General features: G+C 43.0%; 1 protein-coding gene across 1 annotated transcript; it reads right to left on the minus strand.

Moving 5' to 3' along the window:
- Positions 1–5654: 5654 nt before the first annotated feature.
- On the minus strand, positions 5655–105100 carry CNKSR3 (CNKSR family member 3). The gene is made up of 13 exons (XM_077813223.1): positions 104920–105100; positions 55227–55390; positions 42002–42204; positions 40543–40630; positions 33277–33318; positions 31065–31184; positions 29280–29339; positions 22288–22356; positions 21348–21494; positions 12434–12558; positions 9681–9889; positions 9123–9212; positions 5655–7226 (listed from the first exon to the last, which is right to left on the minus strand). Exons 1-13 carry the CDS (start codon positions 104969–104971, stop codon positions 6928–6930), a joined length of 1668 nt encoding a protein of 555 aa, XP_077669349.1. The 5' UTR covers positions 104972–105100; the 3' UTR covers positions 5655–6927.
- Between the last annotated feature and the right edge of the window lie 39079 nt (positions 105101–144179).

The raw sequence follows: 144179 nt of genomic DNA on the forward strand, positions 1-144179 counted from the left end.
CTATGCTATCTTCAAGTTCCTGCTCTTTTTATTCTGTGAATTTCTCCGTGAGTTGGTTTTTGGATTTCTCATTCATTTAATGCTCATGAAAAGTGAGAGGCTTGATATTGGCTTGAAAAAGGATGTAGGGCTTGATTGTCATTTACACTAAGGACCCTGGTACACCACTCTACCAGTGTCAATAATACAGGCCACCAGTGTGTACATTTCCCCTTCACAGCTCTGACAAGGCTCCTCCCACCCCCCAATTATAGCCTGAACCCACCCCCCCCCCGCCATTCTAGTCCTCCTTCAGTACAGGGTTCCAGCTGTATGGCCATTTTTTAGGTATAACAAGGTATTAAAGGCTAAATGCTCCCTGCCTTGGTGTGAGGGAGATCACTTATTCATGAAACATGGGGCAGGAAACACATGGAACGCTCTGAGAGCCAACTGCAGCCTCTCCACATAGAACGTGTGCTCACGGAACTGAGAGATGACCATGGGGCAACATGGCGTGCTTTCCTAGCAAAGCACGGTGGGAGCCAGAAATTAACAATGTTCCTTGCACAGACTTCTGCCCAGCTGCTTCCCCACACCCTTCCCCAAGGAAGGAAGAGCACAGCTACCACGGGGAGCAAACACCTGGCCATGCTGCTAAAGAGACAGAAGAGCCTTAATCAGAGCGCAAAAAAAAAAAAAAAAAAGGAAAGGCATTCAAAGGTTGAGCCTGGGATTTTCTCTAGATTCTTGGACTGAAGATGTTTTAATAGCTACACCCCTTTCCAGGGTTTTCCTAGCTTCCTCTCTCTCACCCTGCCCACCACCATGATGGGAAGGTTGTTCCCTCTCCTGTAACCCAACCCAGTCTGAAGCATTGTTCCCCTTGTTCTCCCTATTCATCCTCTTCCCCATGCTGAAGAGGAACAAAATAGCTCTAGGAGAAGACGCTTGCACCCTGAACCCAGGGCTCCAGAGGTAAAAAGTCTGTGCAGAACCCCAGCTCCCAGAAACAGTTTAATGATATACACTAATAATTTAAATGTTTTCATTGGATTAGAAACTTTCAGTGGTTGCTTTAATTGTTAATCGTGTTCCTGTGCAGCAAATTCAGATTGGGTCCTCAGGAAGATAACACACTTGCAAAAGGGTAGGCCAGGTGCACCAAAGAGGGCCATGGTGGCAGACTGCCAGGAACTTGAGTGTTGTCTATTTGACAACACTATCAAATATATAAACATACACAACCATTATATTTGGTGATATTTCTAGATTCTTTGATGTGCTGTGTTCCTTATTAATTGGATTTACCAGCAATGAAAACAACGAGCCAGGGTAGGCTGTTCACAAGGATGTCAGAGAGCAGCAATAGGTTTAGTGTTCTAATATACAGAAAACTAAAAGCAGGGCTGCACGTTAGGTACCTCTGTGCTGGGCAGTTTATGCCTGAAACAAACCACTGGGCTGGTAAGATGTTAGTGTCTCTTTCCTTCTCCAACATCCTCTGCCAGCCCTACCTCAAAGGAAAACTTCCCAGATGCTCCCATAGAAAGAAAGAGTGTCGCCTCCCCATTTGGCAATCCAGTACTTTTTAATTAAAGTCACCTCCGATCAGGCCTGCAAAATGCCAGCTTCACAAAGAAAGCAATATAACAAAAGGAGCTTGCAATCTGCGCTGAAACAAAGTAAGCAAAGCCTGGGGCTAAGAGACTTATTCCCCCCTGAGAGGGGCGAGCTCAGGCAGCTTGCTCAAACACACATTAAAGCATGGTTGATAAGCACATGCCTTTTGCAGCATCTGGAGCCAGTCCATCGTGCTCTGCTACCAGTGTATGCCTGTTGGTGCTCGCTAACCTTGGCAGACCCGATATGGGGTGATCTATTATTTCACAGCAGTTATGTTTAGGAAGAAGGGATTGCAGACTTGCTCTCAGGAAAGTGGTTTTCTTTGTGGTGGAACTGGCAGAGGCAGCTTCCGCCAACTCAGTTTCTTGCAGAACTGGGGGTTTTTTGATTGCATTCATTCTTTCCCCCCTTGTGCAGCCTTAGTGCTACTAAAAAGGTACAAGGTGGGTGAGGTAGTATCTTTTATTGGACCAACTTCTGTTGGCGAGAGACAAGCTTTCGAGTTACACAGAGCTCATCCTCAGGTCTGCAAAAGGTATTAAGGGCAGGTCTACCCTTAAAACCCTATATTGGCACAGATGCACCACTATAGTGCTTTAATGAAGATGCTCCTATGCCGACAAGAGAGAGCTCTTATGTCAGCCTAGTTAATCCACCACCTAAAGAGGGAGCAGCTGTGTCGATGAGAGAAGCCCTCCCTTTGACATAGCATTCTCTACACCAGGGGTGAGGTGGGTATAACTGTTGCTCAGGGATGTGGATTTTTCACACCCCTTGGGGATGTAGTTATACCGATGTAAGTCTGTGGTGTACACCAAACCTAAAAAAGTGTCTCCGCTAAATACAAGGTTGAACAAATAGTTCAGCATAAGTAGTTAGCATGTTTTAATGGGACCATTCAAGGTGAAGGGGCCCATTAACACCTCTGTGGTCATAGGACAGAAAAAGGGGGGTTAGTGGGTTATAGGTTGTTGTAATAGGCCATAAATTCAGTGTCTTTAGTAGGACCATGATATTAGCTGTTAAAAGTATCCGTCTCAGACACAGCTTAGATCAGGGGTAGTCAAAGGGCCAAACCTGGACCGCCAGACACTTTTGAACAAACCCTCAAATCTTTTTATTGGCTTATTACTACTACTGTTGGTTTTTTAAATTATTTTCTCTGGAGCGTGGACCTTGACTATACCTTGACCAAAAAATAATGGACTACCTCTGGTTTAGATGTTGTTGAGCCTCCTCGCACTACTGTTTTGATTGCATTTCTTGGGTACCATGTACGTTATTTGACATTTGAAAATTTGTTGGGGTGGGTTTGGGCAGAGGGGCACGCACTGTGTCTACAATGGCCGGCTAAATTATTAGTGATGGGCAAGCCTCCAGGGTGTGGGGACTTATTATGTACTTTGGGCTAGAAATCTTGCGAGATCAGGCTCTCATAGTATTTTGGTTTCCAATGGAAGCAGCAATACAAAAAGAGTGACTCTCACAGTAGTTTCCAACCCAGCCAAAAATCAGGAATTGCCAAAGTACAAAAAATATCAACCTGCGCTCCAAAATCACAGTAATTGATGGCAGGACTTTGAAAGAAGCCAGAGATTTCTCCAAGGTGAACTGTAACTCAAAAATAAATTTGCTTGTACCTTTTACTGTTCAATGACGTTCAAGATAGTCGCTCCGAAAGTTTCAGAGAATCCTCTCAGGTGGTTGGCTGAGGTAGCGTTTTTCACCTTCCTCTGCAGCATAGGTCCTGCTAGGATTGTCTGGATATATCCCACCTAATCTCATCTCTCTGCCATTGCAGAGGCTTCTGCCATTAGTGGCACTTCAGTCACACCTGTCCTCTGCCTCTCCCGAGGACTGAAATGCATTGATCTAATGTCACTGGAGTCAACAAAGGGCATCTGGGTGAAGTTTAGGGTATGTCTACACTGCAATTACACACTCACAGCAAGGTTCGGGCTAAGGGGCTGTTTAATTGCGGTGTCGGCATTTGGCCTCAGGCTGCAGCCCAAGCTCTGGGACTCTTCCACCTTGCAAGATCCTAGAACCCGGGCTCCAGCCCAAGCCTGAACACGCTGCAATTAACAGCCCCTTAGCCTGAGCCCATAAGCCTGAGCCCTGGTCTACACTTGGGGGGGAAATCTATCTAAGTACATTGACTTCAGCTACGTGATTCATGTAGCTGAAGTTGACGTACTTAGATCGACTTACCATGGTGTCTTCACCGCGGTGAGTCAACTGCTGCCGCTCCCCTGTTGACTCTGCCTGCGCCTCTCGCGGCGGCGGAGTACAGGAATCAACGGGAGAGTCCTCGGGGATCAATTTATCGCTTCCAGACAAGAAGTGATAAATTGACCCCTGCTGGATCGATCGCTGCCTGCGGATCCAGCGGGTAGTGTAGACATACTCGGAGTCAGCTGGCAGAAGCCAACCGCAGGTTTTTAATTGTAGTGTACACATATACACAATGGCCTGTGATAATACAGGTAGTCAGACTAGATGATCTAATGGTCCCTTCTGGCCTTACATTTCATGATGTTTATGAAAAAAAATTTAAGAGCAAGGGCCATATTTTAAGGTAGTTAGGTGCAGACATATGTAGATGGGGCTAGTGGGATTTTCAGAAATGCCTAGGCACTAAACTCCCATTGAAGTAAAGCGAGGTTAAAATTGAAATAAATGGGAATTAGGGCACCTAGGCACTTGTGAAAACCTATTAAATGTCTATCTGCATCTGCAGACACCTAAATAGCTTTAAAAATCTGTCCCCTAGAATCAGCGTCACAGCACCTCTCAACTGGGGGGAATGAGCAATGCCACTACAGAGGTGAGAGACATCACTCTTGGGTTCCTCCAACAAAGAGAAAGTAGTAAGAGCCTTGCAATATCATTTGTTTTTATTAAAAAGTCTGAAGCTATGTTTTATTTGTAGTAAAGGGCAAGATCAAAAGTTTAGTTTTGCTTTGCAGCCTAACTTTAAAGAAAAGGCAGAGAGGAGGAAGAGGGAATAGCTGGGAGACAGATTTTTAGATTTCTAACATGGTTTGTCGGACAGGTGTGGAAGTGACCAAAGACTGTTGTAATAGTGTTCAAAATATAGGGATGCTAACTGGCCATATCAGATCAGCACAAAAGCTGCAACAGAGTAAACTAAACTTAAGATCCAAACTAGGGTTAAGAACCATTCTCAAGCACAATTTAAAGCCAGTGTAGATTAAGCTGTAATGACTACCGAAGTTTTAAACTACTTTGACTAAATTAGAGCAAGCTTTTCTCACTATTCTTGTTAGACTGAGTGTGGCTTCCAGAGAATCAGACTGGATGAGCTACCACTACTAGACCCAGGAGGGGTCAAGTGTTCTCAGGAGGCAAAAAGCAGTACATATCTCTGATTCCACCCATCTGAACACATGTACAACCCTGTTCACAAATGTGTGCTTCTACAGACACCTTTAAGCCTATCAAAGGCAAGCAGAACTTGTATACTATGAATTACACTGAATTTAACAGCAGTTGTTGAATTGGACCACAGTTCAACAGCAGCCAGCCTAGCCTGTGTGCACAGGGCCGGACTATGTTGTAAGTGGCTTCTGACACACAGCGTTCATTGCCTAGATCTATTTATACCAGAGCAGTTTCTGCACTCGGCTCCGCCACATCCACGCAGCTGGAACTCAGTTGGCCTTGTCTGCACTACCAATTCTGTCATGCTGGAGGAGAGTAGTGCCCTCACTATTATAATGTGGTACGGTCATGTCTATGAAGATGGGGCCAAACTGTGTTATAACCGTGTTACAGAATGGGGTTACAGCTCTAGGGACAAATTCCACCCTCGTACAAATCACCATTGAAGTCAGAGTTGCACTAGCTTACCAGAGAGCTGAATTTAACCACCTGGTCTCCAGAGGGCCATAACAGAGTTCCATAACATTTTCGTAACATCAGCTTGGTCACATAGGCAAAACCGTGCTATGTCATAACATAGTCAGGGCAGTGCCCCAACATGCTAAAATCCACAGTACAGACAAAGACTTTAAAAACTGTTAAAGTGTTTTTCTTTTCTTTAATGTAGATGGAACACAGGAGACTGTCATTACTGCAAGATCACCCAGTGCAGCATTTGGCAGTTGATGGAATGGAGAACATGACAGTATTTGTTTTTTGGCACTGGTTAATTAGTGCACAGTGCTGTAGATAGGAATGTACAAACTACATCTGGTTAAGAATAAAAAAAATATACAGCTATATTTAACACTTAAATTAAACACTTTTTTGCATACTAACAACCTCTTGTACATTCAGTTTTAAACAAAGATTCTTTAATAACCACAATTTTACAAGCTTTTTTCCCCTTCCCAAAAACCAGATGCTGCTTGAGACTTTTAAAGGTGAAAAACTGGAGCTACATTTAAAAATAGCCAGGTGTCTTACTACTGTAATGTATCACAGCATATTTTTCTTTCTGAAAACACAGATCTATCCATTCAAAAACTGAACCACTGTAGAGGTTCCATAAAACCAGCAGGGTTTGTTTTTATATGGATACTTTGGTTAACAGCAAATCATTCTTAAACAATGAAGGAAAAAAATCATTTCTTTTACCACCTCTAGAGATGCACTTCCTTGGCATGTTGTAGCAATCCACATCTTTATGGATGAGCACTGCAGCAAGTCAGAGAACACTAGTTTGCCTGTACTGAGATCTCAATAACTGGATTATAAACCAGGTTTAATATATTCCTAACACAGTTCTCTGGTTATCACAGAGAAGAAGCTACCTTTATTCCTTACAAAGTTAAAGCTGCAGCAGTACTTGCCACAACCCCACATTATTATACAAAATAGATGTTTCCCCTCTTGCCTTTCTGGTCAGGAGAACAGCTCTGGATTTTCGCTGAGCCCTATGTTTTCGGCAACCCAGTAGGTTGCGCAGCATCAGAGCATTTTAGCAAATGAAGTGCCACTGGACCTCATTGTAATGCAACGATTGCTTCTGCACAGGTCATACGGATTTCAGATCAGATGTGACCTCTGATTCACTGGATCCTTACTTGTTTCCAGAGGAATGAATTCCCTCAACTTTGGGGCAGGAAAAAGAAACTAGACCTTTATCCCACTTCCATCTCACGTTATCCAATCCTCTCTGTTCCAGTACATTAGAGCCATCAAAAATCACACACAAAAAAGGGGAGGTGTGTACAACTCTCCAGGAATAGATCAACACATCAGTCACTATGTAATACTGTAGCTGAAAAGCAAGAAGTCTGACTGAGAAACAAAGGCACTTGGTAACAGAAGATGAGAACACATTCCATTAAACAATCAGTGAGTCAACAGTTTAAGTCTTGTGATCCAACTGACCAGTAGTGAGGGCTCTGTGGAGGAAGATTTTGTAGGTGATGTAACAGAGAGTTTTTTAGCTCCTTCCTCCTGGAAAGGGATGGTTGCACTGTTATGAAGATCTGTATTCACAAAGCACCTGCTGCCTCTAATGTAGTCTGCGCCCCTCACTAACTGCCTGTCAGCCACTGGCCTTGCAAAATGCTGCTGCGAGGAGGAACTTTCTTCAATGATTGGGGGTATCCTCTCATTACTGAAGTACCTGCAGAGGACATCTTCACCTGCAGTAAAACAGAAGGTGGAAATCTTTGTAGTTTTTGCCTCTACAATTCATTATTAAGTAACCATCTTGCTTTTTTATACCTATTGAGAGGATCTCAAGGCATGATACAAATACCAATTAAGGCACAAAAAGCGTGCTTATGAGGTGAATAATTATTATTTGCATTTTACAGATGGGTAAATTGCGGTCCATGGAGGATTCAAGTGACTTTCCCATGTTTAGACCATGAAGTCAGTGACAGAACCTAGGAGTGCTGGCATCCAACCACCTGCCCTATCTGCGCACACTTAGCCAATAAAAGTGCGGCAAGGTTATTCAATACCCAAAACAAAATAAAATTGATAAGCACGGAACAGAGTTTGGAGGTTAATTGGAAGACTCAAACACGCAAACCTGCTGTAAAGCAACATTTCACATGAGTGAAAACCATGATGATGCATGTTCGGTGACTGAAAACATTGTTTTCATACTGTTGAATGACAAGTTGAACATGCACCTACTCCTGACTCGCTGTAACCCTCTTAAAGCCACAATATTCTGTCTGGACACTGGAAATCAAGTATTTTGAAAATATAAATTTAAGCTCTTTATTTCTGATTGCACATTTATATTGTACTAACAGTTCAGGTACATTTAAAAACCTCCTAAAATCTAAACAAAAAGCAGCCCTGCCACCTGCTGATCATTCTGTTGGATTGGCTAATTAGTCAGTTTTCAGCATTTTGCAAACCTCAAAGGAGCTTCTCTATATTGCAATGACCTTTCTTGGAAATGCACATAGTCTTCTGTAACTGACTTCAAGAACACGTAACAATAGTCATCCTGTCTGCTTTCCTATTCTGCACAGGTTCTTATACAACCCCATCACTACAGTACCTGAACTTCAGAGAAACAATATGAACCAGAAAGCTAGTATCCAACACCATCATACTAAGTTTCTCTGCCATTCTGTGCATGCTGCTTTAGGATCCCTCACCTCCTAATTGACCTCCCAATTGCCAAGCAGGTCAAGTGCTCATGCATAATCGCTAATCAGTTTTGCCAGCATGAGTACATGTTAAAAGAAATTTGATTTTCTCCTGGCTTCATTTAAAAAAAAAAAAATTGTTCAAATGGGACCATGTCCCATTAGCAACAAAAAACCTGGGTCCAAAATTTTAGAAGAGTCCTGATGACCCAATTTTGTTTTGGATTTCTTACCTTGACGTTTGCTGAAGCTTGAATTGGCACTTCTGGAGGAAGTGCTTCTTGTCTGTCTGACAATGATGCACTGTCTCTCGTGAGATAAGCATTGTCTATAGCATTCCTGGTTTTCTCTCCCTTTCCTTTCGCCTGGTCTCCTCTCTCTGCAATCACTTGGCTAAATCGTGCCTCTCATCCCAACCACTTTCTAAGAGCGTCAAGCTTCTAGTGCTGGACACTAGCAATAGTTGTAGTGGGGATAATTCCTGGAAAGCTCTGCTTCTAGCTTGCTTCAAAACCAGCCCCTACTACAGATTGAACAAACATAAAAGCTCTGATCAAGAAACAGCTTAGTCCTCAACATTCACGGGACAGATGTGGGAGGGACGCGAAGGGTATGTGGGAAATGGAACAGCCGTTAGTAGAAAGCAGAAACATATACAAGTACAAATCTGCCCTAATCAGTCCAACCCATCTCAGATGCTTAAGTCAACTGCAAGACAGAACAACAAAGGTTTTGGTCTCAATGCAAACTAAGCCTGAGTTGTCCAACCACTGCCTCGTGTTATTAATACTTAAAGCATAAAACAGTGACATCAGCGCTGAACATCTGATCTGCAAACAGCAATCCTTTATTCCTAAATTTAAGATTTTTTTCCTCCCAATTCATCTCCTGATTGAAGGAAGTTTTTGTTTGTTTTAATAGTCTTGCCTTTTCTTCCTTGTGCTCGGGGCCTCAAGAAAGGATCTGCAGCTCCCAGCCAGCTCCCATCTGCAGGCATTGACAGAGGACGAGGTTTTCCTAAGGGCAACATGGAGAAGGTTATAAGAGGAATGTACTGTTAAGTTTAGGAGAACATTATCTCATCTCCATTTATCTCATCACAGTGTTGTGGGAACAAATTATTTCAAGATAATTTTTTGCTTTTAAAACAAGGAAGCATTATGAGGAGATCTGACAACCACACAAAATGCTTATCTCCAACTCTACTATAACTGACCACCAAAAGTTACAACCGATGCACAAACGGTAAACCAAAATCTGATCTCATCCAGCTGGGCTTTGATGCCAGTCATTAAAGTAATGAACAACAGGGTTTAATTTTTAGTGAAATGAATAAGTGGATTCAAACTTAGAATTCTGTTGTTTATGTTTTCCTCAGATTACCTTTAAAATTCAGCGAGCAGTTCTCATACTCTCACAAAAAATCCACACCCACCCAAGCATTTAAATCTTGAATAGCAACAATAAAGAGAGGCATGAACTCACCATAAGACTGTGTTTTTTCTCTCATCTTTGTTGGCAGTATATTTGCTTCCATGGGATATCCAGGCAACTGATCAGAATCCGCAATAGTAAACCTTCGCCTTCGGCTTTCCTGATCGAGGAAAGAATTAGGAGACTCTGCGCCCTTGGAGCCAGGTAACGGCTGCTTAGGTTTATTACCTCCTCCATAAACGAGACACTCCTTCTCATCCCTGAAAGGACATTTGCCTCAATTAGCAATGTGAAAGGTATTTTATACTGTAGTCATGAGCCCAGAATGATCATTCTAGCTCAGAGGTGGGCAAACTACGGCCCACGTGCCACATCCGGCCCGAGGGACCATCCTGCCCAGCCCCTGAGCTCCTGGCCGGGGAGGCTAGTCCCCGGCTCCTCCGCCAGTGTCCCCCCTCCCCCGCAGCCTGGGCGTGCTGCGCCACGCCGCCAGCACAGCAGTGTGGCTGGCTCCAGCATGGTAAGGGGGCGGGGAGTCCCAGGGCGGCAGTCAGGGGCCAGGGAGCGGCGGGGTTGGATAGGCATAGGAGTCCCAGGGGGCCTCACAGGGGTGTGGATAGGGGTTGGGGCAGTCAGGGGCCAGGGAGCGGCGGGGTTGGATAGGCATAGGAGTCCCAGGGGGCCTCTCAGGGGTGTGGATAGGGGTTTGGGCAGTCAGGGGACAGGGAGGAGGGGGGGGGGGGGTTGGAAAGAGGTTGGGGTCCCGGGGGGCAGTCAGGGGGCGAGGGTCCCAGGAGGGGGCAGTCAGGGGACAAGGAGCGGGGGCTTGGATGGGTCAGGGATTCTGAGGGGGGCAGTCAGGGCATGGGATGTGGGAGGGGGCAGATAGCGGGTGGGGGCCAGGCTGTTTGGGGAAGCACAGCCTTCCCTACCTGGCCCTCCATATAGTTTTGCAACCCCGATGTGGCCCTCGGGGTTGCCAAGTACTTTGGATACTGTGGTTCTCTAGTGAATGCACTAACAATTCTTTGAAGGGAAAAGTGCTGGTTAAAATAATGATGTTCTTAATTTTTTTTTCAGTTTTGGGTGCATATCCCTATTTGGGAGGTTTGGCATTTCAGTCATTACAAATGATATTAGCCAATGGGAGTATATCACCTTCCCTGCCCACTTACCAAAGTATGATTCTCTTAGAGTTTTTAATTATAAAAAAAAAAAAAATACTCCAATTAGATTTTCACATGTTCTAGGGTGGTTTCTGCATGAACTTCCCTTCCTAGAGTGACCATATGTTCATGAAAACCAGAAGCATCTGTTTAATTCTAAAAAAACACACACACACCACCCCACAACCGTGATCTGACCCACTTTTTACACCCACTATAATATGATTATTTGAAGGAGCTGGCAACCAGCATGAGACAGACAGCAGGCTCTGAGTATATATGCACCTTAGGGGCCCCCCCCATCCTCACTCATATAATTCCAGGCCTATCCAGGCTTCTATGGGGCCCAAGAGACACATGTACAGTCATATCTATGGGAATTCAGATCAGAGCCACACAGAACTGAAGCGAGTGTCTAGCCTACAGAGAGCTCAGCTATGTCACCAGCATATGCAAGAGGCAACTGAGACAGGCTGGGCAAATGCCCATGGTTCTCTTCACACTAAGGGTGGGAGGAGAGAAATGACAACAGGATACAAAATATAAAAGGAAGTGGGCACCCTCTCTCCTGCTTCCAGATGCCAAAAGCTTCCCACGTTTACTTCCTTAAGGGAACAAAACCAACATACAACTATCTACTGCCTTTCCCTGCCCCGTCCAGGAGGGGTGTCCAAGTTTTATAAACCCCCACCCCCTAATTCCAACTCTATCCCTACACACACTTATTCAAGGTGCACACAGTTGGGCTTAGATTTGCTATTCTGGTCCTAAAAAAACTTAAAAGGGCTTTTTAAAAGCACTGCAGAGCCTCATAGTAAAAACTGTTTAAAAATGCTAGTCAAAGCATATCTAGTCGACAAATTTTAGCACTAAAGACCAATGTTTTAAAAACCTGAATATCTCAGTTAGGTTGCTAAATACATATTTATTTACATTTATGTTTCGTATTTATGGACAAGTCACCTGACTTTCAGAAGTGCTGAGCACCCAGCACCTTCTCAGGAAAATTACCATGGGAGGGGAGACTAGGTAGGTCAGATCACCAATGATTTGGAACAGCCTAAAGCTAGCATGATCTCAACCACCTGATCTCTCTCTCTCTCTCTCTCTCTGTCTCCCTTCATGTGACTACGTCTGAATTTTACTATGGATTGAGATCCTCAAAGACAAAAATACAGCCTGCCAACTGATTCTTTTACTCTGCCTAGAGTACTCCTGAGTTTTAGGGTTCTTTGTGTCTAACAAATTTAAAATCGGTTGTGTTCAATCATAAAATTCTTCCAAGTAGTTATTGAAGCTGATCAGAACAGAACATCGGAAAAAAGTATGTCATGAAAAGGATTAAGTATGGCTATTTTTGCTACTCAGTGGTTTTTCACATGCCAGAATAACACCCATTAAAGTTTTTTGGGCAACTCTGCTCTATGTAGCACACAGTGATTTTCTAAAACTGTACACAATTGTTTTCTCCAACAATAAGAAGTACTTAGTGGCTTATGCATTTACTAAGCCCAGAGAAAATCTGCAAGATCTGCAATTTCCTCAAGGTAATTTGCACTGAGTTTTGCAGGCAAGCCAGCATAGAGAAGTCTGATAAAAAGGAACTTTTTATTCAGTAGTGCATGCTTATCTGCATACCGAGGAGAATATGGAACAGCTGGTGGTGGAGGTATATAGAGGTCCAGGATGGCTGGCTTCTCTTTCTTCATCGAGGTATCCATGGTGCTTTCTGGTGACTGAGTTGTAGTTGGTGGAGGACTGGTCTGAAATTAAAGCAATATAATACCTGTAAGATATTTTTGAAATTATCTTCTCCAGCATCTCCTACTACCCACCAGAAGAAGCCAACCCTATAATCAGAGAGTTACCATATTTTACACTGTGGAACTCATTGTCGAAATAGACTATTCAATGTGTATATGAGACTACAGAAGTTATTGCTGATGTAGGGACAATGATGGATGTCTTCAGTATGCTGAAGAAATATAATTTCATTCAACCCATTGGCATGGTTGAACAATTTACTTTATGTCTAAAGGGCATGGACGAGAACAAGATATCAGACAATGTAGGTAACACTGTTAGGGTAGAGGAAGAAAAGCATGGAATATTTTTGCCCCACTATTTGGAAGGTTTGCCCTGCCACCTCTTACTCAGTTTCACAACCTCCTAGTGCAGCAGAGATTATAAGGAGTGTTTTAATCTTTCCTTAGCAAGGAGATTGTATTCTTTACTTTCGATGAAGATCTTTCCACAGCTATCCATTGTTTTGTCACCTTGTGGGTAGATCACTAGTATCCAGTTTACATAAAGCTACACCTTGAAACCCATTTGGAAGTTGCTCGTGCACCAAGCGCTTGCTCATTTATCAGGTTGTATTTCCCAAAGGGATAAATATAAAAGCTGCACCAGTTGATTTCTCTGAAGTTTCAGATTGATCTAGAAAGCCAACAAATGGTTTGATCTCTGACTACCACAGAGATCACCTTTCCTTCTTCGTGATACCACAGCAAGAAAAGGTTACTTACTGTAACTGAGTTTTTGAGATGTGATGCAAACATCTATTCCATGTAGGTGAGTGCGCACCCAGCATGCTGGAGACAGACACTCTTGCCTAGCAGTACCCATAAAGGGGTGGGACTTGAGCCTCATGACTGTGGCCCCAAGCCTGGCTCTGTGAGGCAGCACCACCCCAACCCCCCTCAGTTCCTTCATACTGAAAGCCCATGAGGAGATGCAGGTGCAGATTGGACAGAGGGAGGGTTGTGGAATATATATCTGCATCATGAAAAATCAGTTACCATAAGTAACCGTTTCTTCTTCTTCTTCGAGTAGATGCCAACATGTAATCTACATAGGCGGCTCACAAGCAGTACCCCAATCTGGAGGCAGGCTCGAAGTCTACTGAAATAGGGATCGCAGGACTGCCCTTCTGAGGTGTGCATCTGCTCCGGAAGATGTGATAATAGCATAATGGTCTGTAAACATACCTATGAGTGACCACTAGGCTGCCCTACAAGTGTCCAGCTGGAAAATGGTCACTGAGGAACGCTATCCATGTCACTTGCGCTCTCGTGGAGAGAGCCCGTATCTGCTGACGAAGCAAAGCCGATGCCATCTCAGACAGTCTTGATACAGGATATTATCAATCTAGAGATGGTCTGTGCAGAACTATTTTCCCCTTCATGAGGTGCGCATATGACATAAAATGGTTTAGTCCTGTCTAGATAAAAGGCTAGACATCACCTGATGTCCAGACTATGGAGGCGCTGTTCCTCGGGGGAAGAGTGCAGTTTAGGGAAAAAACACAGGTAAATACCATCGGCTGATTTAGATGAAAGAGACCATCTTAGATAAAAAAACTTTGGGTGTGGTCACAACGTTACCTTGCCCTTCAAGAACTGAGCATAAGGCAACTCCGCTATTAGGGCCTGCGACTCTCACATCCTTCTTGCCGAAGCAAAGGCTAACGGGAACACAGTTTTCTGAGACAGGAGGGGAAGTGGGTAGGGTGCAAGGGGCTCAAATGGAGAGCCCATCAGAGCCAAATGAACCATGTTTAGGTCCAACAAGGGAATTGGCTCTTGGACCAAAGGACGCAAGTGGAGAAGCCCCTTCAGAAATCTCATTACCATGGCATTAGAAGAAAAAAAAATTCCCTTGAATAGGGGGGATGAAACACTGATATTGCTGCCAAATGCATTCTCAGTGAACTGAGCACAGGGACGATTTCTGAAGATGTAACGGGTACTCTAAGAAGTCCTGGATGAAAGCCCCTATTGTTTGAGTTCTATGGGCCAAGGACCACACCAAGAACCTCTTCCATTTCACTAAGTAGGCCGTCCGAGTGCAGGACTTCCTCCTACTTTTGAGTAGATTTGTTGGACGGCCTCCGAACACTGCTCTTCCTCTTCATTCATCCATGCCACAGCCATTGCACAATATGCAGGAAGCTGATCACAGGATGCAGGGTCCAGCTGTGGTTCTGAGTGACAAGGGTCAGGATGGAGACAGTGCGGAAGTTGAATAACAGAGCAAGGAGATCTGAGAACCAGCACTGTCTCAGCTGTGCTGGAGCAATAAGGATGAACTTGGCCCAGTCCACCTTAAGCTGGAGGATGGACCTGAGGAATGATCAGAATAGGTGTAATGGTGTACAGAAGAGTTGACCACCAGCTGCAGTGGAAGATATTTGTGAGAGTGCCTCTGCTGAGGCCCCGTCAAGAGCAGAATACTAGTCACTTTCTGTTTTCCTTTCTCACAAACAGGTAGATCGTGGGGATGCCCCATGTTGCAAAGATGACCTAGAAGACACTCTCCTTCAGAGACCACTCATGACTTAGGGAAAAAACCCTGCTGAGGTGGTCCACAAGACAACAACTTTGCACCCCCAACAAGTGGACTGCTACCGTAGTGATGTCTTCAATACAAAATTGTCACAAGTTGATCCCTAGAGGAAGAGTAACACGGAATGCACTTCCCCTTGTTTGTTCACATATTACATCGCGATGGTTTCGTCGGTGAGTATGTGAACCACTGAGTTTCTGATGTGGTCCTGGAAGTCACAACATGTATTGTAGATGGCCCAAAAGTTCCAACATGTTATGGAGTGAGGCTTCCTATCCTGACCACAGACCCTGCACCCTCAATGAGTCCAGATGTCCATCCCTTCCTCCCCACATCCAGAAGGGAACCACTGACTTGGTTGGCAATGGCCGAGTGAAGGAGACTCCTTAGCACACATGGTGTGGGGACTCCCACCAGCACAAGGAATCTAGGACTACTGAAAGACAGCGAACCAACCTATCCAGGATATGCAAAGCAGGGCAATAAACCATCCTGAGCCACATCTGAAGAGGGCGAAGGCACAGCCTGACAAACCGGACCACTTGCATGCAAGCGGTCACATGACCCAACAGGCTCAGACACAAGCGGACTGTCATGGAGGGCTGAGGCTTTAGACTGAGTCAGAGCCATTGAAATGCTTGGAAGCAGTTGGCTGGCAGGAACACCCTCGACCTCATAAAATCTAACTTGATTTCTTGAGTAGAACCAAGGTTGACTTTGTGGTGTTTAAAATGAGTCCCAGACGGTCAAGCAAACACTATGTGGTGTCGATGTGGGCTAGAACCTCCTCTCTGGAGCCACCCATCAGTAACCAGTCATCGAGGTACAGGAAATTGAGGATTCCCTTTCTCCTGAGATATGCCATGATCACCACCATGCATTTGGTGAAGACTCGAGGGGAAGAAGAGACCCCAAACGGGAAAACCATATACAGAAAGTAACATTCTCCTACCACAAAACAGAGAAACCTCCTGTGGCTCCATAGAATTACCACATGAACATAATCATCCTGAAGATCCAAAGCAGCGTACCAGTTGTTCTGAGACAGCACGGGAAGGATAGCCAATAGAATGGCCATGTGGAATCTCATGTACTTGATTAATTTGTTGAGGCCGCGAAGGTCAAAAATAGGTCTCTCATCCTGCTCTTCAGTTTCAACATCAGGAAATACTGGGAGAAAGAGCTGTTGCCCAGTGTTCCTGCAGAACTTCCTCTATTGCTCCTAATGTCAACAGAGAGCTGACCTACTTGATGAGCAATGTCTTGTGAGAGGGGTCCCTGAAGAGGGATGGAGGGTTTGGGGATGAAGGTGGGGGTGGAAAGAGAGCAAGGAGAGGAACAGGATTGTAGCCCGATCTGACTGTGTCTAGGACCCTGCTGTCGGAGGTAATTGAGTCCCAAGAGAGGGCAGAGTAATGACTGGGCCATTGCTCTGGACTAAGGAGTCAAAATAGGTGCTTAGCCAGCACCAAGGGAGTGTGTGTGGACTGTCCAAAGCCTGAGACCAACTGCTTCCTCTGCGTCCCACTGTTTCAGAGGGAAAGGTTGCAAAAAGGATTGCTGCAGGCGATAATGTTGCTGCTGCTGCACCCTATAGTGGTGTTTTTGTGCAAACAGCATGTAAACTCCTAAGGACTGCAAGGTAGCCCTGGAAACCTTAAAGGAGTGTAGAGTGTCATTGTCTTATCCAAGAACAAAACAAAACTTGGCTGTCAAAAAGCAAGTCCTCGATGGTCTGCTGGACTTCCAAACCAATCCCAGAGTTCTGCAACCAGGAAGCCCATCTCATAGTTACTGCCGAGGCCATGACCAGGTGTCCATAATGTCAAAGGCAGACTGCAGAGACATTTTGGCCACCAAGCAGCCTTCCACAACAAACGCACGAACTTCCTCATGCAAGACATTGGGCAACTGGTCTTTGACTTTAGATATGGCTGTTCAACTGAGGAATCATACTTGGACAGCAAAGCTTGTTGATTAGCAATCCTCATCTGTAGGGATGAGGAGGTATAGATCTTACTGCCCAAAAGATCCAACCGCTCCGAGTCTCTGTCATTGAGTGTTGTGACAAAGTTCCTGCTCTACCTTGGTGGGTCTTGCGCTTACTGGCAGATTTGCTCGCCTTGGAGCTTCACAGCAGCCCTCAGCTTGGCCGTTTTTCTGAACCCACAGTCCAGGTCAAGTCCTCCTATGTCTGACCAGGAGTTGGGAGGTTTGGGGGGAACCTGGGCCCGCCCTCTACTCTGGGTTCCAGCCCAGGGCCCTGTGGAATGCAGCTGTCTAGAGTGCCTCCTGGAACAGCTGTGTGACTGCTACAACTCCCTGGGCTACTTCCCCATAGCCTCCTCCCAACACCTTCTTTATCCTCACCATAGGACCTTCCTCCTGGTGTCTGATAATGCTTGTACACCTCAGTCCTCCAACAGTCCGCGTTCTCACTCTCAGCTCCTAGTGCCTCTTGCTCCCAGCTCCTCACACGCACACCACAAACTGAAGTGAGCTCCTTTTTAAAACCCAGGTGCCCTGATTAGCCTGCCTTAATTGAGTCTAGCAGCTTCTTGATTGGCTGCAGGTGTTCTAATCAGCCTGGCTTAATCGTCTCCAGAAGGTTCCTGTTTGTTCTGGAACTTTCCCTGTTACCATACCCAGGGAAAAGGGACCTACTTAGCCTGGGGCTAATATATCTGCCTTCTATTACTCTCCTATAGCCATCTGGCCTGACCCTGTCACAGTGCAGACTTAAACCTACCCTGTCAGGCCCAGTTGTTTACTGCCATTATGATCAGGGAATTCAGGGCCAGGCGGAAATAGAACCCCTCAAATCATGGGAACAAAATAGCACTTTTCCATATACTAAGCCACCAGCAGTACCAAGGCCGGTGTACTCCAGAGGTCGCTGGCTCGAGGAGTGCATCATTAATTGGGAGGGCCACTCTCACAGGGACATTGGGCTATAGAATATCTACTAGTTTGGGTGTGTTCTCTTTGAGAAACTCTGCTTGTATGTCAAGGGATTTGGCTACACAGCATAAAAGGTCCCGATGCACATTAAAGTCCTCCAGAACCAAACAGCACAGCATAGTCCAGCAATGAGGATGAGGGTCTTGGCTGAGTGCAAACCAGCTCTTACTCCCAGGAAGGCATACCCAAGAGGGAGGACTTTGGAGATTCTACTGGGAGGAAGACTGCCAATGCCTAGGCTTGCAGCTGATCCGCCGTCACCATTGTTGACCTGGCATGGGATTTCGGCTTTGAACAAGACAAGGAATGGGATCACTGGAAATGAGGAGCATCCCGCTGAGTCCAAGGAGGTCACTGATATGGATAGGGCATTGGTGGCCAGTAGGAGCACGGACAGGGAAATTCTTCCCAGCCTGGGAACATGCCAACTCTGAGAACCATACTGGTCCACTGGCGGACCTCGGAGCTCATCATGTGATGCAGAACAAGAAGATGACGACGCTCCCTCAGAATCAGAAAAGCCCCAAGATCTCAGAGACATGGGAGAAGCGATGCTCAAGGGAGCCAACAGGCAGTCCAATTCATCCGTCACCCAGAACGAGATGGAATTCGTGCCCCCGATGAAGGCCGAGCATGTTGGTGCTGCAGGCAGCGTTAGTCCCGGTGCAAACACTGGTACCAGAGCACCCAAGCATGTCAATGTCGAGGGTGATGAGAGCCACTATGGGAGCATCTGCAGTGTTGAATGTAGCAGGGCCGAAGATGGTCCCAGTGCCACGGTCCCCCATACCGATTCTGATCGGGGTGCTGGAACAATTTGCGTAATGAAAGTGCTGAGAGCCATTGACCCAAACTGCAAACTCTCAAAATAATGGAAACCTTCAAGCCGGGGTGTGTGGCAGCACACTAGTTCCAGCACCGGCTGTCTCCCCATCATGGGGAGGGGAGGGTCTGGATGTGGTTCTGACAGACATGAGGATTCAGAGGGGATATAGGTGATGCAGCCCTGGGAGGTCTTGGACCAAAAGGCAGAGTAGGTCCACAGCTGCCTGGTATGCCTACGAAATGGACACTGTGGGTACCAGCACTCCCTCGTCAGTACTGGCCTCAATGGACACCCAGAGGCCGGAACCAGACCAGATGGTACAGGGTTTCTGCCCTTCCCTCTTGGTACCAGAGAAGGGTCAGAGGCACCAATGCCATCCCACATGCCAGAAATGATGCCGGGCCAGACTGCTCTTTTCTGGGGGAGGCAGAAGAGTCGCCCCGCAACCTAGAGCTGTCCCAGTTGGTCTTATGAGATCTCTTCGTTGGCACTGATGATGGAGAAAGGCTCCTCCGCCTCTTCGGAGAGGCACTTGCCCTGTAACAAGAGGTGGCAGTGCTTTCCACGCCCAAGAATCATCTTCAGCCCGAGGAGGGCCTCAGTACCGGAACAGGTTACATGGCCTGTTCGTGGAGGTGCTGCTTGATGTGAAAGTCCCACGCCACTTGAGTACACTTCTTGAATGAGATTGCACAATGCTCTTTTGCCGAGACAAAGCAAAGCGCTTCATGTAGGGGGCATTGCTGGGGATCACCCCTCCACACAAAAGGATAGTAAGGGCTTCACCAGGGACACAATCGAGCAATTAACACTATCTACTGACTAACTAAAATAAACTAGGCTAAGACTTAATGTGAGGTTGAGAGTCTACAATCACACAGAGCTCTGACTCCAGCCAATGGCAATGAGAAGGAACTGAGCGGGGAGGGGAGGAGGTCAGAGGGGCAGCACCTCATATAGTCGGGGAGGGACCACAGACATGACCACCACCCCTCTACAGGTACTTCTAGGCAAAAGTCTCCAGCTCCAGCGTGCTGGGCACAGACACACCTAAATGGAATAAATGTCTGCATCTATACAAGAAGAACTGTGATCAGCTGACGCACTCAAGCTAACAGGCCCTGGGAGGGGCCAGAGAGTCTCAGAATCTCCTAAGCTTTGAAGAAAACTTCTCTCCCTGTGGTCTGCCAGACCCTGGATTTGATGTCCTTCAGGGGAAGCTTCAAATTCTCTTTTTCCTCTTGCAGGGGAGAGGGAGAATGAGGAGGAAGACTATCTTCTTATAACCTGTCATCATAGCACTCAAGTTCCTGGAATGGAGGGTGTGTCCAAGAGAAAATGGTGTGTGTGGATGCAGGAGGGTTAGTTTTGGACACTGGGGCAGAGTTTTTATATTGGATAGATTTATTAGTATTTTGTATATGCACCCAGATCTTTAGATGGTCACATTTTAAATGACTCTGTACTATAAATAGTGTCCACATTGTAAACCATGTAAAATAATGATGCTCAAAGAGCACAGGTGTAAGATGATAGTCTCATTCATAAGTAGCAAGGAATTCAGATTTACAGCTTTCTGGAGCATGCATGCACATACACACACCCCTCAAGCACTCCAGACAGCCATCTATACACTTTGCTGAGAAAAAAGTACCCCCATAGCTATAGACATCTTGTGCCAGAACAGAGGCTGGAACAAAGGAAAAAATGGTACCTGTAGTCATAGGCAATTTATTAGATTAGAATGTAATTAATTGTATCTTCCTGTAGCTGTTAAACAAATTGCTTTCTGCTATAACATGCTGTCCTCCAAAACTAGTCTTTGAAGTTATTAGAACCCCTGTTCCTCCCCTACCCGTTACCCCGCCTCTGGCTTTCCCAACGTCCAAATTATGCTTACATACGTCATTTGACCACGTACACAAAACAAGAAGCTCACACCCTTTTCTTTCAGTGCTTGAACTACTTTTCCCTCTCCAGACTAAAACGGAAGTATACATTGGATAACATTGGTTTGGAGAACTTATACGAGATTATCTTTGCTGAATAAACTAATCTTGGTATTTATTGTTTATTTACAAAATTCATCAGTGCAGATTATCAGCCTTTCAGCCTCAAATGACTTTTTTCTAAAATCAGTGCCTTGAAAACTTGGATTATGAAAGTCAACATTAAATACTCTTATTCTTTTGGAATGTTAGATGAGATTTGGCTAAAGAAAGGACCCTTTCCCATTTTAATTCTGATCCAAAAGGGACAGCCACTGCACAACGAACACCCCCAAAACTCCATAGATATATGGTCACATTGGCTGTTGCTGTCAGATATTAAAAAGAATAAATTATCTTGGGGGGGATTGCAAAGTAATTCATATCCAACTATTAACGTATGAACACAACTCTTCCATCAGCGTATCACCTGTACAAGTGGTGGTTTCCAGCGTAGGTTCTTCAGTGGGGCCGGAGTAAAATTAAAAGAGCCTGTAGGACGTTTCTTAAGTAGCAGTTTAACTCCAGCAGGATTCTCTCGCAACTTTCCCACAAGGTTTTTTAGTTGCCATCCCACCTTAAAAAGAAGAAAAGGTACCTCTTGCATGCATTCAGAATGAATGGAATATAACTAGGTCAGACTGTTTCTCTCAAACAACACAAACAATAGAAGAAACCCACTAAAGCAGCTGTAAAGGGTACAAAACTTGAAACACTAATTTTTTTTCTTTTTTAGTAGGTCTCTCAAAAATGTATCACAATTATTTCAAGTGCACATCCATTTTGTGATAGGTCAGACTCCAGAGTTCAGCATGGGCTTATGCATTTGCTCAACTTTGAACACGAGTAGTCACACTGAATTACTCCAATATAATTATACCTGATATTTAATGCCACTGAGTTCTATGGGTCTGCTCTTGTGTGTGAAGTTAAATGCAAATGTGACTGTTTATGGGACAGGGAACTAAAATGAGGGGGGGGAGGGCGAATCCCTCAACTCTCCGAGGGGCAAAAAGGTATTTGCCAAAAAAATTTCTTTGAAAAATACCAACTTTTTATTAATAAAACATATACAAATTCAACATTTCACTTTAAACATAGGCCCTAAGTAAGAAATCATTTTATCCAAAAATATTGCAAGGATTTATTGAAAAACAATGTGTGATAAAAATCAAATCTTTCAAGTATTGTCAGTAGAAGAAATGACTTCTACATTAAAGTGAAACCATTTTTACACATATTGCAATAAGGACACACACAAAAAAAACCCCTAAATACAAAGCTTGTTACCCAATTATCATCTTGGAGGGAAAAGTCTTGCAGAACAAGCAAGGCTTAGGAAAAGGTTGATAGGGTTTTTGATTACTTACTACAGTCTGATGATTAACCTGGATCACCTCATCTCCAGCATGAATCTTTTGAGATCGATCAGCGGGGGACTACAGAGAAATAAATAAGAGGCATGCGTTTCAATAGGCTTTCCCTTTTTCTAAAAAGAAAAAAAAAAACACAGAAAACCAAAAACAACCCTGCTCTTTTATGCCAAAACTCAGATTGTGAAAGTAATATTTAAAGCAGCAGCAGAGCTAATATGTGTATATATAAACTATATTTATACACAGAACTGTCAAGTGTGTATTATGTCCCCAGTACCCACGTGGTTTGAAAACTCATAGCGATCAGGGGAGGTCCCGGAAGACAGGGAAAAGGCTAATGTAGTGCCCATCTTTAAAAAAGGAAACGAGGAGGATCTGGGGAACTACAGACCAGTCAGCCTCACCTCAGTCCTTGGAAAAATCATGGAGCAGGTCCTCAAGGAATCAATTCTGAAGCACTTAGAGGAGAGGAAAGTGATCAGGAACAGTCAGCATGGATTCACCAAGGGCAAGTCATGCCTGACTAACCTAATTGCCTTCTATGATGAGATAACTGGCTTTGTCCATGAAGGGAAAGCAGTGGATGTATTATTCCTTGACTTTAGCAAAGCTTTTGATACAGTCTCCCACAGTATTCTTGCTAGCAAGTTAAAGAAGTATGGGCTGGATGAATGGACTATAAGGTGGTTAGAAAGCTGGCTAGATCAGGGGTCAGCAACCGGCGGCATGCGAGCTGATTTTTAGTGGCACTCTGCTGCCAGCCAGGGTCCTGGCCGCCAGCCCCGCTCAGCCCGCTGCTGGCCTGGATGGACAGAACCCCGGGCCGGCAGCAGGTTGAGTGGTGATGGCAGCCGGCACCCTGGTTGGCAGGGGCCGGAGGAGGGAACCCCAGACTAGCAGCGGGCTGAATGGATCAGCACACTGCCGGTCTGGGGTTCCATCTGCCACCTGTACTGCCAGTCTGGGGTTCTGTCCGCCAGCCCTGCTCAGCCTGCTGCCGGCTGAGGGTTCCCTCCATCCAGGCTGGCAGCGGGACCCCAGACTGGCAGCGCGGGCAGCAGACAGAACCCCAGACCAGCAGGGAACTGAGCCCTGGCCGGCCGGGGTCCCGTCTGCCGCCTGGAGGGAATTTTCTGACAAAATGGTTTTTCATTGGAAAATATCAATTAATCAAAACAGAACTTTTTTGCAGGACTTTATCAGTTTTGACAGAACTGTCACCGGGAACAGTTTCTCAGGTCTAGGATGTAATTCCTGGTCTAAATCAGAACTTCAAGTCCCTGCTCTGCCTGATTCGGACCAGACACTTGCAGTAAATCAGTCTCCCACATCTCAGCATATGGCTGTTCTGTGATCTCAATCTCTCCTTTTGGATCTGTTCAGCTTTGTATAAATAAATACTCAGCTTTCACAGTTTAGCAATTGAGACATTCACCCTCCCCACCTTCCGGACTCCAGAATAGCCCATGGGTTAGGGCACTCAGCTGGGATATGGGAGACTGACATTCAAGTGTCAGGTCCAAACTGGGCAGAGCAGGGACTTGAATTTGTTTGTCCCATGTTCCAAGTGAGTGCCCTAACCAGTGGGCTATTCAAGGAGAAGCACACAGACACGCTCTCTCTTTTTGGGAAAATCCTTGAAAAAAAGATCTCAGTTTGGTCCCAATGTGGATCAGGAACAAATCTGAAACCTCTAAATTTTTCACGAGACAGGAAAACACCAAGCTTTAGTTAATATACACCCATCTGTGCCGGTTCCTTATCCTAGCCTCACACCCAGAACACCCCCAAGACACACCAGTCATCTCAGACACTTCAATTTGGATGTTCTAGAGTCTGTGTTAGCTAACAGCAGGTCAGATAGTTATCATCAATAGCAACATAAACCTAAGTAAAGAAAAAGTGGCAATTAATAAGTGCTAAGAAAATCCAGGAACAGGAGCTAAAATGACCATCACAAATTGTTTGGTTCTACAGGGATGGAATAGTCAGCTGCATTGCAAAGAGTTTTTAACTTTGTGCTATTTTAAATTTGGTTTAAAAACAAAATGTCTACACAAACTACACTGAATAAAAGGTTTTAGAGGAGAAAACAGCTTTGAAGTGGATAATAAAAGATTAAACATATCCTATTAAGAAACAATATGGGCACTGTTAGTTATTTATGTTGCTACTTGTTATAACTGAATCTAAACACAATAACGTGGTTTCATTTAGCGTGTTCACTAAAAGCCTTAAGTCTCAAATACTGAAGATATATGACAGAAAAGTAACGAGTGCAGCTGGGGCCATTTCATTTTTCCCCTCACTGCTTACTAATCTAAATGAAAGCTGCAAGTTTTCATTTGAGTCCCTAATTTAGTCATTTAATCCAAATGTCTGCATCAAGAAAATAAGAAAATTATATTTAAGTAACAGGACAACATTATGTGTGCGCATGATGTGTACTGAGAGATATAGGTGTTAAAAAACAACAACATTTAAAAATTAATTTCCTCCCAAAACAGACAACATGCTCAGCTAGACATTAACAAGCAGCTGTTAAACATGTAAATATTTACTCTGAGTTATCTAAAGCTGGTGCCATGCACAGGTTACTGCTACAGTTATTTAAAAAATATTCCTGCTACCATAACAACACATCAACTCTGATGAAGCCGTGGCAACACTGGCAGAACAGAGATACACTAACAGACGTGTCCACAATGCAATTCACACAGGGAGGGCTACTCACCATAGCAAAAGCCTCACTCTCTCCCCACAAACAACAATATGGATAGGAGGACAATATCCCTGAGCTACTGAAGAACTGAAAGCCTGGATGGAAGTTTCTCTCTCATCACCACCAGACCATCAAAACTCAAGTAATATCTTGTAATAGTGGGACACTATAGGGAGTAAATTGTACAATGAGGAAGATGCTGTACATGTGACAGAGGCTCCAACTACTATGAGTAACCACATTTCTTTGCAAAAAGAAAAGGAGTACTTCTGGCACCTTAAGGTGCCACACGTACTCCTTTTCTTTTTGCGAATACAGACTAACACGGCTGCTACTCTGACACATTTCTTTGCTATCCTCTTGCTTCTTCATCAAGGAAATGCCTGTTTGGAGGGGTGAATACTGTCCAAACCAAGGCTAACGGCATCTTTTGGGCTGCGATTATGCTTACAGAAAACATTCTAGGGGGGTCCCACACAGGTCAGTTCTGGGTCTGACACTATTCAATATCTTCATTCATGACTTGGATAATGGAGTGGAGAGCAGATTTACAAAACCTGTGGAAGATATTAAGGGGTAGCAAGCACTTTGGAAAACAGGATTATATTTCAAAACTACCTTGACAAATTAGAGAATTGGTCTGACACTGAATTCAATTAGATAAAATTCAAAAAAAATTGCAAAGTACTATATTTAGGAAGGAAAGAAATCAAATGAACACCTACAAAATGGGGAATAACTGGCTAGGTGCAGTACTGCTGAAAAGGATCTGGAGGTTATAGTGGATCACAAATGGAATGAGTGTCAATAATGAGATGCAGTAGGGAAAAAGAACATCTCAGAATATTAGCCTAACAGGAGCATCACATGTAAGAGTCAGGCGGTAATTATCTCACTCTACTCAGCATTGGAGAGGCCTCAGCTGGAGTACTGTGTCCAGTTCTGGGTGCCACACTTCAGAAAAGATGTGGATAAAAGGGAGGGAGTCCAGACAAGAGCAACAAAAATAAGATTTAGAAAACCTGACCAGTAAGGAAAGGTTAAAGAACTATGCTTGCTTAGTCTTGAGAAAAGAATACTGACGGGGGACCGGATAACAGTCTCCAATATGTTACGGGCTGTTATAAAAAGGATGGGGACCAATTGTTCTCCAAATCCACTGCAGGTAGGACAAGTAATGGGCTTAACCTGCAGCCAGGAAGATTTCATTTTTTTTCTAATAGCTAATCTAACTGTAAGGGAAATTAAGCTCTGGAACAGACTTCCAAGGGAGGTTGTGGAATCCCCATCATTGGAGATTTTTAAGAACAGGTTAGACAAAAGAGGTGTCAGGTATGGTCTAGGTTTTTGCTTGGTTCTGCCTCAGTGCAGGGGGCTGGACTTGATGACCTCTCAAAGTCCCTTCCAGCCCTATATTTCTGTGATTCCTGATTCATTAAGCAGTGAGCACTGAATTCAGAATATCCTACAGGATGATCAACAGTCTGCTTGAGAGATCTCAGATAGTACATATATAGCCAGTTTCAGCTCACAAGGCAGCTATTCCACGCCTATGGAGAGCATGGAAGAAAGTGGAAAGTTTTGTTTTGGCCAGTGTGTTCTCATGCAACACAGGAAATCACGAACAGGCAGGAAGATCTTGGAAATCCTGTCAACTGACTGAAATTAGACAGTGTATTGATTTCCTGGAACCATTCAGTGTGGTTGGTGCAGTACTAGAGTTCTGATAACAGCCACCTGGCAAAGGTTTCATTCACATATGTTAAAAGTAATTTTTTGAGAGCTAAATAAAATGCAGATACTACTTTTGTCAGAAAGGTAGTTTGTAGCCGAATATAAACTAGATCTTTTGTCATCAGAAAGGGGGGAAAGAGTCTAATTATTGCTAGTAGATCTCTCACTTTCATCTCCTAGTTGATGTTATTTCTCCAAGGAGAATGCGGTTTCCCTAGGAGAAGAACTGACACTTACAGATTCACCTGGGTTCAGAGTTTTGGTTTATGGTTGCAGCAGAGTCTCACTCAGAGCTTTCAGCCTGTGATTCAACTACCTGTACAACTTAATGGTGACCAAAGTTACAATCTTTTACAATCTATCAAATGTTGACATTGCTGCACAGTAGACTCAGTCTTTCAGCCTATGGTGAACAGGTTATGCCAAATAACCCAGTAAGATTAAGAGTTGGCAGATATAAAAGATTATAGTTTTCATGATAAATGGTAAGTACAGATTTCCACCCACTCCTCCCTAATCACTATAACTTAGCAAGGGTTCAGAAGGAATCACCAGTCCTTTTTCTAACTAGAAAAGATCACACAAGCTGCACTTCACAGGTTCTTCCTTTCAGCAACCACACCATCCACATAGATATAGTCCTACTATTATTATCTATTTGGATTATAGTAGCACCTAGGAGCCACAGTCATTGACCAAAACCCTATTGTGTTAGGCACTGTACAAGCATACAATAAATAGGCAGCAGTCTCAGCACACCAGAGGACTAGTATCTAGATGGCAACATCCTAAACCCAAGAGGGGGGAAAAAAAAAAAAAAAAACTTTTTGTGATCTTAGCTGCTGTTACTTTGCCACTGAGAAGCACATAGTTTATTCCTGGTCTAAACTACCCTCCCTGATCTCCTTTGGTAAAGAGAAGTTGTCCTAATAAGAGCAAAGTATGGAAGAGCATATTTGCTCAGCAAGCATTTGTTTACACAAGACACCATAAAAACTTTGTAACTGAACAATAATTTCTAGTAATTCCGTAAGGCAAATATTCTAAAGCCAATGGTATTTTGAACATCGACCTCAACTCCTGTTTTCCGACAGTGGCCAATGCCATGTGCCCCAGAGGGAATGAATAGAACAGGTAATCATCAAGTGATCCATCCCCTGTCGCCCATTCCCAGCTTCTGGCTTTCCTGCTTGAGCGAGTGGAATCTAGGTTCTGCTAGATGAGAGTGATGGGCAAAAGCTACGTGGAGTTCAGTGATTCCAGGAGTTGAAGCAGGAGGGTCACCTGTTATCCAGTACTCCTTTAGGAATGCCTCACTGTCTGTCAACCAACAAGAACTGTGGCTTTCCTGTAGCTGGGGGGGGGGGGGGGGGAGGGGGAGTGATATTCCATTTTGTGCCCTCTTTAAGAAGGCTGATGAACCTGATGTTTGCAGGTATCCTGTGAACCACTTTTCCTGTGGTTTCTGAGTAGCTGTTCCCATAGGCCTTCCTCAAGTTCCAACACAGCCTTGGTAGCAATGTGATTAGGGGGACTTGGAGAGCAATGTCTATGACAACAGGAGGGTGCTCGCTATGCATAAAATTGTCAAGGACAGTTCATTCCACAACTAGAGGCCACGTGTTCTGGCCACAGAACACAAACCACATGTCCAGCAAGTAGACTTGCCTCCGTCCGGCAAAACAGAAGGTTTCTTGCTACTTGGAATTGAACAGTAGATGCCTGTCTTGATTCGAAGCCCATTCAAAAAGTTGTTCATCTTAAGTATCATTGTCTCGTAACCCCAGGATTTATGATGGCTCTTGAGGTCTCCAACCCATATTAAAGAGTGGTGGTGATTCAGTAAAACCTGCGTGGTACAGGAGACATTTGGTGGCTTATAGATGTTGGGGATCGCAAACTCACCGACTCTCGTTGTGACGACATATGGTGAAGAGTTCAAGACCATGCAGCAGATTTTCCAGAGCCTGTCTCACAAATGTTGTTAGTTCGTGTTTTGTTTTGCTAGTTCGTGTGTTGGCTCTCCACTAAATGTTATTCTGTAATGTTACATATTTTGATGCTTTTTCATTATACAATAAGTCTCTCTCTTAAGTGCTTTGGCATAACCAACACTATCAACATGGCAACCGAACAGCAGTCCATGGCCTCACAGTCTAAAAAGCAACTCAAGTGACAATCCAGTGAAATGGCCCTTCTTAGGACCATCACCGAAAGAGAAACATAGGATCATACCTAGATGTATGCCACCACAATGTAGAAGGCTGTCTCCTACAAAATGTGATTATTTGACCAAGCTATTATATCAACAGGATACCCTTGTGTTATTCTATTAAAACATACATATATGCATAATCTTTATAAATCCAGGATAAACCAATGGTGTATCACACAAAGTTGCTCGCAATAGGATTTTGCGATCCATACATGGCAGAAACAAAAAGCCTCAGGAATCTGCCTAATCATACTTTAATCCAGAATAGTTTAAATTAAAAATACATCTACTTCAAATTGAATTAGACGTACTCACATTTTCTGTAGTTCCAGTAATTACATGCAATCCATCATAAGTTGATTTGATATACATTCCCTAATGTGGGAGGAGGGAAGGGGAGAAGAAATTGAAAATAGTCAAATTTAAGAAAGGCAGTGCCAAGAATAAAAACTTGCATACTAATTATGTAACAGGTTAAGCAACATCTTACAACAAACTTAAAACTCATTCTGTGTAAAAAACATCAAATATATGAAAATTCATGGACTCACATTTGTAAGTAGTGTGATCTAGTATCAAAGTACTAAATGTTCCTCTTTTCCTGAATTCTTGGGCACTCAGTACATATAAGTTAGAGATCGGAATTTTATACTTGACCCTTTGCAGATGATCCTTAAACTATTTATTTTTAAATCATGTAACTTAACTTCTTTATAGCCTTGACTATCCTGGAGAATTTTAGATAAGTCATTTAGAGTTCCTTGCATGCCAAGCACCTCCTCACAAGTTTGCTACAAATATTCTACAGACAAGCAAGTTCAAATAATCCCTGTTCTTAATGCTAGCCATCTTGTAACATTACAGTGTTGGCGTAAACCAGGAGCACAGGCAAACCATACGCTAGCACCACTTTACTATACTACTGGGTGTGGATGCAAGGATAAATGCTAATGAAATAGGTCTGAGCGTGTGGATTCTTAACATACCATCTACAAATGGGCTAACATTCACATTTTAATTACACATAGTAGACTTCTGTATGAATTTCCATATAGATAACATAGGTCGTTTTCCTTCCTGATAAGCTGTTTTGAAGATTACTTACCATGCTGTGCTTTTTAGCTATGCAGTGCCATTCAAGTGCTAAGTGCAATTTATGTGCCAGGAATTACTATCCACCACTTAGAAGCGTAAACACAAAACATTTTTCTTTCTTGATTTTCTTCTCCATTTGCAAAGATTTATCCTCCCTGCCCTCCTCCTCCTCCTTCGCTGTCCCCCCATTTCTTGCAGAGCACAAGCTATCATTCTGCTATTCAGCGAATACCCTTATTTGATACCCAAACCGCACTGAAGAAGTTGCCATAGTTCTGGAACATGGTTAGTTCATTTGTGTCCCTTCCGTTAGCCCTGCAATAATGTAGCTCAAAACACTGTAGGTTCTCCATAACAGCACCCATGTTTTTTAAAAACTGTTCAACAAAAGATATTTCTCACTTCTTCATAGTTTTAAGAGTAAGTTAAATAATTTCAGATAAATATTTCAGTTTCCTTTAAGGCATTTAAATGTGAACCACCTCCACTCCAGCCAGAAAGGTCCCATCTCCAATTTTTTGTAAACACCATTCAATGGAACATCCAACCCGACCAACCATATTCAGCACATAGTCAAAGGTTTACCACAGACCCCTGCTAAAAACAAACGCCAAATACGCCCCACATCCAACCAAAACTACAGATCAAAAAAAAAAAAAAAAAAATCTCACAATACAGTATAGATAAAAAAAATCCTTCAGAAAGTCTCTATGTACAGTTGATTTAGGTGACCAGCGAAGGTAAGGGACCCCTTTGTTCACCTCCATCGATGAATGCCACCAATAGCCAGGTGTACTCAGCATACTACCACCTCAAAAATGCCTTAAACACAGACAAGGGACTGATCCTGCAGACAGTTTTGCCCATGAGTCTAGTTAGTCCCACACTGAATCCTTACTGATTTTAATGGGAGTAAACAATGCACATAGGCGTAACAGCTTGCAGGGCCAGGCACTAACAATGCAGACATAGTAACCACAGAAGCAGACACAGCTGAGTTCTTACCAGGCCTTCCCCAGGTTTAATGTTGGTTAAATGAACCTCCTCCAGACATGCACTCTGGCTCATCAACGGATCTGTAGTTGATCTGATCATCTTATCACAAATTCCATTTAAAATCTTGGACTGAAAATGAACAAAAATTCATTAGGAAAGCCACATTCTAGAATTCCTCCCCACACTAATTTCTCAATAAAGCAGAAGTTATTTAATTATAAAATCTGGCCCACTAAGAAAGCTTGATAGAACTGGTAGCAGAATACGAGACCATTCAGACAATTCTCCTTTATGGCCTTGTCTACCCTAGGCTTCTGGGGTAAAAATCTGCCACTTCTGCTACCACCAGTGACAAGGCATGTTGGGAAAAGGTGCCGCTACAGTTGCCTGGAAAAAAAGGCAAAAACGACACCACCACACTCTTGCAAAAATTTAGTCTATATTTTTTTGGAATTTTTATTTTTAAATCCCGAACATTTGACTACCTTTAGTGCCAAAAGCTGCCAACAGTTATTTAGATCTGCTTTAAGAAAGGTTAGGCAGGATGGTGCTAAAGAAGCCAATGGCAACTGGTGAGTACTCTACACCAAGCTTTTGAGTAGGTAGGCATTTAACAATTAAGTATTTTAGCAGTTCTCCTTTGTGCCAGTTGCTGGAATCCTTACAAACTTATATTTCCTTGTTACCAAAATACATCCAATCCCAACCCAATACCATTTCTAAGGACACATTCTACCTTAAACAAATGTAACTCGGACTAAGGAAGCCAGTGAAAGTCAGGCTTATGTATCAGAAGGGAGTTATTTGTCTTTTACATTCTAAAAGTTTCAAACAGGCAAAATGACTGTTTAATCAGAGAAAATATAATGGTCAAAACATTTATTTTCTTCCCACACACTCACAATTTACATTATACACCTCAGAGTAGCAGCCGTGTTAGTCTGTATTCGCAAAAAGAAAAGGAGTACTTGTGGCACCTTAGAGACTAACCAATTTATTTGAGCATAAGCTTTTGTGAGCTACAGCTCACTTCCTCTCACGAAAGCTTACGCTCAAATAAATTGGTTAGTCTCTAAGGTGCCACAGGTACTCCTTTTCATTATACAGCTCATTGTTTAAATTCATATCAAGACACAAAATACAATGTATTTAACTTAAAGTTGTTTTCAACAGTTAAGAAAAAAAAAAAGAGGCCCTAAAATCTTCAGGATAGCATTTATTTGTAATTGGCTGTGAAACTGGAAGGTAGCTCACCTGAGAAAGTAAATATCTCCAAGTGCCCTTGGGACTTCTCACTCAGTGGAGACATATGTAATTAAGGGGCTGCATAAAATGCAGCCTTGTATAAAGATATCTCTATCTAATTTACCGTGGGCACACGGTAAATTATTCTCAAGGTTTTTTATTCTAAACCAGATTTATAGAACTGAAGTAATATAATTTAAATAAATCGAAACAATGCCCAAGCATGAATACGAGGAACTGCTAAAACAAGGGAATTCCAAACAACAGTACATATACGGAATGGGGTGTGGAAAAATGAGAAACTGAAAACTCCTATTTGCTTGGTTTCTTTATTTATGGACACAATTATTTTTAGCTATTGTGCTACTGAATGCCTAAGCATCTATCAGCAAACGGAAGGCCTTATCAAAGAACACAGCCTGGCTCATGTCAAAAGCAGGAAGCGATGATTAACTGTTACAAAATATTAAAAGTATTTCATTACATCCCACTGTTGGTCACAAGGTTGCTTCAAAATGATTTTGAAAACTTAGAGCTTTCAGAATGAAGAATAATTAGACATAGATCTTTCTACTTCCATAGGCAGGACAGTGTCTTTACAGGGACCACAGCAAAGTACATTATCTATTAAATAAAATGCTATCTCACGCTGCGGATCATGGACATTTTGCTTTACTTGGTGGAACATCCTTTTACATTCCTTCCCCTCCCTTAAAAACTGAGCCAGACATTGGACTTGAAGAAATACCTATGGAATAAAACCTTAAGGATCATCTACTGTATATAGCAGTGCTGACTTATACATCATTAAAAATTCACCATTATCCCTTCTGAAAGAATAATGAATGATAAAAACAGCCTGCAATGGAGTTTTGCTTACATGGTATATTTCAACTTTGTCAGTCTGAGTAATCAAGAAGTCATTGAAATAAATGGGAATACAAATAACTAGGTCGTAACTGAAATGCATACTTACTACATGTAGAACTTTGTCTTCCATTTCAGCCACAGTGCAAGCCTAAAAAGAGAAAAAAGCACTACATTAACAGAACTGTGTAAACAGACTAGGTTGCAAAATACTGAAATACAGCTACCCCTGACCTCAAGCAAAAAGGGTAGTATCTTTGGAGCAGGGATTAATCAGACATCTGCTTCGCCTTCTAGGCATGAAATGTACCATTGAACAACAAATTTCTGACACCTGATCTAAAAGGCAAAACAGACCTTCAAAATGTTAAAAGAATACAAGCCTTCAGTTACTGCAGAAGAATTTTCCAGGAAAAATGAGTTATGCACAAATAAAGATGGACTTTGTTAAGGTAAACCATATAAGCTTGTTTTAGATACTACAAATACTGAGCCAGCTATTACTGTATTCATCATTTCAAAATGGATAAAAAAACCACGGGTTAAAAATAGCTTCAGAAGTGCTTTTAAAATATGCTATTGATGGCATTCACAAAGGCAAGGGAATGGCACACAAAGCATTATTTACACAGCTCAGGTACAAAAGACTTTGAACTGAAAAGAGTTCATTTAGTAGATTACAGAAGAGATCATTGTTCTCTGAAAAAAAACAGCAAAACTGGAACACACCAATACATTCCCAGGTAAAAAGAAGAAGGAGGTGGGGAAGGGAGGGTAAACCACAGGTACGGTTGTAAATATTTATTAAATTACTTAAGAAACCCCCACTAACACTTTTCTCAAAAATAACAAAACGTTAGAAAATACAAAGTTAAGGTTATATTTGGGGGAAAAAACCCAAACATCACAAAGATCACTTTATCTTAATCTTAACTCTGACCCATATCGCACCAGAGTTCCAAGCTGCACAACTGTCACACCTCATCGTAAAAGATTGAGACATTTTAATGAAGAGATTTCATGAAGAAGGATTTGCTGAAGACTAAGTATTCACAGTCTGCATAAATCTTTAAGTCTACTTACTTTATATAGTTTGCCAAAGAACTTAGCACACAACTTGGGTTTTTACATAAACGTACATGTTATGGAAGCGTGAGCTCAATATCCTGAGTCCTTAGCATTAAGTTTATTTTTGGCCTGGTTCTTAAGGGGGTTAGAGCCACTGCATATGTATCTATACCAAGTCTGACCACACTTTTACATTTGATGCTCCATATGCTTTTGAGACTTGTCCTGAAAATTGCTCCAAAGGCAGTCACTTTTAGCGAACAGACAGTAACCTCACTTTTTCTGGTGACAGTGTAGTCGTATGAGGAAAAAAAGAAGAGTAGCTTGCTATACTAATGTAAAGAGAGATGTACTTTGCTTTAAGTGCTCCAATAGAAAATAATATATCAACAAGAGTAAGGTACTAGAAGACCTTTTAGATCACTTCTCAATTTTCAGTCACTGAAGTAATGACAACGTTTCCACGTAGGATTGTCTTTTTGTTGTTCTCTGGACAGCCATACAAGGACAGAATAGTGTGGTGACTAAAGCCATGTCTACACTACAAAACTTATGTTGACTCAAGTTATGTTAGCATACAGATGCCACGGTTGGTACATCATTTGTGCCCATGCATACTTGGCTCCTTGTGTCAGCAGTTTACGTGCTCACCAGGAGCGCTTGTATTGATGCAGAATGCGGTGCACCACGGGTAGGTATCTCACTGCGCAACTCGCCACCATCCAGCACACTATCTTTTGGGAAGTTTTGGCAATGCATGATGGGGCTGAAATGAGTCACGCAGGGGTAACTGGAAGCATGGGGTGAATGTCCCATTTTGCAACTGTCTCCATCCCATGATGTTATCTGTATCCCATAATGTTCATGCTTTTTTAAAAAAAAAATCCCACAAACACACACGGCCTCCTCTGTCCACCATTTCTGAAAGAAGCATAAAGCCTGCACTATTATCACAAGCATTGCAAGTACAGCTTGCACGATCCTGAAACATTTCCAGAGCTACAAGAACCACCAAAGAAAGTGGGGAAACACGACAATTCCTTAGAGGACAGACTGCTGTGGGACATAGTAAGAATCAATTCAAGGTTGTTAGTAGCATTCAGGGACCACCTGCAGATGGTGGAGTGTTGCTTCTGGGCCCGAGAAACAAGCACTGACTTGTGGAATCGCATCATAATGCAGAACTTTCAGATGAGCAAGGCCACATTCCTGGATCTGTGCAGTGATCTTTATCCAGCCCTCCTGCACAGGGATACCAAAATGAGAGCTGCACAGACAGTGCAGAAGTGAGTGGCAATTGCACTGTGGAAACTTGCAATGCCAGATTGCTACCGGTCAGTCAGCAATCAATTTGGAGTAAGGAAATTCACCATGAGGGCTGTTGTGAGGCAAGTATGCAGGGCCAGTACGCAGGACTGTGACGACTCTCAGCAACGTGCAGGACATAGCAGACAGATTTGCAGCAGTGCTGCTCCTGAATTGCAGTGCGATAGATGGCTTGCATCTCTCTGTTTTGGCATCAGACCACCTTGCCATTCAGTACACCAAACAGGAAGGGCTACTTTTCTGTGGTTATGCAAGCACAGGTGAATCACCGGGGACGCTTCACTGACATCAGTGTGAGCTCGTCAGGGAAGATGCATGACACTCACATCTTTAAGAACACAGGACTGTTGTGAAAGCTACAAGACTTTCTTTCCTGATCAGCAGTTTACCATTGGAAATGTTGAAATGCCAAAAAATGATCCTGGGGGACCCAGCCTACCCTTTGCTCCCCTGGCTCATGAAGGCATATACGTCCACCTTGACAGCACCAAGGAACAATTCAACTACTGGCTCAGCAGATGCAGAATGACAGTTGAATTAACTTTTGGTGGTTTTAAGGGTAGCTGGCATTATTTACTTACAAGATTAGACCTCAGTGAGAAAAACATCTCAATGATTATAGCTGCCTGCTGTGTGCTGCATAATATACGTGAAGCAAAGGGGGGAAGTTTCCATCAGGCTGCAGGGCAGAGGTGGAGGAGCTGTCATCTGAATTTGAACAGTCAGACACAAGGGCTATTAGAAGAGCTCAGTGCAGAGCTATATTGCTCTGGGAGGCTTTGAAAGACCATTTTAACACTGAGCAAGAACAGGGTGTGTTGTTGTAGTGTGTTCTACCTGGCTCTGCAGGAGTCGTGTGGTGATCACTGTACATGTAGGAATACAACATTGTCAATGCATCTATTAATTTTGTTTTTGAATCATCTCATGAGTTATGTGGCACTTCGCAATAATAGGTAACTGGTTGCTTTCAGAACTGCTGATCACTTGGCAACATATGTCGTGAACTAATAAAGATGAATTGTGTTAAAAAGAAATCACAATCAGTGCAAAAAAACCCCCACAATTTTAAAACAATACATTAAAAAACTTAAAATTTAATAAACAGAATGTATGAAGGGGAAAGAACACTGATGCCCATTTCAGCTACACATACACCAACCGTGGCTGTCACAGGAATGTTTAGCTATGATTGTCTTTAATGTCCCTTGGGTGGCATGGCAGGGGTAGTGCAGTGGCCCCTGATGCCACACAGAATGTTGGGGGAATGGGAGGGGTATAGGGAGGTCCGGATATTGCGTTCTCAGTGGGCTGCAGAGGGAGGTGAGCCCAGGACTGTTGAACCTGCAGGTCCACCACAGTCTGCAGCCTCTGTGTTTGCTGCCTGAGAAGCCTCATTATGTCTTTGTGCATCTCCCTCTCCTTTTCCCGCTGGAGCTCTCTCTTCTCCACTCTTTCCTTCTCCAGGCTGGCCACAATATTCATCCTCCAGGCCTTGTGCTCGCAGTCTGATATGGTAGTGGCTTGCAGGATCTCACTGAACATGTCATCCTGAGTCCTCTTCTTTCTCTGCTTTATCTGGCTCAAGCATTCTGCACGTGTGGAAGGAGGTGTGAAGGCCAGAATGGCAACAGCTGAAGATAAAAACACTGAGGTACCTTTGTCAGCATATTCACAACAGAAAGGGAAACTTGCTCCCTTGCAGTTGTAAACACAACATTCTCACTTCTGCTTGGGATAGTTTGTGCACGGCGCTAGTCACAGCACTAGCCATGGTGAGTATGGCCCGCCGGGGGTTGGGGGAAATGGAGCAAATTGCTTGGTTGCATGATTCCAGTCATGTAGAGCAATGGCACTGAATATTCGCACCATTTTCCATAGGCAGTGGTGATTTTAGCGGACATCTCACTTCTGAGGGTTACAAAAGGCAGAGACCCCACAGTTGCTGCGGTGTCCTAAAGCTGCCCGAGCCCATAAGCTGCTAGCCTGTGCTGCTATTGCAATGGTGCCTACTGAAGTTATCGCTCAGCATCATAGGAAAGTGCCCTACCACCGAGGACGAAATAAGGCTGCCAACCCTAAAAACCTTCAGGAGGGGATTGCCGAGTACCTCAATGAAAGTTTCATGGAGATCTCTCAGGAGGATTCAAGGGACACCCCTGTATACATAAACAAACTACTCTGTGTGGCCCCTGCCTAACTCCAGAGAGGAATGAAAAGCAAATAGCAACTCTACGTCTCATGGTTGTACCACTACCTCTTCTAGCATGAGTAAATTAATGAAAAGAGTCAAAAGATGTGTCCTGCCATCCCTGTAATTGAAAATTTATCTAAACACTTATCTGAGGTTCCTTTCCCTGCACTGGGCTCGCCGGTGATCCACTGGTGAGACTGTGGCATCACCAAAAAGAGGTCTGACTTGCTGCGCAGCTGGATCCCAGGTTGTCTGACCCCATACTCCTCCCCCTCATCCACCGCCTTGCTGTTCACAGCAGGGGCCTATGACTTGGTGGGCTCCTCAGAGGTATCCACAGTGCTGAGGGGAGCTGGGGGTCCTCTACCAAGTATGGCTTGCAGCTCTTTGTAAAAAAGTGGCACATCTGCAGGTCAGCACCAGATCGATTGTTGGCCTCCCTGGTCTTCTGGTACACCTGCTGCAGTTCCTGGACTTTCACACTGCATGGCTGCTGGTCCCCATCGTACCGGTTCTTCTGCATCCCCTGAGCCATCTGCTCATAGACGTCAACATTTCTAGGCTGGTTCAGAGCTGTGCCTGCACAGCCTCTTCTTCCCACAGGCCCAGGATATCCGGTATCTCCTGTCTACTCCAAGCCAGAGTGCTTCTGGAGCATGTAGCCAGCACGGGCAGCTGCACTCAACAGTGGAGAGCTGCTAGGTGTGCTCATCAAGCTGGACAATCGAGAAAAGGAATTTCAAAAATGCACTGGGCTTTAAAGGGAAGGGGGCTTCCAGTCTCGGTCTCTGTGATGCCTGCAAAGTAGAGTTCATAATGGTGACCCGAGAGGCCAGCGTGGGGCATTGTAGGACAGCTGCTGGAGGACACTTAGGCTCAACGTAAGTAATTCAGTGTCTACACTTGCTCTGTGTCACTCAGGGAGGTGGTGTTACTACGTTGGCATAACAGGGTGCTTATGTAAGTGGGAAACCAATTTAAAGTGAAGACACATGCACAACTAGGTTGATGTAAACTGTCTTGTGTCAACCTAACTTTCTAATGTAGACCAGGCCTAACTAAGCCCTTCCTTATTTGGTTTTGTTTTAAGTGCAACTTAAGTAGAAAGTTTGGAAAAACTTAGTTGTGACAGGTTTTTCGAGAAAACTACCAGGTGCTCCGAAGGGCTGTCTCTTAAGTAATTGATAGAAATATACAACTTTGACTCCAGTATAAAGTTGCTTGTTTTTTTAATAAGAATTTCCTTTGGGTATTTGAAAAACATATAATAACTAATTAGTGAGTCCCTGTGAACCATGCCAGCTGTGTAGGAATTAAGTCTTGTCAGTGCCTAATCTTGCTTTAACCATGTTACTAAAATTCATGTTCTAAACATGACCCTCAAACTGCAGATTTGATAGGGCAGATGGACCCATGTCTCCATCCCTTCCTCCCCCACCAAACACAACCACAATCCCAATTCCCAATTATTTCAATTTGAGTTGGCCTGCTTAGTACACATGATCCAACACTGATTGCTCCCATGGTTAGAAACAATTCTAAAAGCAGCAGCATCGCATTAATTTCCATACACTGGTTAAAAAGGGAGGCTTGTGAACATGTCGGGGAGCAGATTGCAGGGGGGAGGGGAGGGAAGGAAGCAGAGGTAGATTGAGAAGCCTTGAATGGTCATCTGCAAGTGCACTGTTAAAAGTTAGCTAGCTACAGGGTTATGTGCAGAATGCCCCACAGCAAGGGTAAGAAGGGCGTGGAGCAATTAAGCAATAAACCCTGTTTGGGTCCCTGTTTCCTGCTTTTAATAGGACACTCCAGCACGAATCATTTGAGGTCACCTGCAAGAGCATGGAGTTACCCCAAAAGTGGAGAAGCAATTAACTCATTTTCTTTCAATATACTGTATGTATGGTTTTGAGAAGTTTTTGAAAATGACATCGCTTTTTCCTCACACACAAAGTGCACAAGTCCATGCCACAGATTTCATCCCACCTACAAAAAAACCCCCACAATAAAATCCCCCACACACACCACTTACCTGACCATCTTCTACAAGGGAGTTCCATGCTCCAGCAGGCATCAGTGGGAGCTGCATATCACAGTATGGTACGTACTGAGGCATCGAAGGAGAGTGGGAGCCAGCCACTCTGACCCCAGCTATACCCAAAGCATGAAATGAGTTGGTCTGCTGAAAGTCACTTACATGCCAAATGACCCTCTAGCCATTACGATTTTGGCCAATCACAGCTAATAGTTAATTTTTAATAAAACATTGTGGAAGTCAGCCTGGTGGAAACAGAAATGTGAGGAAAAGGCAGCTCTTCCAGTCACCTGTTGCAGTCCACACCCAGCAGCTACTGCTCTCTTCCAGGGTATAATTTGAGTTGCTATTGTATTTATTAAAACAAGTTACCAACGTTGATTCTAACTGGAGTTAAAAAAACAGCTTTCAGGTTTTCAAATTCAAAGCAGCTATTCCAGGGCCAAACCCAACTCTTAAAGTTAATGAAAACACTAATGGACTTTAAAATGGGAGACACCTAGCTCAACATTGCTGAGAAGTTTTGAAATTAACTAAACAAAAATCTCAACTGCAGGAGAACAGAGTGACCAAAGTTGGTAGCAGCCAGCATGCACTTGCTCATTATCACGTGTATGGTACTCCAGCATATGTTTTCCTCATTAACAAGTTGCACATAACTAGCACACAGTTATTTCCCCAGCCACCCACCTTCCTTCCTTTTTTTGGAGAGGTGAGAAGAAAAGCGGGGAGGAGGGAAAAAGTCAACTGACCTTCTGAACTGTGGTAGTGAGATCCAAGCAGAGCTGAATGATTCTGTTCTTTGTCGCTGAGAAGTCAGCAATCCCTGTAAATGGGGCCCTGTAACAAGACAAAATCCCCTTAGAATGAAAAGCCCTCTCGGCTTCCAACTCTGGCTGTTAATGGGCACAGCACATAGATTTACACAGTTGCAGGTCAGATAGCAAACCTGAGACGTGCTGGAACTATCCCGTTAACACAGTAAAAATGTAATCTGAATAACCGTAGCTGCAGTAAATAGACTAAAGTGCCTTTTAACACAAGTGCACCAATATGGTGAGCAACAAACTACCCTTATAACAAGTGTATTCTTTATCATGAAAAATATCTCAGCCAAGATCAGCCTCTGTAATGGCTTGCTTTCCTCTAAGAGGTAAATCTGAACAGCTGCTAACCTTTCAGCACTGTTTACAAAGGACTCAATTCTAGCTCAGTGATTATACCCTCCCTTAAAGGAGACCGCTTTAGAGAGCTGTTGAGAGGGCACCTCAGCCCCACCTGCTACTTTATGAGGGGCAGGGAGAGAAGGGAAAGAGTTCCAAAACACTGACTGGGCTCAAAGTTGGATAAGTCAGCCATCTTGCTGCTGGGGCTAGCAGACAGGAAAGTTGGTGGGGGCTGGCAGTGACCGCAGGAAAGGACCAAGTGAGAAGAGCAAGCTACTGCCAGGGAACACCACCTGACAGTGACAGGAGGGCCATTCATGGGATAACAGCTCTTCCTCCCTATGATCTCCTTCTGACTTCCCTCCCCACAAGCTGGGTCCCTAGGAAAGCTGGCAACATGCGAGAGAATTTACAATCCTCTCTTATCCTGTCCCAGCATCACTGCTTGGACACTATCTGCTCAGCTGCCTGTCTGTTCCCGCAGCAGCTGTCACAGAGCAATCCTAGCCCGTGTAAGGAAAAGCAAAGGAGTCTTTCTTGCTGCCTGTCTTTTTCCAGGCCACTGAAGCACACATTTGGGAAAGGAGCAAATTCAGTCAAAAATTAAAGCCACGTTAACAAATGACTGTTTTTTAGACAATCATTTTGTGTGGGAGGTGGAGCAGAAAGTTGCATCTGCATAAGGGGGTGGGGAGGATGGGGAATTTTCTTTAAAGCCCTGTCTGAACTAGGGAAATTTTGGGGTGGGGGGTGTGGAGGAGGAGAGAGAGTTTCCAATCACTGTAAACACTGGTCAAATCCATTGATTTTAGAAGTATCATCACCCCATGCCCTGCAGCCACCAACAGCCTGGCAATTCAACTTGCTAATTACCGACATCCTAAGATTTAAATAAAGTGGTGGTCTGGGTGAGAACAGAGACATTTACATCCAGACATCACTCTAGAAGCTGCCTTTGGAAGCCGAAAACATTCATTTCACTAACACAAGTGACCATATGGATTTTTTTTTTTTTTTTTTTTAAATGAGAGTACCAATCTCATACCTGTCCAACCATGCTAGCAAGGCCTTAGCAGCACCAATGAGCTCCACCACTGAGGTGAGGAATTCATTGGGGGGTTTGTGTGAGGTTTTTCCATCATAATTCGAATTTTTCCTCCGGCTGCTGATGTAATTCTGCAGGTTGTTGGAAGAAGCTCGCAATTTGAGAACCAAGTTCTTCATATTGTCTGTTTCAAGGCCATAATTCTGCAAAAAAAAAAGATTTTTTTAAAATAGTTTTGTAAGTCAATATAGAGATCCCATCTAAGTCTGTTTTGTGGTGCAATTAGCTATTTGGGATGGAAGATCCAGAGTACTGCTTATAATTACTCTCTTGACAAAAGAAAAATTGTTTGGGAAAAAAGCAACTTGATTGAACCAGACACCATTGGACAACCTGCTCTGTGAAATGCAGTCTCTAATCTATATTAGGCATTTGAAAGTATGCTATTAATCCCAGTTATCCTCAGTGCTCTTAACTCCTAGACAATGCAGGAAGTCCCCAAATCCTGTTGTGGGTGTGTAGGTAACTGGTTTGGAAAGCAGGTGTAGGTGCTGTCCCAGATGCAAAGATTTGAAAAGCAGTCCAAAGATTTCTGAACATTCAGATGCAGCAGGGTTACACTTCCAGCTGCAGAATGCCACGGAGACAAAAGCTACCTGACTGAAGGCCTGACTTTACTATGTGACAAACCTCATCAATTTCCACTGAAGTCACTGGGAGTTGAGGGAACTCAATCTCAGAATATTAGGGCCCAAAATCCCATCACATCACTTGATTCTTAATGGAACAAGCAGCGTTGATTTCACTTTTCTCCCATTACAGGTAATGGAAGTCTGGCTGCTCCCAGTACTATGGTGGAAAACCAGAAGCAGCATAGCTATGTTCCACTCACAACAAAAAAGAGGGTGAAGTTTAAACCTGCTGAGGGACAAAAGCTGAACTACCAGGCAACAGATAGGATTAAATATTTACACTAGAGTTTTGACTGTGAAATTATAACACTTCTGAGGTAAGTGTTCCCCTACTAGGAAAGGGCATTTATTTGCAAGTGTATGGACAGCATCAACACTATGCATAAAAGAGTGAAAATTGCCTTTGAAGTCCCTTCCCCCCATCCCAAAAGGTAAAACCTATGGAATACTAGATCACTCAGAGAGTGATAATACAGAGAGAACCTCTAACATCTAGGTCGCGAGTTCAAATGCACCCAAGTCACTAGTAACAAAAATTAGAATCCAGTTGGCTTACGCAAAATCAGTTTGTCTCAGTCCAAATGTCAGTTACAAAACCCATGCTGTATCTGTTCTGTAGACAGAGGTTAAGGCCAACATTTTCAAATGTGATTAATAATTTGGGATGCCTCACTGGAGACATCTTAAAGAAGCTTGATTTTCAGAGGGCAGATAGGTCCCTCAGCACTTTCTGAAAAATAAAGTCCCTTTTTCAGGTTGAGCACCGAAAAACAGGGGTACCCAAAATCACTAGTCATGTTTGAAAAAGCTTGACCCTAGTCTTTAGGGTCTTATCTGTACTTGAGATCTTTGTGAAATTCTCCCATCACTGCTATTGCCCAGATGAATTTCCACCATCCCTAGCAATGGCAGAAGCCCTAGCACAGACTAGCTATGCTCAGAGTTGGAGCTACACTAATGCCAGGGCAACACTGGAATTTACAAAAACCTCTGTTTAGACACAGCCCAAGGGCACCACTCTAGCACAAAGATTACTTAGAAAGAAAAACAAAACAAAAAAAAACTACACTGCAACTCAAGAAGTTATTACAGAGACATGATGGGCTAGAACACGTGCTACGAATGGGGAAAGCCTTCTGATGATTTTCAACTGCACTTTGTATCTATAATGATTTGTAAGAGATGAGAGACAACAAACCACTTGTCCCCGTACAAATCTCATGCCGCCACCACTTCCTCCCCTCCCCTCAATCACAGCATTTCTCCCAGAAGCCCCCTTATGGCCTTCAAAAACACTTCTTCCCACTCCATTAAGCTTACATGATCCGTGACCCAGCTTTACTGGCAATATTCCTGATCTAGGATCTCTTATGCAGATTGTTGTGCTCCACTCTACTCAAGTTTCATGTACTCCCTGGCTTTCCTGGTCAAATGTGCATAATGAAGTCTGGGATACCTTGGACTGAAAAAGCTGTAGCACAAGTGACAGGGAACTTTTTATTTATTTATTTTATTTTAAAAGAAAACCCGCCCCCCCCCAAAAAAAAAAAAAAGAAAAAGCCTATAGAACTCCCCCCAAGAATCCACAAAGCTAAAACATACTGGCATTTTTCAGCCACCAAATTGCCTTTAAAACTACCTCCCAGTTCTGGCCACAGTCCAGCGGGTATACACTGCAAAAGTCTACTAGAGCACTTGACAAGGGAGCACATGGTATCTAGAGTACAGCTAGAGAGGTGTTGCTGAGATGAGAGAGGATGTGGTCTAAGAAACAACACCCTTCCAACAGCAGAGGATATCCTTAAGTTTTCCGTCATCCCAGAGCAGGAAAATTTCTGGCTTTAATAATAAAAGTCTGAGCATTACATTCTGTAGCCATATAAAAACTTGCCACCTTTCGATTTAAAGTAAAACAAAAACAAGAGACGATCATTTTGATGAGTTTCTTGCAGCCAAGTTTTTTCATCCTCTTACACGATGCTGCAATATTGTTTGTTTTTGGTGTGCTGCTTCCTCACCACCAGCTCTGAGTGCCAAGCCAGTTCCTGCAGCCACAAGAACGTGAAAATAGCAGCGTGCTAGAAGAGTATAAAAGCCTAACTACTCTAGCAAGGGGAGAGGCCAAACAGAATATCCCTTCACTCGGGACTGAAAACATTATAGGCCCTTTTAACCCATAAGGAGAGCAACTTACTCAAACAAGTTATTAGATGGTTAGAACCACTCGATAAAGAGCTGTGATCCTTTCAGATGAGGCAGGGTGAGGGACAACTGCAGAATTCCCAAGGCCTGAGTTTCAAGCACTCAGGCATGCACTCAGATGCATAAAAACGAGAATGCAACTGAATGCCTAATTAGTGCAAGCAATTATCACCATTGCACGCAAAGAAGTTACTCACTTTGTGCAGCAACAATGGCTCTTCGAGATGTGCAACCCTACGAGTGCCCCATTGTAGGTGTGTCTGCTTCCCTGCGCTGCTTATCGGAGAACTTTGGTATCAGTGTCTGTTGGGCCTATGCTGCGCCATGAGACTAGTCAGTGCGTGTGGGCTAACTGTCCTCACTTCCTTCTCTACCACAGTCAAAGAAGTACTCCAAAGTAGAGGGGAGGAGGGCGGGTTGTGGAACACTCACAGGGACACACATCTGGAATCACCATCATTACTGAAGAAGGTGAGTAATGACAGGTTTCAGAGTAACAGCCGTGTTAGTCTGTATTCGCAAAAAGAAAAGGGGTACTTGTGGCACCTTAGAGACTAACCAATTTATTTGAGCATGAGCTTTCGTGAGCTACAGCTCACCTCATCGGATGATGATGAGTAATAACTTCTTAGGGACACTCCTCGATGGATGCACCATTGTAGGTGACTACCAAGCTGCAACCCTTTTGGAGGGTTGAGACTTCAGAGTTGAGTCAGTCACAGATGACAGTACTGTGAAGCCAAAGATGGCATTAGAGGTGGAGTCCCCAGTGACCTGTGAAGGTGTGAGCAGACACCCACATCACCACTCTGCAGATATCTGCAATAGGGACATCCTTAAAGAAGGTGACAGATGAGGAGATCAATCTTGTGGAATGTGTATGGATAGAGTCTGGAGGGGGTCATGTTACGAATTTGGTAGTACTGTCTGATGCAATTCGAGACCCACTTAGAGTGTCTTTGGGCTGATATTGCTGAACCCTTTGATCTTTCCACCATGGAGAGAAATAGTTTAGGGGACTTCCTGAAGCTTTGTGTCCTATTGAGGTAGGATGCAAGGGCTCTCCTAACATCTAAGGTATGCAGTATGGCTTCCCTGTTGTCTCGGTGAGGCTTGGAGTAGAAGATGGAAAGGTGGATAGACTGATTCATATGAAATGACGATGTTATCTTAGGAATGAACTTTGGATGCGACCTGAGTGTAACCTTGCCTGGGAAGAATACTGTGTAAGGGCGATGCACCATCAAAGCTGGTATCTCCCCTATTCTTCTAGCCGAGGTGATTGCTATCAGAAAGGCCGTTTTCACCGATAGGTATGTCAGTGAACAGGTAGCCATAGGCTCAAAGGGGGGTCTGGTCAGCCTTTTCAGTACCAGGTCTAGGTTCCATGAGGGGTAGAAAATCAAAGTTGAGGGAAGAGGTTAGTTATACCCTTAAGGAACCTTTTGGTCATTGGATGCGATAGTACTGAGTATCCCTCTATGGGTCGGAGAAACATTGTAGTGGCTGCTAAGTGGACCCTGAGAGAGCTCAGGGAAAACCCCAATTTTTAAGGGTCAGAGCATATTCCAGAAGATGTGGAAGAGTTGCTGACACTGGAAAGATTTGTTAAGACATGCACCAAATCTGAAACCACCTCTGCAGGTAACTACTTTGCCTGAAGGACTTTCTACTGTGTTACAGAACTTCTTGCACTTCCCTTCAGCATGACCTTTCTAGGTGCTGGAACCATGTAGGAGCCATGCTTTGAGGCAGAGTATCCCCAAGTTGGGATGTATGCTTTGTCCTGTGAGAGGAGGTGCAGAGAGTTCAGAAGGGAGATCAGCAAGCACATCACGAGCTGCATCAGGTAAGGGTACCGGGTCTGTCTTGGCCAAGTAGGAGCAAATCAGGATTATGTGAGCTCCATCCCTCTACCTTTAGCAGGATCTTCAGCAGAAGGGAAAATGGAAGGAAAGCGTAAAAAAGGTCCTTGTCCCAGGGGAGAAGGAGAGGATCTCACAGAGAGTGCTGTCCAATCTCCACCCTGGAGTAGTATCTTGGATACTTCTTGTTCTGGTAAGTGGCAAACAGGTCTGTGAACTGCGTTCCCCACTGTGAGAACAAGTCGCGAAGAACTGACAGATGCATCTCTAATTTGTGATCATGCAGAAATTTGCCAGTGAGCTTGTCCGCTATCGAGTTCTGCGAGCCCGGGAGGTAAGCTGCGGACAAGGTGACGTGAGAGCTATACCAGGTCCATAGCCTCATCGCGTCCGTGCATAGAGGGGGTGACCTTGCCCCTTCCTGGCGGTTCACGTAGTACATGCAGGCTATGTTGTCCATTAGGATCTTCGTATGTGATCCTGCTCTCAGTGGGAGGAAATGGGCGCAGGCATTCCTGACAACTCTCAATTCAAGGAGATTGATATGTAAGAATAACTCCACAGGTGACCATTTGCTTTGCATTGCATGGCTGTTTAGATCCGCGCTCCATCCTCTGCGCAATACGTCGGTGATAAGGAGCGACGATGGCGACACCTGTAAGAAGGGAATCCCTTTGCATGCATTGGCTGGGTTCTTCCACCAGGCCAGGCAGTTTTTGATCCTGGTAGGTAGTGACAGGGTTTGTTCACACTGTCTCTATTCAGCCTGTAAACTGAACTGAACCATAGCTGTAGGCATCGCATGTGGAGTCGGGCATCCGGTATCACAGCTGTGCTCGCACCATATGCCCCTGGAGTTGGAGGCAGAGTCTGGCTGGTATTTGAGGTCTGTACTGAGCTGAATCTATGAGTAACACCAGGGATAGGAACCTGTCTTGAGGTAGGAAGGCTTTGGTGTTGAGCTGAAGGCCCAGACCTGTGAACAAGCATATCATGAAATCGGTGGCTTGACAAGCCTCCTGGAGCAACTAGGCTCTGAGGAGACAATCATCCAGACAAGTGTAGATCATTATCTCTTGTAAGTGTAGATGAGTGGCTATCACTGAGAGAACTGGGAAAAATACTCTCAGGGCTAATCAAAGTCTGAAGGGGAGGACTCTGTATTAGTAATGGTCATGTTCCAAAATAAATCTGAGAAATCATCTGTAAGCCAGTAATATTGAAATATGAAAGTAGGCGTCCTGCAGGCTGAAAACCAGTCTCCCTGTTCCAATGATGGACTAATCATTGATAAACTGACCATCTTGAACTTCTGATCCTCAAAAAACTTGTTGCGAGCTCTGATGCCCAGGATAGGTCTCCAACCTCCCTTCCTTTTGTGCATTGGGAAGTAAAGACAGCAGAACTCCTTGCCTCGTAGATGCTGAGGTACCTGTTCTATAGCTCCTAACTGTAGGAGTTGACCTACCTCCTGACATAGCAGACTCTTATGAAAAGGGTTCCTGAAGAGGCAGGGGAAGGGTGTTGTGGGGGTGTAGAAAGGTGAACTGGATGGAGTACCTGGAACTGATAATCTCTAGGACCTATCTGTCCCACATTATTTACTGTGGAACGCTGCCAAACAGTGGTCAAATTGATGCATGGTCACAGACAGTAGTAGGGAGTGGTCTTGTGATGCCTCGACCCGCCTGTCAAAAGTGGTGTTTAGGGCAGGTGGTTGGACGAACATTGAAGAGAAGGTTTAAGGTGGCCTAGGAATACAATTTCCTATCAAGGACATCGAGGCACTTCCAGTCTCTGTCATAGGGTGCTCCCCTAGAACGATGTTGTTGTCACAGCATCCACCACGATGGAACTGGGTGGTGGGTAGGAGAAAAAACTGATTCCTTTGTGGGGACATAATATTTCTTGTCTACCCACTTGCACATTGAGGCTATCGATGCCAGGGTTTGGCACGCCGTTTTAGCCAGTTCTAAGATCGCTTTATTGATTGGGAGGCTGATTTTTTAAAAGGACAAAAAGTGGAGGATGACAATGAGCTGGTGGTGCATGTCTGAGCTCCTCCAATGGTATGTGGAGGGTATCTGCTACTCTTTTCCCCTGCTCCTGAAACAGGTGGAAGTCATCTGCCACAGATGGTAATGCAGGCATGACCACTTCATCCAGCAAAGAGGAAGATATGGCTTTAGGTGTTATCTCCTCCTCCTCCATATCCCCTTCTTGCTCCTCTGTCTCTTGAGGCTCTGAAACCTTCAATGCTGTGGCTGAGGGAGCATGCCTGGAGGGTTGTAGGTGATGCTTGAAGCTCATGAGGCAAGCTGTCAGTGTGCCACCCAGCAGTCCCAGTATGGCCACTGTGGTGCCATAGGGCCTGATGGACTTGCCCACTGGTGGTTGTACCAAGATGGTGGTGGTGCCATCTGCTGGTACATTCCCAGACCCTACTGATAGTAGGTCCATAAGGCACTCAAGAGGAGTACTGCAATACGCCGTCCGGTTCACTATCCAATCCCTCACTTGATAGTGGGGGAGGGCATGGCATGATTGAAGGGACATACCCGTGCCCCGCAATGGCTTGGTGCCATGAACTCAGTATCGAGGGGCAGAGAGTTGGGTGCCTCCATCATGCCTAGATCACCAGCTTGATGGAATTCTACTGGTACCGAGTGTCCCGGTATTGGGCGAGATGGAGACCTTGCCTGTACTTGTCTCTCCAGTGCCTGGTAGGCTATTATCGCTGGCATTACCAATGTCAGCACACATACCAGGAGCATTTTAGGGCATTTGCCCTTATTTCTCAGTATCGAAGATTCGGTTTCCATGCCCAAAGGGTCCATGGGCCTACAGCAGTACCAGATACTGATGGTCACTGTGAAGCATGGGTGCTGAATTGTAGTCTCGGTGTTGGCAGTGCCAAGGATACCAAGTGAGATGGCAATAACTTTCAGCTATCCCGGTTCTCGCTGAGGAAACTCCTCTCAGAGGTTTAAAAAAAGTGGGGAGTCCCTGGACCATTTCTTAGACCCCCTATCCTTCAAAGTCTAAGACTGAGGGGAAGACTCATGCTCATCAGAGAGCTGCTTCCATAAAGATGATTTTTGGAGGTGCTCTCTGTCCTAGTGGGATCTCAGGTGGAGCTGATGGCAGAGGGAACACTTCTGCTGGATGTGGCCCTCGCCGAGGCAGTAGATGCACTGGGATTGCTTGTCCATGACTGGGATTGCCTTGTTGCAAGTGCAGCACTTCTCGAAGTCCAGAGAGCCAGGCATACCCTTGTGTGGGAAATGTCTTACCCCTCCCCCCTGCAACAGAGGTTGACAAAAGAACAGAGTCCTTTCTTCTTTTCAGTTTGGTTTGTTGTTTTTTAAAAGGCATGGCCAAATAAAATGGAACAAGGAAAGAAAAAAAGAGGCTTCAAGGGAAGCTAAATTTTAGCAAAATAAGAATGTTAACGATCCGCAAACATACAGCAACGGATCCATCTCTAGCTAGGGGTGGAGCTAGCTTGAAAAGCAACTGAGGACAACGACAGAGCACGTGCGGGCCCAACGGACACGGCTACCGAAGTTCTCTGATCAGCAGCACAGGCACACAGCCATACCTACATTGCAGCACCCGTAGAGACTCAACTCGAAGAGCCACCAGCTACTGCACAACTGTTTGAAAGAAAATCACCCTCTCATACAGGTTTTATGGGAAAATGAGGGTTTCCAAATTGGATTTAATTCCGTCCCACGCTATCTGAGTTCCCATTCTGCACCTAATACCATGGGATCTGAACACCTACGTTATTCTGATGCTTGATCTCCCTCCAATTACTTCTTTGATTTAATCAGAACTTCTTTCATGTGAATTAATGTTTTTAATCTTCAAAACGTTTTACAAATATCAGTCAGCCAATCTTCAACACCGCCAAGAGCTGGCTAAATATAATCCACTTCATTTTAGTTTCTCCATCTTTAAGAACAGATTAAGTGACTCACCAGAGGCCACCAAAGGAGTTAGAGTCAGGATTAGAATCCAGGAATTGCTGGTTCCCAGTCCCATGCTCCAATCATGCCACCCCTCCCTATTTATACCAAGTATCAGTCGCTGATGTTTGGCAGGTAGCTGAAGCCCCAAAAATTTAGCTTTTTGCTTTAAAAAAAAATTTTAATACAACCCGACATTAATGTTTTAACTGTTTATTATTTCAAGAAAAAAGTTGTGTTGCTTATGTAGATGGAAACTGTTTTCTAGTTCAATACATCAACAAACTTCATTTTTCATCAACACACACAAAGAAGTGGGCCCTTGGGAGCACATTATGTCAAACATTCCTATCTGATTATTCATTAATTTGGGAAGACACATGTAAGGGTACAGTTTAAATAAGACACCTCAAAGTGCGTCTACTTCCCCCACTCCGCCACCAAACCACGTTATAGTTTACAGAGACAAGTCTGCTAAACACTACACTGATCTGACAACTAGTTGAGTTAAGGTAACTGACATAGAAGTAGATGACATTTAAAAAAATAATTTTCAACTGGAGACTTCTTAATAAAGTGGGGCGGGAGTGGGGAAGAAGGCAAAAGATCCAAAAAAGTGTAAATTCTGAATATACATTGATTCCAATTTCCTTCAGCATCAAAATGTTAAAGTGAATATAGTGCTGGGGTAAGTTGTGGGCTTGAAACCTCCACAAACTTAAGTTATAAATTTATATACATAGACAGTTACAGCACAAGCACAGCAGCATACACTTAACCTAAAACAAAAATTGCTATCCATCCTGGTATTTTTGGTTCATAGAATATCAGGGTTGGAAGGGACCTCAGGAGGTCATCTAGTCCAACCCCCTGCTCAAAGCAGGACCAATCCCCAACTAATCATCCCAGCCAGGGCTTTGTCAAGCCTGACCTTCATCTTTAAATTTTTCAGATCAATTCTGCAAGAACTACTTATATGTTGTCACTTTGCACTGGAATCCTCTAAAATGCCATCATCATACAACTTGATTTGGTGGTCTTGTGAAAAACTGATCAGATCATGCATGTCACATGATGCTGAAGACGACAACACGCCAAATATAATTACATTGTACTGCACCACATTGATACAACATCACAAGCATTGCTACAGCATGAGGGAGTAGTTTGCCCTATCAGGCAAAACTAACAAAGGCAGATCCACCACACCAAGATCCCTCAACTCTAAGGTAGAGAAAAAAAAAAAAAAAACAGCTGCATCTTTCTACCATGGTTGAAGATCTAGTCTGCGCTTTAACATATATAGGAGTATTATAAGCTACAGGAGAATTTGGGACCCTAATCCCAAGAGCAAACTAAATATGAAGCTATTATTTCCCATTAATGCCTGCACTGTTCTTCATTCACTGAACCTATGCCAAAGTCTAGTCATATCCTCGGCAAGATGTTCCACAAGTTTACCACCTTTCCAGGTGATTTTTGCACAATTCTGCTTCATGGTGACATCTTAACTTTTAAATTTGTGCCACCATTTCTGTGGTTTAACTGGAGTTTAAAAAGCAAGTGTATGTCCCTTTAAAATTTCAGTCAACTAAAGTGTCTGCTCCCCACTTTAATGTATGGAAAGCCAGAGATACTCAATTTGATTTTTTTTAAAAGTTCATTTTCTGACAGAACACCCTTTTAATCCAAGGTTTAAAGGAAAAAAAAAAAAGTTTTTTCTGCCCCATCTACCTGTTGAGAAGGGTATTTTAGGCAGGCTCAAGAGCAACAAACATACATGCTCAGAGGGGAGCCCCTCGCCCTTTTCCTCAGAGCACACACTTGCCTGTTGTCTCTTCAGTTACAGTACTGCTGCAGGTGTTCTTGATAAACACCCTTCTGAAAAGGCTAGGGAGAGGATATACAATCAAAACACAAAACTGATTTTGCACAATGAACTGTCAAATGAACAACATAAACAGAAAAAATAGATCTACTCTAATTTTCATTTATACTATCTTAGGGGTGGTTTACTACAGCAACAGACAACATTTACAGATGGAAGTTATTTTCAAGTTGACAGTGTCCTTTTAATATCATTAGCTCTCATCCTTCAGTGTGGTCCTCCTTTAGATTTTCTTTGATGTCCTTTCCACAATGACATCTTAGCCTCAGACTCTCCTGTATTCAGTGGCTGGATGGGCCTAGAAAAATCTCAGAGGTTGACAATCTGGCGACCATTTAAGGAGAAAGATGCTTCAAAGGCAACTTTCCTTTCTTTCTTTCGGGGTCGCAGGAGTTCTTGTGGTATGCCATGGAACCAGAGGACACTCTTGAAAGAGGTCGAGGAAAAAAAACCATGCTAGGCAGGACTGGGGGAAAAGAGCAATCTTTTATAAAGGCTCAGAGTGGGAAAAAAGCACCAAGTTCCTGAGAAGGCCACGTTGTGGGGTATAAGCCCAGTTGCATTTACTATGTGCCAGGTCACGTAGGACTAGATTGTGGGAGGTGGAAGAAGTCTTCATAAAAGTATGCTTCTAACAGTAATTATGGATTGGTTTTTGGCTTTTTAATTTGGGGGTTAGGGGGAAAAAGTCACTTCAGCACAAAATACCAGAATGCATTAATGCATAAAACTGTATCTGAAGGACCTTGGGATGGTAAGGGGGGGGGGAGGGAGAGGGAGGAGGTGGAGGAGGAGGAGACGACCTTCTCCTTCATATGAAAAGCGAAAGCGCTAGCAAAGCCATGAAAACCTGACTTACATCCAAACATGAAGCAGAAACACTGGAGCACAAAATTAAGGCTGATTTGATACACTAATGCCTTTCCTAAAACTCAAAAAAGAAATTAAGGTGACGACAAAAGACAAGCTAAAACACAGGAACACCTCCCCCCAAAACTCCCTCTACCCAAAAAAAGAACAAGGACATTTTAGTTACAGCATATGAACTCTGTCTAATGCATTAACTTGAACTGTACTACACAAAAGTATTTCCAGAAATGGGCCTAAGGTCAAAACTTTTGTCTACAAAGGAAATTAGGAGGAAATTGTAGGAGATAAAACAGCTTTAGGTTCTGGCAGTCATCCAGCTTTGTTTTATTCTCATATTATAATAGTAAGGAAAAAATGCCTTAGGGTGGCTGCCACATCCATTATTTCACTCAGGCCAATATACAGTTCATTTGTTAATTCACCAGACTCTCTCCCTTGCCTGATACACTATACCCCATCCCCACAGCATGAGTTATGTTTCAGTTCTTCCGTTAAGTGAAGATTAACGTTAAAAAATATTGATATACAAAAATATTTAGGAAAAAAGCCTTTGCTATTGTACAAATGTTTTGGCTGAAGTATTTGAACAAAATATTTATAAATTCTGTTGATGAAACACAGTTGCTTTGTTATAGGATATCCCGTTTGTCGTTGGTTTAATCGAGTACAAATGATCTCTGTACCATCTTTCTGAAATAAGAATAGCACATTTCACATGGAGTAAAAGCTCTGACCATTTTAAGAAGAATACACTCAGTGCAGCAAACGTTACATAATGAATGGAATGTAGGCCAGTAATGGCAAAAGAATTGCTGAGCATTCTTTCCCACCATTCTCAGTGATGTAATTGTGTATATTTCTGGCTCTAGCTCATAGCATTACATCAAACACATACTCAAAGTGTGTCCAAATCATGGCTTTTAAATAAACTGTATCTGTAATACTGTATCACCAATACAGACAGCAATTTATGCATTCATTCCAGAGCAGGTCTACATTTAAAACCCCTACATACAATTATACAAAGGGAAGGAGGGAAACAGCTGAAATTTCAGATACAATGATTTTTTTTTTTTTTTAATAGTCCTACCATCAAAATATTCCTTAAATCGTTTTTAAAAGGTCTTTTTATAAATTATCTATAAGAGTACAGAGTTCTATAGTTTTGCTAGTTTATGGAGAAGAGATGTGGCTAGCCTAATCCAGTTTATATCAACAATTATTAACAACTGCCATTTCCACAATGTCATTTTTTATGACCAATGCACCATACTTGACAGTTATTTTCTCGGTAATGCGTACAGTGACAGGAACCATGTGATTTTACCTTAGTGCCACTCAAATAACTTCATTCTTCAAATGTAACCCATAATTTAGTACAGGGGTTCTCAAACTGGGGGTTGGGACCCCTTAGCGGGTCGTGAAGTTATTACATGGGGGAAGTCGCGAGCTGTCAGCCTCCACCCCAAACCTCACTTTGCATCCAGCATTTATAACGGTGTTAAATATGTAAAAAAAAAAAAAATTAGTTTATAATGGGGGTCACACTCAGGCTTGCCGTGTGAAAGGGATTACCAGTAAAAAAGTTTGAGAACCAAGGATTTAGTATGTTAACAGGCGGGAAAAATATGCAAATACTTCTGAGATGGCACTGATTTGAATTAAACAATCTGCTACTATTTCATTTTCAACACAGTAAGTTTCTTAAACCACCTGTATGTTCACTGAATAACTGACCAGTGCACAGAGAAGATCCACTGCCTCCAGAACCAGTTCCTGGTGTCCAATTCGTGAGATACCCAACTCTTCAAGATCTTGATGTGAAATCTGTAACAGCTGTTCACCATTTATCTTCTCCCGTTCAAATTTGGGGACATACTGCTGCAGGCAATCATCCAAGCCTACCAAGAGCGTGAAAGACAAGCCAATTAGAATTTTTGTTTTATTGTAAACAACACAAAGAAATGCTGTCACCAATATATGTAGCATTAGATTATCAAGCAAATACCACCTTACATCAGGTTGCATATTGGTAAAAAAGGGAACAGGTGCACTGAACAGTCTGGTCTGCAAAACAGACACATGTCTAACTTGGAACATACTCTCAATTGAGTGCACGCTCCAGGAGTGTGCCCAAGTAGATATACTCCCCTTCACTTCAGATTAGTGGAGGACTGCACTCCTTATTGGGATATTTTCAACTGGGGAACAAGGCCTGCTGCAACTGGTGTTCCGTCCACCCTGAATCGGTTATTAGGATTGACCCAAGACCCTTACAGAAGAACACAGCAAGTAACAATCTATACTATTTAGCAGCCAAGATAAGCGATATGCTTTATAGGAAGCAAGAAAAATCAAGGCCCGTCATACTTTGAAAAAAGTTCAGTCTAAAAAACAGAAAAACACCACGCTGAAAGGAAGGGAAGCAATATAAAGTCAAAGTAATCAAGATGTTTGACATGTCTCAATATTTCCATGATTTATAGGAGACAAATTGCATATACTATCATTCCCTGAATCATCCATTCCCCATTGAAAAAGTTGAAGCCCAAAGTCAACATGAAATCTAGTTAGCTTTGTTTTTATATTTAAAAAGAAAATATTTAAAAGTAGTTCCAGGTACAACACCTGCTATCTGAGTTCCCTTGTTGATTTTTACAATTATAATTTTCCTAGTTTTACAAAAATAAATAAATTCCATCTCTTGTTGCTACATGCAAGATCTTTAAAAACCAGAGGAAACTGACTATGACAAGGAACTCATGAAAATCAACTATACATCAGGGAATCAAATGAAGAAAAAAAATCTCTTCTCTAATGCCTTACAATTATAACAATCTTAGATGCTAGTTGTAAGAATAGAAGGTTGTCAAGGTTCCTCCCCCACTCTGAACTCTAGGGTACAGATGTGGGGACCTGCATGAAAACCTCCTAAGCTTACTTTTACCAGCTTAGGTTAAAACTTCCCCAAGGTACAAATTAATTTTATCCTTTGTCCTTGGAATAACCACTGCCATCACCAAACTCTAACTGGGTTTACTGGGAAACGTAGTTTGGACACGTCTTTCCCCCCAAAATCCTCCCAACCCTTGCACCCCACTTCCTGGACAAGGTTTGGTAAAAATCCTCACCAATTTGCATAGGTGACCACAGACCCAAACCCTTGGATCTGAGAACAATGAAAAAGCATTCAGTTTTCTTACAAGAAGACTTTTAATAGAAATAGAAGGAAATAGAAGTAAAGGAATCACCTCTAAAATCAGGATGGTAGATACCTTACAGGGTAATTAGATTCAAAACATAGAGAATCCCTCTAGGCAAAACCTTAAGTTACAAAAAAGACGCACAGACAGAAATAGTTATTCTATTCAGCACAGTTCTTTTCCCAGCCATTTAAAGAAATCATAATCTAACACATACCTAGCTAGATTACTTACTAAAAGTTCTAAGACTCCATCCCGGCAAAAGCAGCGTACTGACAGACACAGACCCTTTGTTTCTCTCCCTCCTCCCAGCTTTTGAAAGTATCTTGTCTTCTCATTGGTCATTTTGGTCAGGTGCCAGCGAGGTTACCTTTAGCTTCTTAACCCTTTACAGGTGAGAGGACTTTTCCTCTTTAAAGGGGTTTACCCTTCCCTTTATATTTATGACAAAGGTAAAAAAAATATTCGAACAGAAGTGTTTTTAAAGTTGATGGGGTCCTCTTAATGTCCTTCTCCAATTTGTAGACATACTTAAACAGAATAAAGGAAAACAAATCACCCTGATTCAGTCAGCTTTACATAGATGCATCGGTGTGACTGACAAAATACACAGCTAGACACATGAGAACTACGTATTTGAAATATAGCCCATGTATATGACAATTGTATAACATATACTGTAACTGTTGACAAGAATGTATCAATATGTTTTCAAGAGTTTAGTGTTAATATTTATTTTTCCTTCTTCATGGAGATTGGCCTGGGGGTTCCACACATCACCAATGGAAACAGTAATAATATCCTGAACTAAAAGGAACGAGGAAAGATGAGAGTACGGAGTACACTCATCAACTTGCGACAGGTGACAAAAAACCAAGTGTTCCAGACACATTGACTTGCCACACCCATATCTCTGAGAAAATTAAAGATGACTTTGCAAGTCAAATGCAATGTGTTCATACAACAGCAGCAAAGTGTAAAGTGACTACTGTCGTACAATTTCTAGCCACAGGATCCTTGCAGATTGCAAGCTCTTGTGGGCTGAAACTTGTTTAATGCACTCAACCTGCTCTGATGGCACCCTACCAGCAATGAACAGCAGCAATGGGCACCACTGGGATTAGGCAGTCTCTCCCCTTCCAAGAATTGTGCATGCTTAGTTGTTGTGATATGTCAAACCCTGAGTGGATGTACTCACACACGACTATTGACATACATGTGCTTAAAAAAAAAATCAAGCTGTTTTGTGCTGCCAACACCTGCATTAGTGCCCAGATGCAAGTTGGCTGAGCACAAATTTCCCAGTGCTCTGTCTCCTATTAAAATTGCAGTCTATTTTGGCAAGTTCTTGAGGGTTCTGAAAATTGAGTCCAGTGTTTGCTTTCTCCCGTGTGTGCCAAATTCCCCTTTGGGTATGCAAACTATTTTCCCAGAAAATCTGGCTTTCATTGTTTAAAATATTCAAATCTAGATTTAAACAAATCTAAACCGAGGCTAATATACAGTACACATATTTGGCATTCCCCATTTTTAATGCTTGTCCTGTAGACCACTGTTTCCCATCATCACTTCCCATTGGAAGTTTCCATTACAAATTGTACAGACACCTCAAGCAACTAAATTTTACTTTGACTACTAAAAAATTTTCTTCAAAATTTCTTGGATACAATATTCGTGTTCCTAGTATCTGTCCTGGTGCTGACCCAGTTTTCTTGACGGATTCTTTGGCTTTATATATATAGAGAAATGAACTCTACACAAAGAGACACCAGACACATTAATGTGCACATCCCCATGAGAAATAGAATTGTGCCTTTCAGTTTCCTTGGGGCTTTTCCCTATTCACATTTTCCTCCTCTTGAATATATATCATCACTCAACATCTATTTCTGAAAATATGTGTTTAAAAGAAAGATCCTGTGCTTTTCACAATAACCCTTAAGAACAATACTTTCATGGTCACTACACGAGAATATTTGTAAACTGAAGTAATGCTACCAAATTATATGGCTATTAATCCAAAACAGTCAACCCCAAGGCACAAGGATTGTTCATAGAGGGAAACACGCTTAAGACCAAAGTCATGAAAAGGTAATAATTTTTATGAAAAATCAGAAAACGAAGACCTTGAAACCCAAACACTTTTATAGCAAGTATTCACACTGATTTTTTTTTCTTTTTTGCACTAAGGAACATGTGTGAGATTTTTTATATTTTAATTGAGATTGCAAGCAGATTTATAGTCTATTGTTTAATTTTCCATAGTGTGAATGAAATATTTATGTATGGTATGTAAGCCAAAAGAGCTCATGTTCCCATAATAGGGCAAAAGAAATTTCAGACAAACTCATGTAAATCTGGTTAACAAAAGAATTTGGAAAACATCTTCAAAAACAGCATTCAAATGCATCATGTGATGGGAATCTTGCTATATCAGCAACATTCCATCTCCTCCAACCATCTGAAATGTTCCAGATTCTATCAGCTTTATATATTAGTTTGTGCAATGCAGAGATTCTCTTATACACTTCAATTTTCTCCATCTGCAGAACCTGGATGTTTCAGAGAACTTGGATTTTTCAGAAAGCTTAGTTCTTCAGATACTTTTTAGATGCAGGGCACTTCAAAAGGAATACAATATTCTATCTCCTGCTTTCCAGTTCAGTTTCAGCAGATTTACACAATGGACAGTAGCATCAAAGCTACTGAATACACGTGGTAGGAAGGGCAAAATATTACCTGTACGGTATGTGGCAAGGCAACTTTATAAAAAAAAAGTTAGACTAGCTTATGGCAAATTAATGAATCATTCAGTATCACATCCAGGGCCAGATTCTGATCTCAGTCACACTAAATAGTTAACTCCATTGATTTCAATGGAGTTACTCTCAATGTATACCCCTGTAATTTAGAAAAAATGTAGCCCATTTGGAAAAGCAAGCTAGTTTTCTTCAGTATAACTAGAACTCCTCTTGCGTCTCATAAAATGCAATTCAGAATATGAAGTTGGAAAGAGTCTATATTCAATGTTATAAACCCACTTCAAATATGTCTCTAGAACAGTGGCCCCTAAACTGTGGGGCGCACCACTAAGGGGGGGCGGGCAAATGGAGAAACATTCAGGGGGCACGCAGTAGGGTCTGGTTCAGCTACCATGGGGGACAAGGGGGCACGTGATGGAGTTTGTGTCAGCCTCCATAGGAAGTGGGGCGCATGCAACAGGGCCCAGGTTAGCCCCAGCCCAACTCTGGGCCAGGGCATAGCTCCACCCCCAGCTACAGTTCCACTCTACCCACTGCTCCAACAGCTGGCCAGTTCTGTCGTCATCCCCAGTTCAGCCCCCAGCTCTACCTTCAGCCCAAGCTCCTCTGCTGAGCCAGCTGTGCATGAATGGAGAGGGGCAGACAGCTTCCAGTCTTGGGCAGAGGGGGGGGATGAGACAGGAAAAGTATGGGCACCACTGCTCTAGAACCTCAAGCAGCACTCAGCGAGGTATGGGATATGGAAAAAGGGATTATACTAGATAATGATTATATGGGATATAGCTTTATAATGTGTACTAAAAACCAAAGAGGCTACGCATAAGAGCTAACCTCTTTTCCAGTTATTTAAAAAAAAAATCCTAGTCAGGTTCATGTTACTAATATCCTGAAAACCCTCCAAGGAATCCTAAAGTATCTATTTAAAATGTACAGATCTTTCCCCTTACTTTTGGGAGGTGTGGGGATGTGCAACAGATGCTCAGAACAGTCTAGACTCTCTTGTCTACAATAGCCCTTCATCACCACTCAAAACATCCCAGGAGTTACTTGATATTCTGTATCCATGCAAGAAAATTAGGACAATATTTGAGTCTACGGATTCATACTGATACCAGTCATTAGACGATTATAGCTAGTTTCCAGTCTCAATTTCTCATGATTAAGGAGATCATTCTGAATCATAAAAAGAAACCTAGAGAACTATTAAAAGGAAAATATAAAGTTGGGTCCCAGCCTTAGCCAACAGTTCACTGTGCACAGGGAATTAAAAATGTCCATTATTTAAAAGACCAGACACTCAGCAATGAAATGATAAATTTGATTCTAGGAATACTGGAGGACAAAAAGGTTTGTCAACACAACATAAACACATATATATGCAACAGTGATTTGTTTTGCTTAATCTGTATGCTGGGCCGATATCAGACAATTTAATTAGGACATAGCATGGAAATGGGCTGAAAACTTAGAAACTAGTACCTAGTTTCCCTTCTGTAAAACGAATTATCTGGTATGCTAAAGCTGTTAACACTAATATAGCATCTGGCTGTAAAAGAATAGCTGAACTCTAGTGCTAACTGGAGAAACCAATTAAGCGGACACCTAACACTTTGGATAGCATTTTAGGTCTCATGTTGACTGCCAAAGCCTTATCTGTTTCCTTGTCACTTTCAAGTAAACATTCTGAGGTTGTAAAAATCTGACCTTCATAACTGAGGATATTACAGTCTTACTCTGCTCCATTACTTCAGCATTTACTGCAGCACTGACACCTACCATTGGGAAACCACCCCTGGAGGGGGAAGAATCTCTCTCAATCCAATCCTCTATTGGTTTTAAAGAAGGTCACTCCTTGGCTAAGAGCCTCACTTATCCCATGTTTTGGTGATACCGTAGTGTTGGTTTCTTATATCTGATATTATGTTTTCATTAATTATTATCATTTAACCCCATTAATTCATTTTAACAACTCCAGGACTGAAAGGAATGGAAGTTGTAGAGGTTATAGGGACCATGTGGCTTCATTAAGATAGGTGGGGGTGAGAGAGTGGGCTTAGGGGCACCATAGCAGGTAGATGGAAAAGGGAACTGGACCTAGAAAAGCTGCAAGCCAGCTCTGTGAAGCTACAGAAGCAGCTCAGACTGAAGTAGCTGAGTGCCATAGGGTTGAAGAGATATATTAGAGGGAGGTACGACAGAGCCAGCTCAGAAGAGAGAGTCAGCTGGCTCTAACAGAGGCAGGCTGCAGCACAGGGGAAGTGCTATGTTACAGATAGGGCCCTACCAAATTCATGGTTGGATTTTAGTCAATTTCATGGCCATAGGATTTTAAAAAACATAAATTTCATGGATTTCAACTATTTACATCTGAAATTTCACAGTGTTGTAATTGTAGTGGTCCTGACCCAAAAGGGAGTTGTGGGGGAGGGGGGGCGCCCCCCAAGGTTATTGGCGGTGGGGGGGTGTGGGGGGTGCGATACTGCTACCCTTACTTCTGCCTTGCTGTTGGTGGCAGGGCTGCCTTCAGAGATGAGCAGCTAGAGAGCGGCGGCTGCTGGCCGGAAGCCCAGCTCTGAAGGCGGTGCTGCCACCAGCAGCAGCACAGAAGAAGGGATGGCAGGGTATAGTGTTGCCACCCTTACTTCTGTTCTGGTGCAGGCAATGCACTGCCTTCAGAGCCGGGTGCCTGGCCACTAACCGCTGCTCTCTGGCCAGTCAGCTCTGAAGTCAGTGAAGAAGTAAGGGTGGCAATACTGTGAACCCACCCCCCCCACCCCGCCACTCCCTTTTGGGTCAGGACTCCCAATGTGAGAAATGCTGGTCTTCCTTGTGAAATCTGTATAGTATAGGGTAAAAGCACAAAAAAGACCAGATTTCATGGTCCATGACGCATTTTTCATGGTCATGAATTTGGTAGGACCCTAGTTATGGAGTGATATCACTGACACCATTAGCCCCATGCAACCCATGGAATGTCAGGGAATGACGCAGCCACAGAGGTCTTCAGCAAATCAAAAAGTTCCTTTGACAGGTTTTGTTTTTAAAGGAGCAAATTAAAACTAATTTCAGTGTTAATTCATGTTCCCTCCCCACCCCACCCGCAAATCACAGTTAGCAATAGGTATTCAGCACCTGCTTCTGGGTATTTCTTAATTGTTATGTTTGATTTTCCATTCATCTTGAATTATCTAAAATATTCTCTCTCACTTTGAGTATCATCAGATTACACCATTTCTTAGAGGGCTTCTTGGATTTGCTAAAAGAAGCTACAAGCTTCCAGGAGATCTTTGAAAAAATTTCTAGCACAGGGGTCAGCAACCTTCGGCATGTGGCCGCTCAGGGAAATCCACTGGCGGGCCGCGACACATTTTGTTTACATTGTCCGTCCGCAGGCACAGCCCCCCTACAGCTCCCAGTAGCCGCGGTTCACTGTTAATGGAGGCTGTGGGAAGCAGCGACCAGCACAGCCCTGCAGCCCGCACCGCTCCTTGCGGCTCCCATTGGCTGTGAACGGTGAATTGCAGCCACTGGGAGCTGCAACGGGCTATGCCTGTAGAAGGTCAACATAAACAAAATGTCTCACGGCCCGCCAGCGGATTACCCTGATGGGCCACAAGCTGAAGGTTGCCGACCCTTGTTCTAGCATATCAGGCAGAATAAACAAACCTCTTTCAATGTGTGCTTTTGGCCGTACATGTAAATTGCCCCACTGTCAGTCATGGCACAGTCATTATCTCATCCTAAGTATCACATTACAAAAAAGCCAGGAAAAAAAGAATCCATAATAGACTCTCTGCTGCATAAAAATAACTTTTATAAAACTCCTACACCTTACATGGTCAAGTTTACTTATGGGCATATTAGCTCCTCCAAATTTTTGTCAAATCATTTAAGTAGGTCTTGGTGAAGCAAACAAAGGTCTGGTGCTGTATGATTAAGTCTGGGTTTACTGGCTGCTGACATTGCAGAGAACAGCATGACCTGGTGTATGGGTTCTTTCTTCTCTCTCCTTGTCATTCAGAGATGGGATTGGAAGGATTGCCAGTGTTTGCCTGCCAGCTTGGCCACACCTAGGAGAATGCCTCCCTTCTCATTTCCTCAAGCAGATCACAACAGGGATAGGAGAGGTATCCAATCTTCAGCTTTGCTAATGGACACCTACTGTCCCACTAGATCCCAGTGCACATCTTGTGCAACAATCGTTTTCCTTGTATATGATGGATATTGTATTGTACATAAAAATATTTGACCTGAAAATACACCAGACCCTCACTAGAACTCGGGATTTGGGATCCATGCACGGTACCGCATTATAGCAGGGACCGCGTTAAAATGAATTGCAATTAAAGTAATTAAATTTGGGATCCATGGCCACTGCTGCATTATTTGCGAATTTGCGCTGTATAGACGCGTGTTCTAGCGAGGGTCTGGTGTACTATTTATTAAAGTTTGCCCAGAAATTAAATCCATATAGTTCACATTCACCCATAACTCTATTACAAGATAAAACCAAAAGCTTTGAATATAACAGGGTGGCCAAATTTACCGACCCTCTGAACTGCATGCGACAATCTTCAGAAATTCAAGAGCCAGAGCACGCCTGCCGGGGGTCCAGCCCCATTGCAGCTGGAGCCCCGAGACAGCCCCCATCCCCACTGGCAAAAGCCAGAAGCGACGTTGGTGGGGGGAGGGGTGAGCAAGGGGTCACATGCCTCCCCCAGATTTTTGTCAGGGTTTGCTGGCCCCGCTTAGTTAAAGGATGCCACCGGGCCCCCTCCTTGCATGGCAGCTGCTGCAGCCGGCAAGCTGGGAGCTGCGGCAGTAGGGAGAGGAACTGCTTTTGCTGCTGCCTCTCCCCATGGAGCCCTCCTTACAGCTGCCAGCTGTTTGCCGCTGTCTCTCCACACAGAGCTAACACCTGGGAGCTGCAGGGAGGGGCCACTGAGGGTGGGGGAGGGTCTCAAGCTGTTGGGGGGGGGTGAGCCTTTAAATTGTGCCCCCCACCCCCACCACACATACTCAGCAGGCACAGTCATCTCTGGCAGAAGCCCCTAGCCCCACCACCCTGCTGCAGGGTAGAAGCCCTGAGTCTCCCCCTTCCCGCAGTCTGGTAAGCGAAGAATGGGGGGGGGAGGGGCAACACAGTATGTGGGGCTCCGCAAGCCCCACTTTAACTGTAAAAGAGCTGCAAGCAGCTTGCAGTTTGACCACCCCTGATAAAACTTACCACCTTGACCAGCACTGGCATACTTGTCATTTTGAATTAATTGAATGGCTATCCAGACTGAATTACCTCTCACCCCTTAGACTGCATCTATACCAAGCAGGTTTAGCCACCACAGTAGCAAGAATGCATGGGCCCTGTCTACACTGGTGCTCCAACCACTGCTACAACTGGTGGAGCAGCATCTGTGGAAGTGAAACAGTTAGAGGCAGACTTTCTGGATAGTATGCATTAGCAGGGCAATAGAGGGAAACTGCCATTCCTATGTCCCATGCTGTAGGGCCTATAGGGCTGATGATGCAGAGCCTTAGGCAAATATCAACTTTTTTGTTGTTGTAAAAAAGAAACTATTTACCCTTTTCATAGCTTTGTTATTTAAAAGAACTAAATACGTGAATATTTACCATCACAGAGGCATAAGATCCTTCCATAATCTCAAATAATTTATTAAAAAATGAAAAGGGCTAAAGGTTTAATATTGAACTGCAGCATGACAATTTAAATGAGAAAAATACAGCCACAGTTTCACACACCAGTGAAAAAGGCTAGCGAACATCAGGCCCTGTAAATAATGCTACGAAAAACAGACAGGGGTGAACTGCACAGCTGTTCATGCAGGTTTTAATCCAGGTTGCGATATAGACAGCAAGCAGCAATGCACTCTGGGATTTATAGGTCTAGATTGAAGCAGGATTTCTAACTGCAGAGTTTTCACCAGCAAGACAAACATGTAACCAATAGAGGCAGACAGTATCAGAGCACAACATCGTACTGAGTGAAAGAAATCCCATAGGAGAAATGATGATTTAAAGACCTGCGGCCCATTCCCAGGGAAATCTTGGCTAAAGCTCAACCAAATTCATTTTTAAAATTGCTCACTTTCAGAGAAATCTTAGACATAACAAAAGAAAGATCCAGGGCTCCAATAATGTTATCTTCAGCTACAGTTATAAGTCATTGCCATTATTTTCCATGGGGATTTTTCTGTTATTTATGGCCTAGGTTTAAGATTTAGAATTACAAGCAAAATAGAAAAAACAGCAAAACCTGGAAAGCTATATAAATAGAAAAATGAACTGTACTGTCACATCAGTGTTAAAAAAAAAAGGTAATGATGTAACTTAATTTGGCTTTAACCAGAATGACTTAATAAAAACATTTGGCACGAAGATATGGATTAAGAGCCAACCATGAACCTTCGTCATACCCGACACTGAAAAATAGGTTATAACACCTCCACAAATGTAATAGTACGAGATCTAAAGTGCAGCTGTGTACGTTTGCAAGAAACCATTGGCTATACACTGAAAATATAGACATTGCTAGCGAAGAGAGATTCATTGTAGTACACACCCATATATCTCAAGGGCTTCAGAAGCCAAAAAACCTGTCAATTGCACGCATCCTGCATAAATATCATCCCCAGTCATTATATCTGCACATGCTGGCTTGTTTTGGTTTTATTTAACATGTGCATTCACAGAGAAAGAGACATACATGCTTCCCAGTATGAGAAAGCAAGGACTTCTAAAAGCAATGCTATGCTATTCATCTTATTCCTCAGCCCAATCAGTTTAACACGTACTGTGGGTAACATTTGGACTTGATCCAGGAATTATTGGGTGAAATGGCCTGTATTATGCAGAAGATCAGACTAGATTATAATAATGAACCCTTCTGGCCTTAAAAATCTATTAATCTGTATTACACACATTTATATTTACCTGTTTACAAGTTGCACACAGTGACACTGAAAGATGGCCAGAGTTACCTACATTAAATGGTCATTTTTCATGAGACAGGTCATTTGTTCACAATGCAACTTAGTCACATAAAAGCAAACAAAGCGGCACTACATATCATTGCGGTAGGAACATCAAGAGCATCACACTTGTGCATTATGCAGGAAGAAAAGCAAAGAAAAAACTCTAAAAGTTGCTCAGTTCCTTCCCACCTCTCTCTCTCCCTCCCTCCTTTTGAGGTTTAAAGGCAGCTAGCAAGGATAGCATAATCTTGGGGATATACATGATTTCCCTCATTCCAGTAATTAGTTTAACACAAGTACAGACAAAATTGTCAAGGTTAGTTGAATAATATTAAGCACCTGAATGCACCATACTTTAGGTACCTATTATGTGGCCTGATTTTCAAAGCATCTGGTCACCCACCCATAGCCTTTGTCTCGGGAAAAGTGGATGCATTAGGCTGGGCTTAGTTAATACATGCTAACTAAAGCTGACCTAACTTCAACCTTTTTCCTAGTGCAGTTGTAGGAAAGTTTAGGTCAGGATTAGCTAGCACATATTAATTGACTTAAAAAGTTAGCAACTTTTCCTAGTCAAGACAAAACCACTGACTTCACCTTTGAATAGCAGGTCACTTCAATAGCTTTAGGCACCATGGTCGAAACTGGCTCAATGAGGTAGAAAAGATGAGCACACCCCTCTTTAAGGATTTACCACTCAAACTTTAGTATCCAGACTCTTCCCTGAGATACTGAATACTCAACTTGTAACAGGCAGAAGCACAGGAATTACAAACAAGGCCCACATCCAGGTCTCAAACTGCTGGCAGCAGGATTTGCTGCTGGCAGCTCTTCAATGCTAACTCCTCACTAATTCCAACCTCCACCAAAACCAGGCTAACTGACTAGAGCAGTGGTGCCCAAACTTTTCCTGTCGCACTCCTCCACCCCACCCAACTCCACCCTCCATTATTGCACAGCAGGGGAGCTTGGGCTGATGGCGGAGCTAGGAACTGAACTGGGGATGGGGGAGGAGCTGGGGTTAAAAGGTGGAGCTGGACTAGATGGCACTTCCTTCCCACCAACCCAGCCCCACCACCCGCCTCCCCTCCCCCCCAGTTTGGGGACCACTAGACTAGATAGAGTCAGAAGCAATATCTAAGCATGTAGTAACACACACGTACACAAACACGTGCACATGACATGAGGAAACAAAATGTAAGTGTTTGCATCAAGATTTAAATTTCACTGGACGAGGAGGCGGCTTTATAAATATACATTCTTGGGCTGAGTCACCTAACAGCCAGCTCTGGCATTCGTCTAATCTGCTGCATATGGCTAAATCTTAACCTTTCCACACATTAACAAGTTTAGTTTAGCAAACTTAATAAATCAGATGAAAGCAAAGTGTGTCCACATGTTCATGGCAGACACCTGGCATTTTTATTTTCAACAAAAACCACTTACAAAAGCCAACTTTCACCAAATACATTCAATATACATTAAAATAAAGTATACCTGCACTGCATAGACTGCCTGGGCTTGCCTCACAACCAACACCACAAAGCGGCATTGCTGACAGCATTATACATGCTGTAGATTAAAAAACAAAAATAAAAAACAAAACCGTATTTGTGGCAAGATACAATTCACCTGCATCCCTAACTAGTGTACAGAGTGAACGAGACAAATCAAATGAATGGGCACATATCCTAGCCCTAATAACGCATTTCCAGACTTTTTATTTAACTGACATACAATACTGTTTAGATAGCCGTGGGTGATGTAAACCCAGCTGCAGCACCGTTGGTAATACCCAAACATTTGTCCACAGAAAAGGGGGACGGTGGGGGGAGGCAGAGCTCAAGGGAAAGGGGAGACTATATCTTCTAAAGAAAGAAACATCCCTTTCCATTTTTTTTTTAAACATAATTAAATGTAGTGTTTAAATAAGTCATCATAACCAGTGCCACTGACATGGATATACTGCCATCAAGTCAAAAATGTGACCCAGATCTGGTTACATTCTGTATCTTTCCCCAGTTCATTATCACTGTATTTAATAACAATCCACTCATTTCCCCAGAAAAGCAAAAACAATAACTATCCATACACACATTCATTACACCCTACAAAATTTTCTGTACGCTGAATACCAAGTTTAGGACAAGAACTTGTTAACAGTTTCAGCCAAGCTCTTCCAACAGTAATCATCTGAAGTAATTGTTGTGATGTAGCCTACTGTTTATTACAGCCTATTAGTGAAATCATCTGGCTGAACGAAAACACATGGCTGGGAAACTGTCCGTACATAAATCGCTTTTAACATGGTGACAGAACAATCATCAAAAGCAATTTTATGCATGTGTGTTTTAAAGGGGAGGCAAAACAGAAATCTTCTATTAAAAGATATGCCAGAAGTAATATAGATAACAATCTTAATGATATATCTAACAAGACCTTACAGATTGTGCCATGACCAGCAACACCCAGTCAGAACAATTACCAAAATCCTGCTTCAACACTGGTAACAGATCTCTTAAGAAAAGTTGCATTGATTTAACTATGGCCTTGTCTATACAGAAAAATTATACAAGTTTAACTAAAGAAAATTATTTTAGTTAACTCAGTGCAACTTGTGCATTTAGACTAAACCACACAGGAGTTCTCTCCAAACCCACATACCTCCTCAGTTTAATGTGGTATATAGACTGATTTTAACCTCAAAGGACCCTTCCAGTTTATCTTAAATACAAGGCACAATCAACAAGCCTACAAGTCCCAGTGCACTACTTTCAACATGGCTGAACATCAGCATGAGCTTCTCTACTGGCTTCAGCAACATAATGCATGATCTTGATTAACTACATTTGAGTTTTAGCTTTTTTACTCAATGAACCATTCAGTAACAGAGATCCCTTTTCGTAGATCTCCTCCTATAAAAGGACTGCAACCCTATTCTCCAAGTTGTTTTTATTTTGGAAACTGCCAGGAAGAACTCTGCTCCACAGAGGGCTTGAAAACTCAGTTATCCAGGAAGAAGAGAAGTTTTCCCCAACTGAGTGGGGTCAAAGAGCTACTGGATCCTCCCCTAGCAGCTGGATGCAAAAAACAGAAGCTTATGCACAGGAATAGAGTGGCATGAGCATCACTTCTGAGTGGAAGCTGAGTCTAGACTAGAAAAATAGCTTGCATTTTAAGACGTGTTAGTTAACACATTTTAACTAAGTTTTAAACTGACAATTACCCCTAGTCTACAGAGATGACAGTCTCAATCTGAGAATTTTAAGGAAGTTTATGAAAAAAATAGGGAGGAATTAGGGAGGTTGCTTGGAAATTGACCCCGCCCACTCCTGACTGTAGAGTGACTATCTGAGAGGAGGCAAGCCACAGGCTTGCTCTGAGTGCCCATGTGGACCCTGCTGGTGCACTCTAAGGGTATGTCTACACTACGGAATAAGGTCAAATTTATAGAAGTCGGTTTTTTAGAAATCGGTTTTATATATTCGAGTGTGTGTGTCCCACAGAAAATGCTCTAAGTGCATTAAGTGCATTAACTCGGCGGAGTGCTTCCACAGTACCGAGGCTAGAGTCGACTTCCGGAGCGTTGCACTGTGGATAGCTATCCCACAGTTCCCGCAGTCTCCGCTGCCCATTGGAATTCTGGGTTGAGATCCCAATGCCTGATGAGGCTAAAACATTGTCGCGGGTGGTTCTGGGTACATATCGTCAGGCCCCCCTTCCCTCCCTCCGTGAAAGCAAGGGCAGACAATCGTTTCGCGCCTTTTTTCCTGAGTTACCTGTGCAGACGCCATACCACAGCAAGCATGGAGCCCGCTCAGGTAACTGTCACCATATGTCTCCTGGGTGCTGGCAGACGCGGTACGGCATTGCTACACAGTAGCAGCAACCCATTGCCTTGTGGCAGCAGACGGTACAGTACGACTGGTAGCCGTCCTCGTCATGTCCGAGGTGCTCCTGGCCACATCGGCTGGGAGCGCCTGGGCAGACATGGGCGCAGGGATTAAATTTGGAGTGACTTGACCAGGTCATTCTCTTTAGTCCTGCAGTCAGTCCTATTGAACTGTCTTATGGTGAGCAGGCAGGCGATACGGATTGCTAGCAGTCCTATTGCATCATCTTCTGCCGGGCAGGCAAGAGATGAGGATGGCGAGCAGTCCTACTGCACCATCTTCTGCTGAGCAGCCATGAGATGTGGATGGCATGCAGTCCTTCTGCACCGTCTGCTGCCAGCCAAAGATGTAAAAGATAGATGGAGTGGATCAAAACAAGAAACAGACCAGATTTGTTTTGTACTCATTTGCCTCCTCCCCCGTCTAGGGGACTCATTCCTCTAGGTCACACTGCAGTCACTCACAGAGAATGTGCAGCGAGGTAAATCTAGCCATGAATCAATCAGAGGCCAGGCTAACCTCCTTGTTCCAATAAGAACAATAACTTAGGTGCACCATTTCTTATTGGAACCCTCCGTGAAGTCCTGCCTGAAATACTCATTGATATAAAGCCACCCCCTTTGTTGATTTTAGCTCCCTGAAGCCAACCCTATAAGCCGTGTCGTCAGTCGCCCCTCCCTCCGTCAGAGCAACAGCAGACAATCATTCCGCGCCTTTTTTCTGTGCGGACGCCATACCAAGGCAAGCATGGAGGCCGCTCAGCTCACTTTAGCAATTAGGAGCACATTAAACACCACATGCATTATCCAGCAGTATATGCAGCACCAGAACCTGGCAAAGCGATACCAGGCAAGGAGGCGACGTCAGCGCGGTCACGTGAGTGATCAGGACATGGACACAGATTTCTCTGAAAGCATGGGCCCTGCCAATGCATGCATCATGGTGCTAATGGGGCAGGTTCATGCTGTGGAACGCCGATTCTGGGCTCGGGAAACAAGCACAGACTGGTGGGACCGCATAGTGTTGCGGGTCTGGGACGATTCCCAGTGGCTGCGAAACTTTCGCATGCGTAAGGGCACTTCCATGGAACTTTGTGACTTGCTTTCCCCTGCCCTGAGGTGCACGAATACCAAGATGAGAGCAGTCGTCACAGTTGAGAAGCGAGTGGCAATAGCCATGTGGAAGCTTGCAACGCCAGACAGCTACCGGTCAGTTGGGAATCAATTTGGAGTGGGCAAATCTACTGTTAGGGCTGCTGTGATGCAAGTAGCCCATGCAATCAAAGATCTGCTGTTATCAAGGGTAGTGACCCTGGGAAATGTGCAGGTCATAGTGGATGGCTTTGCTGCAATGGGATTCCCTAACTGTGGTGGGGCCACAGACGGAACCCATATCCCTATCTTGGCACCGGAGCACCAAGCCGCCGAGTACATAAACCACAAGGGGTACTTTTCGATAGTGCTGCAAGCTCTGGTGGATCACAAGGGACGTTTCACCAACATCAACGTGGGATGGCCGGGAAAGGTACATGATGCTCGCATCTTCAGGAACTCTGGTCTGTTTCAAAAGCTGCAGGAAGGGACTTTATTCCCAGTCCAGAAAATAACTGTTGGGGATGTTGAAATGCCTATATGTATCCTTGGGGACCCAGCCTACCTCTTAATGCCATGGCTCATGAAGCCGTACACAGGCAGCCTGGACAGTAGTCAGGAGCTCTTCAACTACAGGCTGAGCAAGTGCAGAATGGTGGTAGAATGTGCATTTGGACTTTAAAAGTGCGCTGGCGCAGTTTACTGACTCGCTTAGACCTCAGCAAAACCAATATTCCCACTGTTATTACTGCTTGCTGTGTGCTCCATAATATCTGTGAAAGTAAGGGGGAGACGTTTATGGCGGGGTGGGAGGTTGAGGCAAATCGCCTGGCTGCTGGTTACGCGCAGCCAGACACCAGGGTGGTTAGAAGAGCACAGGAGGGCATGGTACGCATCAGAGAAGCTTTGAAAACCAGTTTCATGACTGGCCAGACTATGGTGTGAAAGTTCTCTTTGTTTCTCCTTGATGAAAACCCCCCACCCCTTGGTTCACTCTACTTCCCTGTAAGCTAACCACCCTCCCCTCCTCCCTTCGATCACCGCTTGCAGAGGCAATAAAGTCATTGTTGCTTCACATTCATACATTCTTTATTCATTCATCACACAAATAGGGGGATGACTACCAAGGTAGCCCAGGAGGGGTGGTGGAGGAGGGAAGGAAAATGCCACACAGCACTTTAAAATTTATTGAATGCCAGCCTTCTTTTTTTTGGGCAATCCTCTGTGGCAGAATGGCTGGTTGGTCGGTGGACCCCCACCGCGTTCTTGGGCGTCTGGGTGTGGAGGCTATGGAACTTGGGGAGGAGGGCAGTTGGTTACACAGGGGCTGTAGTGGCAGTCTGTGCTCCAGCTGCCTTTGCTGCAGCTCAACCATACACTGGAGCATACTGGTTTGATCCTCCAGCAGCCTCAGCATTGAATCCTGCCTCCTCTCATCACGCTGCCGCCACATTTGAGCTTCAGACCTGTCTTCAGCCCGCCACCTCTCCTCCCGGTCATTTTGTGCTTTCCTGCACTCTGACATTATTTGCCTCCACGCATTCGTCTGTGCTCTGTCAGTGTGGGAGGACAGCATGAGCTCGGAGAACATTTCATCTCGAGTGCGTTTTTTTTTTCTTTCTAAGCTTCACTAGCCTCTGGGAAGGAGAAGATCCTGTGATCATTGAAACACATGCAGCTGGTGGAGAAGAGAAAAAAAAAAGGGACAGTGGTATTTAAAAAGACACATTTTATAAAACAGTGGCTACACTTTCAGGGTAAACCTTGCTGTTAACATTACATACATAGCACATGTGCTTTCGTTACAAGGTCGCATTTTGCCTCCCCCCACCGCGTGGCTACCCCCTCAACCCTCCCCCCTCCCTTTGGCTAACAGCGGGGAACATTTCTGTTTCGCCACAGGCAAACAGCCCAGCAGGAATGGGCTCCTCTGAGTGTCCCCTGAAGAAAAGCACCCTATTTCAACCAGGTGACCATGAATTATATCTCACTCTCCTGAGGATAACACAGAGAGATAAAGAACGGATGTTGTTTGAACGCCAGCAAACATACACTGCAATGCTTTGTTGTACAATGATTCCCGAGTACGTGTTATTGGCCTGGAGTGGTAAAGTGTCCTACCATGAAGGACGCAATAAGGCTGCCCTCCCCAGAAACCTTTTGCAAAGGCTTTGGGAGTACATCCAGGAGAGCCACGAATGCCAGGGCAAAGTAATCCTTTCACATGCTTGCTTTTAAACCATGTATAGTATTTTAAAAGGTACACTCACCGGAGGTCCCTTCTCCGCCTGCTGGGTCCAGGAGACAGCCTTGGGTGGGTTCGGGGGGTACTGGCTCCAGGTCCAGGGTGAGAAACAGTTCCTGGCTGTCGGGAAAACCGGTTTTTCAGCTCACAGCAAGCAAGCGATCTACAACCTCATCATCATCATCATCTTCGTCCCCAAAACCTGCTTCCGTATTGCCTCTATCTCCATTGAAGGAGTCAAACAACACGGCTGGGGTAGTGGTGGCTGAACCTCCTAAAATGGCATGCAGCTCATCATAGAAGCAGAACGTTTGGGGCTCTGACCTGGAGCGGCCGTTCGCCTCTTTGGTTTTCTGGTAGGCTTGCCTCAGCTCCTTCAGTTTCACGCGGCACTGCTTCGGGTCCCTGTTATGGCCTCTGTCCTTCATGCCCTGGGAGATTTTGACAAAGGTTTTGGCATTTTGAAAACTGGAACGGAGTTCTGATAGCACGGATTCCTCTCCCCATACAGCAATCAGATCCTGTACCTCCCGTTCGATCCATACTGGAGTTCTTTTGCGATTCTGGGACTCCATCATGGTCACCTGCAGCTTGCCACGCTGGCCAAACAGGAAATGAGATTCAAAAGTTCGCGGTTCTTTTCCTGTCTACCTGGCCAGTGCATCTGAGTTGAGAGTGCTGTCCAGAGCGGTCACAATGGAGCACTCTGGGATAGCTCCCGGAGGCCAATACCGTCGAATTGTGTCCACAGTACCCCAAATTCGAGCCGGCAAGGTCGATTTAAGCGCTAATCCACTTGTCGGGGTGGAGTAAGGAAATCGATTTTAAGAACCCTTTAAGTCGAAATAAAGGGCTTCATCTTGTGGACGGGTGCAGGTTTACATCGATTTAATGCTGCTAAATTCGACCTAAAGTCCTAGTGGATTCCAGGGCTAAGTACCTATAGCGCATTAACATAGTCCAAGTAGGCTGGGCTGGTGAATCCAGGAGCACCTCAACCCATTCATAATTACCACAGCTTGCCTCTTACATCTCCTCACTGCACACAGTCTGCGCATGTGCAACAAGGGCAGTGGGGAAAGAATGCCCCCCCCGGCTGTGGCGCTACTTGCTATATTCATCGGACACAAGCGGTAGTGAGCGACACCCATTTTTATACATATAAAAATGTGTGCATGCTTGCAAAATTTGTAGATTTAAGCCTTAACTAGTCATATCATAATTACATGTAAAAATAGGGAGGATGATGTAAAGTTAGGGAGGGCTGGCATTTGAGTGCAGTGTAAAAAGGGTGAGCAGTGTTTAAAAAGTGTTAATTGGTCATAGGCAACCCTAGACTCTTCCCCGTGAAACAGGGGTCATTTCCAATAGTGCAAATGGCAGCTCTGCCTAGCTATACTAGGGCTTTGTACAGGCGCTACTATAGTGGAGGCTGGCCATTGATGGCTGTAACTGGGGATAGCCCCTGGTATATACAAGGCCTTTGTTTCCCTTTTCATACTATTTAGGACTTTGTGGAGAGTGCATAACATGCTTAACCACATGCGTTCTTCTGTGTATAATATCTAGTAACAATTAGCTGAGGCAGAGAACACCAGTGGGAAAATCATTCATTTCTTTTGCAGGTAGGTGGCAGCAACATGAGGTCAGAACAAGTTGTTGCTTCCAACTTCAGGTTGAGCATTCTGGGTCAGTCAACTCACCCAAGACCCTCTAAGCACATATGAGCAGCTCATCCAGCTTCCCTCATCTGAACCAGGGTTTTTGGATCTCCTGGGCTGCTGAAGGTTCCAGGAAACTTACGAGGAATTTTCCTAGGCTATTCAGTGGTGCTGACTACCCCGACATCAGCTTAGAGCTCCATGGACAAATAGTTAGTGCAGTAACATTCACAATTTTCTGAACTCTATAACCAAATTTCAAGTCCATCCCATATATATCCCTATATGTCAGAGTCCATTATACATAGCCCACGTTGTAGAATATGAAGCCTAGCACCTTGTCACCGAGTGAACATTTCCCAGAATTCTAAGCAGTGGATCCACAACAACTGGGGACCATAGCAGCCACCAGTGCCAAGCAAGCAAGATCCAACAACACTGGAAGACATTCCCTCAGCCACCAGCAGTCACTATGTCACAAAGAAATCTGTAAGAAGATGTCACTGCAACTACCAGATACAGAAGTTTTGGCTAAACTAAAACACACAGAATTCAGTTTTCCTCAAATTTTGCCAGCTCACAACCATACTGAATTCAACCTTTTCACACCACTCAGTTTTATCATATGCACAAGGCTCAAAAGAGAACTCTCCCCCCCTCAAGAGTGGTCTTTAAGTATTTCATCATTTCACTTTCAAAAATGAGCTCAAAACACTGTCCCTACTTAGAAAGGTTTCAGAGGGGTAGCCGTGTTAGTCTGTATCAGCAAAAACAACGACGAGTACTTGCGGCACACTAGAGATTAACAAATTTATTTGGGCATAAGCTTTCGTGGGCTAGAACCCACTTCATCAGCTGCATGGAGTGAAAAATACAGTAAGCAGGTTTGTTCCTACTTAGAAAATTACTCCCATGGTTATGAAAACCAGAGCATTTTTTTTAAAATGGAAAACAAAGATTTTTACAAAACAAACAATAGGCTTTGGTTTCCTGTAGTGACTATCACATTGAAGCCTTATCCACAGGAAGAACGGTAGGCCCTGTAATTCAAGTGGTGGAAACTGCACACAGAGCTCAGGCCTTTTCAATCTCTGTGTTACCACCACCATAAGTGCTGTTGACAGAGTAGTGCCTAATTCAAGTCTACACTGTGGACTACACCATTGTCGCCATCACCTGAGGTGAATGCTAAGTCATACAATAGTGTCACATTCTTCAAGATAATATAAAACAATTGGCTAGATATCAGATGCATGTTATGCACTATATACAATCATGCAGCCTCACACCTTAGATTCCCAAGTTACTGGGAGAATAGGTCAGTCAGGACACTGAAGTGGCATTCAGCCTGCCTTTAGCTTGCACTAAAGAGAGATGGATCATCATTTTTATGCCTCATCATCAGAGAGAAGTTCTTCAAAAGAGTCCATCTCTCTCCCTGCTCCAGGTGCTCTGATTTTACACTGAAAAGGCAAAAAGACCAAGTGACATTTTAAACAAAACCTGCTAAGAGAGGCAATGAAAACACATTTAGCACCACCCTGCCCTATTTTAATTCTCTTAGCTCATCTTATTGTGAAAGTAAAGCTCTTGAGTAAATCACTATGGGCTTGGCTACACTTGCAAGTTACAGTGCAATAAAGGAGCCCCGGGCGCACTAGCTCACTACCCGTCCACACTGGCAAGGCACAGAGAGCACTCTGACTCCGTGGCTACAGCGCTGCTGGTACTTCACCTCGGCGAGTGGGATAACGTTTGCTGCGGCCCTGCTGGAGTGCCGCAGCGCCAGTGTGAACAAGGTGTTGCATTACTGCCCTCTGATCTCCGGAAACATCCCATAATCCCCTTAAGTCAAGTGGCCACTCTTGTCATTGTTTTGGAATTGCTGCAAGAATGTGGATATGCCCTTTGAAAGCTCCATTTCTGACAACTGGCATGCTTATCTGCTCCAAGACAAAGCAAGTCATTAGTGTGGAATGCTGTGAGAGAGAGAGGCGGGAGTCTCCTGATGTCTGAACTTACAACACAGCATGGTGACATGCTCTCAGCCCCCCAAAAACCCACTCCCTCTCTCCCCACATACACACACACTCCCTGCCACACTCCACCCATCCCCCACATTTGAAAACCAAGTTGCAGCCACTTGCATGCTGGGATAGCTGCCCACAATGCACCGCTCCCAATGCCGCTGCAAGTGCCACAGATGTGGCCACACCAGTGCGCTTGTAGCTGTCAGTGTGGACAGACTGCAGTGCTTTCCCTACTGCGCTCTACGAAGACTGGTTTAACTCAAAGCACTCTATATCTGCAAGTGTAGCCATGCCGTACAAATACAGCCACAGACTGAAACACTAGGAGCAGGAGAGGGGTGAATCTTCCTATACAGCTTAATGGTATGTTCTCATCAAAACACACAGTTGTAACAATGTAAGTTTTAATACTACCTTTTAAAACAACCTTGTAACACCTAGTTTGAGTCATCACCATACTATTAATGCAAGGGAAGGCTTGCCACAGTTTTCAATCAATGCATGCATATTATCTCTCTCACACACACACACACACACACACACACACACAGAGTTGGTGTCTAGTCAGTTCCTTTGTCTCTCTGTACAGTCAGTCTGTTTTTCATCTGCTGAAGAGACCTTTATGCAAACAGGATTTTTTTAATCTTTACTTTAAAGGGGTACTTTTTTAGAAACTGGAATTTTTTGTATAGTGACTTTAACATTTTAATTGGCAGAGCCTAAGATTTTGTGCAAACACAGAATTCTCAATTACACACATGTTCGAGGGGATACAGTATCCTATAAATGGTTGCTAGGACAATCCCGGGGGTGGAGGGCACGGCAGGCATTGTGTATTTTTGTGGTATACAATACCAAGTACAATGGGGCCCTGATCCTGACTGTAGCCACTTGCCACTACTGCAACCGCAACATTAAGTACAAATAATAATAGTTGTTCTGCTTATTCTAATGTTGCAGCAGTCACCAAAAGATCATCTATTAACTTAACAGAGACAAGGTGGGTGAGGTAGTATCTTTTATTGGACCAACTTCTGTGGGTGGAAGAGAAGCTTTCTATTAACTTAATCACTGCAGCAACAGGCAGCGTTTTCGTCGCTTTTCTCAAATTTAACTGTTCTCCTCAGTCTGCTTGACTTGTAATTTAATACAGAACCATCTTTTAAGGACCAATTATTGCTGGAAGCCCCTCCAGCTATTTAACTTTGAGGACATGGATAACTACCAATCAGAATATGGCTTAAGCACACAGAAGTTTTTACATAGTCATGTTTACACATCTGTTAATAACATTAACAGAATTCTACATTTTCATATCTTAGCGCTATAATGTTAGAGAAAGAGTGAGGAGGAGGGGCAGCACTGCACTGCACTGCACAGAAGTAGTTCATCCCAAAAGGTAAGAACGAGACAGAGCTAGCATAGGCCAATCAGCACTGAAAACAAGCAAGGGGTCTGGTACTTGGCCTAGTTTTCTATCCAATCCTCCATCCTCTACCTATTTCTAGAGTCACTTAAAAGAAAAAACTTGTTTCTCTTTCAGTTTCTTATAAAATTGTTCTTCTAGTTGTTTAATGATTAGGGGTTTTTAGTGTCATTCATAATTTTCTATTTGATTTAGCCTTCTATTGGTGCTCAGAGGTCCTACATTGTCCATTAAGAGGTATTCCAAAATACTGAGTTGCATGTACAGTCCTAAGCAGAAGTGTGACTTGAAGGGAGCAGTACCCCAGCACAATGTAAGAACTACTGCAGGTTGTATAACAACGTTCTTTTATGTAAAAAAAGATGCACAATTCCATAAGAAATCCAATGCAGAGTGATCCTGGATCAAAAATAGCAAGACACAGGGAGAATGGAAGGTAGACAGGTGGGAAAAGGAGAACTATGTTGCATGTTTACTATTCTAAAACACTCATAGCTTTGTTAGTTCTCTTTTTTGTAACAAGCCTAGATGCCTTTAACTCTCCCTAACAAAACAGTATTGTACCTCTAACACATTTTCTAGGTTGAAAACCATGTTGCTAGAATGATATATTAAGCTTTCTCCTTCCCCCAATCTTTTATAGGAGTAATATTCACGTCTATCACAGAGTGGTTTTATTAGTGCTACTAACTCAAAACAAGTAAAAGGCTATAAAAAAATCCCTAGCAAAATTAGAGTGTTGGTTTTGGGGGGTTTTAACCTTGCAAACTACACATCACTTTTTAAAAGGTTGCATCTGTTCTGGATAAGGTCTGTATAAAACTAAAAGGCATGGAAACTTATGGTGACTGATGTATCCGCTAATCAAAAGATATTAAGTTTGATCCAGAAAATGTTGTGAGCTTTGTGAATTCAAACAATATGGAAAGATTTAATTTTGACAACAAACTCACAGACTGGACGGTTTCCCCATTACCCATTTGTCTAAGCTAAGCATTGGAGGGCCTTATATTTTCAATCTACCCAAAAAGATGAAGAACCCAACATAACTAAAATCTAGGATTTATTTTTGGATGGTCACCTGTACGTAGGTGTGATCTATTAAAATTTCCAGCCTATGTTCACATTTTCAGTGTTCCAAATCATGCAAAATTGCTCATCATGCCAAATGGCGAGCATGTACCAATATAAACTCAAAGAAGTACTTTAGTGCAAGCATACATGTTATTTTGGGAGAGGAGAATTTAAAACCAAATAGAACTTCAAGGTTAGAGGACTAAAGTCACTTTGACATTTAACAGGTTTCAAGACTCTGTTACCTCATATTCAGCACATGAATTACAAGATTATTGATTTTTATGTAATGATTTCTAGACACTGATCACTGAACAGCTTTGTTCTCCCATGCACTTACATGCCCTATAGTGGCCTTCTTTATATCAAGCTAATCTTTACCTTTATTTGTGAGAGGTCAGGATTTCTAGGGATTTTTAGTGGCAGTTTTAAAAAGACAGGAATATTTTTGCGAGATGCCAAACCGACAGCTCTGGAAAATGAAGCCTCTACCCACAGAACAGCAACAAAGCAGCAGTAACATATGCATCCCCAAGCTAGAGAGAGTGCCACTAGGAGCATCATTCAGTCGCCACTCCCACTTGGCCTCTCTTGGCCTCCTTCTGGCAGCTTCAGTAAGGGTATCGGTTGCGATGCTGGTTTCTGCAAAGTGGATCCCATTCATTAGAAAGGTGACATAGTACTAACTGGTTTAATAGTTGTCATCATAACAGCTACACAATGAATTTGGCCACTCCCGACTGGAGGATGATGAAAAACTCAGTCCATACCAGGAGTTTCCAAACCAGGTTCACTCCATGAACCACTGCTGCTCCACAGAGCACTTGCTGGCCACGTGGCATTCATCCTCCCTTGTTCTTTCTACACTGTCTGGGTTCTTCACTGCGAAGAGCTTTGAAAACAACCAGGATACAGCCAAGCTGGCTCCTAACTATGTAAGAGCAAAGAAGAGAGGGAACAGGAACTACTGTTTCAACGACAGGAATGCCAGTAGACAAGGAAATAAGATAACTGGGCAGTTTATTCAACAGAACAGGGGGAAAAGATGAAAGCTAGATATCTAGACGGAAGCATGGGGAAGAGGGTGAGGATAAGGACAAAAGGGAAGCACGTGAGGAAAAAGAGGATTAGTAGACAGATGTATGCAAGAACAAGGTGAAATGACATTAAGAGCAAAAGTAGGCTGTGTAAGACTTTCAAAAATCATATTGCATTGAAGTTTGATAAAATGCATTACTTCCCTCATCTTATTTTTCCTCATTAGCAATTGATTTGATTGCCAGACATAGCATGATCAGGAATGGAAAAAGAAGCTGCCCACAAGACAAAATGAAAATTTGTATATCATATTGCCAGATCACTCTATCCATGTACAATCCTTTTAACTCACTATTTTCTCCCTCAATGGAAATCCTACCTCTCCCACATCAAACAAGCATGAAATTTTCCCCCCATCCCAGAAGTCTATAATTCTAAGTTTAATGGCATTAGAATCAACCAGTACTTGTGAGTATGCAGGAATTAAATCTCTCCAATTACCATTTTTCCTCTCAACTTCCATCCTGCACCTTCTTTGCATGTGTGAATTTAGTGCTTGTAAAAGACACTGGACTGACAGCCCAAGCAAACCAAAGTCTTCCATTTACTCACATACAGTGATGGGAGTGCACGCTTCACTATACTCTAACCCGAAGGGACTGATTCTAGGATGGAGAAGATAGGTCAGCTTCCAACCCATTCAAATCCTTCACTGCTTACTCCTGGGGGAATTCTGTATCAAAAAATTAAAAATTCTGTGCACAGTATTTTAAAATTCTGCATATTTTATTTGACAAAACAACACAATATAATCACTCTGGTTTCAAGTATTTCGGTAATTTATTTAAACTACAATACAATGGATGGAGAAAGGGAGTGGGGATCAAACCCCTGGCCTAACGGTAATGTAGCTAGGTTTGACCCTTTATTTCTAGTTATTAGTCAACAAATATATGCAGCCCTATGCTCAGTGTTACAATATAGGCAACTGAAGAGCAAATGAGGGCTGGGGGATCAAACTCACAATTTATACTGGCTACTAACCATCTCCAGAAAGGTCAGTAGCAAACAGTTCAGAGAGTACATTTTAAGGGGAAATTTTTTCAGTCCAAAAATCTAGACCAGTTCTAAATCACTAAAGCACTATAAACATTTATAAGCCCATACTTTCTTTTACACCTGTTTTATACTCCTGGGGGAATTCACAAAGATAATGGGAATAATTCACTAAGCAGGCAGGCTGCTACATTCTGCTCTACCTGAGGGGACAGAGCCTGCCCCCCACCTAACTCCTCAGAAACACCCTGAAGCCCTGCCCCTTCACACCAAGCATGCTGCCATAGCAAGCGAGAGGGACAGAGTGTCTGTCTCACACACACACAACTGCCCAGCCCTCCCCACCCCAGCGGTGATTTACGGCTCTACCAGCTACTCCAGGTGCTCAAACCAACATGCCTGCACTGCCAGGGAGGGGCACATGACCGCTCTTGTAGCTTTCCTTTGCTTCTCTGTCAAAAGTCATTTTTCTGTGGGGAAGCAAAAAAATCTGCAGGGGACATGAATTTTGCGCACGAACAGTGATTCCCCCAGGAGTAACCACTTTGCTGAGATGCCCAACAAGTGAGCAATTAATGCCAACTATGGCAATGGCTTTTGTGATATGAATACCCGGTCACGGACAAATGGACTGAAACCAACCAACCAATTCCACTTAGGTCAGTCAGAAAGACGTCTGTGACAGCTTCTAGTCATAGATTATGCATCCTATTTACACAGCCTCTAGCCATCTAGTTGTCCTTTCTTACCACTGCTAATAGGAGAACTTTTACTCAAGACAGAGTCATTAATTTCCTTTAAGAAAGAAAAAAAAAAAAGAGATGAAGTGTGCAATTCAGTCGCTTACATTGTCAGTACTCTTTGGTATAAAAAATATGGGTTATTGAAACAAACAAAAGTTCCCTTTGAAGCATGCTTCTGAGGGATTTACCTTCATGGCTGGTCAACTAATACTTTAATATTTTAGGCTCCAGCTACATACGGCCCAGAGAAATTAGGTCAACACCTTTCTTCCAGAAAGAGACATGTTTATTGATACACATTGGCAAACGTAGCTAGGGACCTTGCTGACCTTTAAAAAAATAAATAAATAGTAAGTTTATATACGTCAAGCCCAAATTTATTTTGTTTTAAAACTGTGTTAGTATACTGTGCGTTACTTGTTTGTATTTCTCATACATCAGGTTTGTGTGCTCGGTAACTTAATGTAGTTACTGCGGTGCAGCAAACCCTGCTCTAAGGCCTTCACCTAAAACATGCAATTAAGAGCTCACTCTGTTCAAAAGAGTATGGATTTTTGTGGTTTAAGGAGTAGTTCATTAGTCACAACAGCTCCTTTTCTGAACTCCAGTAATTAAGGCTCTGATGTCCTGTTCCCACAGTGGAAGCAGGAGGCAGTTTTGCAACATTTACTCTTGGTTCCCAAGAAGAAATGGGGCAATCTCCTCTCATGCTACCATGTGGAACTGATCTAGTTGATGCAACAAGGTCTATTACTTTGTGTATGCACAGATGAATAAAGTACATATGTGGGAATCCGCCACAGCTATTGTTACATCCATGAGCTAGTCAAAGAATAATACGCAGTAAGCCAAAAGCCGCTAAAGTTCACAGATAACCAGCCTTTGAGATAGTAATCTAGGAGATTACTACAAAACGTCATGAAACATTTATGAATAGCAAGCCTAGAATCTAGTTGTCACCAGATGTTTTGTTTATGCCACTCCTATAAGGATAACTAGCTATCAACAGTTGCTAATAATTTAAATATGGTAGAGCAAGACTTATGAAAACAAAATTAAAATACTGTTTGAACTCCCAAATTAAAAACAAATTGTGGATACATTCCTTACGACAAAGGGACAAAGGTTTTCACTTACTAAGACCAGCATTCTGACTCCAGTGGAGGGTTATTATTTGTATTACCGTAATGTCTAGGAATCCCAGTCATGGACCAAGCCCATTGTGCAGACACAGAACAAGAAGATGGTACCTGCTGTCCCAAAGAGGTTACTATCTAAGGCTATGTCTACACTAGAAACTTCAAAGCACTGCCGCAGGAGCACTCCTGCAGCAGCGCTTTGAAGTATGAGTGCGGTCATATGCGGAAGCGCTCTCCCAGCGCTCCTGGTAATCCACCTCAACAAGGGGAATAGCTCCAAGCGCTGGGACAGGGCTCCCAGCGCTTGGAGCCTGTCCACACTAGCGCTTTAAAGCGCTCAAAATTGCTGCGCTCAGTGGGGTGATATTTCACACCCCTGAGCCAGAAAGTTAGAGCGCTATAAAATATAAAGCATAGACAAGACCAAAGCAGAAGACAAGAGACAACAGGTGGAGATAGACTGAGGAGTACAAGGAAACAAAGGCAACATTGGTCAGCAACAAAGGCAGTGGTCTCAACACACCAGCAGCCTAACCATTATCAAGTTATTTGTAGGCATCACAACAGGAGAGTTTTAAGGAGATTTTTGGAGAACGAGTTAGTTTTGCAGCTATTTATGAGGCACTTCTCCTAAGCATGAGGGGCAGCGCACGGCAGAAAGCACCAAGGACTTCTTAAATTTTTTTTTTTTTTTTTTTTTTTTTTTTTTTTTTTACACAAGCGAGCAACAGTGGCTGGCATCATTGGCTGATCAGACAAAGGAGTCAACATCTCAATAATGAAAGACAGATAAGGAGGGAGGGAATAGGCTGTAAAGGGCCTTGAAAAATGGAGAAGTAGCTCCTGTTTGATGTGATAGAGAAGGGGAGCCAGGGATGCACGAAAGGGGTGACATGGTCAAAGCGATGGGCTCGGAAAATGATCTTTGCAGCAAAGCACGTTTTTCCTGCACAGGTGATATCACAAACCCTATCCTAATTAACACAGAAACCAGTCTTCAGTCATCCCACTACTACAGACTCTCTCGTTTTGCAAAACCTGGTTAAAACACGGTTCACAGTTTTCAGTTTAGTCTTGTGGCACATATTGAACCAAACTGTGTTCCCAGATCATGCTAGAAACTTAAATCTCAGCAGGGAAGTAAGAGGAACTGAAGTGTTTGAGTATCAGAGGGGTAGCCGTGTTAGTCTGGATCTGTAAAAGTGGCAAAGAGTCCTGTGGCACCTTATAGACTAACAGACGTACTGGAGCATAAGCTTTTGTGGGTGAAGTGTTTGAGTATTTTGCTTTGAAGTGTATTTGCAGTTTTAAGTCTACAGAGACACAATATGATTATGGATATTGAAGTGTACTTTTATTTTAAGCATTTTAGCTTATTTTTAAAAACTATACTTAAAAAGAAATAATGTCAAAGGGAAGCCATGAGTCTCTGTGCTGTGGAGTTTTGATAATTACCATCCCTCTGTAGAATCCAGGTCTGCACTCCAAAGCTATTTCTTCACAAACTTCCCTTTGGGACAGATTATGTAGATGCTCAATGCATGGAATAGCTATAGAACTGGACCTTTACAAATCATAAATAAATTATAGCCACAAGCAACTCCTTCCTTAGGGGCCCTGTGAAGCACAGAGCCCCCACTCTGCCCTCAACACCGAACAGGTTATTATTCCAAGTTCATTTCTTTTCTGGGGGTTGCCTTTAGTGTTAACTTGAACAACAAAACAAACATGAGCCTAAATTTCCTCCTGAGTCAGGCTTGTTCCTAGGATTTCTCCCTGCAGGACCCCTCCGTCAAGCTCCCTAAATCCTCTGCAGCAGAGACAGACCTCAACTTCAGCCAAATATGAGATTTAACAAGAGCCACCTGCCACTGGGTCAACAAAAATTGCTCTGTAGCTGACTCCAAGCCCTCCATCAATGAGTCCAAGCCCTCCATCAATATGCAAGGTTCTAGAACCTGCCATGCTGTTACCGGTCTATTTACATTTTACCATGCTGGAAAAGCATATTAAACCACACCACAACACCGCAATAGTTTATGTCGACAAAAGCAAAATGGAATGGTGCAATATACTATATTGATAAGTTTGAGATGCTAAAACATGTAGTATGTGGTGTTACACCCCATATTCTTAATAGAAATATGGTTATGATATGAATACGGCATAACTAAGATATACTTTATGCAAGATGGCTCACGTAAGGTATCACTGGAAAGGTTATGATTTACTGGATGTGATTATCCAATTCATATGCACGTATCATTTCTGTATCTAAAAAGTTAGGAATATTGACTATGTAACAACTACAACTGTGTGTGTACTTGCAGAAATACCCATCAGACAGTAGGACAATAGAACTCTGAAGATACTAATCTCCCACCTTCTCAAGGTGCTTCCTGGAATGCTGCATTGACACTACAAGGTCAGGTGATAGCGTCACCTGATGAAAAATACCCCCTTGGATTCTGCTGGTATTTTCCCACTCTACGGGGGATGGGGATCAAACAAAGGATTTCTGCCTTTTCCTTTTTAAGGGCTGGGGAGGGGGCTGATCTGGACTCTTATCCATTGCCTATCCAAGAAGGAGTACTGCTGAAAGCACCTGAAAGGAAAGGTAGGGGTGAGTCCAGACTGAGACAGGGGTCCAGTCTGTTTGAAGAAATAACTGGAATATTAAGCTACTGAAACTCTGAAATTTACCTAAAATAATATTTAGGGTGAGAAAATACATTTTGTAACCTGTTTCTTTGGTGAATCAAGCTTAGTTTGCATGTTTTGTTTTATTTGCTTGGTAATCTGCTTTGCTCTGTTTGCTATCCCTTATAATCACTTAAAATCTGTCTTTTGTAGTTAAACAAATTTATTTCTTGTTTATAACATAACCCAGTTTGTGTAATCCATATCGGACAGCAGGGCGGGGGGGGGAGAAGCTGTGCATCTCTCTCTTCACATCGAGGGAGAGGGTGAATTTTTATGAGTTTGCGCTGTGCAGATCTTTCTAAACAGCGCAATACAATATACCTTTGGGTCTGCACTCCAAGGGAGGTGGGTGAGTGCTGGAGCAAGTCCCTTAAGTGGAGTCTTCCAGAGCTGATCTCAGTGTCTGTGTCTTTCTGCAGCTGGGTGTAGCCCTGCCTGTGTGTGCGCTAGAGAAGGCTTAAGAGCCTGGCTCATCAACATAGGGTAAAAGCGGCCCAGGATGGCAGAACAGGTGAGCTCAATGGTATCCCAGTACATCAGGAGGCACCTTAAGGGGGGACAACCCCTCACAGTACGATTTAGCATCTACAGCATTAGAAATTTGATTTACTAGAATACCGTGTTTGATTCTGAGACCAAACAAGATCTGTACAAATCTTTCCTCATTCCCATATTTTTATAATTGCTTTAAAGAATTACCTACCTATCCTTTAATTATTCCATGTCATAAAGCCAAGGTGAGGCGCACACTGATTGTTACTTCCCATTATGGCCAAAGAACTTGCCTGCATACAAGCACATGTGCAATGCTGTTAACTGTAAGAAAGTTGACTAGTAGCATTGTGACTTTTATATGTTTAAAGCACCAATTCATATCAAATATTTGGAAGCCTGGTCAATTTTACTTATGTGATCTGTACTTACTATTGTACTCAAACATTCTGTAGCACCACTTCATGCTTAAACATGTTATTTTGGCAACATTTATCATAGGAGTATTTTTCTTTAGTGGTGTGTGTTCTAGAGTCAGTGGGAGGCCAAAGTTTGCAGAAAATAGTCACTCAAACACACACAAGGCAATCTCAAAAGGGCCAATCCTGCAAGATGCTGAGCACCTCTTGGGAATGCTCTCAAGGTAAGTGGAGGTTTCAGAAGTTAGCAATTTTGTATGAGAGCACAGCGGTTTTAAGCAATTTATACTGAAAAGCAGAATTAATTTTGGTAAAGCTGCAGCAGGTGTTTAGCAGAATTTACCAACTGTTAATATGCCGTAATTTCAACACATTTAATCCTTGGAAACCTGACAATGATACTGACCAATAAGAATTTAGTTGAATGTACAACATATACAGATAGGTCTGAGACACATGGACAGTCCATTCATCATCCAGCATTTCCTGCAGTAACCAAGTTCTATTAACTGAAGTATAACTAAGTTATCAGAAAAGTTCAGGATCTGGAAAGTAAATATTTATGTGAATGACTACTGAACAAAAGGCCCCGAGCATGTCAGGCATGTGACTTGTCTACCGAGAGCTGGAATTCCTCTCCAATTAGACTGCCTTGGGATTTGTGTCAGTACAATTCTTACTGAGCTAAAACCTCTGCCATTTAAAAAAGAGTGGCCAATGTTACTACAATCACTATCTGATGCTTACATACCAAGTTGAGAAGAGCCTTAGAAATTAGAAATACAAGATTTGCATCACTTTTAAAACAGGTGGATTAAGAATATAAGAGTGTTCTCTAACAGGATACATTTTTAAACTACTTTTTAAAGCATACAACTGAAGGTATTTCACTGACTATATGTTTTTATCATGTCCAGGGATAGCCATGTTGCAACTAGTTCCACTTCTATGGCCAATTCTGTAGAACAGGCATGATTTTAGATATATCAGGGATTAAAATTAAACTCTGAAGGGGGTCCAAAGAATACCATCAAGGTGAAATGGAAAGCATTCAGAAAGTATACCAATACGTTTTAGAATTAACAGAAACTTGATAGTACAAGATACCTGACATCATCTCTGTAGAGTAGGTCACCCTTGAATCTATTCAACAGCTGATTTCCTGCCTTTTTACAGGCCAACTTGAGGTCTATCAATTAGTAATATTTCATCAGTCCTACGTGCAGTCAGGCTAAGTTCTTTCCACTCAACATTACCTGGTTGGCTTGGACAAAATGTCACTCCTTATATACAGTATTATGGCAGCACCTAGAGATCTAACACAAAGAAGAAGGAGGGTCCAGTGGTTAGGATGGTAGCCAGAGACTTAGGAGAGCCAGGTTCCACTTCCTCCTTTGCCAAAGCTGCTATAGGCACCAACTCCGTGGGTGCTCCAGGGCAGGAGCACCCATGGGGAAAAATTGGTGGGTGCTCTGCACCCACCGGCAGCTCCCTGCCCCGCCCAAGCTCACCTCCACTTCTCCTCCTCCCCTGAGCACTTGCAGCTCCGCTTCTCCCCCTAGCTCCCAGCACTTGCTGCGCGAAACAACTGTTTTGCAGCAGCAAGCGCTGGGAGGGAGTGGGGAGGAGGGGGAACGCAGCGCACCGGGAAGAGGCAGGGCCATGGCAGGAATTTGGGGGAAGGGGTCAGGATGGGGGGCAGGGGCAAGCACCCACTGGCGCCTGGAAAAGTTGGCACCTGTGCCTAGAGCAAGTTGCTTAGTTTCTGTCCCTCAGTCCCCTAGCTCTAAAATTAGAGCAATAGTCTTTCCCCAACTCACAGGGATATTGTCAGGATAAATACATTAAAGATTGTGAGGTGCTCACATGCTACGGTAATGGGGGACCATAGAGATACCTACAATAGGTTCTGGGCCACTGTGCAAACACATAGATGACAGACACTGGCCCTGCCCCCAACGAGTTTGTTACCTACTTTTTGGTGGGTTTACACACACACACTAAACAATATGCCTCATATGCCAGCATCTCACCATTCACAGACAGATCACGCACATGCATATGCTCTGGTGGGTTACCACTGATGTCTGGGAAAGTGGTTAGGACATCGCTGAAAAGACAGTAACAAGCATGAAAACCTCTCTCAAATATGACTAACAGGTCCTCACATCTTAGTGGCCTTAAGGTCAAAGGGCATATGCTATGCCACCACAGGCGCCACCCACCACCCCCCTCTCCTTGCCAGGCGATTATCTGTGCCATATTCAGGGCAGGGGCCTTTTATGTACTTGGCATTACTGTGGCCCTCCTCTCCCGCCCCCCCCCCCCCGCACTTATTTGCTTCCCCCACCCACAACAATGGATGAGCCTCATCACCCAGGACAGAATGACATCATATGCACTCTTAAATACAGTCAGATTACAGTTGATCATTAATCAGTGCCAGAAAGGAGAGGGGGGAAATTAAAAATATTCTTTTAGCTTTATTCATGTGTAGGTACCACCGAGGGAAGCTGCACTTCAGTGAGTCACACAAAATGCCTTCCAAAGGTTAATCTGTGGACTTGGTTTTCAAAATTATTATATTTTGATTATATATGGAGTTTGTTAATTTTTTATATATATTTACATATACTTAGATCTCATTAAAAGATACACAATTGCTATTAAACACAAATATTTTAAGTCAGTCTTTTTACATCTAGCTGAGCATTCATCACAGGTGAAAGTATGCATCTGAGGGGGAGAGAGAGAGAATATATGCGTGTGTATACACACACAGACTACAACAGTACATCATGTCTTATTTCTTCTTTCCTCCAAAGTCCCTCTCTTATTTTCTTTAGGAATTTTTAAAAGTTCTGTTTGTGGTTTGTTATTATCACTTTAAAATTGACTTTTAACTACTACTATCTAGCGATTGAGCAACAGGAATTTTGTACTGGGGGTTTGGGAGGGGAAAGAGGGAAATTAAGCAATCAACAGATACAGTTCCTTAAAATCATTCTGAAAAAAGTTATCAGGTGAGCAAACTAATGGGTCAGTAGCACTGGTGAGCTCTTAAGTCACCTTTGAAAATTCCATCTTTCATGTGTTTCATATTGTTGGTAAATGTATTAGCAATGCAGTTTTTTGATCTTTATATTGTTAGTTTGGGGCAGACAACAATTCTTTCAAATTTTATATCTTAACATTTTATAGTTAAGGTAATGGTTTGGGGAAAGCGTAACTCCTTTTTCTCCTGAATATTTTTGGTAACAATCTCACACCAGAATTCAGATTTGTGCTTTTCACTGTGCTCTCGCTTGCTCTCCCCAGTTCATAAGCTGCCTCAGCCAAGCACCATCCTCTCATCTTCCAAAAGGGGTCTCCCTGTATTGTTCCCACATTCTTAAGGCATGTCTGAACTTGTTCCTTCTTGCCTTCTAGAGTTCCTCGGGCAGGGAGTCCTACACAGAAATCTTATCGTTCCATGTGCCAAAGTAAATACTTTAAATGAGGATATTATTGAGCAGACAGTGTCAAGTTATCCATTCAGATACGCACTCCACCACAGTACCTCTTTTTGGGCAACGTGGCAGTAGCCAACTTTCAAACTAACTTTTCAAGATGCTGGCTGAAGCTGCAATACTACCTCTCTCTAGAAACCGACTAATTTAACAAAAGGCCCACACCAGCCATTCGAGAGCGGTGATGAGCAAACGAGGAGAGAGAATGCTAATCTGATAAGTTTAAAATTGGAGTAAAATGTTATGTCTGTGAGTCACAACATATGCACACTCTGAACAACAATGGCAGCAACAGGAGTATCTTGGACCAGTGTTTAGCAGTGGAGGGCAGAGACCTTTTTGGGCTCCATAACCAACTGCCCTGTGCCCCAACTAACAAACCCAGACTGCTAATGCAACTTCAATCATCTAATGAGAGCCCTCTCTTGAGGGAGCCGCCTCACTGGCCTACTGTTGTCACAAGACAGTAGGGATGGGATGGGGGGACAGCCACACTCTTAGGCCTGCCCCTGCAGTCCCAAGCTGGCTGGGAAAGCGGAGCTAACATGTCCTTTAAACAAGCACAAGCTTCTGTCCTCATGCAAGAAGGGGAGGGGATGCATTGTGGAGCTGTTACATAAAAGGCTGATTGAAGTGAAGGAAATTTCACTCCTGTAGCATGGAGGTGGGTTTTCTGGGTGGCACAGCAGGAGGAGAATACAGGAACAAAATCCTATCCATTAATATTAGTGGTATGGCAACCCAGTCGTTACCCATTTTGTGCATGAAAGAGACAGAGGAATCAGGATCACGCTAGCATGGGTGCATGTTCTGCAATCTAATTCAATGGGAGGATCTGCCTTGTACCCTTGATGTACACCAAATTAAGAGTTTTTAATGGGATTCTTTCCGTTGATCAAGCAGCAACTGTAACAATGCTCGTTCTGGTGGGACCCAACTGAGGGGGCCAATTCAGGACAAATTCCTTAAAGCAGGGCAGTTACAGCCCAAGGCTGGGGTTTCTATGCACACCAAGGCAAACCAAACCAGCCAAACAGAGAAGACTTTGGTTTTACCCCACTGGCTAACCACAAGTCACACAAGCAATTCCCTTAGACACTCCAGTTTCCCAGTATCACCACCAGTGCCACTCGTTATGGGGACAAATGGTTGTGAAAACCAATACCCCAGTAAAAGAAAAAATAGCTCTCTTGATCCCAAAGGACCAAACCCCAGACCCAGGTCAATATACAAGTTAGATCTTACCCACAAATCACGCTGTTGCCAATCCTTTAGAATCTAGAATCTAAAGGTTTAGTCATAAAAGGAAAAAGATATAGATGAGAGCTAGAATTGGTTAAATGGAATCAATTACATACAGTAATGGCAAAATTCTTGGCTCAGGCTTGCAGCAGTGACAGAATAAACTGCAGGTTCAAATTAAGTCTCTGGAGTACATCCACAGCTGGGATGGGTCCTTCAGTCATTGGTTCAAAGCTTCAGTGTAGCAAAGTTCCTCCAGAGGTATGAAGCAGGATTGAAGACAAGATGGAGGAGCTGCAGCAGCTTTTTAATAGTCTCTTGCCATGTGGTCTCTGCTTTCTTTGTTCCAAAGACAAGCTGTCCATCACATGGCATGGAAAAACCTCAGAGTTCTGTCCATAGGCATGTCCCTGCATACCTTGCTGAGTCACAAGGCGTGTCCGCCTTCTCTCAATGGGTCAATTGTATAGCTGATGGTCCTTAATGGGCCATCAAGCTGAGAGCTGACATCAGCTTGTCTGGGGTGTCACCCAGAAGCACAGCATAAGTTTGAAATACAGGCAGTATAGAGCCAATATTCATAACTTCAACTACAAAAATGATACACACATATAGCATAATCATAATCAGCAAACCATAACGTTGTCTCAGACACCTCATTTGATCCCCTTTATATAAGATTTGTTGCCACTACAGGACCTTGGTTGCAACAATGATCTATACGGTCCCAAATTATGTCAATAACGTCACACCCCCAACACAAAACTGATGTAGGAAGGGATGACACAAACATCACTGACTGCATCCCAAGAGCTCCCCATCCTTGTTTCTGTCTTACTACAGCTAGTATTGGATTAGAAGCCGTATCAGTGTATAACAGAAATGGTTTATCAAAGTCATGTTCAATAACATGAGTGAATCTCTTTACAAACTCAAGGTAAAACTTGGTTAGAACAATAGTGGATTGGATCTGCTTTTGCAGCATAGTTCCTGTATGTCTCATGTGATCTTGCCAAGAGCTAAAGAACTTAGATACTTTATTTGTACAAGCTCTGGCAAATGTGTGGAACCTAAGTAACATCAAGTCAATGTAGATATTAATGTTGTCCATAGAATAGGAATCTTGGCAGTTAGCCATAAAAGCAATATGGCAGTGTGCCTCAGTTTCCCTTTTCCATACAGCACATCTGTATGAAAGTCTGGAGTGTCCTTTCCCTTTGAAGATGACACTGACAGCAACTGTGCTTTCAGGCACCAGTTTAGGTCCAGCTAACTGCAGGTATAAACAAAGCACTAAGAAGGATCAATCACTGATGTGCCAATGGGAGAAAACCATCTTCATGTAAAAGGATTTATGAGTAATTACACTGACACATACCCTGCTGTTTAGTGCAGTAGGATAGTACACATTACTCCACAGCCTGATTCAGTACACAGCTAAGTGAACCATACAAGTGTAGTTTTAGCCATTGTCAAATCACTAACTCATAGCTTCCAAGTTTTGTCCAGCATTGTGCGTGACATTTAACGCAAGTTATCTCATTTACGTGTGTGCAGATAGCTTGCCTATAATCATAAACATCAGTCTTGAAAACATTGTTGATTTAGTGCCAGGGCAAGGAGTCAAGATGACACCAGATTTCCCTTGCAATGCTCCTCCACCTGGGCAGGGAGCACATGTGGGCACCACACTTAAGAGATGGGCAGGGGAAGATCTATGGGAAGCCTCAGCTAATCAGAGGATTGGACGGGGAACAGTTGCTGGGTGGGAGGGAAGCATGACCCAGCATTAAGAGTGCTAACCTGGGAATCAGGAGACTCATTCAATTCTCTGCTTTTTCAAAGACTTCCTCTGTCACCTCAGGCAGGTTACTTAAGTTATACTAACAAAAGAGCTAGTGTAGACATAGCCTATGTCACTAAGGGGTGTGAAGAAGAAAAAAAAAAAAAAAAAAACACACTCCTGATCAATGTAAGTTACACAGAAAGAAGCACTGGTGTGAATAGTGCTATGTCTGTGGAAGACACTCTCTCACTGAGATCGCTCATCACTCATTGGGGGTGATATAATTATGTCGATGGGAGAGCTTTCTCATCAGCATAAAGCGGCTACAGTTGCATCAGTACAGCTGTGCCACACTATAAACTCTCTAGTGTACACATGGCCTTAGTCTCTATGAGCCTCAATTCCCCATTTGTAAAATGGGGAAAACACCATTGCCCTACTTCACAGGGATGATGAGAATAACTACATTAGAAAAATCACATAGTCCAACTGCAGAGGAATGGTTCAAAAAGTATGGGAGGTGGTGGCTATGGAAAAATGGAACCCACCAATTACATACCCAGCAAAACAAACAGAACAAATAGATACTTGGTTACCTTTTATTCAATACTCAAGGTACATTCACCTGAAAAAAGAAAAAAAACAAAAAACAAAAAACACACACACCAGCATGCTGTCCCATTATTTTGACTAGTATGTTAAAAGAGCTATCAGAGATTTCACTCAATTTAATAAAAATCATAGGCATAGTTTGACTTCTATATTTGGGAAGGCAAGGGGCTTAATACTATTAATAATAGGCATAGGTCTAACTTCTGGATTTACTGATTGTTAGCGGTACTTAAATTACAGTGTACTTGAAATCACAAATACAGTTTACGTTCATTATTTAATCACCCTTTTTTTGTTTTAAACTTAATTATTTGCCATGTCTACCAGCTGCCACTTAAAAAATCAACATTAGCATAAAAACAAATTCTTGAATAAACAGAACCGAGCACTTTCATGTAACTATGAATAATGTCTCCCTGGTTTTAGAGATACATGAACATGCAATGCACACAAACAAATCCATCGCTAAAGTCTGTCCCCTTTGCCCATCTGCCTATTCACATTTAACCTTCTCTGTCACTGTTAGTCTCTAAGGTGTCACAAGTACTCCTTTTCTTTTGTGGATACAGACTAACACGGCTGCTACTCTGAAATCTGTTCACTCTGTCACTCTCCTGGGCTTGACGCAGTCAATGCTGTACACTATTCAGATGCTTGGGAGCAGCTCAGAGCTGTGTTCACTTTCTTACAATGTTACCGGTGCTGATTAGAATGTCTAGATGCCTGTGTTTCTGGGGCAAGTCTCTTACTTTATAGGCTAGTAAAACTGAAACGGCCCCAAGCTGGAGCTCTGCTGTGAGCATCAGGTGCTGCTCTCCTGCCCTCCCCTTAGCAACCTAGGTGGGGAAACTGACCTGGACACACAGAGCACCTGGCAACATCACTGCTCACAACCCACCCCCTGAATATTCTTCTGCAGGGAGAAAACAGGGCCAAATAGAAGGGAGAAATCTGCCTCCACCCCCATGCGTCGTATCCATTTGGAGGAGGGGGCGATGCCCCTGCATAAGCCTCACAATCTCTGCCCGTGATAAAAATCACTAGAGATGACATCACAGGTGTTGAAAGGATGCACACTCTGTAACAGGGTAATGCCTGTTCTATGGAAAGATCTGATGAGTTACTATATAATGGCTCTAAACAAAAGCTCACTGTTGTAATTACTGTTTTGTTTCTGATATTTACATACCAAGGATTTGTGAATTTCAGTACTTCCTAAACAAACAGTTTAAAAAAGAAAAAGAAATCATGAGGAGCTCAGATACTATGACAATTGGGGCCATGTAAGTACTTTAGATGGATAATGGGTTGCTTCAAGGCAGCCTATTTTAGCCCTTGGTCCCATAACTGCTTCCCATTTCTCCTGCCTAAGCCAACTCCTTGCCACCCCACTGCTCCATGTAGCTGGGATCAGCAGGGGAAGAACAGTCAGAGAAGGAGACGGAGAAGCTGATTTCTCAGCAAGTGGTGAGCAAGCTGACCTGCAACCCATATTCTCCTGCTTGCCTACAGCCCAGGAAAGCAGAACATCTAAGATGTGGGAAACAGTGAGGGGTGGCCTGGAGGACAGGCCTTCAAATCAGGTCAGGTAACACCATTATGAATATTAAATACAATAATTATTGATTCATTAAGTCAATGAACAGGGCCATTATTTGGATTAATTCATTAATACTTGTAATCTATGATGTTTCCTTATCTATGCAAGTTCTATTGCAACAAGAAAATGCAACAGACAAAGAAAACTGAGTGGCTGCCTGATATTTTGGGAGAGGAATTGAGGTCAAGTCACTTCTTTTGAACTTCCCTGAAGTTTAGGATTATTGGTTACTAGTAGTCATCTGTTTTTGTTTCCTGGGGGCAGCACACCTGCAAGTAAACAGCTCACTCCAGACGGGCCCAGGGACTGTGATATTTAAAAAAAAAAAAAAAAAAAAAACCACTTAAAACATGATTACAAAACTGTAGGAATTCTCTATATACATGTACACACACCCCTCCCATAAATGCAGTTCAAAAGGGTGTCATCTGTTGCAGTAAAAGAGCTAAAAGTAGAAACTCTTGTTTTCAGCCAAGATTGTGACAACATTGACAGCATGTTGTCCAGTACACACTATGGGTTTTCAGTAGCCCATGCAATGTGCCAGGCACTGTACAAGCATAAGGAAGTATGGTCCTTGCCCTAGAAAGATTTACATTCTAAAAGTGACCAGCTTTCTTCTACTCTGGAAAAAACATCAAGTAAAAACGTAAAGCAAGAGCCCATCACTAACTAGCAAGCACCCGTTTTTAAAACAGGAACAAGGCTTCCCCTACGTCAACTCCAGATAAAATAATAGATACAGAAGATTTCCTGTCACTGAAAAGCTTTTCAGAGGGAAAAGCTATGACTTGGGTTTATTTACCTATCTCTGCTTTTGGGCAATTTACAGGGGTCTCTCTCAACTAAGACACTTGACATCTCCAGTAAGCTAAAATTGAGCACACATCTTTGGATCCCAAAACACTTAAACACACTGTCATCACTCCACATATATCCATCCACAAGTAATATTTACATTGTTTCTTTTTTAAAAAGTTTATAATCAACTTTCTAATAAGTCACTGGTGCTTTAAAGTTTAACAGGTTTTTTTAAGTAACCTGATGGAATATTGTCTGTAGGCTTCTGATCCTTGGTTAAAATAGTTTGATCAGCCATGTAATGTAAAAGTAATCAGACAGAACTGACTGTGTACACTCACATTAAAAAAAACAAACAAACTCATTCATGGAACTCCTGAGCTGTTCAAGAAATTGCAACACAGCAAAATCTGAAAATATGAGCTAAACATTCGAACGTTTACTTCATACTTCAGTTGTTTTTTGGTACACATTCACTGATCTCGGTGGATGTAAATGAATAAAACTTTAAAAAAAAAAACAGTAATAGAAACTGGTTGTGCAACTTTAAAAAAAAAAATTGTCAGTTTCAATCCAGATAAGTGATTGTCATAAATATAAAGGAAAGGGAAACCACCTCTCTCTGTACAGTGCTATAAAATCCCTCCTGGCCAGAGGCAAAATCCTTTCACCTGTAAAGGGTTAAGAAGCTAAGGTAACCCCGCTGGCACCTGACCCAAAATGGCCAATGAGGGGACAAGATTCTTTCAAATCTGGAGGGGGAGGAACAAAGGGTTTGATCTGTGTGATGCTTTTGCTGGGAACAGATCAGGAACGCAAGCCTTACAGCTCCTGTAAAGTTAATAAAAGTAATCTAGCTAGAAAATGCATTAGATTTTCTTTTGTTTAATGGCTCGTAAAATAAACTGTGCTGGAGGGAATGTGTATTCCTGTTTTTGTGTCTTTCTGTAACTTAAGGTTTTGCCTAGAGGGATTCTCTAGGTTTTGAATCTGATTACCCTGTAAGGTATTTACCATCCTGATTTTACAGAGGTGATTCTTTTACCTTTTCTTTAATTAAAATTCTTTTTTTAAGAACCTGATTGATTTTTCATTGTTCTTAAGATCCAAGGGTTTGGGTCTGTGTTCACCTGTACCAATTGGTGAGGATTATCATCAAGCCTTCCCCAGGAAAGAGGGTGTAGGGCTGGGGGGATATTTTGGGGGGGGAAAGACATCTCCAAGTGGGCTCTTTCCCTATTCTTTGTTTAAAACGCTTAGTGGTGGCAGCATATTGTTCAAGGACAAGACAAAGCCTGTACCTTGGGGAAGTTTTTAACCTTTGCTGGTAAGAATTAGCTTAGGGGGGTCTTTCATGCAAGTCCCCACATCTGTACCCTAGAGTTCAGAGTGGGGAAGGAACCTTGACAGTGATCTGTTAAATATTTTCAACTGTCGCTAACAGAGAATTTACTGGCTGGCTCTATTCATAATTTCAATAGACAGAAAAAGCATCCATTCAAAGCCATTTCCTGGTCTATTACGCAAAACATCTTTAGAAATAATTGTAAACATGAAAAACAAAAATTCTTCTGCAGCCCAATTAGAGGTAACTTTCAAGTCAGAAGAATGGAGATGCAAGTACTTATCTATAATCCCCACAATATTGTGCTTAAAGTTATTTGGTGCCTTACAACATTATTCAGTTTTCCCAAAAGAGCATTACAAAAAGTGAGGACTTAGAGCAGTTGGGTGCCCATGTGCCATTCATACTTGTTCCAGCTATGGTTTTCAACTGAATAGCATAAACAATTGTGATACAATTGACCTTTTCCAAGTTGTATAAGTTAAGCAACATAAAACACAAAGAGCTTTAAATAGTCAAGAAGAGCCTCTCAAGATGAATTGCTGCTAACTAGTAAGAAAATAGAAAAAAAAATGGGGAAATGCATTAAGACATTTAGCACAACTGTATTTACAGGCACCATTAACAAAAATCAGAGTAGTTTATGACATACCAGAGGGCAGAAGCCAATGATACCCATGAGTAGATGCACAGAGTAACTAAACCTGAAGCGGCAGTAAAAGAATGAGATGTCATCTTGGTTCAGGGCTACCTGAGTCCAGAATTGTAACACAGAATCCATTTTGTAATATAACAGAGATACACAATGAAAAGGTCTACACTCCAGTATAATTTCACACTATCTTTCCTGTATGCAGTTTGGTTTGAAGTCACAACTAATATAGACATGTCAACAGCTAGACAAGAACATGGCTGTAGAGAACAAAAGAAATATAGATGAAATTCCTTTCTGTTTCAGGAAGAAGTAATGGCAACTATGCTGCTTTTACACAAAAGAGAATCATACCATTAAAAAAAAAAAGTCAGAAAAGAACAAAGCTACATTCTTCCCTATCAACATTTTTTCTGAAGAATGAACACAAAATGGCTAAGGTCGGATCAGAGGCCTCCGGGAACTTGTCTACAGAGGGAAATTTACTAGAATAAAAATCATACTGTTATAGTTGTACCGTATAACTCCCCACATGAACAGTCTTATTCCAGAATAAGTGTCCACACAAGCGCCATTCTAGTGTAACTATAGTGGTATGATTATGCCAGTGAACTCTCCTGGTAACTAGGTGGAATCTATCCCAGACTGGCAGAGACTAAGGGTATGCCTTCACTGCACAGCTATCTCAGTCATCAGTACCCAGGTTGACCTACCTTGAGTGTCAGCAACCACACTGCAAAGCTATAGCCACATGCTTCCACGCAGGTGCTGCACTCACTCACCTGAGGGCGCTAGGACTCCTGGCATCATTTCCCACAGTTTTTAGGGCTGCAATTGAATCACGCTAGGATTCTTTCACAGTGAATAGTGGTAGAACTTGGCCATCCTTCTGAGCACACGGGGAAATTGCGGGAAGGCATTGGAGGACTATCGGCACTTGAGTGGTTCAGCCTGTGCCCACATTGCAAAGTGGGCAGGTTACAGTTGGAGCATAAGCAGTACTTTGAATAGCCTATGACAGACCAACTACCCTTGGTATAAAAACAACAACACACTTGGGTGAGAGGATGTGTTTACCAACAGGACTCAGGTTAAGGACAATACCTAAGAGCATGAAATGGATTCTGCAGTGAAGCCCTGAGAGTGAAATCCTCAGTTCCCTTGAAGTCAATGGTTAAACTCCCATCAACTTCAGTGGAACCAGAATTCACTCTTATCTAATAGCTGGTCAAACATCATATGTAAGATAGGTTGTTGACCTCAGTACAGTCAGTCAGTTTCCAGTAAACAGGTGACCACACGACAACTGGCATGACTCTTCCTAGCGGTCTCTATAGTGATTCAAAAGGCCTAGTGACCTAGACAATGAAGTATGCTCTCACTGCTAAAGGTGGGCCCCAGAATGGGGTTGAGGTAAATTTGTGGGTCAGTGCAGAAAAGCTTGCCAGCCACTCTGGACTTTTTCCTGTAAGCAGAAGAAAGCAGTCCGAAGCACTGTTCTCACTGGGGCCAGTAAGCATGCTCCAAACAGTTTTCAGACACTATAAGAAAACACAAAAGTAACATGGTTTTCACCTCTCGTTACACCTTTCGTTTCTCGTTACTCAGAAACATCACTATAGACTTGTCAGACGGTAGTCTGGAGCACAGCTCAGAGAAAAATTCTGTGCACATTGAACAATGAAGCCATGACAAAGACATGTATCAAACGTTATTTCCAAACAAGTTTAGCTAGCTAGCATGGTTCTGCTTTTACTGCATGCAGTGTCCAGTAATGTCAATTCAGCCCACTTTAATCACAAAAACGTATTTATATTAATACACTTGTCCAGGAAAATCATGGAGTACTAGTCTGAATCAACAAGAGGCAGCAAGTGACAGTAACTAGTCTATATCAGTTGTTAGACTTTGATGACCAACAACAAGGCCCTACACAAAAACTGTGTATGCCTAAAGCCCATATTCAAATTAAATTTAAACCCTGTAATATAAGCTTCTATATGATTATCTCTTAGGCCAACAGTTAGCTTGTCAATAAATCCAAGTACAAAAGCCAGAAAACATACGCTAGCCACGCTTCCTGCCCCCCCAAAAAAAGAAAGTCAAATTTGCTTAAACTAAGTGCCTCTACTGATACTTCTACTAAAAGCTTTGTTTGGTTGTTTTGTTGAATTTCTTTTAAAAGGAGAAAGGAACTCCAGAAGTTCTGCTCTAGAAGAATTAGAAGCTGATGAGGCTTTAGTAGTAAAGAAAACCTCTTTTACAACCTCCTGTTGAGCTTCCAAATGGGTTAGCCAGATCCAAATGGTTATTCCCCACATTTTCTAAAAAGTGTCTAACAGGAATGCACCAGTATCTGCAAACCTGAATCCTCCACTCAGAACTGTCATCCCCCATTGCATCTATTTATACCATTTTGTCAGGATTCATCTCAATGCCATCACAGTTCTGAGTACAGGTAGAACAGAGCACCAACACACAGGAAGTTTCTCCCCTCAGAAAGCATGGTCTGTTCAGCTATGCTGAAGATTATCTTAGCTATTGCTCAGGGCACACATATACTCAAACAAATGCTACAGGGTATTCCGTTTATAGTTTCGACGGGTATCATTGCTGTTTGTTTGTAAGCATCTTTTATTTTTATTAATTTTAATTTCCCACAACTGTGAAAGTTTTGGCAAGTCAGACAATTATTTAATGAGAACAGACACGGTGATTCAAAATGTTTAACCTTTATAACCATTAACACACAAACTGTCAACATCACATGTCAAAATATATAAAGTATACTTAAATCAAATGCTAATAAGTTCTCAGGCAAAGTAAGAAAAATGTTGCTTATCTATACATTTTGATTGACAGAAATATTTTTCATCAGTTTGAGTGTACAGCGAAGTTGATGTTTACTGACATTTACTGATAAAAATCTAATCCTTCCAAACCTAGTTATAGGGTTGGAGGATTCTTTTGTGTGCATGCTGTAATTAGAAAACAGTCCTAGAAAACTAGGCTTTTTTAGCTATAGTAGTCACAGGATAAAACTTAAAATATTGATCTTTGGTCAGAAATAAAATCTGACAGTGGTGGGCTGAAAGGCAGACTTATTCTGGATTAAAAATTAAACATGAAACATTGTGCCAACATGGCTATTACCCAGTTATTTACAGGCTTTTAAGTTACAATTCTGACATTCAGATGCAATGACAGAAGTTAACGTGTACCCATAAAGAAACACTTTTTCCCTGCCTATTTCCTTATTACAAAATTGTCATGCATGGAGTGGTACCAGAAGGAGATTTCTGTTGTGAAGCTAAGGAGGTCAAATTCACACTGTGAAATTGGAAATCAACGACAGAGTCTTTAATTTATTCACTCCTATGAGCCTCTTCGTTTCAAAGCACACGTGTCTTAGTGTCAATCAGATGATTAAACTGCAACCAGGCCTTGATTATTCTGTGTCATACTAATTGAGAGCCCAAGTAAAGAGTGACCTGTTAAAAGGAATAGACAAGCTAAAATAAATTATGCAAGAAAACAAACCAAGTTTACGAAAGGCATACAATAAAACCTTTTCAAATGATTAGCAGATTTATCCTTTTATCAAGTAAGGCAATAAATTTGAATGCTAAGATAAAATGCAGGAGAGACAGACTAGTAAGAGGAAAGAATGTGTTAGGTAAATATTCCATGTGACAAAGCAAGATATATTTCCTTTTAAATCAACACCACTGAAAGAAACAGATCTTTCTATGGAAGTTATTTGTGTTGTGAAGTTATGCATTACATCACATTTCTACAGCATTCTCTTTCATAGAGGCTGCTTGCATGCCCTGTCATCGTAAGTGCTGTAGCATTCTTACATGAGTTCAGACTTACAAATGCTGAAATTACCCATGTCATCCAATAACAAAACAGTAGCATGGCTTCCAAATCTGCCTGCTCTTCAGACAAAGTTGCCAAGAACTGACCACAGCTATGCAGCTCATTCAGCATTAAGATGCTTAAGTGAGGGCTTCTGATCAATGGGAAACTTTCTCTTCATAGGGACAGTAATCATAGCTTCAAGTCAGCATGATGCCAACAGAACATTTTGATCCATCTTACTATATCCAAGTGAACCCTGTAATAAAATGTATAAACTCTCAAAAAGATGCAAATGATAGGATGCAGGAAATGAAGCTCTCACCCAATTCTTAATCCTTTTCCTCTCTGTGTAGCATATTGCAATGTACAACAGCAGCTCGTAAAATACTCTATGGTGTGACAAAATTTCTGTCTTTAATAAATGGATCATAAAGTAAGTCAAACTAGAGCTGCCAGGATTCGACTACTAAAAAAAAAAAAAAACAGATATTAATACTCTAAAGCTGCCTTTCCAAAACAGTGTTGCCAGGAGGTTAGAGACGATCACACATAAAAATCCAGAGTGATCACAAAGTTATGGCATCTTGCATCTGCAAACACATAATGCAACCGAACAGCCCTGACCTCTCCAGGTGCCTGCCTCCCCATCCTCCAGAAAAAAAAACTTGCCCATTTGTTCAGCTTTGAAGATGCTCTGCACTCTTTTCAAATGCAACAGCTACACTGAAGCTTCCCACAGCTATGTCAACACGCTGATGAAGCCTCAAAATGGGGTGGGAAACTTTGGTGGATAAATGACAGATGGGTGCTATAGTCACAGAATCTGGAGCTCAGCGTTTCAATCCCAGCTCTAACACTAACTCCGTTAGTTTCTCCATCTGTAAAATGGGGTTAATAATTCTTGCTTACTAGAGCTGGTTGCAGTTTTCCAGCAAAGTTATACAAATGGCATGCCTTTTTTGAGAGTAATTGGCTTTGTTTAGAACTTTGCAGAATGAGTCACATAATACTTGTAATATTCTTTGATAATAATTGCATTACTGATTATGCAAATAGACTGGGCAATATGACCACAAGTTAAATGGACAAAGGGACTGAGCATTGGACAGAATTCAATTAAAGAAGAACCCACACGAAGTACCATGGAGCTCTCAATCCCAACCCAAAGCAAAGTTATCCAGGTCAAAAATGTACTCCTCTCCAAAAGGTAATACTATAACTTTGCTGGTTTCTGAACTATGGAGCTAGGAGACCAAAGTCACCTAAGTGGATGGGAAATCTCCCGGCAAACTGCCAGGTTTCCAGCAGGATTCTGGAAATCCTAAACAAGTAATGCCAAGCTTACACGCGCTCATGGAAAATAACTTTTCCTGCCCAGGAGACTGACTGACTTGGAATCAACATCAAATACATCCTTCAAGTTGTAACGTTGGGACATTTTATCAGCTCCTCTCCTCCCTTGGGGAGCTGAATGGCTCAAAGCAGGACTGCTGCTATTTAGCCAGGCATTCAGGAGCCCTACGATTCCAGAGTGTGTCATTTAATGAGCATTTCAGGGATCTTCAAAAGGATCACACGAGAGTCACGGTACGCCCCTGATGGCCAAGCACCAACAACGGGCGCGTTGCACAGAGACCAGCAGGAGGCCAGAGCTGTGCAGCACGAGCACTTGTATATACAAAAGCAGGAGGCGGCGAGAACTACTAACATGAACTCCACAGCCGCGGCTCCCCCCGCAAGCCGCAAAACAACATGTCCGGAGGCGCGGTGTTCGCTTGCGGCGAGTCCCGGGAAGGGGACGGCACAGAGCTGGGGAGTCAGCAGGCGGCTGAGCTTCGCAAAGCGCGTGGAAGGGGAAGAGTGGGAGCTTGTTCGGCAGCGCCCCACGTCCCCGGCAGAAACAGGGGGGTGGCGGGACACGGCGAGTCCCCTCCAGGCAGCTGTTCCCTGACCCAGAAAGTTTGTGCCCACCACAGGGGGCGCGCGGGGGACCCCTGGCTGCGAGCCCCGGCGGCTCTCCTGAGCGGGACGAGCCCGGCTGAGTCGCCCTCTTACCTTTGGTCCAGTCCACGACTTGCTTTGGGCTCCACTTGGTAACGGGCTCCATGCTGGGCGCTCTCCCGCCGGGCTGAGCCTCGCCCCAAAGGTCCCTGCCGGGAAGCCTGCGCCAGCGGGGCACGCTCAGCCCAGCCACTTGTCCCGCTCTCCCTCCTTCGCCCACAGACTCCCCTTTCAAGCGCCCATCCCCGCTCCCCGGCTGGGCGGGCTGCCCCCGCTCCAGCAGCTCCGCCCGCCTCCTGCGGGCTCCTCCCCCACGTGCTTCCCCCGTCTCTGCCGCGCGTCCCGGCCCCGCCCTCTGCCTGACCGCGCACCATCCCCCGGTGCTGGGCTCTGCCCCTTCTCCTCTCCCGGCTTCGCAGGCTGCGCCCAGCGGAGGCGGGCCGGGAGCGGCTCGGCTCGGCGGCTCGGGTTGCGTGTGCAGCTGTTTCCAGCCCAAGCGGGGGCTGAAGCGAAACTCCTGGGCCGGGCCGGCGCTGTCTGCTCCCCGCCCGCCGGCGCCCACGCGCACTCCGCAGCCGCCTTGGGCCTCTGCCCGGATGGGCTTTCAGAGCGGGGTTATAGCCTCCCCCGGGGAGCGGGCGCAGGGGCTGTGGCATGGACCCGTCCCCGGGAATGGCTTCGTTCCGTTTGTACAGTGGCGGCGCCGAGAGCCAGCTGTGAACCCTGCAGCACCCCTAGTTCCAGCGCCCCTACTTCCAGCACCTATGCCAACATGGACATTTTCTTCTTTAACCCTTCTCCCCTGGGGTTTTCCTTTCCTTTTCCTGGGTCTCATTTTCCCTTAGAGGGCCTGAGTGGGGCTTAATTGTTTGGCAGGGTTGCCTGGCTGAGCCCTGCTGGCACTTCTAGGGTTGGCCGCAGCAACCTCAGGGCTTATCGCCTCAGTTATGAAAATAAAACAATTGCTTGAGCACCTCTTCCATTACAAATTAAGCACTGGCCAGGATCCTGCAAGGAGTTGGGGGAGGACCCCCACATGGAACTCAAATACCCAACCCGAGAGCCAGGGCTTAAATTCAGTCAGAGCTATCTGGAGCAGAGTTCCAGTAAATATTTTCAAACCCATAGGAGCCCCAGCATGCCTTGTGGGGCAAAAGTCCCAAGTTCCAGGAAATAATCTGTGAGAATTTAAGTGCCACCTAGGCCCCAAACAGGCAAAGACCTAACCCATGTGCCTAACTGTATGCATTGGGAGTAGCACTATCAAAGTGGGACTGCCCAAAGTGAAGCACATTAAGTCTTTGCCAAAGCAGGGCCCTAGAATGCACATCTCTGTCACGAATACACTCAGATGTGCTTCCAGGGGAGAAGAGACTCTTTAGTAAAATAAGATTTATGGTCTTGATTCTCAAAAAGAAAAGGAGTACTTGTGGCACCTTAGAGACTAACCAATTTATCTGAGTATAAGCTTTCGTGAGCTACAGCTCACTTCGTCGGATGCATAAAGTGGAAAATACAGGGAGGAGATTTATATACACACAGACCATGAAAAAATGGGTGTTGATCACTCTCCTTACGATGTGTATGATAACTTAAGATGAGCTATTACCAGCAGGAGAGTGGGGTGGGGAGAGAGAAAACCTTTTGAAGTGATAATCAAGGTGGGCCATTTCCAGCACATTTCCAGGAGTTAACAAGAATGTCTGAGGAACAGTTGTGTGTGTGTGTGGGGGGGGGGGGGGGGGGGAGGAATAGACAAGGGGAAATAGTTTTACTTTGTATAATGACTCAACCACTCCCAGTCTCTATTCAAGCCTAAGTTAATTGTATCCAATTTGCAAATTAATTCCAATTCAGCAGTCTCTCATTGGAGACTGTTTCTGAAGTTTTTTTGTTGAAGAACAGTCACTTTTAGGTCAGAAATCGAGTGACCAGAGAGATTGAAGTGTTCTCTGACTGGTTTATGAATGTTATAATTCTTGACATCTGATTTGTGTCCATTTATTCTTTTACATAGAGACTGTCCAGTTTGACCAATGTACATGGCAGAGGGGCATTGCTGGCACATGATGGCATATATCACATTGGTAGATGTGCAGGTGAACAAGCCTCTGATAGTGTGGCTGATGTGATTAGGCCCTATGATGGTATCCCCTGAATAGATATGTGGACACAGTTGGCAACGGGCTTTGTTGCAAGGATAAGTTCCTGGGTTAGTGGTTCTGTTGTGTGGTGTGTGGTTGCTGGTGAGTATTTGCTTCAGGTTGGGGGGCTGTCTGAAGGCAAGGACTAGCTTGTCTTCCAAGATCTGTGAGAGTGATGGGTTGTCCTTCAGGATAGGTTGTAGATCCTTGATAATGCGTTGGAGAGGTTTTAGTTGGGGGCTGAAGGTGATGGCTAGTGGCGTTCTGTTATTTTCTTTGTTGGGCCTGTCCTGTAGTAGGTGACTTCTGGGTACTCTTCTGGCTCTGTCAATTTGTTTCTTCACTTCAGCAGGTGGGTATTGTAGTTATAAGAATGCTTGATAGAGATCTTGTAGGTGTTTGTCTTTGTCTGAGGGGTTGGAGCAAATGCGGTTGTATCGTAGAGCTTGGCTGTAGACGATGGATCGTGTGGTGTGGTCTGGTTGCGAATACAGACTAACACGGCTGCTACTCTGAAACCGGTCTTGATTCTGCAAACACTTATGCACATGCTCAACTTGAACAGAGTAGAGCTGTTTGGAACATTTTCCAATCAGTCACAGTTTCAACAACAACAAAAAGGAGGAAAAATAATTCTATGGGTTTTTTCACAGATTTCAAACCTCCTTCCCTCACCCCCCCCATTTTCCCCCCTAGGTCTACTCTACCTCCACAAGATGTGGTAGCTATGTTGATAGGAGAAGCCCTACCTTCAACATAGCGCTGACTATGCCAGGGGTTAAGTCAGTAAAACTACATCGTTCAGGGGTGTGGACGTTCCATAACCCTGAGTAACATAGTTATGCTAGCATAAAAAGATAGCATAAAAAGTCTCCCTTTTTCTGAAGGTTAGCATTTACAGAAGGAAGAGCCCTATTTTATGGCCCATTGAATAAGAATTATACAGTAGAACCTCAGAACGACAAACACCAGAATTACGAACTGACCAGTCAACCAGACACCTCATTTGGAACTGGAAGTACACAATCAGGCAGCAGCAGAGACCAAAAAAGAAAAAGAAAATCAAATACAGTACAGTACTGTGTTAAATGTAAGCTTCTACAAAATAAAGGGAAAGTTTAAAAGAAATATTTCACAAGGTAAGGAAACTGTTTCTGTGCTTGTTTCATTTAAATTACAATGGTTAAAAGTAGAATTTTTCTTCTGCATAGCAAAGTGTCAAAGCTGTATTAAGTCAATGTTCAGCTGTAAATTTTTGAAAGAACAACCATAATGTTTTGTTCAGAGTTAAGAACATTTCAGAGTTACGAACAACCTCTATTCCCTAGGTGTTCGTAACTCTGAGGTTCTACTGTAGTACAGCTGGTCAGAAACTGGAATTCCCATTCCATGGAAAATTCTGAAATTTCAAAAAACTTCCATTCCAAAATGGAATGAAAAATTAAATTTTCCCAGGAACAGGAATTCCAAATATTTTTTTTAGAAAAAAATCAAAAGGGCATTTCATTTTGTATTTCTCTAAACACTTCTGAGGTTCCCCAAGCTGCTCAGAGTTCCAGGATCCTGCTTTATTGGGAAGCCAGACAGCTTGGGAGCTAAGGTTTTTAGGCTGCCAAGGAGCCAGGACCCTGAAAGACCTAAAACCCCTGACAAGCTGCCCAGAGCCAGATGGCCTCAGAGGTGAGAATGATTTTCCAATGGAAAATCTAAATTGTCTAGCAAAATTGAAATTTTTTTGTGGAAAATTTTGATTAGTCAGAAAGTGATTTTTCCTTTGGAAAATAATTCTAACAGAAGATTGCCCCAACCAGCTCTACATTGTGTACTGCCACAGAACTTGGAGACCTGGACAAATCTAAACAGTCAGTTTCTCCAGCAAGGAGAAAAGGTACAGGTAATGATTTTAGGATCGAGAGAGAGTGCAGCTGCAGCACACTTTTGCACTCTCCCAGCCCTGGTCTACACTGGGGGTGGGGAGGAGACACACACACCGATCTAAGTTACGCAGTTTCAGCTATGTGAATATCGTAGCTGAAGTCCACATACTTAGATCAATTTACCATGGTATCTTTACCGCGGTGAGTCAACTGCTGCCGCTCCCCCGTCGACTCCGCCTGCACCTCTCGCGGCGGTGGAGTACAGGAGTCGACAGGCGAGCGCTCGGGGGTCGAGTTATTGCGTCTAGACCCCTGCTGGATCGATCTCTGCCCACCAATCTGGCGGGTAGTGTAGACATACCCTCAGAAGCTGATTATGGGGTGGGGCTGCAATACAGGAAAAGTCTGACTGCTGCAGAACGCTCATATTAGAAAAAAGGTCACCCAGTATTAAACCATAAAAACTTTTAGGAACCCACTCAATAATTTGGGAAATGAACCCTTGGCATAGGAAATTACGGCCCATTCCTAAAAGAAAAATAAATGGTTGACTATGTCAATAAGAGGGAGTATGGTCTAGTGGTTAAAGCTGGAGATCTAAATTCTGCTTCTGGTCCTGTCATAGACTAACTTAGTTCCTGATGTTGCGTGAGTTACTTCATCATCTTTGCTTCAGTTCTCCCATCAATGATAACATCAAAACAGCTTTACTGGGGCATTGTGTGGTTTAATTCATTCACGTTTTAAAGCATTTTGAATCCTTGTATGGAAGGAATTATAGAGATGCAAAAAACTATTATAATCTAACATGTTCTGTCAGGTAGTTCCTTTAAATGCTTTAGACTGAGAATATTCCAGCAAAACAGTTAATCTTTAAAATTTAATCCTTTTACATTAAGTGGAATAGCAATCCTCTGATGCAATGGGATCAGAGAACATAGAATGGGACTAGAGATGGAAATGGTTGATTCCTTTTCCATCTACAAAGTATTTGGATATTGTGTTTTAAACTGAAATTTCTTGCACAGGGCCTCCAAAATGGGTACAACATATATCATCAAGCAAGGATTTGCTACACCATAGGGATTTTTACAGGGGCATAATTTGAGGAAATGGAGGAATTTAATTCCAAGCCATGCGAGATCAGTAGTTGCAGTTGCAGTAAACATTTTAAGGAATGCCATACACTGCACCCACGCTGTAACTGGGGAACTCACACAGGTTAGCAATTGGGGGAAGATTATTCTTCATTTTTGGAAAAAATGATTTCTTTTTATGTTTGCTGTCTCTCTCTATCCCTACCTGTACTTCTTGGTTGATGGCAGAAACTGGGGACATTGACGGTATGTGGGGAAAAGCATCCCTAACCACCTGGCAGTGTTATTAATTAATTATTATTATTTATTATTTAACTAACATTTATATTGCAGTAGTGCCTAAGCCACAACCTGGTTGGGCCCAGTCATGCAAGGCAGTTACTGTGGTGGCTGATGTCCACGCTACCCTCCTTCTGTTGGTGGTGTGCGTCCTGAGCAGGAGCAGTGTGGGGATCTCTCAGTGGGGGCCAGGGCTCTAAGCTCCATACAGCTCTCTGCCCGGAGCCCAGCTGCACCCCAGGCTTCTTGCTCCGCCCACTCTCAGCTGGGAATGGGGGGAAGCTGCCCAGGGCATCTTGCCTCCAGCAGGGAGATCCACACCTGGAGTCCAGCCGGCTGCTGTGCTCCCGGCGAGGAGCCGGGACCTGGGGGGCGGGAGGGGGACAGTAGGGCTCCCAGTGGGGAACCCAGACGGCAGCCCTGCTTGGAGCAGAGACCAGGCAGCAACCCCGCTGGGGAGCCCAGAGCTGGCTTTCTTGTCAATTTCACGGATCCAGCAGAGCCATGAAATTGACAAGACAGCCAGCAGCCAATGTAGGGAAGACAGTATCTACACAGACACTGCGCCACCCTAACTATACCGACATAAGCCCTACGCGTCTCACGGAGATGGAGTTATGTCGGTGTAGTAGGAGCACTTACATCAGCGGGAACAAGGCTGTAGCATAGACACTATGCCATATTGACATAGGTCAGGTCAACATACACTGCCTTATGTCGACCTAACTCTCTCGTGTAGACCAAGCCTGAGACCATACTAGGATATTGTCTATGTGTTAGGGCTTGTCTACATTACCCGCTGGATCGACGGGCAGCAATCGATCCAACGGTAAATCGACCACCGAGAGCTCTCCCATCAACTCTGGTGTTCCACCAGGGCGAGAGGCAAAGGCGGAGTCGACGGAAGAGCACCAGCTGTCGACTTACCGCAGTGAAGACACCATGGTAAGTAGATCTAAGTACGTTGACTTCAGCTACGTTATTCACATAGCTGAAGTTGCGTAACTTAGATTGACACCCCCCCACCCCCACCCTCCCCACGCCCAGTGTACACCAGGCCTTAGAGAAATGCTTTCCCTCTCCATTCTCACTTTAATTCTGGTTTTGGGTGGCCAGAGTCCTACTACTGAGTGGGAGCCACTGACTGCATGGAGGAGCACCACAAAGACCAGGATTGGAGCTAGAAACACTCCGCAGTGTTGCCAACTCATAAGATTTTATCACAACTCTTATGGTGTTTTTCTTAAAGTCCTGGCTCTTGGAGTCATGTGATTACATGAAATCTCAGATTTCATAAAAACAAGGTACATTTTTGGCCCTCATAGTTGCAGAGAAAAGCTTGAAAACCTGAAACCTAAAAGGCTCAAAACCCAGAAGGCAAATTAAAAGAACCCTATTTTTTTAAAAAAAACCTCAGGGGGACCTGATGTGATTTTCAAATGCATGGGGATGGTAACACCAAAACAGGGAGGAAGAGGGCCTCGGACAAGGCAGGCTGAGTAGTAGAAGATTATCGTAGTGCCTAGGTGCCCCAGTCATGGACCAAGACCCCATTATGCTAGGAGCTGTACAAACACAGAACAAAAGACATTGCCTCCCCCCAAAATGCTGACAGATGCTGTGCTGAGAGCAGGGAAGGGAGCAGGAATCTTTGGTTGCCTGAAGTGGAAGTGTTCTCAAAGATAGCAGCAGCAATTGCAGGTTCCCCAGGACCACTCCCTTCCCATGTTAGCACCCTAGCATGCTAGTTGATATTCCTACTCTAAACCATTCAGTTCTGGGTGTTCCTGGTTTTGGAGATACATCTCAGTAAATTGTTTCTTTCACTATTACCCTCCTTGTGGGAGCTATGTTAAGTTTTTCAGTGTTTTCAGGCTCACGGTCTTCTGAGGAAATGTTTATAATTTGTCCAAGGCAACTCTATGTGGTCAGAGCAAACCCCTAGTGACTGACAGAATATACTTGGAGGTTCTAAGGTCTGTATGAACGAGTGCACAGTCCACTTTCTTCAACTGTTACCAAGTATGTCACTCATCTCAGAATCACTTTTCCATTCACCAACATTAGAGTAGCATGGGGGAAACTATCTAGGTGTTTATACAATGTTCATCCAGAGGGATCTTGCTCAGCAACAGCTTCTTGCCCTCCGTACCTGAGGCCCATTCGTCAAGTGCACTGCTCCTCTTCCCATTCAAGCAGAATGGTGAACTCTAATGTGATGGGTGAGCATGTGTGCATGAAACTTTTTGTTCAACATTATTAAACTGTACAATGGGTATATGCAGTGGTGGTATAGCCGTGTTGGTCCCAGGATATTAGAAAGACAGGTGAGTGTGGTGATATCTTTGATTAGTGAGAGAGACAAGCTTTTGAGCTTACACTTAGCTCTTCTTCAGAAACAAAGGTCTGGTTTCTTCTGGGAAACAAAGGTCTGGTCTACAATACAGACCTATATCGGTATAACTATGTCACTCAGGGGTGTGAAAAATCCACACCCCAAAGCAATATAGCTATACCCCCCATGTAGACAGCGCTATGTTGGCGAGAGAGCTTCTCCCACCAACATACCTACCTCCTGTCGGAGAAGTGGATTAACTATGCCTTAGCTTAGACAGAGCATCTCCATTATAGTGCTACAGTGGCACAGCTGTAGTGTAGACTTCCCCTACTCTGAGGGCTTGGCTACACTTACATTTTATAGCGCTCTAACTTGCTGGCTCAGGGGGGTGAAAATCACCCCATGTGCAGCGAGTCAAAGCGCTTTAAAGCGCTTGTGTAAACAGCCGCGCTCCCAGCGCTTGGAGCTAGTCTCCTCGTGGAGGTGGATTACCAGGAGCACTGGGAGAGCTCCCATGGGAGTGCTCCCGCGACAGTGCTTTGAAGTTTCCAGTGTAGCCATGCCCTGAGTGTCAGAGCTACTTGCAAGGTGGAGCAGATTGCTTAGCATAAGTAGTTAACAGATATTTCAAGGGACCATTCAAAGTGAAGTGGCCCATGAACTCACCTGTCATAAGGATGAAAGAAGGGGGGTGGGAAAGCAGATGGGGGGGACTGTAGTGTATAGATTGTTGTAATAGGCCATAAATCCAATGCCTCTGTTCAGTCCATGATTTTTAGTGTCTGGCAAAATTATAAATTTAAGCTCCCAAGCTGATCTTTCGAAAGTGTTGTGCAAGTTTCCTTTGAGGATGAGGACTGATCACCTGTGGGTGAACGCTTTTAACAAAGCAATCACTCTGTATCTAACCTATCAGACCTGATCCTCAAAGGAAACCTGCAAAACACTTGCAAAAGACAAGCTTAGGAGCTTAAATTTATAACTTTGCTAGACGCTAAAAATCATGGACTGAATAGAGACACTGGATTTATGGCCTATTACAACAATCTACAACCCCTCTCCCGCAGCTGCTTTCCCACCCACTCACCCCCTTTATTTCCTCCCTATGATAGGAGGGATGTTAACGGGCCACTTCACCTTGAATGGTCCCTTGAAATATTTGTTAACTACTTATGCTGAACAATCTGTTCCACCTTGTGACATTCTGGGTAAGGGCATGTCTACACCACAAAATTAAGTCAACAAAATTTATGTCGGTATACAGACACTGCAGTAATTACATCACTTGTACGTGTCTACACTTTGCTCCTTTTGTCAGCGGTGCACGTCCTCATCAGGAGCGCTTGCACCAATTGAACAGTCGACGTAGGCAACACAGTGTCTACACTGAGACAGCATTGACTTAACTACCTCACTGTTGACTCTACATCTCTCATGGAGGTGGAGTTAAGTCGTGTAGTGGATGAATTACATAGGTGGGAGCGAAATTTTAGTGTAGACACTTACATAGTTAGGTCAACGTAAGGTGCCTTGCGTCGACCTAACTCTGTAATATAGAACAGGCCTAAGTTTCCCAGACCCGAAGAAGAGCTCTATGTGTCTCAAAAGCTTGTCAATCTCAAGAAGTTGGTCCAGTAAAAGATATTACCTCACCCACTTTGTCTTCACAATGGTTAGGCGGCTGACATGCTGGGCCCACTGTCTATCATGCTGTCCAATAATGTCTCGTTGTTTCCTTGTGCTCCCCCCTCCCCCACATCTATCTTACTGTATCCATCTGTTGTCTCTTGTCAGATACTTACACTGTAAGCTGTTTGGGACAGGGACTGTCTCTTTGTTCTGTGTTTGTGTAGCACCTAGTATATAGGGTTGTGGTCCATGACTGGGGCTTTCAGACACTACTGCAACAGCATGCAAGTGAACAGATACATATACATACACCCTGAGGCAGAGTCTGTTGAGGCTTATAGCTGGATAAAGCATTTTAGAAATATAGTTTTAAAAAACAGAAACAACATGAAGTTAAGACTTTTGAATGAGAGGAAGAAATATATATATATATATACACACAGACACATACACAAACACACACACGAAAACCCTCTCAATATTAATTATTTTTCACTTATCGGAGAACCATCATTTTGCTCAGTTTTTTGGTTAGGTTCTGGTTCATTTATTTGCTATTCAGTTTGTGAACCATGTGCCTGTCAATTAGTCTCCAAACACTTTGGAAAGACTACAATGAAATTAGTTAAAATCCACATTGTACACATTTAACTGGTACAAAAGCCAGAAGTTTACAGATTCCCCATAGTACCTATGTCATTCAAATTTAAACAACAACAAAAAAGCAACTCCCTCCTAACCAGCCCACCTCAGGCAAATGACTGAATAAACAGATGGGGCTTGCAGTGCCCATTTAGCAGTTTAACAATGGTTAACGTAACAATGATTTTGTATTGTCTACACAGGTGCTGAGCTCCCCAGATTGTAAGAAGAAAAGCAAATGATTCTCCCTGTTGGCTTTAGAGCATTCATCTGGTGAGCAGCATCTCCTTTGTCATCAATGTTGGGCCCAATCCCACTTGGATAATCCCCTTCCCCGCTTTAAGGCATACAAATCAGGTCCTTTGTCAGCAGACTAGCAAGGTGGTACATTCACGTGTGGTTTTTAATTATTCCTCATTGGTATATCTGACAGTTTTTTTAAATGGCTGATTTAGCATTCTTAGACAAGATGGGATTGTGTTGACTCTGTCTGTATGACGTACTGTACCCACTTACCCTCAGGTTACTGAAGGAGGTCTTTAGGATCTCATTTGGGGCAGAGGCAGAGAGTCAATGGATCCATTTCTGAGTTGCTTACCTGTGTTTCTTCAGTTTAAACCCAGACAGGAACTGTGTATTGAACTGCTTTTTCTCCAGCTGCATCATCTCACTCTCTTCTCCCCTTAAAACAAGGTTCACTGTAAGTGACTGTCATGATGTAATTAGCTGGCATGATTAGATGAACTGCTGTTTGTTTAATCATGGCTTTATTTAAAATACTTGCTGCAACAGGAGAAGGGAAAAATCAGTTTTACCAGCTTTCTTCATTTCCATCAATGCTTACTTGAAAAACAGCATTGCCCCTTGGCATGACTTCAGATCCTGCATATTTTACTGGACATCTTTAATGCCAATATGTTGTCTGACATGACTGTGGTGTCAGTAAACATGGTAGTGCTCTTTTTTTGCTTACATCTGGTGTATTCATGGAGGATGGAGTTCAATCCTCTGCTGATAGCCAGAACAAGGGCCGTCCAATTATATGAATTTAACTCAAAATGCATTGCACTGATTTCATTCAGACAAACATGACAATCAATAGTTTGCTGTCTCCCTCCAGTCCTCATTCATAAAAGTTTTTCCACAATGACAGATGAGTATTTGAAGGCCACGTTTCCCAGGGGCATCAACCCAGTGACTATATTTGAAAATTTGGTCTTGCAAGAATTTGCATGTATAAGTGTGGGTACAGATCAGATAACCATAGAGAACTAATTACCCAATTTGTATGCTCTGCTATTATGCGTGAAAATATGGGGATTTTGAACATGCAGTTAATCACACTTGCAAATTTACACCATTTACAATTTACAATTTTTTGAAAATGTGCCCTCCTTGTTTATATAATTAATTTAAAAGTTATGTTTAATCTCAGTCCAGTAAGGTTTAATTTTAACTGTATTCTCTCAACAGGTACATTATTTGCTTAATTATAATCATTAGTATTTATAGCACTTTTAGGGCTAGACTGACTCTAGCCCTAAGGTGAGTATGAGGGAATAAGTACTTCCTTATAGCCATGCAGCTGCATTATGGATTCTGGACTGGAGCTCCGGGTGTAGGAGGGAGTCAAATGGGAGTGACACCATTGTAGACTGTGTGCCCACAGAGTTTTTGAACGCCTGCTGTAACTCAGGCTGCTGTGATGCACAGCAGTCTCACAAGTCCTGAGGGGTCCCCTTTACCATGAATGGGTCTGGAATCTTGAGTCCCAGTCATCGAATGCCTAACACTCCCACCCACAAACACGTGTGCAGGAAGGGTCTCGGGAGTACAGAGCCATGGCTCCATTCCCTCCTCCACACAGCCAGCAAACTGATCAAGTGCACCCTGAAAAGGGGTGAAATAATGTCATACACCCCCAGTCACAGTGAGGGAGGAGCAGGGGAGGAATTGTGTGAATGTCTGAATCACGATCCTTCACAGTGCTGTTCTGGAGGTGATACAGCTATGTCTGCCCTATACTCAGGGCTGAGACTGAATCTAGTCCTAATCTGCAAATCCCTGATGCTGGAAATCAGATCCCTGCAGGTGGATCCCAACAAAATCAGTAAAAAGAAAAGGAGTACTTGTGGCACCTTAGAGACTAACCAATTTATTTGAGCATAAGCTTTCGTGAGCTACAGCTCACTTCATCGGATGCATACTGTGGAAACTGCAGAAGACATTATATGCCAGAGACCATGAAACAATACCTCCTCCCACCCCACTCTCCTGCTGGTAATAGCTTATCTAAAGTGATCACTCTCCTTACAATGTGTATGATAATCAAGTTGGGCCATTTCCAGCACAAATCCAGGTTTTCTCACCCTCCGCCCCCCCCACCCCCCACAAACTCACTCTCCTGCTGGTAATAGCCCATCCAAGGTGACCACTCTCTTTACAATGTGTATGATAATCAAGGTGGGCCATTCACCAGCAGGAGAGTGAGTTTGTGTGTGTGGTTTTTGAAAAAGGGGGGGGGGTGAGAAAACCTGGATTTGTGCTGGAAATGGCCCACCTTGATTATCATACACATTGTAAAGAGAGTGGTCACTTTGGATGGGCTATTACCAGCAGGTGAGTGAGTTTTTGTGGGGGGGAGCGGAGGGTGAGAAAACCTGGATTTGTGCTGGAAATGGCCCAACTTGATTATCATACACATTGTAAGGAGAGTGATCACTTTAGATAAGCTATTACCAGCAGGAGAGTGGGGTGGGAGGAGGTATTGTTTCATGGTCTCTGTGTATATAATGTCTTCTGCAGTTTCCACAGTATGCATCCGATGAAGTGAGCTGTAGCTCACGAAAGCTTATGCTCAAATAAATTGGTTAGTCTCTAAGGTGCCACAAGTACTCCTTTTCTTTTTGCGAATACAGACTAACACGGCTGTTACTCTGAAACAAAATCAGTGAGGTTCTACATGGGCGTAAGATTTTGTCTGCACAGATCCAGTTGCAGGATCAGGGCTTAGATCTCAAAATCCTTTTTCAAAGGTAGGTAAGCATTATTATCCCCTTTTAGAGGTGTGGGAAACTGTTTTATTGCAGTGTAGACACACTTAACCTTAAGGGTTAAGTGACGAGCTAAGCATCACACACCAAATTAAAAAAGCGTAAATGGTTTCAGTTCAGGGCACAGGAAAGTTATTCTTACTGGACATTTTTTTTGTTAAAGGTCAGCATATTACAATGTATATCTTTGCACGTAGGAGTTGTTTGACTTTATCCTGTTTGTTCCTTCAGCAAATCTTTGGCTTAGAGAGCTTCATTGTATTTTACTGCGTGTGTCTAAAGGGTTTACGTATTTTTTAATGTGGGATTCGCAGTGTACCAGAAATAGTGGCAAACTTCGAATAGTAGAAAAATAGAAATCCTGTGCCTCCCCTTGTCATCAGTGATTATCATCAGGGAATGATTTTCCTGACCATGTGCCATTCATACTGTAGCATGTCATTTCTTACTCCTCCTCCCCATAACAACAGCAACAAAACAACAGTTTAGCATTTATATAGAGCTTTTCAAGCATTGCCATACTCATTCAGATAATCCCAGTGAAATCATGGGACCACTCACAGAATAAGAAAAGGATTTAACCCTAATTAACTAGCATTCACAAAGACTCTTTGAGGTAGGTAAGTATTTGAAACCTCACTTTACTGATTGGGAAAACTGAGAGAGAGAGATTAAGTGACTCACAATGAATCAGCCTCAGAATTGGGATTGGTCCTTATGGAAAAACTAGCATGTGATCATGTCATTAATGACTGAATCATAATACATGCACACAAGGGGGACAAATCAAGATTGCATGGGCATTTATATCCCACTCCCTACCTTGATATCTGAAATTGTCACATGCTCTGTATATGTGAAGAGTTTTGTATATGTGTTACAACATGAAGATGTTAATGTTCTACACTATATACAATGCGTCTGTTTTGTCTGCACTTTGAATATGGAGTATTCCATTGGAATGATTTTCCTTTTGAGAGGTTCAGAAGAATATTCTGGACTGCTCTGTGGCTGGTTTGTGCTGTACCATGGGCTTCAGTAAAGGGAGTATGGCAATGTTTTCCCTATGCCCCAGAGATCCCAACCTACCATTTCAGCCCTTTGGGGCTGTTGGGAGCAGGCATAATTTAGAGCAATTTGAGGGTTGTTAATCTAAACTGTACTGAGGGACTGGCCCATCCCACAGCCAGCCCCGCATTGGGGAGTGCAAAAGTCACCTTTGTGTCCTTTCTTCCCATGATGCAATTTCTACTACATGGCCACAACTGAGGATATCAACTCATGGTGTTATGGGTGGGATGTTAACGGTGAAATGAAATTGACTAAAATGTATGCAGTCATTTCACTTTAAGTCCTGAATCTAAAATTATTTAGTTATAAAGCTATGAAATTTCTCTCTGTAAGACCAAAATATACATGTTAAATCAGAATGTTAATATAAAGGGTTTTTCCATAAGCAAAATATTGAATGCAATGAAGAGAAAGGAGGGGAGTCTATTAAACTGACCCTTTGGCTGGAAGCATCAGGATCTCTTGAGCTCTAATCCCAATTTTGACATTGATTCCATTGACAGACTGGTATAAATCACTTTCGCTGTGCACTTCAATTTCCCTATGTCTGAAATGGGGTTAATAATACTGACCTCGGCTCACCTGCTTGATGTGAAATTAATTATTTGATGTTTGTAAAATGCTCTGAAGAGGACTAGGTGCTAAGTGTTGTTATGATTTTAAAGTAGAAACGGGCCAGACTTTTTCTTGCCTTTGTTAAATTAGTTTCATTTTCTATGGGTTTACAGTTGATCATAAAACTATATTTATTACCATCAAGAGGAGAGTAATTATGAGTGTGCCAACAATAACCACAGCAATCTAGTGTGATGGTTATCAAAAGCTCTTGATGGAACTACCAGGCTCTTCAGTGAAAGGATTGTTTTTCATCAGCCTGTTTCATGCTACTTGTTTCCTATAGATTTCATTGCAGTCTGGATCAGGTAGGTCTTATACCTGGATCTTCCTAGTTTTCTTTAATAGAGGTTTCAGTCAGCAGGTTCACAACTAAATCTCCCAGTTGTGAATTTTGGGACTTGCTTGCTGCTGTGCCTATTTGTAGGTACATTGACTGCTGATACTTTGCAAAACACAGCTAAAAAATATGGAGGGGCTCCTCCTGCAGTTCTTACTCAAGGTGAAATCCCCTTGACTCTAATGGCAAATTGCCTCAGTAAAAGTGCAGAAGTGGGCTCTGCCTTATAATCTATTTACATTGCTTAACTCCTTGAGTTATTTTAGAAAGTCAGTCTCAAATCACTGAGCAGAAAACATGTTCTTTCATAAGTTTTGTACTTACATAGCATTGTTCATGCAAGGATCTCAACATTGTTTACAACTAACTAAGCCTCCCAGCATCACCCGGGGTGGTTAAATACAAAGTACAATTTTACAGCTGGGTAAGTGGCAGTACAGAATTTGCCAGCCTGTCAGTATCAGCCTTAAATAGAAGCCTAGGGTGAAATCCTGGCCGTACGGAAGTTAGTGAGAGCGTAGCCGTTGATTTGAGTGGAGCCAGGATTTCACCCTGAAGTCTTCACCCTCAGTCGCTTGACCTAGCTCTTGGACCACACGTAAGAAGAGAGACACCTAGAGCAGACACTCCCATCATGGCCAGTTTCCTCAGCTCCAGAAGAATTATGCCCCTGGATGAAAAAGAGCTGGCAGAGACTTAAAACACAAGTGAAGTGATGGTTATGCTGGTAGAGAGGGAGAAACACCTTGAGAACATAGCAGAAGCCATGCCTACTCCCATCTGTCAGGGATGTCTGTCCAGTGGTCATTTATCAGAGTGGTGCAGAAACATCGACTCACACTCAACTCTGTCCTCAGCTTAGACCCAGTGCCTCCAGGAGGTGAAGCAGAGATGGCACAACACTGCGGGCGGAGAGGGAGGAATATCTTTAGGCCACTTTGCACCTATCGGCTATTTCAGGGGCTGAAACAGCCTCCAACGTAATTTAGGCAGCTCGGGGGCTACTCAAGCCATCTCTTGTTGTTGCCTGTAGCATGCCACACAAGCCAGAATGGCAACAGCAGCACGTGCTACATCCTGACCCTTACTGATGAACACCAAGGCTCCCACGTATTACAGCAGGGGCCAGAAATGCCTTCTGCCATCTCTGGCTGGTCTGTTTTCTTTCTTCACTCAGAGGAAGACCTCAGGAATAGGTCTCACTAATGGGAGAGCAGAGAAGACAATCTAACCGAGAGAGTGCTGGTATTTGTGCCTAGATGGTCTGGTGATGGCAGCACTAGAAATAGATAGATTTTTAAAGTTATATAGGAGATCATTTTCAAAAATACTGCAGAATTTTTCTCTTCACCCCTTCTTCCCCCACACTCCTCCGAGTATATATATTTCTTTTTCCTCTTCTTCTGGAGGGGATAAACAAGCTAGGCAAGCAAACATTTTACTTCAGATGCCTGTCATTCTTACTATTATACATTTGTTTCCAGACTCTAGTCTCTTGGAATACAAGATAGTTGTGAGGAAACTCTTAATTATTTCCACTGGGGCTTTACATGGAAATATAAAAGTCAGTTATGAGGATGTGGGGATTCAAACATAAGGGAAAGACAGGAAATATTTCTATTGCCTATTTAAAACAAACCCCAAATAATCTGAGCAGATGTTTTGATGTTTTCCTGCACTGACTCACACCGTTTAATGCGTGTTTTAAGTGTTATCAAGATCGCAAGACACACATATTACAAACTGATTACTGCAGCCAAACAATGCAGTATCACCAAGAATAGAAGCCCCCACTAGTTTATAAACAGTTTATCTAGACATCAGTAAACACACTACAATGAAAGGCAAATCCACAGCTCTTATAATAATACTTTGTACTTCTACAGCGTCTCTCGAACCATGTTGCAAACATTAATGAATTGTCTCACTAATTACATGTGGCCCTGTGTGGGTAAGACATTGAACTGGGACTCAGTTCCTTGCCCTGTCAGTTATCCTCCAAGTCACTGGGCATGTTGCTAAGAGCCTGATTCTAAACCAACTTCCACACCTACTTAACTTTATGTCTGACAGTAGGTCCATTAATTTCAATGGGAAGCATGTGTCCAAGGGTATGTCTACATTGCAATTAGACACCCATGCCAGCTGACTCAAGCTAAAGGGCTCAGGCTAAGGGCCAGTTTATTTGAGGCATAGATATTCTCTCTGGGACCCTCCCACCTCGTAGGGTCTTACAGCACCGAAGCCAAAACACCTAGATTGCAATGGAACAGCCCGTTGGCCGGAGCCCTTCCAGCCTAAGTCAGCTGGCACAGACCAGCTGCAGGTTTTTAATTTCAGTGTAGACATACCCTAAGGGCAGGTCTACACTACAGCCTAAGTCAATATAACTTATGTCTCAGGGGTGTGAAGAATCCCCCCCTCCAAGCGATGCAAGTTTTGCACTGTCCACACCACTTCTCACCAAGGTGGAGTACTTATTGGCACAGCTGCACCGATGTAGCGCTGTCATGAAGACTTGCCCTAAGAGTTTCCAGAGTAAAGAGGCCTTAATCTCTCTATGCAGTTCCTCATCTATAATGAAGGGATATCACCAGCGGGTTGCAAGTTTAAATCCGATCACGCTTGTGAGGCGCTCTGATACTACAGCAATGGGGCCCTACAAGTATGTAGACATATAGGAAAATATTGTCCTCATTTTACAGATGAGAGAAAACTTGCAAAACTTAGAGGTTAAATGACTTGTTCAGGTCCCATATGAAGTCTTTAGCAAACCCTGGAGCTGCATTCCCTAGTCATGAGGCTTGCATACTAGTCTTCACCAGGAATGCTGTTTGTGCTGTGAAAGTATCACTACCATAACACATTTGTCTTTTGCTTCAAATAGGAATTTTAAATTAAACTCATGTGTTTGTTTTGACTTTTATATATTAGTTCTTTTTTACTTATCATTGAGATGTTTAAACTTCTCTTTTGTTTAAATAAAATAATCAGAAGGGCAATAGTGAAATACAGTAATTTTACTGTATGTTTTACACAGATTTTTCCAGATTTTTCTTGCTTTTGCATAAGAGCCAATTCTTTCCTTATTTCAAACCTAAAACTCAAAGTGAAACTCTGGCTGAGGAACTCCATGCAGACAGACAGGAAAAAAAGGTCTCACAATCTATCTGTGAACTGGAACTGGCTTGCACAGCTCTATGGATTTGGACCAAAGAGTAAGACTGTCAGTTGAATCAATGACTACCTTGAGGGCAGTAAAAGTCACAAACAATTGTTGGTTCATTCTTTGGGAGTCCTTATTAATCATATAAGAAAGGGTAAAGCAATTATCGGAAGTACAATAGTCCCTCTTGAAATCTATCTACTCTTCAAAAATAGGTTTACTGACTCCCCTCAGGACAGTAATTTTCATAACAGAAATCTGGCAAAAAAAAACTTTGGAAACTACTTCCAGTAAATATATATGTCTACAAGTCTTCCCTGTCTCCTATACAGCGATAATTATATTTCCTTTCCAGCTTAGAGGAATTGTTTCAAATATGATAATATAATTAAAAAGTTGAACAACAGGCAAGGAGTCCACCAGACAAGGAAAGAATTATACACTTGTGCAGGAATCGAGTTCATGCCAGGAGCTTTTCTCTTCCTTTGTGTAAAAACCACAGCAGTGACCTCCCTCTCAGTAACAGAATCCTCAGAACCAAACTGCATACAAGAAAGATGTAAAGGAAAACTTGCAGGACGTGAACACCAAAAACAGCTTAATGATGGGAGATCCAATGGGCAGAAATTTCAGTATCAACATCAGCTGTGTGTGCATTGTTTATGCCTGAGGCCATAAGGAGACCAAGTTGTTTGAAGTCCTTGGCTTCTTGTGTGTGTAATATGTCTGTAGTATGTATTATCGCAGCACAAGCCAGACAACAGACATTTATTCTTTCCAAAAGTCACCAGAGATTGGCAGAATTGTTTTAATATTTAAAACATTGGATGTCTGGCATCTCTAGTGTATCACTCCTTACACAAGTACTGCCGCGGTCAGCATTAGGCATGAGTCAAAGTTGCGGTTCAACACATGAGTTTCTGGCTCTTCCACATTAATAGAAGCACACAGACATTTATTAGTTGGGGGCTATTTTTGCATGTGTGATGTATTATGTCACTTTTAAAAAAAGTGAATTTCATGTTCAGAAAATGGACAGAGTTCAAGACTTAAAAGCCTCTTTATATCCACAAAACGGGTACAGCATGGAGGTGAAGTCAACTGCAATGGGCTTTGGAACAGGCCCCAAAGTTTTTCCCGTGCTTCATTGCCAATGTGCCTCAACCATATTCTGGCGGGACCACCTATTTGTGAGAGTATAGTGTTCTCTAATGTAGAGAGCACCGTAAAACAGAGAGGGTATTTTGTATTCGTCTTTGCATTCATTCCATCTGTGGCAGTTTCAGGAGATCAGCCAGCTCAGCCGGAGGATTCCTGATGGACATTTATCCACAGCACAACTCTATGAGAACAAATCAGCACAATTTTCCCTCTGCTTTGGAGAGACACTTGTCTTTTGTAAAAGATGTTACATTAGCAGAGCTATTGGGGAATGGGTATCTTGTGCAGCTATTATATGTCTTCTCTTTCATTAATACCTAATTCACTACATTATTTAATTAGATATCTTACACACGTGCGCACGGGCACACCCACACCCACTTTTAAGACTGGGACAGCTCTAGAGTGAGATTTTCAATAAGTGAGTGCAGAGCATCAGTTCTATTGAACATCAGCACGACTTGAGCTCCTAAATTCTTTAGGGGCTTTTGAACATCATCCCCTGAAGGTGGCATTGACTGTTTTGCTTTCTAATGCGGATATTACATGAGAAATGGCTAAGAAATGCAACAGCTCTGCTGAGGCTCCTTAAGTGTTTTCCACATAACTTTACAGGAAGTCTAAGTTGGTTTTCTTTAGTTTTTCTATGTTTCATTAAGATCTTTTCTGGAGCTTGCTCCCAAAAGACATATCAATAGTACATAAACAAGGGTCCAATTTTCAAAAGGTGCCATGACTTGAATTAGAGCTGTGGGTGCTCAGGAACTCTGCAAACCTTGCCTCAAGGTTTTAATGTCAGATGTAAGAAAACTATGTGAACACAAGACCCCTTGCACGTGCAGATTTCTGGGGGTGACATCCCAGCACTATTGAAGTCAGTGAAAGTCAGGGTGGTCAGGATTTCACTGTTGGCCTCAAAAGGCCTGCCCCAAAGCCCATTGAAGTCAATGGGAGTCGACATTGACTTCAGTGGGCTTTGGATCAAGCCCTAACTCATCTTCACTCCTGGCAATTCTGCCGGCATTTTTGTGTCAAAACATAAACCTCTTCTCATTGAGAGCATTGGTCAAATAGTTCAAATTAAAATGATGGCCAACGATTTCAGTACCTTTTGCCTTGAAAAAGCAGAGGGCTACCCAGACAATATTGTTAGTCCTTTGTTTATTTTCTGAAAGGAGAAAAACTCAATAGAAAAAAATACATATCCCGAAGGCTTCACAAGTCCCTGTTTCATTCAGTGTTATTGTACTGGAAAATCTTTTCTATAGTAATATTTTCCTGTCTTTTGATAACGTTTTAGCTTTATGGTGCTCAATGTAATTTTTTTTCCACCTTTCTTTGTGATAGCATGTGCGTGGTAGAGAAGGCCATAGTTAAGGCTGCCAGTATAGTATTTGAACAAAACAAGTTTAAAAATGCATTACTTGCTTGGTGAGGCATGAGATGGTTTGGCACATCAAATCTTTGTGTCTTCTAAAATAATTACTTTCTAACAATGAGGACCCCATCATGCCTTATTTTACAATTCTCATCACAGTCACCTGTTCTTTTTCTTATTGACTTTATTTTGAACAAATGTACATTCAAAAATGTAAAGCAACCAGCCATGCTGTCGATTAAGACCATGTCTACACTACCACTTATGTTGGCAAAATTCATGTAGCTCAGGGGTGTGAAAAAAACACCAACATAGCTATGGCCACTCTTTGAGGAGGTTTTATTATGTCAACAGGAGAGCTCTCTCTTGTCGGCATAGAGTGGCTACACGCAAGATCTTACAGCGGCGCAGCTGCAGCGGTATAGCTGTGCAACTGTAAACACACTAGTGTAGACACAGCATAAGAAAGTTTGGGGATTTTGTTCAAGCAGGTGCTGATACAGCAAGGTATTTCAGCACATGAGCAGTCCCCATGAAACGGAACTACTCCTATGTTTAAAGTTACACATGTGCTTGAATACCTTGCTGAACCAAACCTTAATTTTGAGGAATTGCTCTCAACTGGAATATCTTATTTAGGGGAAAGTAATCATACATTTCCAGGTTTCAGAGTAACAGCCGTGTTAGTCTGTATTCGCAAAAAGAAAAGGAGTACTTGTGGCACCTTAGAGACTAACCAATTTATTTGAGCATGAGCTTTCGTGAGCTACAGCTCACTTCATCGGATGCATACTGTGGAAACTGCAGAAGACATTATATACACAGAGACCATGAAACAATAGCTCCTCCCACCCCACTCTCCTGCTGATAATAGCTTATCCACTGAGTCATTAAATAGTTGCTTTTGTTAAAAACCTAAGGTGAGCTGCTTTCAATTCACTGTGTGCTGTAAATCTGCAAGAATGAACCTCCATAATATAATATTAAATGATGTAAGAGAACATAATCCCATAAAGCACTGATACCAGTGGCATGAGAGACCTTTTGTTAGGTTCTTAATGCAAAATACAGTATAACAATCCATTTAGCCAGGCAAAGTGAAAACCAAATCTGAACATTTAAGCCCATGGTGTTAAGCAATACTAAAAGGTGAACCAATAACTGCTGGTGCTAGTGTGCCCATTTCCCTGCAAGTCGTGTGACAATGGCGTAGCATTGTGGTTAAGTGTTAAACATCCTATAGCCGTCATCAGCAGTTTATCTGAAGGCAAGTTTTCCAGATGGTCCTTTAAATGATCAGTTATGTTGTTTGGAATACCAAGCTCCTCTCCTACATGTCTGCTTCCCTGCTGTTTCTGTGTGAAGAAAGGTAACGTCTTTAACCGGTGAACAGTTGGTATGGTTTATGTAAACAGTTACTATAGCAGTATTTGAGAATCATTACACAATCAGACAGACCTGAAAATGCATTTTCCTTTCATATTTTAGTAATTTTCATATAGGAGAAAGTACAGTTTTCACAAACAGAGCTATTGCCATGTAATATATATATTTTCTCCTTTCTGTGTGGAAAAAAACTAAATTAAAAATAGAAAAAAATGCATTCTCAAGTCTTATTGATCATATATATTCATATACAATAGCTAGCTTTTCCAATGACAATATATATACACACACAAACACAGAGACATACACCAAAAATATAGATGAACACAAAAATAAGAGATATGTTTGAGTAATGCCTGTCTTCCTTTGCCAAATAAACCAAAGCCTCTTATGGCTGTAGTCTGTCTTAAAGATATACAACGTGATCTTGCTCCCATTGAAGTCGACAAGAGTCCTACCATTGAATTCAAAGGGAGGAGTATCCACCCCACACATAATCAGCGGGGCAAATTAATCTTTGGTGTAATCTACTGAATTTATTGAATTGCACTAACCGTCTGTGTGGCCCTATATCTGTAGCAATGCCTGCTTGTATCACTACAGTGCAGCGACTGTCAGATTTTTGAAATACAAACTGTTACTTTTATGAGGTTAGAAATTGGCCATGAAAAATTAGAACTGTATTTAGGTATTTTTAAAAAAGCAAAACACACCCACTTAGCATTTTTAATTAAAGATGTATATTCTCTCTGGCACTTGGGAATCTTTAAAACGATTTTACCATTTAACACTATAATTTTTCAGGCCATTTATCCATAATAAGGAGTAACGCTTTTGAGGTATGCCATAGGACATGCCCACCCTGTAGTGCCCTCCACTGACCGAGCAAGTCTCTGCAGGCACACGCCCCTCACTTGCCTCAGGCAGGGGTTCTTGCAACACATTGTTTGGTGGCCTCACTGACACATTTTTCCTAAAATACTTAATTAACTTTAGGAAAAACAATTAAATATGCACAGATTCACATCCAAATCCTTGTAATGTGTATTTGTAGGGTTTCCTGACAGACTCAATAACAAAAATAATGCTGCCTCCCTCTTCGGCCCCCCTCCATCCAGGGCTGAGTGGGTCCATGGGGCTTGCTGTGAAAAGTGATCTTTGTATCTTTGTTAATATCAGAGCACACTTCCTAGCCACTTGGGAGGCTATGAAAAGTGATAAGTGATATTAACAAACATACAAATATCGCTTTTCACAGACAGCGAGTAAGTCTGATGTGAAAAGTGATACTCTACTTGCTTGTTTGTTAATATCAGCAAGCCCCAGGACCCGTTAAGCCCTGGGTAGGGGGCGGGGGGAAAGAGGGAGGCAGCAGGGGCCAGAGGCAATGGAGGAATGGATGCAGGCCCGGAGGAGGCAGCAGGGGGGACAGGGGTAATGGGGGGGAGTGGATGCGAGGCCAGGAAGGCAGCAGGGCCTGGAGGGGGAGGGGCATGGATACGGGGCCACGGGGGCCAAGGATGCGATGGAGGTGAATGATGAGTACCACTGTTCCATGTCCAGAGCCAGGGCATGGTGTCTTCTGCCATGTGGCCAGGGTCGGCTCAGTGCCCACGGCCAGAGCCCACAGCTAGGGACAGGAATGGTGTGGCTGGAACCAGGGATCGGAGCTCACTGCCGGAGCTCAGCGCCCAAGGCTAGTGCCGGAGCCTGGGAACAGAGTGTGGGTTGGCGCCTGTTGCCATGCAGCTGGGGCAGGGGATCAGTACATGGAGCTGGGGGCCAGCGTCTGCCACCGCACGGCCAGAACTGGGAGCCAGAGGCCGACTGAAACTCCACGGAACAGCCGGGGTCAGGGCCTGCTGCCCTGCGGCCAGAGCCAGGGGTGGCCCCCAAAGCCCTGTGCTTGGAGCCTGCTGCCGTGTGGCTGCAGCTGGGGGTCAGCACCAGTGGCTGGAGCCTGAGACTGAAGCCGGGGGGCAGTGCCTGCTGCCATGCAGCTGGAACCAGAGGCTGGAGGCTGAAGCCCTGCAGCTGGAAGCCACGGCCATGTGGCCATAGCCGGGGTGGGGGTGTCAATACCCATTGCCCTGCGGTTGGAGCCCGGGGCCACACGGCCAGGATCCTGAAGTCCCGCTGCTGGAGCCTGCCGCCACAACCCCCTACCCCCAAAGGTGGGTCAAGAACTCACCTTGCTCCTGCAGCATCGTGCCCCACCTCTCTCCAGAGGTGGTTCAGGAGATCCAGGAGCAGCCTAGGAGGCTGTTATGGCTGCACGAAATGCCCCTGGTGGCCGCATGCGGCCACGGTGGTCACATTTGAGAAATGTTGCTCCAGAGTCTTTAAACAATCTTCCCCTTCTTCGGGGTCTAATATATTTAGTTCCTACACCTTCCTCAATACAGCTCCCTTTTAAATTCCGGGCCCTTCCTTCCGTGGGGGTTTTAGTACTGGCCTTCCTGGCCCATAACGTTTTCCCCTCAGGTTTGGGAATTTTCCCAGGCCCTTAAAGAATCAGTGACAGGATTTCCTCCCAAACACTACTTATTCCTTGGACAGCTTCCTCTCTATCAGTATCTCCTAGGTCCTTGTATATACATCAGCCCATTTCAAAATCTTAAAGGGCCACACCACATGAGGGAGGTGGGCTAACCCCTAGACACCACTACCCATAAGGGAAAGACTATCCCATTACAGGGTATTTTCAATAAATCATTAAAAGGGCCCAGTTCTGCTCCCCATGAAGTGAATGGGAATAAGATCATGCCCAAAATGATTAATGTATTTGAATCTAACAAGTGGACTACTGCCTATATGCATTCATTATTGGAGCGTTGTGAACTTTTCACACTGGACTGCAAAACATGTGGAGTTCACACATATACCTGAAACCCACTGGGTATTGTGTAAACCTGTTCTTGGCATGTGGCCCTTTGCTGAAATTCAAAGCAAAATTATTTGCTATCACTGAAAACTGAAAGTCATGGTTTAATTGTGGTTCATGAAGCTTCTGATACTTGGTGATGTGGTATGTTCTTCTTTGTTCAACCCCTGCAAACCCTTCTGAAACCTCTGTTGCTAACAATATAGCCAATTGATTGACTACACTTGGGCTTTGTTATGAAAAATGTTCAAGAGACTGAATAACAAAATTTAGTCTTTGCCTAAGACAAAATAGTACAATGTGAAAGGGAGACAGACACCTCATCTTTTGGGAAGCAATTCTTATCTCACAGCATGTTCACCTTACACAGTAGGTGTGCTTCAAAATGCACCCTCAAAACCACTTATATTTATATGACAGTAGCTTACAAGTTATAGAGCACTTTGTACAGCACCGAAGATCCAACTCACCAGTTTGTACCAGTTCCTTAACATGTTGTTTGGTACCTTTCCTTGTCTTTGTTTTGGATACTACATTTTAAACTGGTTGCCATGAAAGTGCCTGTACACAATAAATGTATTTTGCCTGTGACAGGCTTTAGATCTGCTAATGCCAAAAGCTATATTTAGCATTGCGGAATCTTGTGGGATATCTCTCTCTTGGAATAAGTGAGGAAAGTGCAGGGCTGTCCCTAGCTATTCTGGGGCCCTATGCAGCCCCCCGCCCCCGCAGGCCTCCATGGGGAAGGGGGTCTGGCCTGGGGGACAGGGGGGAACCACCCCCCAGCAGTCACCAGCCGTGTGGCTAGGGCCAGGCCACTGCTCTTCCTGCCACCGGTGAGTGCAGGCCCAGCCCTGCTGCAGTCCTCAGGGGAGTGGGGGTGCGGCTGGGGCAGAGCAGGGACAGAAAGAGGTCGGGCTGGGGCAGAGCAGGGGCGGGAAGAGGTGGGGCTGGGTCAGAGCAGGGTTGGGGGCCATGGGGAAGAGGCGGAGCAGGGGCTGGAGCAGCATGCAGCTATGCAGAGAACCTGTGTACTCTGCGTATGGGTAAGGACGGCCCTGGCAAAGTGGATAGAATTATGGGAAAAACACAATATAATTTGGTTAACATATCTGCCCACATGCTGGGTATAATACAGTATTAACATGATATGCTCTATACCTATGTATTCGCGACCACCCCAATAACCAATATGCAACATAAAGAACTTCTGTTCTGGGTCTTGTCTTTACCAAAGTGGATTCAAACCAAACCAACGAACCCCTATTGTGGCATTTGCCATACTGCTCCATTTTTTAGATAGAAGGGGTGGCATTTTCAACAGCACTTAATGCTGGCATAACTCTGCTCCCACTGAAGTCAACAGAAATTTTGCCATTGACTGCAATGGGAGAAAAATTAGACCCAGTTTTTTAATATCCTACGCAAAAGATATAGATAATCATCCAAGTTTTTAAGAGTTTATCTGAACAGAGCCAAAAATCTGATTCTTTTGGAAAATTTCCATCATCTGTCATCAGTTAATTATGGTCCTGCATTGCCCATCCATTCATGTTGTCCATTCCTTTGTAATCACTTAGGACCAGATTTTTAAAGGTATTTAGGCATCTAGTGGTATTTTGCAAAAGCATTGGGTGTTAGGCACCCAGAAGCTTTGGAAAATCCCACTAGGAACCTAACAATCTTTACAAATCTAGTCCTTAGTCTACTCATGTTTGATATTAAAATCTTCGGAGTCTGTTAAGTTTTCTGTTTTTGTTTCAACACGCTTGTATTGCCATCGTATTTTTACTTGCATTATACATTCACTTTTTATTTCCTGCAGAACAGGAAGAACTGACAATCTCCTCCAAATCTCCCTACTAGGCTGTATTTGAAACTTGGCAGTTCTTCTTTATGGAGGTTCAGATAGGAAACAGCATTTCTGAAGTTTTCTGTGGACAGATAATACTTTGTACAATTCCATTATGTTCAGAATTATATCCAGATGCTTTAAAAGCATTGTTCTATTTTTATTTATCCAGCTATCTGGTTATTTGCATACTTTGGGTGGGGGAGGAAGGAGGCCTAACCATTCAAGCTAATCAGAGGGCACTAACAGCATAAATTTTGTCTGTATTCTGCTACGAGAAATTAGGTGATTATTTAAAAAAACACTTTTCTAAATAAATATTAATAAAGCTTTCATATGATTTCTTTATGTTGTTTCAATATGACTCACAATTCCTGAACTTGAGCATTGATTTTGAAAATATGTACCTTGAAGAGATCTTATCTTAAGAATTCCTGACTTTTGTGCCCATCCTTATTATTTGTTACATACTGACAGTGTGCTTGGCCTGGTACACAATATAGGGTAAGACATGAACTGTGCCTCAAGGAGCATACAGTCTAAGACAGCAATAGATACGAAACACAAAGCACTTACTTGAGCTGGACAGTGATGCAGTAGTCACTTTTTGTTGGGGAAAGAGGGGAGGGAAGTTTTATTTAGTTTTGGTGAACTGTAGATTTCAACCAGTAAAGATCTTGGGTCTTGCAGAACCAGTGTGTTTTAAAGAGGGAACTGAAAGAAAAAGGATGCAGCTTACTATACTAGGTTGGAGAAGATATTCCAGGAACAAGGGACAGTGTGAAAGAAGGAATGGAGAATAGAGTAGGGGAAGCACATAAAGGGGCCAGTGAGGCATGGTGTGGTGGAGGAGTGAAGGATCGTAGTAGGAAATAAGATTGGAGATGTATATCAGGGGCCGGGGCAGAGTTGTCCAAGGCTTAAAGGTGAGGAAAAACAGCTTTTATATAATGCAGGTACAGAAAGGACAATTGATAAATGCAGGTACAGTAATATAAGATAGTGGGACAGTTATTCTGCTACATGCAGTGCCTGCCTGCTGGTGGATAGCTGGAACTCTTGCACTATGCCTCCTCAATGGACACATCCCTGGTTGTAAGGAGTTCAATAACTACTGTATATTCATCTAAAAGTATATTTGTGGAAGTCTGTGTCCACACCAAGGCAGGCATGATTCTCATTTACACTAAAAAGCAGAATAATAGTTCAGCCATCTTTAAGAATGAAAACTTTTCCCATTTTAATGTTTTGGTGACTTCTCTGCACCATCTCTAAACTCCATGCTGTTTCATGTTTCACCTTGTCCGTCAGGATTCCTAGTGGCCATGTGACATAGATTGTCCTTAGGTTTAGTTCTGGGTTTGCTCCAAGATTAAAATTTAAAAAGTACTGATTTTTATCAGTTATAGTACAGTATTAATTTTCTTCTCAAGTGCTTCTGCAGCAGTGCAGATACAGGTCAAGGGTTATATTTTAAAAATTGATGCCCGGAACTTTTTACACCAATGGAAACTGAACAGCTAAAGCACCACACATCAAGATGAGAGTATACCATGGACCACATATATAATTCATATGGCGAAAGCAACTGCATTGCTATAATGTTGAAAATAGGTGGAGTTTACATTGTGAAAATATATATGTTCACTGGCAAAGTTATAGTACATTTCTAATTACTTTCAGTTAGATGTGAGGAAATCATAACTGAAATCAGAACTTCTGCATAACTGCAAAACTAATTATGTCATTAAAAAAAAGCTATACAGCAAAAAGAAAAGGAGAACTTGTGGCATCTTAGAGACAAGGTGCCACAAGTCCTCCTTTTCTTGTTGCGAATACAGACTAACACGGCTGCTCCTCTGAAACTATAAAGCAGACAATGTAAGATACAGAAACAAATTATCAAGCAAAGCACAAAGGGCATTTCCTTTTCACTGTCTCATGTCATGACATAGCATCTTTCATCCCAGGCTTTAATTAATTAAAACTCAAGTGAGACAGGTGTGGTCATAAACAGTAACTGACTTGTCCACAGTCAGACAGAAGCAGAGTAAGGAACAGAGCTGAGGTCTCCTGACTCCAACTCCTATGTTCAACCCACTCAACCGCAGCTGAGGCCCTGATTCAGCAAAGCATCTAAGCACTCAAGTAGTCCCACTGAGTTCACTGACAGGTTTCAGAGTAGCAGCCGCGTTAGTCTGTATTCGCAAAAAGAAAAGGAGGACTTGTGCCACCTTAGAGAGTAACCAATTTATTTGAGCATGAGCTTTCGTGAGCTACAGCTCACTTCATCGGATGCATACCGTGGAAACTGCAGAAGACATATACACAGAGACCACACTGACTACTCAGTGTGACTGACTCACTGAGACTACACAGACACTTAAAGTTACGCATATGCCTAAGTGGGGGCCTGAATGTGGAGACTCAACCTGAAAGTATGGTCTGGTAGCACAGGGAAGCACTACAGCTGACTTCCGTATCTGTTCAGTGGGTAAGCAAAGAACTTCAACCTCTGGGCCTGCCTATTACAAACACAAAATTCGCTTTTGAAAACATTAGATCACGAGCCAGAGAAAATCATCCCACACACCAACAGACTGAGTGAAATGTATGACACCTCAGAAGTGCTGACTGTTGTCACGCCCAGGAGGGCCAGACTCCAGGCCATAGTGTACTCTGCAGGTATAACACCATTTTAAAAAAAGCTATAGAGTAAATCAGAGCAGATATCGTTTCATATTTTAAACAAAATGTTCCGAGACTTGCTGTCTTGAATGCAACACTCTAAAGTAACTACTGCTGCTCTATTTTTTTACTAAAAGAGGGTTTTAACAATGATGTATATAATGTAACAATTCATTTAAAAAACAAAAAAAAAAAGGAGTACTTGTGGCACCTTAGAGACTGACAAATGTATTTGAGCAAAAGCTTTCATGAGCTACAGCTCACTTCATTGGATGCATTCAGTGGAAAATACAGTGGGGAGATTTATATACACAGAGAACATGAAACAATGGGTGTTACCATACACACTGTAACAAGAGGTTCAGAGTAGCAGCCATGTTAGTCTGTATCCGCAAAAAGAAAAGGAGGACTTGTGGCACGTTAGAGACTAACAAATTTATTTGAGCACAAGCTTTCATGAGCTGTGAGATGCATCCGATGAAGTGAGCTGTAGCTCACGAAAGCTTATGCTCAAATACATTTGTTAGTCTCTAAGAAAAGTACTCCTTTTCTTTTTACTGTAGCAAGAGTGATCAGGTAAGGTGAGCTATTACCAGCAGGAGAGCGGGGGGGAGGGGAGGGGAGGGAACCTTTTTTAGTGACAATCAAAGTGGGCCATTTCCAGCAGTTGACAAGAACGTGTGAGGAACAGTGGCGGGTGGGGGGGAATAAACAAGGGGAAATAGTTTTACTTTGTGTAATGACACATCCACTCCCAGTCTTTATTCAAGCCTAAGTTAATTGTATCCAGTTCGCAAATTAATTCCAATTCAGCAGTCTCTCGTTGGAGTCTGGAACTTAAGTGGATTTACTTGTAGAATTGTCCAGTGATACAGGATCTCCAATGTTCTTCACTTCTTCTACAATAGGTTTTTGCACTAGAGTAGTAAATTTATGTCATTTACAAAAGTTCTTTGCTGTCTTTGCCTATACTGCATTTTAAAACATCTGCCAGAAATCAGGATAACATAACCAGCATCTGGAGTGAATTCAGGCAGCTATCTGTTGCTCTGGCCCTAAATCACTGAATTGTAGTCATTAATAAAATATACATTCTTTTCACCATTTTGCCACGTTCTCCTAGAGACTGCCTATTAAAGAAGGCAAGGTCATTTTATAAAGACAAAGAGAGGTTTTGCATGTCATAGGAGACTGTTATCTTAGTACATACTTAGCTGAAAGGATCAGTTTTCCACTGTCTTTCATCAACAAAGATTCCTTCCTGGCTCAGATAATTACAAAAATATTCAGTCAGCAGATTTGTTCCAGATTTTTAACTCCTTTGGAAACAAAATTTCAAGGAAACAAAAGATTTAGAAATTAGTTAAGATAATGAACATCACTGAGCCAAGGATGCTTTTACTCTAGCCACAGATTTGGAAACCATGGGGAGGTGGGGGAAGGAAAAGATCCCTTCAATAGATTTCACAACTAATTCAATCTTAATTATTTTCAGGGGTCTATAAAAAAGAATAGCTCAAGCTCAAGCCACACATGGATCCAAGTGGCTACTTTTCTATAGGGTCACTAAAAACAGTGTGTGCATATCAAACTACCCCACTTAAACAGATACTGTACTCACCCACCAGAGACCTTTACCCCTCCCACAGCACAAATAGCACACAACATGCCACTCAACACACACAAGCACAAACACACATTACAACGTGTGCACACACAGAAAAGGAGAAAGAGTAAAAAGATCCATGAATAAACTAATCCAAAGATGGACAGTAAAAATATGTAGTGATTCATCTTGAAGCCCACAACATTTACACAAAAGGTACCTACACCAGCCTGGCATAAGAAATGCAGAGAACAGCTCTCTGCATAACAATGGATAGAAAGGGAGAGCTGAGTTGACATGGTAGTTTAGTGGATTAAAGCATTAGTCCATTAGACCCTGATGCCACAGGTCAGGTCAGCTCTGTTTCTACTGTCAAGTCAAATCATGTCCATGTGATTTTTGTTTCTGGGAAGGAAGAAATACTTGCATTTAGATACTTTGTTTCCAGTGGAAAAAATAACCACTCCAAGCCCTGAATGACTTGCTGACTGTGTTTAGCCATGCAAATGCCTGGCTATGGAGCGGAGCTGATTGAATTACATAAACGAGTTTATCCTTCCAGGTTCACTTCCCATGTGTCATCACAAGTGGTGGACGAGACTCAAACATTTGGGAAGTGAATTTAGGCACAGTTAAGCACACACTAATTCTAGCATTGATCCAAATTTCATGGCATGGAAATCCCAACTGGTTTTAAACAGAGGTGGAAATAACTTAAGAACAAAAAGAAAAGGAGTACTTGTGGCACCTTAGAGACTAACCAATTTATTTGAGCATGAGCTTTCGTGAGCCACAGCTCACTTCATCAGATGCATACCGTGGAAACTGCAGCAGACTTTATATATACACAGAGAATATGAAACAATACCTCCTCCCACCCCACTGTCTTGCTGGTAATAGCTTATCTATTACCAGCAAGACAGTGGGGTGGGAGGAGGTATTGTTTCATATTCTCTGTGTATATATAAAGTCTGCTGCAGTTTCCACGGTATGCATCTGATGAAGTGAGCTGTGGCTCACGAAAGCTCATGCTCAAATAAATTGGTTAGTCTCTAAGGTGCCACAAGTACTCCTTTTCTTTTTGCGAATACAGACTAACACGGCTGTTACTCTGAAACTTAAGAACAGACTCCTCCATGGTTATCAGGTGTGTCTATTCTTGCTCCCACTCAAAACCACCCGTAGGGATAAATGTTAAGACTCTATGCCCACATTCGGTGGTTGGCTTCTCTCCTGAGAAAGCTCTTGTGGAAATACTAATTGAAAATTTTCATCTGGTTCCAGTGCACACCTGGGTTTTGGAACCTACCAATGTTTCTACTGGTCAGTTCGTCTATTGGTCAGTTGGTCAGAATTCAGTTAAAACCAACAAAGAACAACAGAAACCAATACAGAGCAATGGAATTTCCACCAGGGTGCCAACAAAGATGTTACTAATGACAATTATGATGGAGATTTTTTTGATTTTCCAGTGGATATTTGTCCACTAGGGACAGAACTGACACCTCCAACTTATTTCACATAGACCACTGAAAAGGTATGAAATGCTAATGATTTGGGGTTGCTATTGGTCTGGGCCAGATTCAAATTGCTGGGCACCAGGGTGAAAGGCCTCTTACCCCATTATCAATTCCTTCAGCCATCCCGTCTCCAGTCTTTATTTTTTTTATTAGTCACAATAAAAAACCCAAAGCATTTTAACTTGATGCCTTCCCTCCACCCCAAGATTTTTAAAGAACTAGTTTCAAGTTTTGTATTTTTCTAAAAGTGCTTTGGATATAACCAGTATAAAATTAATTCAGAGTTGCAGACAGATTAAAGTAATTTCAGTTTTCAGCATCATTTGAATATGTCTGGAGAGAATGTTCACCGGGAGGCAACCATACCAGACACAAGCTACAGCATTATAATCCATTCAGATACATTGTGTCATGTGATTTGATTTTTGAAACCTTACATTTCTATCCAGTAAGCTTAGATTTTCTGAACATTCTTCATAACACCTATCAACACACCCTGCTTTCCCTCCAGCACTATACAATTCCTTGGATACTTAGGAGAAATTAGGAGCAAGAGTCGCCTACTGTTGCTATGGGATGTTGAAAGAGAGTTACATGAATTAATATAGTCACCAAGTCACACCACCCATTCAGAAGACAAGCCACACTGGGTCTATGTTGGAGAGAGGAATGGAAAGGAGACAGGCAGGGCAGGGGGGAGATTCCAACCCATCATTTTACCATATTTGAATCTTTTTTATTTTTTCCCTTGTGCAAGTTGAGGCTTTGCATCTGTGGGGGGGCTATTCCCCTCAGACGTGTTTAGCATTCTTCTGAAACAGCTGGATCTCCCCAGAGTGGCTTGCCTTAGCTGAGCTTTTGTGCTGGGCTGCAGGGATTCTTCACGAGCTCACCATGAAGTACATGCATCCCTAATAGGGTTAGGCCAGGGTTTTACCTGACAGCTGTTGCCATGAGATGAGCTGTATTTCTTTTTGTGGGAAAGAAAGGTCGGGCACTCTTACTCAGGGCAGGGATCTTATCTGTTTGAGCTCTGATGGGGGGGGGGAGAGAAAACAAGGCCAACCCCGCTTTTCGAGTGTTTTATGGAAGTTGAAACTAAATCAATTGATGCACATACGGGAGTCAACTGCTATTTAGAAGGGCTGGTTTTGAAGTTAGTTAATAGCAGTTAAGGAAACAACTTGCAGTGAGTGATAATAAAAATAAGAACCAGGAAAAAATAAATAACCAAACAAACCAGCACCTGCCTGAACTCGAAGGTGAAAAAGAAATTACCCATAAGGAGACATTACCTGCCCTCCCAATTATATGAAAATTGGTTGGGTGTTGGAACATAATTACCTGAAAATGACTAGGTGGTAAGGTTGAACCATATGTGGTCTAGTCAGTATTCAGTGCCACTGGTTTTTGTGGAAGCGTAGAAGAGGAAAAGGGTATACCACAGAAACACTGAGGAGAGAAAAAGGAGAGTATAGTTCAGCCCTGTTTATCTGAAGCAGCTGACTATGTAGCCACTGCTGAATCAAGCTCATAATGCTTAGAGGTCAAATGAGACATTTGCATGTAAAGAGTTTAAGCTTAGAGCTGGTTGGGAACATTTTGTAGGGATAATTTTTCAATGGAAAATGCAGTTTCTGAAAAATCAAATGTTTTGTGAAATGTTTCAATATGCTGCAGAAAAATACAAAAGGAAGTATTTCATTTCAGGTGGGTTCAACCTGCATCAGAATATTTCAGATTGTTGAACTGACACCTGAAGTATTTCATTTCAGGTCAGTTCCACATTAAACTGCTTTTCCCTGTTGTGGTGCATTGGGAGTTGGAATTCAGGCCCCCATTCTGTCCTATTGGGCCCATGGCTCTCCGGCAGGACTATTTCTCCTATGAAGCAATGCAGTCTTTGTTCTGACTGACCAGCCTGGTGCATCATGGGAGTCACATGATTGTAAGATGCATGACAGGAGATGTAGATTTATTCACCTAACCAGAAACATGCAAATACCAGCACACATGAGGACAGTGGTATTTATTCCTGATAAAAACTTTGATAGAATTTTCACGCGAGCTAGGTGCAGACCTCTGCCTCCTGGGAAATTGCCATGGCAAATCTCAGTGCCACAGATTTTGGACAATGAGGGATCTTAAAAATTACTTTATATATAAATTTGCGTGCCAGAGTGTTGTAAGTATCCAAGCATTGGATTTCAAGTATTTCAAACACAAAGTATGCTAAGATACAACTTTCAGTAAACATCTGATGATATGTGCCACTCAGTGTTAGGGCCTGATTCTGCCATCTGTATTCATGCCACCTAATACTTTCTCTCGCACATTGTACCATGTATAAAACCAGTTCATTCCTTGATGTACAGTATAATGCTTTAGCTGTTAAGGCAAGCAGTATGACAAGCAATGCACAGCTTGAAAGAACAGCAAGCCTTTCGTTCACTGGTGACTATATTTTTAGAAGTGGCATTTATTTCAGTCAGTGCTCTGGAAATGGGTCAATTTTTCTTTCCATTGTGGCCAGCAACAGCTTCCTGCATTTTCAAGATGCAACTACAACTTACTTGGGAGCTACCATAACTCTATATTCAGGAGTTTAATTACATAAGGAAAGGGTCACCCTTGCCTACCACATTTGTTTCCTCCTATGGAAAAAACTAAAATGTGAAGGCTGTGGCTGGAAAGGACTGTGTGAAACAGCTCCCCGAGATCCTGATAAGGGAAACAAGTTAAGTGTGTGCTTAAGTCCCATTGGCTCCATTGCATATGAATAAATGCTTTCCTTAACAAGAATGCTTTCAACTGCATACATTTCAGGCTAGTGGGATATCTGAAATTAACGCACAGGACTGATTTGATCTGTAAGCCGAGAGTTTAACAACCACTCCATAATAATGGAGTTTTTCTAGGAAACCAATATCTTCAGCTATTACTGAGCAGTATTTGTAAAAATCCTATTGCTTCCGTTATGTCATGATACCATGCAAGGACACAGTTAGAGAAAAACAAACAAACTGATGTTGCCAACTACTGGGAAATAGCCAAACCAATCCCACGGTCTGCCAGTCCCACCCACTGACAAAATAAATTCCCTTCCTCCTGGCTACCTGCCCAAACCAGGGAATGTTAAATTATAGAAATATTCGGAGAGTCAAGGGATGTCTGATGGAAAAATGAACTATTGATTTAAGGACTTTCCACTGAGAACCTCCTGCCACCACCCCCAGTAGTTTAAACCCAGGGAGTGACTGTGAGATCATCTCAGCCAATTGTACTGGCCACTTCCAGTCAGATGGGGAGAGGAGACCTCAGAATCCCTGGCCTGATCCAGAAAGGGGTAGAGCACCTCCCAGAAGTTGCTAGTTGAAGTCCATTGCAGTTCAGAGGACTCAGCAACTTGTACAATTGAGTCCCCTGACATTAAGACACATGTGTTGGCCCTGTAAATTAACCTGAGACTTTCTGATGGACATTTAAAAGTCTATATCCTCCCTACCCAATCCCTTTTTCACTGCAGATTCACCTGCTGCAGATACAAGGGATGCACACTGCACCAAGGGTGCTGGAACAATTTGTATAGTGGGGGTGCTGAGAGCCATTGAACCAAACTGTAAACCCCATATATAATCGAAACCACTTCAAGCCAGGGGGTGCGGCTAATTCCAGCTAGCTCCCCTAGTTCCAGCACCTATGCACTGCACCCACCTGCACTTACAGGTACAGCTGCGTCAGAGTGGATGTACATTGAAGGAGAGCAGTTTTAAATCCTATCTGCTGGTCCACAAGAGCCCTCCCAGATGACCCTCCACCCACAAATCAAGGTTATTCTTATTAGTTCTTTAGGTTTCTCTACAACAGTTGTCACAATGGCATTTGTAGGTTGTGCTGTTGGCTCCTTCCGTGGGAGAAAGGGTGTGGGTGGCCAGGCAGACTTCCCACAGCTGGACACTATCACTTAGGTTTCACTAGGGCAAAATCCGTCCCTATAGCTATATCACTTAATCTTATTGCCATTCAGGTAAAAATAAATCCTTTGACTTAGAAAAGGAAAATTTGCCCTTACTTCATCATACACATCATCATTCCTGATTTACACCCACGTGAGAGGAGAATCAAGCCCTACATTTGTATTTCTTGCATGAAAATGAACATTGAAAGATTCCAATCAATAACTAAAATCCTTAGCTATCAGCCTTAATTTTACTCAAAGCTGAGCAGCTCTAATTGTTACCAGGGATGTACGCCAAAGGGGAACATACCCAAACTAGCAGTGGATACAAAAAAAGACCATTTGAAATACTTCCCATTCTAACTACACACCATGGCTGTGTAGTAATAAGGATTTGACAGTGGCAAGGGGCGCATGTTTTAACCCATCATAAAATGAATGTGATTATGGGCCAAGTTCTTATCTCAGTTACACCAGTGTAAATCAGGAATAATGTTTTTGAAGTCATGAGAGTTACTCTGGACTTTTACAACTGTGAAATCAGAATCTGGCCCATTGTGTCTTTTGTGTTGAGATGAGATACACAATAAGAGGCAAGAAATTCAGAATTCAATGAATACAGGCAAATTTCCAGTGTAAGGCTGCATCGTTCTGTGTACAGAAAATGGAGTGAGTGCACATCACTGGTAGGTCTTGTGGGAGGATGACAATTCTGTTTTAAAACAACGTCTAAGATTTTCATTCTGCACTGGAACAAAACCAAAACCTTCTGAATGTTTCACAAAAGGGAATGATATCAAAATGGGTATTTTCAGATCCAAAAGCCCAGGACTTCAATTAGAGTCTCTCTCTCTCTCTCTCATCAAAAGTGACCAGAGAGCCCTGGACTTCACCTTCTAGATGAAAACTTTTGCAAAATCGAGACATCTCCATGAAACATTTTGCTTTGATGAAACAGCATATTTTCATTTAGTTAAAAATGTTCTATCCAGCTCTAATCATTGGGTCTATGTTTCACATTACTAGACACTATGTGAAGATAGTGTGTATAATAATAATAATACCACCTCTCTCTTATATAGCGCTTTTCATCAGTAGATTTCAAAGCACTTCACAATCTTTAATGTAGTTTTCCTCACAACACCCTTGCAAGGTAGGGAAGTATTAGCATTGCTCTTTACAGAGGGTGGTCTGAGGCACTGAGAGGCAAAGGGTCAGTCTACACTGCAATTAGACACCTGCGGCTGGCCCATGCCAGCTAACTTGGGCTCACAGGGCTCAGGCTAAGGGGCTGCTTAACTGCAGTGGTGACATTCGGGCTCGGGCTGCAGCCCAAGCTCTGGGACCCTCCCACCTTGTTGCTGTGGGAATTACTATATACAAGTTGACTTCATTGATTTTCTGAAGCCAAGATGAGATAAATACATAAACTAAACAAAAGGCACAGATCATGACAAGTAATTTCGATTTTTGAATTTTGTTCTGTAGTAATAATATACCTATTATTATACAGCAATAACACCCTAAAGACATGTGTTTACACCATATGCATTTTAAGTTGATGGTGTTCCTTGAAAAAAAATTTGGGGTCCGCTTTCCTGAACCGCTGCTTGGGCACCCACGCCACCATCTGAAGTCAATGGAACCTGGAGGTATGCAGTACCTCTAAAAGTCAGGCCCATTCTACAAAGGGTCGACAGAGCTACAGAATCAACTTTTCCAGTCTGCAACTGTGCTTCACCCCAAGGCAACTATCGTCTCATTCAGCTTCCAGAGCAATAATTACAGAAATACAGTAGAAGAGACATTTTTACTTTTGCAACATTTTTACTGAATTACCACAAGAAGGATCTCTCAGCAACAGTATATAAAGGATCCTCCTCAGACACTTCCTTTCCCTCTTTTGCCTTTTGAAATCCCAGTGTATTTGGGTGGACTTTTAAAAAAACCTTATTGTGGGTGCATGAAGACACATTTAAGTAATGGGAACATTTGCTCCAACAGCTGTCACATCCCCACATTCTGCCAGAAAACTCTCTGCTTTTGGTGGAGACATTTGCTATTTTGGGGAAGCCATCCACAAAATGGTTATTGTTCTGAAAAGTTCTTATTTACGCTGTTCACATGGAACTGGCAACAACACTCACTGTTCATTAGGAAACATCTGTCTGCAGGTTTTCACTATGGCAAGCAGTTTACTGTACAGTTTAATGCTTCTGGAGGTAAATAGGTTACTTTGTAGCAGTTCTATACACAGACATTTTACAAACCAAAATAAAGTCATGTGGAAAATCCATGTCACTGATAAAAGGCCAACATGTGGATGTACAGGAAGACACGGGAACATTTAGTTCAGTAATTGCTGAACTACAATGCTTTGTATTTGTAGGGCACCTTTCATCCAAGGTTTTCCACTGCTCTAACCAAATCACCTATGCTTCATAAAATGCCATCATGGATGTACAAGGTGGTGTTTTTTAAAGCTGAAACCAGCTCTAATGATTGGTTTTATGCATCACATTACCTAAACACTTCACAGACCTAAGCACTTCTTGGCCCACAACAATAAAGGCTATTAATAATATAACCAGACCATTTGCACATCATTTATATAACGTTTACATTTTCCT

The sequence above is a fragment of the Eretmochelys imbricata genome, chromosome 3 (genome assembly GCF_965152235.1).
Source record: "Eretmochelys imbricata isolate rEreImb1 chromosome 3, rEreImb1.hap1, whole genome shotgun sequence".
NCBI classification, from domain to species: Eukaryota; Metazoa; Chordata; order Testudines; family Cheloniidae; genus Eretmochelys; species Eretmochelys imbricata.

Bases quoted from the DNA above. Each gene is read 5' to 3' on its own strand.
- CNKSR3 (XM_077813223.1), bottom strand. From the start codon at position 104,971: ATGGAGCCCGTTACCAAGTGGAGCCCAAAGCAAGTCGTGGACTGGACC. The intron at 31,185-33,276 runs GTAAGTATGCAT...GTTCATTTTCAG, and splicing joins AAGACAAAGTTCTACATGTA to TCCAAGATTTTAAATGGAAT. The intron at 7,227-9,122 runs GCAAGACTATTA...GTTTTACTGCAG, and splicing joins CCGAGCACAAGGAAGAAAAG to GTGAAGATGTCCTCTGCAGG.